General features: G+C 44.5%; 11 protein-coding genes across 12 annotated transcripts; 10 read left to right on the forward strand and 1 right to left on the reverse strand.

The window, feature by feature from the left end:
* The first annotated feature begins 559 nt into the window (after positions 1 to 559).
* SMCO3 (single-pass membrane protein with coiled-coil domains 3) lies at positions 560 to 3,580 on the forward strand. Of its 2 annotated transcripts, XM_035128139.2 has the most exons (3): positions 560 to 711; positions 1,582 to 1,716; positions 2,385 to 3,580. In XM_035128139.2, exons 2-3 carry the CDS (start codon positions 1,672 to 1,674, stop codon positions 3,135 to 3,137), a joined length of 798 nt encoding a protein of 265 aa, XP_034984030.1. In that variant the 5' UTR covers positions 560 to 711; positions 1,582 to 1,671; the 3' UTR covers positions 3,138 to 3,580. The 2 variants fall into 2 exon arrangements, with proteins under 2 accessions (XP_034984030.1, XP_034984031.1); XM_035128140.2 differs by lacking the exon at positions 560 to 711 and having other exon boundaries at positions 1,594 to 1,716; positions 2,413 to 3,580.
* Positions 3,581 to 6,948: 3,368 nt separating this feature from the next.
* On the forward strand, positions 6,949 to 19,690 carry WBP11 (WW domain binding protein 11). The gene is made up of 12 exons (XM_035128141.2): positions 6,949 to 7,179; positions 7,543 to 7,646; positions 9,099 to 9,130; positions 9,870 to 9,963; positions 10,691 to 10,887; positions 12,162 to 12,295; positions 12,828 to 13,027; positions 15,002 to 15,196; positions 15,873 to 15,977; positions 16,971 to 17,279; positions 17,766 to 17,948; positions 18,705 to 19,690. The coding sequence occupies exons 2-12, from the start codon at positions 7,583 to 7,585 to the stop codon at positions 19,121 to 19,123; spliced, it is 1,932 nt and encodes a 643-aa protein (XP_034984032.1). The 5' UTR covers positions 6,949 to 7,179; positions 7,543 to 7,582; the 3' UTR covers positions 19,124 to 19,690.
* Positions 19,691 to 22,574: 2,884 nt separating this feature from the next.
* On the reverse strand, positions 22,575 to 24,265 carry LOC118091305 (histone H3). Its single transcript, XM_035128142.2, has one exon. The coding sequence runs from the start codon at positions 24,185 to 24,187 to the stop codon at positions 23,777 to 23,779; it is 411 nt and encodes a 136-aa protein (XP_034984033.1). The 5' UTR covers positions 24,188 to 24,265; the 3' UTR covers positions 22,575 to 23,776.
* Positions 24,266 to 26,054: 1,789 nt separating this feature from the next.
* On the forward strand, positions 26,055 to 26,848 carry LOC118090815 (histone H1.01-like). Its single transcript, XM_035127049.2, has one exon. It carries the CDS (start codon positions 26,133 to 26,135, stop codon positions 26,790 to 26,792), a length of 660 nt encoding a protein of 219 aa, XP_034982940.1. The 5' UTR covers positions 26,055 to 26,132; the 3' UTR covers positions 26,793 to 26,848.
* Positions 26,849 to 28,379: 1,531 nt separating this feature from the next.
* Positions 28,380 to 28,830, forward strand: LOC118090817 (histone H2B 7-like). The gene has a single exon (XM_035127051.2). It carries the CDS (start codon positions 28,399 to 28,401, stop codon positions 28,777 to 28,779), a length of 381 nt encoding a protein of 126 aa, XP_034982942.1. The 5' UTR covers positions 28,380 to 28,398; the 3' UTR covers positions 28,780 to 28,830.
* Positions 28,831 to 29,824: 994 nt separating this feature from the next.
* Positions 29,825 to 31,487, forward strand: LOC118090816 (histone H3). Its single transcript, XM_060279738.1, has one exon. It carries the CDS (start codon positions 30,115 to 30,117, stop codon positions 30,523 to 30,525), a length of 411 nt encoding a protein of 136 aa, XP_060135721.1. The 5' UTR covers positions 29,825 to 30,114; the 3' UTR covers positions 30,526 to 31,487.
* Positions 31,488 to 36,734: 5,247 nt separating this feature from the next.
* Positions 36,735 to 71,310, forward strand: LOC118090813 (uncharacterized). The gene is made up of 19 exons (XM_035127048.2): positions 36,735 to 36,856; positions 37,821 to 37,871; positions 39,037 to 39,322; positions 41,684 to 41,838; positions 43,417 to 43,503; positions 43,638 to 43,823; positions 55,624 to 55,818; positions 56,865 to 57,150; positions 57,927 to 58,078; positions 60,081 to 60,140; positions 62,163 to 62,448; positions 62,733 to 62,884; positions 65,057 to 65,146; positions 65,620 to 65,905; positions 66,410 to 66,564; positions 68,085 to 68,370; positions 68,889 to 69,040; positions 70,074 to 70,117; positions 70,517 to 71,310. The coding sequence occupies exons 1-18, from the start codon at positions 36,796 to 36,798 to the stop codon at positions 70,109 to 70,111; spliced, it is 2,964 nt and encodes a 987-aa protein (XP_034982939.2). The 5' UTR covers positions 36,735 to 36,795; the 3' UTR covers positions 70,112 to 70,117; positions 70,517 to 71,310.
* LOC118090818 (C-reactive protein-like) lies at positions 43,535 to 44,476 on the forward strand. The gene has a single exon (XM_035127053.2). The coding sequence runs from the start codon at positions 43,619 to 43,621 to the stop codon at positions 44,243 to 44,245; it is 627 nt and encodes a 208-aa protein (XP_034982944.2). The 5' UTR covers positions 43,535 to 43,618; the 3' UTR covers positions 44,246 to 44,476.
* A 9,467-nt stretch (positions 71,311 to 80,777) lies between the features above and the next one.
* On the forward strand, positions 80,778 to 104,405 carry LOC118091141 (uncharacterized). Its single transcript, XM_060279431.1, has 9 exons — positions 80,778 to 80,796; positions 82,520 to 82,540; positions 83,108 to 83,230; positions 96,583 to 96,868; positions 97,754 to 97,905; positions 98,340 to 98,625; positions 99,713 to 99,864; positions 102,828 to 103,149; positions 104,246 to 104,405. The coding sequence occupies exons 1-9, from the start codon at positions 80,778 to 80,780 to the stop codon at positions 104,403 to 104,405; spliced, it is 1,521 nt and encodes a 506-aa protein (XP_060135414.1).
* Positions 104,406 to 105,130: 725 nt separating this feature from the next.
* On the forward strand, positions 105,131 to 111,751 carry APOLD1 (apolipoprotein L domain containing 1). The gene is made up of 2 exons (XM_035127822.2): positions 105,131 to 105,157; positions 106,544 to 111,751. Exons 1-2 carry the CDS (start codon positions 105,155 to 105,157, stop codon positions 107,252 to 107,254), a joined length of 714 nt encoding a protein of 237 aa, XP_034983713.2. The 5' UTR covers positions 105,131 to 105,154; the 3' UTR covers positions 107,255 to 111,751.
* Positions 111,752 to 112,861: 1,110 nt separating this feature from the next.
* On the forward strand, positions 112,862 to 122,868 carry DDX47 (DEAD-box helicase 47). The gene is made up of 12 exons (XM_035127803.2): positions 112,862 to 112,951; positions 114,302 to 114,395; positions 115,716 to 115,904; positions 117,366 to 117,437; positions 118,177 to 118,295; positions 119,286 to 119,357; positions 119,466 to 119,582; positions 119,746 to 119,892; positions 120,157 to 120,294; positions 121,262 to 121,332; positions 121,543 to 121,672; positions 122,042 to 122,868. Exons 1-12 carry the CDS (start codon positions 112,901 to 112,903, stop codon positions 122,168 to 122,170), a joined length of 1,329 nt encoding a protein of 442 aa, XP_034983694.2. The 5' UTR covers positions 112,862 to 112,900; the 3' UTR covers positions 122,171 to 122,868.
* The last annotated feature ends 18,204 nt before the right edge of the window (positions 122,869 to 141,072 follow it).

Genomic DNA, 141,072 nt, shown 5'->3' on the forward strand with positions numbered 1-141,072 from the left:
AGAGAGAGAGAGAGAGAGAGAGAGAGAGAGAGAGAGAGAGAGAGAGAGAGAGAGAGAGAGAGAGAGAGAGAGAAAGGTGCTTTTTTCTGCTTGAATCTAAGGCTGCTGCTTGGGGCATTAATGCTGTGAGCCCCTCCATCATAGGCTCAAAATAAATGTGTCAGCTTAAGGATGCTTTTTTTTAAAAGTGTGTTTCATTTAATCTGTAGTTTGGTCTTGCTCAACATCAGAAATGTATCACGAGTTAGAAATCCCTGCTGAATTCACATTTTGACAGCTTCTGAAAAATACTCTCTGTGGACTTGCAGACTGATTCTACGAGTTTCTGCCTACTAAGTAAGTTAAGTTAGTGGCACAATGACTGTGGTCTTGTGACCCCTAATGCTGAGCTAGCCAGGATGCTGCATCAGAAGTCGGAGTCAGCATTCACCTATGACCAACAGGCAGAGTCCAAAATAGGATTGCACTCTGCACAAACCCTCAACCTAATTGTGTCTCGCCGTCATGTGAGATGAGAACTTTATAAACTATTTGTATTGTATGGGTGCAGTTGGGCAAGGCATGATGCTGATGGGTACTGAGATGGTGGGAAACTGATAATAAGGATTTGGATATTTACTGATGGTTATTAACTGAACCCAGCACTCAGCTTAGAAGACAAGTCTCCTTTGATAGTAAAATTGGCAGAGTCCTCACGGCTGTCAAGAAGGGGTGAGTTTCCATTTAATTTGCCTACTTGTCTCCACTTGCTGGGAATCCAGTCATTTATTTGTTTATAAAAAATATTTATATATCAGTGTACCATTCAAAAAATGTATCACAGTGGTTTAAAGGTAAAGAGACCCCGGACCATTAGTCCAGCCGTGACCGACTCTGGAGTTGTGGCACTCATCTCATGTTATTGGCTGAGGGAGCCAGCGTACAGCTTGCAGGTCATGTGGCCAGCATGACTAAGCTGCTTCTGGTGAACCAGAAACGGCGTTTACCTTCCTGCTCGGAGCGGTACCTATTTATCTACTTGCACTTTGACGTGCTTTTGAACTGCTAGGTTGGCAGGAGCTGGGACCGAGCAACGGGAGCTCACCCCGTCACGGGGATTCAAACTGCCGACCTTCTGATCGGCAAGCCCTAGGCTCTGTGGTTTAACCCACAGCGTCACCCGTGTCCCTCCATCATCACAGTGGTTTAGTGGTTTACAACAATATAAAAACGATGTCAAAACATTTTCACTCTAGCAGTAAAGGGATAAAACCTCTTGGACCTTGGCAGGCTGTGGCTAAATGTGGCTGCATTTGGAAATGCTTTAAAACTGCCCTGCACCTTGTCTTTCTCTGATTACCAGCCAGCAACTTGGTGCTGCCCAGCACAAATGAGAACAGACTCGAGGCAGCCACTGTAGTCATCTTAGGGGGGGGGGCTCTACTGTTTCTGCCACTTCAACCTTGCATTTCTCCACTGGGAGTGGATGAAACTCCCACATGGTGAAAATGTAGACAACGTACCAAATGGTGCCTCTAGCTCTGCAAGGGAATTCTTGTAGACACCATTTGCCAAATAATAAATATTAGCTTCCTCTTTCAGAATAAAACGAAAAGCCCAACAACATGCCTATGTGACCAAATGTGAAATCTGCCTGGGTGTGTGTGTGTGGTTGTGTTGCTACAAGAATCCATGAATATACTGAAGAACACAGGACGCTTGGGATTCATGCAGCAAGTAAGTCTGCATTATCATCCCAATGGCTGCACTTCAACTCTGTTGCCTGTCTTCCCATCAGCCCCTGGAAGCCCTTGAGTCCTTTTCAGAGTCCGCTTGGAGGAAGCTGTGCCCAACAGAAGGCAACTTGATTTTATTTATTTATTTAACAGCTTGCTATCTGCCCTTCCTCCAGGATGGAACATAGAGCGGTTTGCAATAATAGTCAATAACATATGATATTCAGTGTGTCCCCCCCCCCAACTCCATGGAAGGACCCTTTTGCCTTTCTCTTTTTCATCAGTCTGCTACAGAATTTCTTTGCGTTCTGCTAAAGGAGATTATGGTCATTGATTTGATTTTTTGTTAACTTTATCATTAGTAATTACTAAAGTACAATCAAAGCCAACAGCAAAAGCAGACCAATAACACCTCCTACCCTCCCAATTAAAAAAAATATCTGGTGAAATAAAAAAAGGTCTTAAGACCAGTGCAAAGATAATCACACTTAAAATAGAAAAAGTAAAAAAGGAATCAACTGAAGTAGCAATGGCATTACTTTAATAATTTTGAGTTGGCTTCCTGTTTTATCAGTTAGTGGTCTCCCAGTATTTTACTTACGAGTATTTTTTATTGTACTTCTGCTCCTTGAGTTTATCGTCCCTAACCACAATTCCTAATGCTTACAGCAGAACCACTTTCCTCTTCCATTATCAGCTCATATTTGCAGAATGAGCCTCAGTGACCTTCTCTACCCAAGCAATCCACAAAGACGCCAGGATGTGATTGCCCTGCACCAGGAACTGCTTGACTGCATGCAGCTGAATTTTAAGGCTACCGATGAACTAATTGGAGCACTGAATGAACATCTGGGAGCCAAGATTCCGCACGTTAAAATGAAAGAGGGCGGCACCATCAAAGAGAACTGTGACATCATCATCCGAGCCATGACTGATATTCAGCAAGAGGTATGGAAGTTTGATAAAGAAATAAAGGAAAAGCTAGAGCCATTAGTGTACCGTAAGCTTTATGATATCAAAGAGCCTGAGTTGGAAAAAATTGCAATAGCTCACAGGATCGTATCTGTTATACTTGGAGAGGCTACTGCATCTGCAGGTATAGTAGCTGTAAAATTGGTGTGTTCGAATATTGTAACTGTTACTGTTAACAAACTAATTGCTCTACTTGCACAGATTGGGTTATCTGTTCTAGGAGGCATTGCCATTAGTGCTCTGGGGCTGGGTATCGACATAATTCTTCATGCTATATTGGGAGCAGTGGAAAGAGATCACCTTGTAGCATGCATTGAGAGCTATGAGCAGCATCTGGCAGAGTTTAAGGAAGCCTCACAGATTTATCATTGTGCCATTACAGAAGTAAGTTCAATGGTGAAAGACAAAGCTAAATTAGGAATATCCGGGGATGTTCCTACACACTGGTGATTACACGAAACGTATACTAATATGACTGACAAGAACTTTCCCTTTTAATACGGCTTGTTCGTTTTTGCAATAAGCAACATAGAAATATAGAGTTTGGTGGTGAATAACCTGTTAAAGACAAAAGACCCTTGCAGATAAGCAGTAACCGAAAGGTGTAAGTTTCTGCAGGTATGTGACATGAGCAAATGCTCTAACAGCACAAACTTTACCATATTTACTCAGAAGTTAAGTCCCGTTGAACTCCCTGGGGATTCCTTCTGGATAAGTGGGGTTGGGATTGTAGCCTTTGATTGCAATCCTAATGTCTCCTCCCTTTCAGTGGGGATTTGTAGAAAAAACATATACAAATCCACTGTACAACAACTGCATACTAGAAATCAAGATGTAGTTATGCAGTTTATCCTTTTCCATGTGAATCAAGCTTGGTAATGTGGGAAATATTGAAAACATGCACTGCGTTATTGAGTTTTGAATATTATGAAATAAAATTTGAAATAGCACAATATATAACTGAATACAGTATGTGTTTTCTCAAATAAATGCATTTACCTGTGTTTTTCTCTATTCCATCTGTGCATGTTACATCTCAAATCAGCATAGGGACAATAAGAAAATATTGTTATGAGTTGGAGGTGGGGTCAGTCTAGATGGTACCCTGTGCCCCAACCTGTGATCCTGAGTGGGTGGGTGGGTGGGTGGTGGGGGATAGAATGTATAAGAGCAAGCTTGCCAAATCAGTTCCATTATTAAAGTCATGGCTTTGTCATCTCTTGGTATTTTTCCTGCCTTATAACTGCCTTTCCTTTCCTTGTCTTACTTTCTTTCTTATTAGTAAGTGAGCTTTGGTGGGAACATTTTGGTAAAAGCAAATTTGACCATATTAGTATGCACATCTCCCTCATACACTTCTGGATTGGTGAACCACCGTGAAACAAAACATCCTGGTAGAAATACAATTAAAATAGACATAAAGAAGTCCCAACCAAACCTGCCATTCAGCTTATTATGAAGAAGAAGTCCGATGGAGAAGGACTAGGCAAGGGCACTTCATCTTGGTGTGTAGGACTATCAGTTGCTGTAAATATGGTGACATCACAGAGGCTGTGAGGTGGGTAGTCTTGCATGATACAAAGAATGTGACAATGACATCATAGGCTCAAGCAGAGGAGCCAGAAAACATGAAACACAATACGTACATTAAAATGATGCAGACCAAATAGAAAATTCTTTTTCTAGGCTGTAGTGTACATGCCCAGCTCCCATAGTTTAGACTTTATCATCATGCTTGTTAATTTCAGTCTCAAGGTACAATATTTTCAACAGAAGACACAAGAAGGCCATTTTTCAAGGGGATATTATATACCTGTCGCCAGGCACTGCAGTCATCTTCAAAAGATGCTCCCACGGTGGGAAGAAGGAAAGCACTTATCTCCCACAGATCATAATCTGCTGTGTGAAGAAAACACATACTTTCTTTTGCTTATTCTGAATCTATTGCAACCGATACAGGAAGGACATGCTTTGTTGAAAGTGACAGGTTTTGTTAACACAGAGTTCTAAGACTAAGAGGGGGCAAAATTTCTTTATCCATTTCAACTTTCATAATTTCATAACTATCCAGGCTTCCTAAAAGAAAAAGTGTGACTAGTGTAGTGTATGCCTGAATGTTGTAGCTAAAGGTATGTTTCTCCCAATAAAAACATTTCAATGGAATTCCCCCATAAAAAAGCTTACTTGGAAGTAAGTGACATTGCTATCAATGGGACTTGCAACAAAATGTACTTTAGGGTAACGTTTATAAGTTAAACTTCTGTAAAGTATTGCCAGTAGGAGTCATGTTTTATATAAAGCATTTTAATGCTCTTTCGATATGATATGATCTGAACCGTCTTCTTCCCTCTAAAAAACATTGTGTGATTTAACCTGCAGTATAAATTATTTCTGAGCTTGTGCAAGAAAAGGACTTGGAATAATTTATTTCCAGGATTGGCAGGCGAGCGCCCCCTCTCGGCCTTCTCTGGTATAACGGCCTTCTAGACCGAAAATGGCGCCCTCCCTCTCCCCGCATCTTCTTTCAGTGTTGCCTAGCGACTATGAGAAACCTTAACCATAGAGATGCAGACCTTGGGAGATCTGAAGGACAAACCGGCCTTGAGCACCTCTGAGCTCAGGCGAACTGGAAAGAGAGATTTGCGGACGGTACCGTTACCATAGAGACGGGGGGAAAGTATATGGTCTCAGTCCTATACAGACACTTCCGGTCTGATGTTAATTACCTTTCCACTTTACAGTACAGTACAGTACTGTACAGTAATTCTAAATACAAAGTACCAAAGAGACACTGCAGCCTGGAGCGTCTAGTAACAAGGACAAGTATAGAGATAGGGAAAATACCGGTAGTCGGAAATCCTATAGAAAGAATTTTTTTTTTATGATTCCCTTTGACGTTTCCACATGCCAGGATGGAAATGAGAACTGCTTATATAAAATAATAAAGAAATCCAGGATTTTAGCGTACTTGAGAAGCAGGAGTCCACTCAGAAAGGAAGTAGCAGCATATATAGTAGCTCTTGCTTTAAGTTAGGATGTACTTTGTGAGAAAAAAGTGATTGCTGTCGGGGCCAGACCACTATCCCCATGATACTGTGGCTGAGATAGGGTTTCTTTACTTTTTGGGGGGTGCAATAGTATACTGTCAATCGAGCATGTCAGAAGCTAGTTTGATTTTCCAGCTCCAAATCCCCCACGCTTAACACCTATGGGGTTGCAGCAAACGGTAAAACTACACAGGGATAGCAAATACGGTGCCTTCGAGGTGTTATTGAACTCCAACTCCCAGCAGCCCCAGCCAGCATTGCCAACGGTCAAACGTACTCCAACAATACTTCGCCAGCCCCAAATGGCGACCCCTGGGACGTCACTCACAATTGCAGCCCAAAGCTCAGTTGCGTGCAAAACCTTGCATGCAAGATACCCGCAAAGTGCAGGCGAGGAGAGGAAGGGAACACTGACTTCCGAAGAGTCATAATCTCCAGTTTACCTTTCCAAAGAGTTTAAGTTTTTGTCATTTGTAGAATCCGATACGAGGCAAAATGGACAGCTGCTGTTCTTATTTTCGCGTGAGAAATTGACTGCTCCCCTTTTTAGTGCTTTACCCCCCACCCGAAAAATTCCTGCAGACGCCCATACTAATGGCTCTATCACTGGGCAGTGAGGCGGTTGCCTCAGGCGACATAAACTGAGGGGAAGGAGGAAGCAGTATGAGTTGCATATATTTCCAGTTTTCCACGCCAGGCAAGAACGTTCCTTTTTAACCAGGACTTTGGTTGATTTCATTGACATCCTACGCCCGTTTAAAATGTGGTTCTTTTTTGGGGAGGAGGGGGGAATTGTTATTAGGTTGTTGTATTAATTTTGATTATATACATTGTGGTTTTATATTTTGATTTTGTTTTGTGAACCGCCCTGTGAACCTCCGGGCATAGGGTATATATAAATTCAACCCGGGCATAGGGTATATATAATTCAACCCGGGCATATACCCGGGCATAGGGTATATATAAATTCAACAATTACACTAAAAACAAAATATATGAGCTCCGGTGCTTGCTGTTAACCTTTTCTTCCGGCTATCCTAAATTGGGGGTGCTAAACCCCAGACCTCCTTAATGGCCCGCTACTTCAGGCCGAATCAACTTCCCGTAAGTTGGGGACGGAAGACGAATCTTTGATGAGAAGCCCACGTGCCTCAAAGATCCTCATTTTTGCCGGAAGTTCAGGTTGTGGGCTACTCTAGTCGTCCCGCGCCTCTATCGCTGTTGCCGCGAGATCGCGCGGCTTTTCAAGATGGCGGCGACGCGGAGAGTATCCGAGGCGTGGCTTCTGTAGGGCCCTTTCTCTCTTTGGAGCGACCGGGCGCCGCTCTGCCGTCGGGGTTGGGGGGCTCCGGTCTCTTCCTTCGCGCCCCGTGGATCGACTGGGATCAGGCGCGGATTTGGGCTGTTCGCCTCCCCCTGCTTGGAGCCACCGGCCTTGGCGCCAGGTAACCTGTTACCGTTTCCCGACTTAGAAATCATTTCATCTTGATGGGCACAAACAGTTGTTTATACCCCGAAGGCTGGAGCTTTGTGCAGAGCTGCGTCTCCTGATGGTCCAGTGTTAAAACCCTGGTCGGATCAAGGGCGAGCGTTCTTCAGTAAATGAGTGACTTTAACAGGAAAGGGTTTTTTATTTTTTAAAAAAATCTTATTATACTATTTTATTGTTATTATTATTTATATTATATTATTATTATTCGTGACTATTACAATGAAATGTGCTTCTGCCTGACTTACAGGGCTTCACTCGTGTGTTTAATACTGTCGTTTATGCTAAATTATATATATTTTTTCCCTTCCTGGTCTAGTTTTCATTCAGTGAAACAATAAAATAAACAAACTATCAAAATGGGGCGAAGATCCACGTCATCCACCAAGAGTGGGAAGTTCATGAATCCCACAGATCAAGCTCGTAAGTGTACACAGAATTTATTTATTTTTTAAGTAAGGGGAGGGTTTTAGGGGAGACGCATGGTTGAAAGCATGTACCACAGTATTAGAAACTGAGATAGGAAAGCTAGGAGCCAAATGGCATCTTAAACCTAGGTTACGGGCACAACAATGGAATGTCTAGGTGCTTTTTTTTTAATAAGACAAAGCTGAAAATGAATGAACTACTGCTAAAATATTATGTTCATTTTTCACATGGTCTAGTCCTTCCCCTGCGCCCCCCCCCCCATATTCTTAAGAGGGTCTCTTCTCCAGTCTTTAGCGGGTACCTGGAAGTGGGGAGGCAGGAAAAAGGTCCTCCTTTCCTTCCACTCTGCAGTTTTAATCTGAAATCTTAGGCGCAGAACTAAGCCCAGAGCTCAGAAACTGCTCACACTAATTAAATTCCCTGTTTCAAAAAGTGCCTATAACAATGGGAGTTTTGAACACTGTTGTAGCCTGAGGTATAAGACTTAACACTGCAGGCTAAAAATGTTACAGTATACTATGGGTTTAGCATTAAACAGTGTCAGTGTCAGTTTAGCATTAAACATGTCAGTGAAGGAATGTACAGGAATATAAAATAATGGGATGTTGGTAATGTCAAGTGGAGATTTTTCTTCAGAAGAGTGCTTTACATCAAGCTAATCAGTTAAAGGCATAATGTTGCTGCTGTTGTATCTCATATACAAATATTTAAATTAAATTATTTGAAGAGCAGTCAGTATGACTTGGTTCACTGCAGTCTGTGAATTATAGGATTTTTCTCATAGTTAAATCTAAGTGTGCTGCTGTGCAGCTTCAAGTCGGTCCATGTTTACTATGGCTGTGTACACACTATACCTTCAAAGCACCTTTGAAGCACAGACTTTTTCCTCAAAGAATTTTGAGTGCTGTGGTTTATTAAGGGTCCCTGGGAATTATAACTACAGTATGTGCAGTGTAAGCTACAGTGCTCTGAATTTTTTGAGGGAAAGAATTTGCTTCAAATGTGCTTTAAAGGTATAGTGTGTACACAGGCTGTGTTTGCAAGAGTCAGATTCCTTTTGGATGGTAGAACACTCAACTTCTTTTCCTTAAAGACAGTTTTGGGAAAAGGTGGAGTAAGAGGTTGGTCAGGCAACATTGTGTGTGCTTTTGTGAAGTATACAAGTAAAGCCTTATAGACTTAGATTCCTCCTTGGGCAGATGCTGGTTGCATTTGCACACAACAATAAACCAGATTTTCTGACTGGCTGTTGTTTGCTGTGAACAAGTAGCATTCTGGTGCATGTTGGCCAGTTCCTGCTCTGCTCCTTCCCTGGCACAAGTACAGTACCTCTTAGGATTCAAAGTGTACTCTGAAGTACAATGAGTTCCATGATAAGTGTGATTATGATTGCAGCCCAAAGCTTGCTAGTACTGGGACTGAAATTGAGCATTTATATCTTTGCAGGCAAGGAGGCTCGAAAAAGGGAGCTTAAGAAGGTGAGAGATCATTGCTTTACTAAAGGCTGGTGACCCTGTACTTCTATGAGTTACGATCCTAACATAAAGCGTACCTTGTTAATGTAGTACTTGGTAACTGATGAGCCCTTTCCTATTTAAAAATACAGTATTTTCCAAGTATTCATAAAGCTGGAGAAATATTGAATTTTTAATAGAATTGTGATAGTACTAATGCTATATATTTATCGTTTTCCTTGATGGATGATTAGTCTTATTCCCATCTGTAAGTATAAATATCTTAGCAGTGTTTGACCAAGTACTCAAGTGTCTTTAAACAGGAAGCCACTAATATAAAACCCACAGAACTAGAGACTGAGGATTGTAAATGTTGATAGGGTATAAATGTGAAGGTGTGTTAACACACTGCCTTTAAAATTGGAATGTAAAATCAATTTTAACAGCTTAGAACAGTGTTGTGCAGACTTTAGTCTTGTGGGATCTGTTTTTGTTTTTTTTAAAACTAGAAACTTATTATCCTCCAAGTAGAGCCGGGTGCAAGATACGTTATAGTGGGGGCAACAGACTCTTAAAATTAAGGCACAGGGTGCCTCTAAGCACATGTTTGGCCCATAATTATTTTCCCAGTACCAGAACTGAGCTCACAGTCCTGTCATGCAAAAACCCACTCCTGGCTCCCCCTATTTTTTGTATTGTATATGTTGCTTGGTTTGACTGATAGAGGAATCTTTCACTCTCTCTCATTTTCTGGTGAATCCAGAACAAGAAGCAACGCATGATGGTGAGAGCAGCAGTGTTGAAGATGAAGGATCCCAAGCAAATAATCCGAGATATGGAAAAACTTGATGAAATGGGTAGGTTTGAATAAACCTTTTTGGGGGTTGGGGGAAACTTGAATGGAGAAACCAGGTGGGGCCAAATGCATCTGTGAAGCTGAAAGAATTAGGGGCAGGCAATATGGTACTCTCTATATGTTATACTAAAGCACCTATTGTCGCTGACCACTGGTCATGTTGGCTGGGGCTTATGGGAGTTAATAGTTAAAAAATATTTGGAGGAGGAACACATTGGCTAATGTAACAAATGTTATCAGATACCATGTTTTTTGGAATAAGGAGATTAAGGGCTGGGTACACTCAAGTGGCCAGTTTCTGTAGAGAGTTGGTAGCTCTCCCCCCCCATGTTCGTTTTCTTTCTCTCTTTTAGAAGCCATCCTAGAAACTGATGGGACCAGGCAAGCTGCCCTAGAAAGAGAGTTCCTTGAATGGGGAGCCAGGCCCAGAAAGGCCCTCTCCCTCCTCCCTAGTCACTACTTGGGTTGCTGATCAGGCTGGGCCACCTGGGAACTAACAAGAGTTATTTGAGCATCAGTAAGCTGTGTTCCCAAATATGTATTCTCTTTTAGTGGCACTCAGGAGGAAAGCTTTCTTTGGGGTTCTGTTTCTGAACATGGATGCCACAACGGCACAGGTGTTATAAACGTGGTGTGGTGGGAGGAAGAGAAAACAATGACTTAATTCAGGCTTTGCTTGTATATCTCTCTCCTTCCACATGGTTGTCTCAATCCTAATACTGGATTAGAGTTTAACCCAGTGCAGCAACCCCAGCTCAATGAGAAGGTGCTGAAGGACAAGCGTAAGAAATTACGTGAGACCTTTGAGCGGATCCTGCGGCTCTATGAGAAGGAGAATCCAGACATCTACAAGGAGTTGCGCAAGCTAGAAGTGGAATATGAGCAGAAGAGATCTCAGCTCAGTCAGTACTTCGATGCTGTAAAGGTATCTGCCCTCATCAGATTTGAATGGCATTGATTTAAGGCAGGGCTAGGCAACCTAAGGCCCGTGGGCTGGATGTGGCCCAATCACCTTCTCAATACGGCCCGCGGGCAGTCTGGGAATCAGCGTGTTTTTACATGAGTAGAATGTGTCCTTTTATTTAAATGCATCTCTGGATTATTTGTGGGGCATAGGAATTCATTCAATTCCCCCCCCCCCCAAAAAAAATATAGTCTGGCTCACCACATGGTCTGAGGGACGGTGGAGCGGCCCATGGCTGAAAAAGGTTGCTGACCCTTGATTTAAGGGTTCTTACTCCTGGCTTACTTAAGTGTGGTCAGTGCAAGGCCAGTAGCTTGGTTCCTTCTAAGCCCTTCTGTGCTTTTTTAAAAAATTACAAGCACACCATGCATATGCCTAGTAACAGTACATGCAAGCAGTGGTGTGTTGCATTTGAAATTCAGTTACATACCGGTACAAACACCTTTAGGTGGCAAACTGGCTTTTCTGAATCTCCTCCCTATGTAGTTTGGTGACTTGGTGACCAGAAACCTTCACTTTTCCCTCCTCAGATTTCATTGGAATGTTTTGAATGACTGACTATTTCATTAATTTGACTGGTCGTGTGATGTTCCTTCTAAATGGTTGCTTGCATTTATGAATTGTCAGGAAGCTAAATGTTATGCCACTGATTGCTTCATGTTGCTTTCTCATTTATAAAGCACCTAAAGTTTGTGCACCCCCCCCCAACTATTCCTGCCTGCAGGCTTACAGTCAACTAGACATGGCTCAGAATGGAAGTGAAAGCCCTCTTGGCTGATTATTAAAGCTAGTAGTTATTTTTTTTATTTAAATGTTTTCATTTATGCTAACTGCTTACAGTCTAAGTGACATAATTCAAAATAAATGGGGAGGGGAGAGGAAGATAAGTAGGTTCCAGGGCTAAGTCTTTCATGAGGTTATACCAGGCATAGGGAAACCTGGCCCTCCAGATGTTTTGGGACTACAGCTCCCATCATCTCTAGCTAACAGGACCAGTGGTCAGGGATGATGGGAATTGTAGTCTCAAAACATCTGGAGGGCCGAGTTTGTTGATGCCTGGGTTATACAATCAAGATACATAATGAACAGGTCACTGCAGTTCTGGGAGGAGAGGATCCATGTGTCAGGTGATCCCATTTGAGCTGATGGAGGGGTGCTTGTCTCACCTCTCTGTCACATACCCGTTGTCACCTCCTGAAGATTAACCTAAGGGAATGTTTAAAAATCTCTTTCAGAATGCTCAGCATGTCGAAGTGGAGAGTATCCCCCTGCCAGATATGCCTCATGCCCCTTCCAACATCCTCATTCAGGACATCCCCCTGCCTGGAGCGCAGCCCCCCTCTATTCTCAAAAAGACATCAGCCTATGGGTAAGCAAGGAAATGCACTGGAAAAGGCCAAAGCTCTTTTTGGGGTTAGTCTGTGTGGATTAGAATCTGATGCTGCAACTGTGATTAAATTGGCTTTTGTTGTTATTTTACTTGTGCTTTTAGAGCTTTTAAAAGCCACATGCTATAATTTGTGAGCTGCTTTTTGTTCATGCGGTTTAATGGTGGTTCTTGAAGTGTAGCTTAAGGCACAAGACATGGACTGACATCATTTGGGCTGCATGCTAGTACAGAAAAGTTTTAAGTGTGGCTGTCGATTAAATCCATGCATATATTGAATTGAATTGGTGCTCAGCTTCTTGTCCTTGCTGTCAGCTGTTTTGTTGCTGGTCGAGAAGAAATACTAACATCAGCCACTAGTGAGACAGTTGGCATAATATTCACAGGGTATAAATAAGTAGCCAGAAACTAGGGCAAAAGCTCAGCCGCTGCTGCATTGGTACCCAGCTCTCTAGCTCAAACTGAAAAGCTTGTAAATCCTTAGCTCTTATACTGTTCAAAACCTTGTTTCTAGACCTCCTGTCCGGCCTGTTTCTGTACTTCCACCCCCTGGGCTTGGTGTTCCTCGCTTACCTCCAGGCAGGAAGCCTCCAGGACCTCCACCAGGGCCTCCTCCACCTCAGGTCTTGCAGATGTACGGCCGGAAGGTTGGATTCACCTCAGAGATGGCCCCTCGGAGAAGAGAAGAGGAGGTGTCTTACAGTCCAGAGACAGGTAGTTATTTTTCTCATCCACAAGCGCTACCTTTGAAGGTGGCCTGGAAACTACAACTACAGTGGTGCCTCGCTTAACGGATGCCCTGCTTAACGAAATTTCCGCTTAACGAAAGGATTTTTCAAGCGGAGGTTGCCTCGCTAGACGAATTCGTTTTATGAAAAATTCGTCTAGCGAATCGCGGTTTCCCATAGGAATGCATTGAAATTCAATTAATGCGTTCCTATGGGCAAAAACAAATTAAAAAAAAATTCAATGCATTCCTATGGGATTCGCTAGACAAATTTTTCGTTATAAGAAAAGACCCGTGGAACGAATTAAATTCGTCTAGCGAGGCACCACTGTAATACAGAATGCGGCAGCTAGACTGGTAACTGGGAGTGGCTGCCGAGACCACATAACACCAGTCCTGAAAGACCTACATTGGCTCCCAATACATTTCCGAGCACAATTCAAAGTGTTGGTGCTGACCTTTAAAACCCTAAACGGCCTTGGCCCAGTATATCTGAAGGAGCGTCTCCACCCCCATCGTTCTGCCCGGACACTGAGGTCCAGCACCAAGGGCCTTCTGGCGGTTCCCTCACTGCGAGAAGCGAAGTTACAGGGAACGAGGCAGAGGGCCTTCTTGGTAGTGGTGCCCGCCCTGTGGAACATCCTCCTATCAGATGTCAAGGAACTAAACAACTATCTGACTCTTGGCAGACATCTGAAGGCAGCCCTGTTTAGGGAAGCTTTTAATGTTTGATGTTTTATTGTGTTTTTAATATTCTGCAGAAAGCTGCCCAGAGTGGCTGGGAAGACTCATCTAGATGGGTGGGGTATAAGTAATAAACATATTATATTATTATTATTACCATTGTATTTGAGGATGGGGGCTGGGGTTCCATATTCTTCTGTAAACAGGCAGTTGTGCTTTGTGGAAAAGTTGGGGAAATCTTCTGACAGTTTCATACATTCTTCATGCTCTCCTGTATTTTTAAGAGATGTAAAACTAGATTTAGTTTTAGGGACACAGATCTATAAGGAGAAGAAAAGACACATTGTCAATTTTGAAGGAGGCCTAAAAGATGGTTGGCAAATAAATAGAAAGGAAAGCCATGTAAGACATTTCCATGTTTTGAGCATGGAAGAAATATTTGAAATAGCTGGTGTGCATATGCATTCTTGTGTACGTGCTATTAAAAAGCTACTAGTTCCCAAGAAATACATTAGGATTGCTATTTAGAACTCCCCCCCCCTTCCCCCAAATCTCAGATTTATGTGAATGCTTTTTGGATATGACTGCTATGATACTTGGCATCCCACAGTTAAATATGGTTAATGAAACACTCCCCTAGCATGAATGATAAACAATGATCCCTGGCTTAGCAATATATCTGAATCAGCAATTGTGGTTTTGTTCCAAGTCACAGTGTTAAACCAAGGTTTGTTCTTGGCATACCAACAGTGGCTTGTTTGGATGTAATGGTAAGCCAGAGATTGTATTTTGTTGATGGTGCCAAGGAAGGAATGAAGCAGAACCAGTCTGTATGTTTCAGGTAAACCATTAACTACGGTGTACAATGATGTTCAAATCTCGCCACTAAATAAATATTGTCAATGTTAACCTACTTTTTTGCTTTCTTGCTTTGTTTGGGAACAATTTTATATAAATTATCATCAGCTATGCTCATTTGTAGACACCTTGCTGTACATCTGTGGGTTTATAGAAGAAACCAGCCATCCAGAAATCAAAGTGGGCAGCTTGCAGGTGATGCAGGTATTCTGTAGTTACAGAAATACTAGTCCAAATACTCATTGATATTTCATAATGATCCCTCTTGGCTGTGAAGTCTGCAGGAGAGTATCGGAACCTGAACTGTTGATTCTCCTCTTCACCTCCCTACCCCATCGTATTGTAAGGGAAAGCCTTCACAGTAGCAAAACAAGCTGAACGTTGCTTTTTCTTGGTGGCTTCATGTTTGAACTACTCAGGTCCACGAGGACAGGATGATGAAGCTTCCAGTACCAGTGAAGATGAGGGGTATCCCGAGGACATGGATCAGGACAAGCACGATGACACTACTGATGACAGCGACAGTGACAGAAGCGATGCAGACAGCGAAGGGGATGAGTTCATGCATCACGATGACACGGCTGAAAGGGAGGGTGGTGAAGACAAGAAATTGGGTAAGCTTCTCAGGAAAATGGATTTGAAATAGTTATGCTTTCATAGTGTTTGAGTAGATGAGAGCAAGCATGAATGCTTTGCCAACATCTGAATTATTGTTCTAAGCTCTATTATAGGAGGCTTTCCAGCATTATTTTGTAATGCTGGTAGAGTGGTACAAGCAATCTCTTGAGTTCTATCTTTATAAACATACCGTTCTTGACTAGTCTGGTACGTATCCCACCTGATGTATATACTGGCTGCATCAAAGAGGGAGTTAATACAGCAAAGTCTGCTTGGCTCCTCCTCCTCTTAGAACTGTTTCCCTTAATGGCTGTTCCATCTGGTCATTGTAACAATTGCATAACTTGATGTAAGAATTTGTGGCGGAATCTGTTGTTTTGCTCTCCCCCCCCTTACCTTTTTTGGGGGGGACATTGGGGCACTTTATAAATAATAGCTAATAATAATGTTGGGTCATTTGGTTATTAGAAGAGATAAATGGCTTTGTACAGCATAAAATCTAGCAGCTAATGTTCTCACCTGTAAGAGTCACTTGAAGCCTTGAAAATACATAGCTACTTAAATTTCTGAATTGCAGCATGGAAGAGCCTGGATTTTTAAAGCATTCCAGAAATTAAAACTGAGAGGAGGTGATTGATGATCTCCTAATCCTCCATCACTTTACTTCTGCAGGTCATAGTGTACGGTTTGCTGAGATACCTGGAAAATCACGCAAGAAGAAGAAGAAGAACATGAAAGAGCTCACGCCACTTCAGGCCATGATGCTGCGAATGGCTGGTAAGAAAGCCTGGATTTTTCTCAGCTTTATTCCCCCCCCCCCAACCTTTAGTTGCAAGCTATGGAAGTCTGTTCACCCAGAGAACTTAACTCACAAATAGTTTATTAAGCAAGGAATTGCTTTAACAATCTATCTAGAAAGTGCCTTATGAATAGAAGCTAGGATATGGGACCATTTAGCACATCAGCTGACTGATACAGCAGTGACTTTGAACTCATAATTTGCATGTGTGGTTGTCTTCCAAATTCCTGAGGTCCCAACCCCTGATTAAATTAATATGAAGATGGAAGGCAGGGTCTGGTTTCAAGGATGCTTTCATAGCTTTCTCAGACTGGTCATGGGGAGGCTGGTGTGTCGCTGTGATTTTCAGACACTCTGGGGTGAAGGAACCCAATAAGCGGCTCCCCACAAAATATTAACATAGGACTATTGCAGAAGAGTGTTATATAGACTTTCAAACCTTAAAGATACACTGAGGAACCCCAAAGCCAATTCTATCTAGCTTTTCAAAACTTAGCCAGAAAATGAATTCCTTGACACCACAGGGCATCATTCCTTGGATGATGGTTAGGTGTGCCGTGGGTGGAGGAAGCACTGCGCAACCATTTCCATGCTTCAGATGAAAGAAAGTGGGTGTAAGAAAAATTCTGAACCCTGCGCTCCTACTCTGGATTAGGTCCCATGTCACCTGCTGGAATTTATTTCCAATCTATGCCAGCCTGGGGCAGGGCTGCTAATCTTCCAACCCCATTCAACAGGAGGGATACAGGAATGAGGCAGTGGGCATGGAACATCCTGGAGGAAATTTGGGCCTTGCCATAGCTGCCCTATGGAGATACTTGTAGCATTCAATATCAATTTCTTAATTTCTGATAGAATATTTTCCCTGGGCCTTCAAATAATTCTTTTCCGATGTCAGCCTGTGGTCTTTATTGGCTTTTTATGCCCCATAATCTGTTTTAAAGACTCAAGCCTGCATTATTTCTCTGCAGGCCAGGAAATTCCTGAGGGAGGCAAAGAGATAGAGGAATATTCTGAAGAGGAAGATGATGATGATGACGACGACTCAGAGGCTGAAGATACACCCCAGCAGCAAAGCACGGAAGAGGCCCATGCTGAGACGGCATCGTCGGCACCCTCTCAAGCATCCCAGCCACAGCAGCAGCCACCACCTCAGCCTGTTCCTCCAGCTCAGATGCAAGCGCCTCCCATGCCTGGGCCACCTCCTCTTGGGCCACCTCCTGCACCACCCTTGAGGCCTCCAGGGCCACCTACTGGCCTCCCTCCTGGTCCTCCTCCAGGTGAGCACCTGATGAAATTTAAGAAATCCAGGCTTCTCTTTGCTTTGGGGTCCCAGTTTGGAAATCCCCATAACAGGCAGTTGTCTTACTCAGCTAGCATACTGGTGGAGGATTCCTACTCCAACGTCACATGAATGTTGCACTCCAAACACTTGTCTTTCTCATCAGGCAGATACCCAGTTTTTGTTTAAGCAGTCTCTTGCAGCCTTGGCAACAAAAGGAGGGGGGAGGAAGCTACCCAGTGGATGGATGACTGCCTTTGGCACTTTGTAAATGATTTTACAATGTGATTCAGAAGGAAAAAGCAAAGTATTTTGATAAAAAAAGTAGTCACCATTACCATGGGCTGCGTTGGAGTATTTTTGTAAAAAAGCAAGGTAGTTAAAAAACCTCTCTTATCTCTTTGGCACAAGAACAGGTAAATGGTATGAGGAATTGCCATGTTAACCCATAAACTAAACAGTCTTCGTGCAAATGCTTTTACAGGGGCTCCTCCGTTTCTTAGGCCACCTGGGTTGCCTGGACTGCGTGGCCCTTTACCACGACTGTTGCCACCTGGACCTCCCCCTGGCCGCCCACCTGGCCCTCCACCTGGTCCACCGCCAGGTCTACCTCCTGGCCCTCCCCCAAGAGGACCCCCACCTCGCCTACCACCTCCAGCCCCTCCAGGTAATACTAGTTTTACTCACAGAATCTTATTCATTGTTATGGATAAACAAAGGTCTTCTTGAATTAGTCTAGTGGCGTATGTTTTTATCTCAGGTATTTTTATTTAGTAAGAGTTAGGTAAAGGTACCCCTGACCATTAGGTCCAGTCGCAGACGACTCTAGGGTTGCAGTGCTCCCCTTGCTCTATAGGTCAAGGGAGCCGCCGTTTGTCTACAGACAGCTTCCGGGCCATGTGGCCAGCATGACTAAGCCGCATCTGGCGAACCAGAGCAGCACACGGAAACGCCGTTTACCTTCCCGCCGGAGTGGTACCTATTTATCTACTTGCACTTGATGTGCTTTTGAACTGCTAGGTGGGCAGGAGCTGGGACTGAACAACGGGAGCTCACCCCGTCGCGGGGATTCGAACCGGCGACCTGATCGGCAAGCCCTTGGCTCTGTGGTTTAGACCACAGCTCCACCCGCTGCTATGTTATGTACTTCTTAATAAAAATGATAATTTCTAAGTGGTCAACTACAAGCTGTTGTTGAATCCTAAAATTAGAGGGTGATATTTTCTTGTCCTTTTTGTTCCAGCACAGTGAAACACTAGGTTTTATGAACCATTGGTATACCTTTTGGAATCTGATGATTTAAAATGGGCGTCCCATGTAATTTTACAAATATAATTACCTTAAATTAAGGAACTTGAACTCAAGCTGGTATTGGTTACTTCTGAGCAAAGAGTAGCAGGCTAACTTTTATCTCTTCCTCCAGGCATCCCCCCTCCTCGTCCGGGCATGTTGCGCCCTCCTTTGGTGCCCCCACCTGGGTTATTCCCCCCAGCTCCCATTCCCAACCCTGGGGTGCTGAGTGCTCCCCCCAGCTTGATCCAGCGTCCCAAGGTGGATGACACCAGTGCAGCCACCATTGAGAAGAAAGCTACAGCAACCATCAGCGCCAAGCCACAGATCACCAACCCCAAGGCTGAGATCACCCGCTTCGTGCCCACAGCTTTGCGAGTTCGCCGAGAGAACAAAGGGACAGCTGCCACCACCCAGAGAAAACCTGATGATGAACCTTCTGTTCAGATAACCAAAGCAACTCCTAAGGCTGGCTCTTCTGCTCCCATTTCTGTGCAGACAAAGGATGATGTGTATGAAGCTTTCATGAAGGAAATGGAGGGGCTACTGTGACAATCTGTTTCCAGTTAACCTGTATATTCTCTGCGATTATGAGATCAGACTACTATTCTTAGGGGCAGAGGTTCCATGTTATAGTGGCATCCGGTTGAAGAGCTCCTTCATTTGTGACAATAGTCCCCCATCCCAGTTAACTTTTGATCACATTTGGGAGAACGACCACTGCAGAGAGTGGAAAAGGGGTGCAATTACTCTACTCACTTTTTAATGAAAGACTTGGTTGTGTCTGTGTGCTCATGGAAAATCCTGTTGTCTCATTTTTGTTAAGGGGAGGAATTACTTGAGGAACCAAAACACACTGTTAAAGCATTTCTTCCACATATACCTGATCAAGTTTTTATGTTTTGTTTTGGTGGCTTTCTGTAAATATTTTGTAATGCTGTTTTTAGCTGGGTGAGATAAATGGGTTTACACATTGTTGTAAGGTGGGCAGGTTACTGTTTGCATATGTGGCATGCAAACATTTTGCACCCTGTGTATCCTGCACTCACTACTGTGGCTTCTTGCTTACAGGAGCGATCATTGTCTTATTGAAATAGAATAAATATTTGATGTAATACACCACTGTCTGACTAGTTATCTGTACTGCTATTTTGGGTTTAGGAAGGAAAAGAAGTAGCCTGAGGACCTGACAAACGGCACCTATGGAAGGTAGCTAATGATGGTTTCGACTTAGAGAACTCTAGCAAATATCCCTAATATCTGAAGAACCCATAAAAGGGAGAAAAGCTGTTCATTCCATTTGGGAAACCTGATACAGTTGTATATCTAAAAAGTATCTCTTGCCCCCATTAAAAATGAACCTGAAAGGAACCCAGGCTCCATTCATGGTAGATCACAGAGATGGCATATATAGACTGACCATTAAAGAACATTAATGAATGTAATATGAATATCTACTTTAACTGGCTATAGAAGTGTGTGTATAAGCATCACCTGATGAAATGAGCTGTGTGTAAAAGCTGAAGGGGGAATGTAACATTTGGTGTAACAAACCAGAAATGGATGTTGGGGAAAGTCAACAGGGAGGGGGGGGGAGGAAAATGAATGTTAAGTAATGATACTGAATATTTGTTATGAGAAAATAAAATCAATAAAAATCATACAAAAAAATATAAAAGCTGAAGGGGGTGGAGAGATGGATGCACCAAGCCTCTTCCATAGACAACTGGAGTGAAATCCTGTGTCTTCTCTTCTGTCCAGTATCAGTGCGAGAATGTTGAAACAGCACCTTAATCCAAGGCAAAATGCATTGTCATTCACAAATGTATGCCCACTGCTAGTACTATGCTTGCCCTAGAATTGCCATGGGTCATAGAATCATAGAGTTGGAAGAGACCACAAGGGTCATCCAGTCCAACCCCCTGCCAAGCAGGAAACGCCATCAAAGCATTCTTGACATACATGTCAAGCCTCTGCTTAAAGACCTCCAAAGGTACTTGGTCCAAAGGGTACTTGGTCTGGTACTTGGGTATGTACCATCTAGAGGTAGACCACCTCACATCACAATAATTTTGAAATCCAAAATACCTACCGTAACTATGGCTTGTGTGGGGTTCAGGCATACAGGCCCCATGCCGTCTGACATCTCCGGTTATAAAAGGGTTTCAGGGCTGGCAGCCAATGACAGGTAGTCAGCTAGCTATGGATTTATTATACTGCAGAGAGCAGGTGTGTTTGCTATAAAATGAGGGGGGGGGGAAGCCATGTATACCACCTTAAACTCCCTGGAGGAAAGCGAAGCCTAAACGGCTCCAAAAGCAGAGCATGTGTTTCCAAGGGATACCCCCCAAAATGTTGCAGGGCAGAGGAGGAACAGGGTAGGTGTATCTTATATATATATAAATGTAAAAATCGTGAAACTGTGTACACTTTTCTCCATAACCGCTTGACCGATCGTCCTGAAATTTTGACACAACGATCCAGGCCACTCCCTGAGCGTTGTTGGGGGCAAAAATCCCTCAAATCACACACCTGGGCAGGTACAGACCTGGATTTCCACCAAGTCAAACAGCGCCCTCAAGTGGCGTTATACCCTCCTCCACCCCCTCCCTTCCTGTGAAATCTAAGCCACACCCACAAACCAAATGACACCATCAACCAAGCAACTGAAACCACCAAGTCGGCCATTATCACAGGGCGCAGCACGGCCTCTGTTTTATGTAGGCCCCTGACAGGCCCCCCCGGGGGGGGGGATAACCCACAGCAACGCACTTGGGGTTTTTACTTTACCATTTACCCAAGGGGTTTTTACCATTTAGCACCACTACCCCCCCAAAAAACCCCACCAAAAAACCAACATTGCCAAGTGGAGGTCAGGGCCTGCCCGGGGGGGGGGGCACAGAACGCAGCACGGCCTTTGATTTATGTAGGCCCCTGCATGGCAAGGGGTTTTTACTTCACAATTTAGCACCGCTACCCCCCCCCCCCCAAAAAATCCACAAGACAAAAATAAATACCATCCTTCAAAATGTCACGAGATATGCCGGTCATGGAGGGGGGGGGGTCAAACAGAATAGAAACAGAATAGATCATGGATCGGGACACGTGGGGGCAGTCACAGGGATTAGACACAACAACGTGTCACACCCACAAACCCCGCCTCCACCACGAGATCCTGTAAAACAGGAGGCCTTGCAACCACCAAAACAGCTATTCCACCCAAAGCCCAAAGCCTCTCCCGGCGGCTGCATTAAAAAACGCCTGGCAGCATTAGGCAGTCGTTCATCATTTCTCCTAACACGCACTTGGGGGCACAGCGAGGGGTTTTCGTTTTATAATTTAGTGGGCGTTGTGTCACATGCGAGGCTCCGACGGCCATTTTAAGTAAGGGCAGTCGTGCCCCTTTTAACCTAGGCTTTACCATGCTTCTCCAAAAATAAGACACCGTCTTATATTTATTATTCCTAAAATAACCCCACATTGGCTTATTTACAGGGGATGTCTTATTTTTTATTACGCGTCCAGCCTTGCCTCTTCCTTTGGGCCCTCCAGAACTGTGCCTATCACTATGTCTTATTTTTGGGGTATGGCTTATATTGCGCAAATGCTTAGAAATCCTGCTATGGCTTATTTTATGGGTATGTCTTATTTTAGGAGAAACAACTGATTGTAAGCCTCTGTGTCTTTTTTAAAAAAACAACAACAACCATGCACTTTCTCTCCCCAGATATTTGCAGTGGCCACCCCCCACCCCATTTACAATCCCCTACCTTCCCTTTGCTACTTCCTGGGTTTTTTATGGAACTGAACAACTCGGGTGCTTCAGAACGCGCCTTCTGTTGCCAGGCCCTTACAGTGCCCGGGCCAGGTAGATAATGTGGCCCTGTTTTTAATCCTTTTGTTACTTTTTTCATTTTAATGATTGTGAATATGCTGACCCAGGCGCCCTTCAGATTCGAAGGCCCGCGACAAGTGGCCCATATGACCCCCCTCCTTCTGTCTGGGCCTGTCTGTTGCTACGGGGCTTCACTATTTGACACCCCCCCCCCCGGGTTGGGATTCTTTAAGTAGTTCTCTGGGTCCCAGGGCACATCATCACCCCCGATGGAAATGTTCACGATGCATGTGCAGGGGCCAATGTAGATACAGGGGGGAGGGGACAACAGAGGGCTCAGACAAAAGTAAATACTGGGAAATGGAACCCAGAAACTGACAGCTCCTTCTCCAAGGCTGGTGGCCAATGTAGGAAGATACCGGGGGTAGGGGCCAACACTCCCCAGGGACAACAGAGGGTTCAGACAAAAGTGCATGCTGGGAAATAGAACCCAGAACCTAACACTTCCTTTTCGAAGGGTGGGGGCCAAGGTATGGAGATACAGGGGGAGGGGCCAACACTCCCCAGGGACAACAGAGGGAAGGGTATCCTACCGAAACACAGGGATGAGCCAGGGTGGAGGGAGGAGGGGCACATAGCTGCCAAGTTTTCCCTTTTCTCGTGAGGAAGCCTATTCAGCATAAGGTAATTTCCCTTTAAAAAAGGGAGAACTTGGCAGTTATGGAGGGGCAGGATATGTCATGGATCGGGACAGGGTGGGTGGGGGATCACAGGAAAGAACCACAGCAACGCGTGGCCGGGTCAGCTAGTGTGTAATATAAATACATTCGCTCTGGCATGAGTATTTTGGAAATCGGATGATTCACATGTTCGCCAGGAGGAAATATTTCTGCAGATCTAAAGAACAGGAAGATCCAAGTTTCGGCAGAGGATAGGAGCGTGGTCAATGGTTATGCATGACGGCAGAGTATAGCCAAAACAGCATCTGGGGCCCCCAGGTTCTCAACCCCCGTTTTAAGCTCCTACCAAATTAAAAACCGCAAGTGAAGCTCCAGGGCACCTTAAGGTAAGCCCTTCGCTCCTCGACCAGTCAAGACTTGGGTTGTGAACGTTCAAACTAGTTCCTTCCCGTTCCCAAAATGGCGCCTCATAAAGCAGAAACGGGGACACTTATGTATACAGGAAGTGATCTGAAATCCACCGCTCCCTCTCCCATCGCAGTGCAGAGGCACTTTGTACTAAATCACAAACTGGGGTACAGGGGAAGGAAAGAGAATCTCAAGCTCTTCTCAGGATGCGGTGTAGTGGCTCTGAAAAGAGCCTTTGGGTTGGTGAAGCGGGGTGGGTGGGTGAGTGAGAGAGAGCGGCGCCTAAGCCCTCTCTCCGCGGATGCGGCGCGCCAGCTGGATGTCCTTGGGCATGATGGTCACCCTCTTGGCGTGGATGGCGCACAGGTTGGTGTCCTCGAACAGCCCCACCAGGTACGCCTCGCTCGCCTCCTGCAGCGCCATCACGGCCGAGCTCTGGAAGCGCAGGTCCGTCTTGAAGTCCTGCGCGATCTCGCGCACCAAGCGCTGGAAAGGCAGCTTGCGGATCAGCAGCTCCGTCGACTTCTGGTAGCGGCGGATCTCGCGCAGCGCCACGGTGCCCGGGCGGTAGCGGTGAGGCTTCTTCACGCCGCCCGTGGCCGGGGCGCTCTTGCGAGCCGCTTTGGTGGCCAGCTGCTTGCGAGGCGCCTTGCCGCCCGTAGACTTGCGAGCCGTCTGCTTCGTCCGAGCCATCTTTTGGGCGCGCTTGCACTCACGAAGACACCACGACTAGCTCTCCAACTAAAACTCCGAATAAAGGAGCGAGGTGATCGCGACCCTTTATTTATAGTGCGCTCCTGTTTCTGTCTCCATTGGCTGACATCACTGGGGCAGATTTTCATTGGACAGCTTCTCCATTCGAAAACTCCCGCTTTGGTTTGTGTCACCTACGGACCGCCTCCTTAGCATCCCTATAGTTTTTTGTTTTTGCAATGGCGACTTTCCCCGGAATATTCACCCTCTAAAATCAAGCAGCTCTGCCTTCTGTGTTTAATGTTGTTCAATACCAGCCGACTCTCTCTCACTGGAAGCTCCTTTGCTAAGCTCGCCTAGACGCCTAAATCTTTTATATAAGATCTTGTTTGAGAACGTTTTGGTCTGTCTCTTCATTTTTAACGTTTTTCAGCGATTAGTGATATTGACAGGAAAAGACAAACATTTACTGACAGTAAATTACTGTTTAGGGTTGAACCTCCCCTTCCCAATTTCTCATAGTTTACAATGCACTTTTCTTGATATTATTATTATTATTATTATTATTATTATTATTATTATTGTTATTATTATCCCAAACTGCGTGAACTTCAGCTGGTGAGGTTGGAGGCTTTAACATCCTTGGGTGTAAATTCCATTTAACTCAGAAGGAGCTATTTCCTTGTAGACGTGCACGCGACGGAGTTTTAAATCCCAGTAATTTCTATGTGAGAGCACTTCAAAGCCCAGGCGGGGAGGGCGGGGATCCCATCGATTCCAATTCAAATATACTTAGCTGTGGCCGCATCTAGGAAATAAGGCTCACATTAGTTAATGGGACTTGTTCCCAAGTTTGTTTAGAGATGCAGCCTTAACAAGGGAAATCATATTTTTCACAAACGGTCACCTGCGGAGTTGTGACTCACGAGAAGCATTTATATATATTTGGTTTTGACGCCAAGTAACGTCGAAATACACTCCTTTGACAGCAAGATGGCTTTTATCTCAGAATGTGCTATAAGACTGAGGAGTAAACCTGCCCTTTTCACTTTGAGACTAAGGGTCACCTGGGGTCTAATCGTTGTTTTCCAGGGGTTTGCTCTGAAAAAACATAAATAGATTTTAATTATTTATTCAAATCCCTACCGTATAACATTATTAAGGTATCTAAATCAGTCTGCATAAAATAGAGCTGCAGTGAAGTCCAACAGTCAGTCACATACCTTGTGGATTGTAATTTAAATTCTGCATTAAACTCTTGAATAGTGTTTATGTGTGATCATACACTATCAATATAGTATTGGCTTTGAATGTACCTAAATAATACAATATTTAGCACCTTTTCTATAGCGCAGGCGAGCTGGTAAGGGCTTGGCTGATTAGCAATGGTGAATCTATTTTGTGTAGTCTTGTGTTACCTCCGTTTACTTGAAGTCCAACTGCAACGAGGAGACTAGCTTAAAAAACTCACACCACGTCCTGTGACAGACCTTACTGTCTGAAGATGTGACCCGCACAGTTTTTCGGGTGTTTTGGGGGCTTACATTGCTTTAATTTACAAAGAAAAACAAAAGTTTCGCTCCTGGGAGGTCTCCCCAGCTCCTGCAGCCGAGACTTAAGAGCCCTTTTCCAAACGTTGCCTTTCCTTTTGCGCTTTCAAAAAAGCAATGAATGCGAAGCACCCTCCCCTCTTCGCCCCGGTTGATATATTTGATTATTTGGTGGTCGGTATTGTGTAAAAATCGCACTTTATTAACTCGAAAGAAACACAAACTGGGCGCTCGGAAGAGTTCCTGTCTGCCTGGCAGAGGGGCGGGCCCTGCAGCGGACCAATCACGAGGCAGCTCCTCTCTATAAATAAACAGCGGCTGACCTACTTGAGCTCACTTTTCTTCTGTCGGGAATTTTTTTTGTGTGTGTGTGTCGCTTCTCTTTCCTCGCCATCATGTCCGAAACGGCACCCGCAGTTGCCGTCAGCGCTGCTGCTCCTGTCGTGGCCTCCAAGGCTCCGGCCAAGAAGGCGAAGAAGGCTAGCGGCGCCGCCAAAGCGCGCAAGGCTTCGGGCCCCAGCGTCACCGAGCTCATCACCAAGGCGGTGGCGGCGTCTAAGGAGCGCAAAGGGGTGTCTCTGGCGGCGCTGAAGAAGTCCTTGGCGGCCGGAGGCTACGACGTGGAGAAGAACAACAGCCGCATCAAGCTGGGCTTGAAGAGCCTGGTCAACAAAGGCACCCTGGTGCATACCAAGGGCATCGGCGCCTCGGGATCCTTCAAGATCGGCAAGAAGGCCGGCGAGGGCAAGGAGAAGGCGCCCAAGAAGAAGGCGGCAGCCGTCAAAGCCAAGAAGCCCGCCGCCAAGAAAGCCGCAGCTGGCGGCGTCAAGAAGCCCAAGAAAGCCGCGGCGGCCAAGAAGAGCCCCAAGAAGCCAAAGAAGCCCGCGGCCAAGAAGGCGACCAAGAGCCCCAAGAAAGCGGCCAAGCCTGTCAAGCCCAAGAGGGTCGCCAAGAGCCCGGCCAAAGCCAAGGCAGTGAAGCCCAAGACTGCCAAGCCCAAGGCAGCCAAGCCGAAAGCGGCCAAGGCTAAGAAGGCGGCGCCCAAGAAGAAGTAGACTTGGCCCGCGCGCTGCTAAAAAACCCCAACGGCTCTTTTAAGAGCCACCCACCTCCTCCTAAAAAGAGCTTGTCACAAATGTACATACACTATCGCAATACTGTATATAGATACATATACCTGCCACAGTGTATCTTGCACATGTTTGGTCAGAATTTAAGTCACTTGCTCCTGGGACCGCGCAGAATTATTGGCCTGAATTTCTGGAAATGGGGACATTAGATCGGGCTCTTTAGCGGGGATACCAACTTGCTCTGGGTTGGTTGGTGCGCCAGTCTGGGATTCTGTAGCTTCTTGAGAAATGTGCATCTAGTTAGGCGGCCACGGAAGTGAAATAGGAGGGAGACGCTTTCATCCCAGAAAAGTTAATTTCTAAAAAGTTATTTAAAAAACTTGAGCCCTTCAATAAAATCAGCTTGAAAGTACTGTATTGCGGAAAGATGGGGGAGAAGCAGCGCTACTTGATTATCCAATTTACAGGTTCTTTGGGGTGTGTATTCCCACTTCGGTGAGAATTTTTACAAATTTTATGCTGCATTCTTATGCATTGTTAGGAGCACATGGTGTCCCTACCCTGTTTCTCCAAAAATAAGACGTAGCCATAAAATAAGCCGTAGCAGGATTTTTAAGCGTTCAAGGAATATAAGCATAGCTGCCAAGTTTTCCCTTTTCTCGCGAGGAAGCCTATTCAGCATAAGGCAAAATCCCTTCAAAAAAGGGATAACTTGGCAGCTATGAATATAAGCCATATCCCCAAAATAAGACATAGTGATAGGCGCAGCAGCAATGCCGGCCGCGGCAGGAGGAGGAGGAAAAAAATACGACACGAAAAATACGATACGAAAATAAGCCATAGTGTGTTTTTTTGAGGAAAAATAAATATAAGGCGGTGTCTTATTTTAGGATTTATTTCTGCGCCAAAATTGATAGAACTGGGTTTCGGTTTTCCTGAAAGTAAGTCCCATTTAAACATAAAGCAGCTCAATTCTGAGTCAATATGTTTAGGACTCGGATTTACAAAGTATAAAACAGCCTTATGCTTGTGGGAAACTGCTGTCAAAAATTAAGATACATTGTACCACGTGTCCAGGTTTAGATACCGTAGTCTCGGTTGTCAAAATTTGCAGGCTAGTTCTTAAAGGGTCCTACGCTTCACGGCAATTAACTTCTAGACAGCCTTCTATTGACAGCCTTCACACTGTCAATCAATGCCAGCTTTCGCTCAGCCCCATTGAATTCGGTGTATTTACTTTAAAGAATTTAAGACAATTTAGGAGGGGGCGACTTTCAAACTTTTATAATACAGTAGTTTTTTTGTGAATGAACGATCGCTTATGCCAGGTAGAACGGCAGGTCTTTCATTTTTCCGTCAAAGTCGGTGTGAGTTGTGATTGGCTCAAACCGAGATATTGCTTTAAAACAGCCAATGGACACTCGGCCTCTGGCTGACCAATCACGAACGAAATGAGAACGCTTGTAACTCTTTGCGAGGTCTCAGCCAATAGAAAATGAAGAATACAATTCTCTCATTTGCATATCGCCAATATAAAAAACAGCAGCGCTGTTGAGCCCGGCGTAACTGGAGAGCGCATGATATCGGAGAGATGCCGGAGCCAGCGAAGTCAGTGCCGGCTCCCAAAAAGGGATCGAAGAAAGCTGTGACGAAGACTCATAAGAAAGGCGATAAGAAGCGGAAGAAAGTTAGGAAAGAGAGTTATTCTATCTATGTCTACAAGGTTCTGAAGCAAGTTCACCCGGACACTGGCATTTCATCCAAGGCCATGAGCATCATGAATTCCTTCGTGAATGATGTTTTTGAGCGCATCGCTGGGGAAGCCACCCGCTTAGCTCACTATAACAAGCGCTCCACTGTCACCTCAAGAGAGATTCAAACGGCTGTCCGGCTCTTGCTGCCCGGGGAGCTGGCTAAACACGCTGTCTCCGAGGGCACGAAGGCTGTTACGAAGTATACCAGCTCCAAGTAAATTGCAGCCACTGATGGCAACCTAACGGCTCTTTTAAGAGCCACCTATTTTTTCATTAAGAGAGCTCTACGTCACTTTTCTATCCCCTACTAAAAGTTTAATGCAGTTTAGTAATAACTTGCCGTTTTATAAGAGTATATATTTAAAGTAGATGAATAAATGAGCAAATTAAGTTCATTTGGATATGCAGAAGATAATAAAGTTAAATTTAAGGAGCCGCAGAAAGGGAAAGAAGTCAAGTTTTGAAATGTTTAAAAAACTGAAGTTGGTGAAATGTATAAATCTGAAAAGCATAATTTTTAAAAAGCGTTTAATGCAGTTTGAATATGTCACCTCTCCCACTATATTCTGTGGGAGGCTATATTCTGTGGGAATGACCAATAAACAAATGACCGAACAAAGCATAGATACCCTAGAGCTCCTTTCATATGATTCTACTGCAATGAATAAATTTTACTTCGTTTGTGTCCCAGATGAAATCGTAGTTTTATATGGACAGAAAGAATGACTGGTGGTTGCAGAAAAGCGAATTGGGAAGCAATTTCCTAGTAATAACAGTTGGGTAATTTGAATTACCCGCGCTTTGCAGTTATTGGTGAGCTGTAGCCGGCTCCTATATACGGTTTGTAGACGTGCGGTTGAAGAACAAAAGCGGCCAGCGCTTCGAAGTTCCCAATGATTAGTATCCATGCAGTCTCCAAGTTATTTTTTTTACAATTCACTTACCGGTATTAAATGTTTGTGAAATGGGTAGGATTACTGGAATTGCAGAACACCTTCGGAAAATACGGTCCCGAATGATATTTTATTACATAAACAGGGTTATATATAGGCGCACACAAACAGTTCCTAAGCGATGTGGTTTTTGTGAGGCAGCTCGATAAACATGGACGCGTATTTTCCATTTTAAAGAAAATTAAAAAGGTGATTTCTGTGAACGAAACAAAAAAATACCTTCCATTAGCACCTTAGAGATCAACTAAGTTTGTTATTGGTATGAGCTTCCGTGTGCATGCACACTTCAGATACTCTGAAGGAATTTTTAAATTTTGTTAGGTTTACACGCAGCTTGACATTCCCCCGCCCCTGGCGCCTACGCAATGCAAAACGGAGGGAAAATTTTTAAAAGCGAGAGGCTAACGATTTTTAAATGTCAGTGCGCGCCTTTTCAAACTGTCGAATGAGCTTGAGGTTTTGTAATTCCAACCAATCAACAAGTGGAATGTATCCAATGGTGAGAGTTGTTCATCTAGCAATAGCCAATCGGAGGGCAGAACTAGTGTATAAATTTTGCCTTCAGCGCTCAGCTTTTAGTTCTTTTCTGCTTCTACGAAGATGGCTCGGACGAAGCAGACGGCTCGCAAGTCTACGGGCGGCAAGGCGCCTCGCAAGCAGCTGGCCACCAAAGCGGCTCGCAAGAGCGCCCCGGCCACGGGCGGCGTGAAGAAGCCTCACCGCTACCGCCCGGGCACCGTGGCGCTGCGCGAGATCCGCCGCTACCAGAAGTCGACGGAGCTGCTGATCCGCAAGCTGCCTTTCCAGCGCTTGGTGCGCGAGATCGCGCAGGACTTCAAGACAGACCTGCGCTTCCAGAGCTCGGCCGTGATGGCGCTGCAGGAGGCGAGCGAGGCGTACCTGGTGGGGCTGTTCGAGGACACCAACCTGTGCGCCATCCACGCCAAGAGGGTGACCATCATGCCCAAGGACATCCAGCTGGCGCGCCGCATCCGCGGAGAGAGGGCTTAAGCGCCGCTCTTACTCACCCACCCCGCTTCACCAACCCAAAGGCTCTTTTCAGAGCCACTACACCGCATCCCGAGAAGAGCTTGAGATTCTCTTTCCTTCCCCTGTACCCCAATTTGTGAGCTAGTACAAAGTGCCTCTGCACTGCGATGGGAGAGGGGAGCGCATTTAACTCTGAAGGAGCTGCGGAGACTTCGCTGGTAAATTTGGTACTTTTAGACATACGTGGAAATAGTAAGTTTACTCCGCATAGTTCATATCACGTAGACAAACATCACTGAGTTTATTTTTATTTTAAAAGTTTCCTTTAAATCGGGTATTGCACTGTCTCGCATAATGAATTGATCCCCGTTTTTCCTTTCCCCGCCTCTACAACTCGCTGTATGGGTCGTTGTAAGTGTTTAGTTTCGTCTTAAGCCATCCATAGATCTGGGAAAGTCTTTGTGCTTTCTTCCTGTCTGGCGGGAAGCTTGAGACGTTAAGCTTCAAACCAGAAAAGCCCGCGTTCTGCCCTCTTCGGTTGCTCCAACCATCTTTCAGGAGGCGTGTAAGGCGGGAAGTTTGAGCGAGGCCCTTTCCCCTCCCGATTGCTTTCCTTCTCCGTCCGAATCCGAGAGCCTTTCCACTGGATCTTTAATTTTACTGCTGCAGCTTCCTCCAGTTCTTCAAAATAAAAATACCCCCCCCCCCAATTTGTACTCTGCTTTGTGTATGCTTAGCAATGCCTCGAAAAAACTAAATGCTCACTTTTTCTGGATAAATAATGCTCTTTTGCAGCTGATATGGAAAGGACCTCAAAGTCACATTGGCAGGGGTGAAGCCAAGTAGGAACTGCCCAAGTAGGAACTGCCCACTGAGCTTTTTTAGTTCTTATTAGGCTATAGGTAAAGGTACCCCTGACTGTTAGGTCCAGTCACAGACAACTATGGTTGCGGCCCTCATCTCACTGTAGGCCGAGATAGCCGGTGTTTGTCTGCAGACAGCTTCCAGTTCATGTGGCCAGCATGACTAAGCTGTTTCTGGCAAACAAGCAGCTGATGGAAACACCCTTTACCTTCCCGCTGAAGCAGTCCCTATTTATTTACTTGCACTTTGAGGTGCTTTTGAACTGCTAGGTGGGCAGGAGCTGGGACCGAACAACGGGAGCTCACCCTGTCGCGGGGATTAGATCCGCTGACCTTCTGATCAGCAAGCCCTGGGCTCTGGTTTAACCCACAGCGCCATCTACGTCCCTATTAGGCTATACTCACCCTAAGATATATACATTTTTGTACTTCTACTGTACAAGCGTTCAGATTTACTTGAGCCCACTGGTGCTGTGTGTGTGTGTCTGCTGCTGCTGTTAAACCACAGAGCCTAGGCCCCTAGGGCTTGCCAATCAGGTCAGCGGTTCGAATCCCTGCAACGGGGTGAACTCATTGCTCGGTCCCTGCTCCTGCCAACCTAGCAGTTCGAAAGCACGTCAAAGTGCAAGTAAATAAATAGGTACTGCTACAGCGGGAAGGTAAACACCGTTTCCGTGTGCTGTTCTGGTTCACCAGAAGTGGCTTAGTCATGCTGGCCACATGACCTGGAAGCTGTACGCCAGCTCCCTCGGCCAATAATGTGAGATGAGTGCCGCGACCCCAGAGTCAGTCACGACTGGACCTAATGTCAGGGGTCCCTTTACTTTTACTGTATATGTATTAAACATGACATGGTATATTTCTGGAATTGCACTTGGTGGTGGTTTAGCTCACAGCTAGCTGTTGACCTTCTGAGCATGAATGAGTATGGTTTCTTGTGGTTCTCACAGCAAAGAAAAAAATATCCACTCTGTTCTCTTACATGGCACTTCTCCCTCTTGTGGGCTTTGTTCAGATCTGTCTCTGTTCACATCCAGAAGTACTCTTATGGCGTCTTTATAAATGAAAAGACCACTTTTCCCCTTGTCAACCATGCTCTTTATTATTATTATTTTTTAAAAACACAGTATGTTTTCTATAAAGATACCAAAGTGCTAGTTGTTTTAGGAATATCTAGATCAGGGTCCCCAAACTACGGCCCCCGGGCCGGATGCGGCCCAATTGGCCTCCCAATCCGGCCCGCGACGACCCCCGCTGCCCGCTGCCGCTGCCCGCTCTTGAGGCGCGTGGCGCGGCGACTATCTTCAAAATCGGCAAAAAATCACCGAAAATCCTTTGTGCGCATGCGTATGGGCCTCTCCCGACCCAGAAGAGGTCATTTCCGATGCACTTCCGGGTCGGGGGAGGCCCATACGCATGCGCACAAGTGATTTTCGGCGATTTCCCCCCGACTGCGTGCGTGTGCGCATGCGCATGGGCGCGCACTCCCCTGCCCTCCGGCCCGCTGCGCGGTAAGTCTGGGGACCCCTGATCTAGATGGATCCCAGGCTGGTGTGCAATAATAATAGCAAAAGACCATCAAAACAGTCGGGAAGCTGTTTTGTTGTGATTACCCTGTGATAAGGAACAGGCCTTAGGCAGCTGCCAGCACCCACTATTTGATTCCCCCTTAGTGCTTCTGAAGTAGCGTTACTCCTAGGCATTCTGGGAAATTAAAATGGTCATGCCTGCTGTGGCTGTCTGCTGCCACAGGATAACCACTGAGGGTCCCACCAGAGGGCATCTTGCCAGGGAAGGGCCCTCAATTCTGAAGCAGGTCCTGATAAGTAAAGAGTGCATTCTACAACTGGGCTAGTCAACGTGGTGCCCTCCAGATGTTGCTGAACTACAACTTCCATCATCCCTGGCCATTGGTCATGCTGGCCAGGGCGGGTGGGAGTTATAGTCCATAACATTAGGAGGGCACCATGTTGCCTACAGTCGACACCTTGGAGGTCTTTAGTAGCTTCAGGTTCCAGGCCTCTGCATGAAGTTCAAACTATGATCCATAGCTGAAACTAAGGTCTGTTTCAATGCCTTTTCATTTTTGTACTTGTAACTCCAGTTTGTGTGTGTGTGCATGTGTGAATAGTGTTAACCAGGCCAGAAGTTTGATATATTTCCCTGCATGATCACACCCCTATAAGTAAATTTATAAGCTGGGTGAGTGGCCGAGGGTATCATTTGGTGGGATGTGTCAGAAAACATCAAAGCAGCCTTGCAGCCTTGTGATCTGCTTCTCTCCTCACCCCACAGTCACCCAACTGTTAGTGCATCCTGGCTAGTATCAAGCTGTCATGAGTAATCTTAAATGCACTCTAGACCCTAGGTGGGCAGTCTGTGTCACAGGTCAAACGATGGATGGCTTGCGTTTTGCTGGATACTTTGGAGAAGCACATGCATTTTGTTATTGAAGCTAAAAATTGGTAAATATTTAAAACACTCAGGGTGTCTCAATATCTTCAGCATTAAAAGGGAACTGATGCACAATTTAAGGTTATGAGGCATTTGGGAAGTGCCACCTGTATATTATACGTCACTCAGGAATCACCTGCTGCATCAGGCAAGTGTTTGGATGTTGGCACTTTATGCTTAGGAACATTGTGTGGAGTCAGAACAGAGATAACAGCCACCTGGGATTAAAAATGGAGGGCAGAGGAAAACTGCCAGTCGCTTGCAAGCTGGAAAAAATTCTATTCATGCTTCCCGATCAGTTAACCTTTCCTAATGATCCATAAAAATAAAGAATTTTTGTGATTAACATCTAGTGCTCATATGATGTAAGCTCAACTCTCCTTAGACAGTTAGTGCCCAATAAATTAAATAAATGTGGTGTTGCCTCCTTTGATCACAGAGCAAAGGGAACATCTTTTTATTTTTTTTTGCAAAGGGAACATCTGAGCCCCACATTGGTACTTCAGAATGCATTGGGGCAGCAATATGAAATAAAGGAGCTGAAGCCGGGGGGGTGGGGTGGAGTGGAGTGGGGAGAGCTCTCCTCTCAATATTTATGGAGACCAACCAATCAGGTTGAAAGCCCATCTGCCATCTCTTCCCTTACCTCACTAATGAAACATTCTTTGTTAAGCCACACTTACACGATACAATTTACTGCTGATCTTGATAACCACATGCCACAAGCAGAGTGCAGAAATGACCAAGATGTCCCTATACAACAGGTGTCTGCACCTGATTCTGTTTCAAAGGCTGTCCTTTGCCAATGAGCTAAGCCGCACACCTGTCTCTTCCTTGTCTCATTAGTGGAGCTGGCTGGAGGCTTCTGTCAGCCTTTAGGCAAGAGTATCTAGGGCAGGCATCCCCAAACTTCGGCCCTCCAGATGCTTTGGACTACAATTCCCATCATCCTTGACCACTGGTTCTGTTAGCTAGGGATCATGGGAGTTGTAGTCCCAAACATCTGGAGGGATGCAGTTTGGGGATGCCTGATCTAGGGAGACAGATATTATGGGGGGAGAATTTTGCACACCCAAATTCCTTCTTTTTTGCAGTGCTGTGGGGTGAGCCCATAAAACCAGGCCAGGCATCAACTGGTGTTTGACCTGAACAAGCCCATAGAAGCAGCCATATTCTCCAGCCTTTTAAATTTATTAAGCACAAATTGGCTGAATTTTTTAATCCCTTATGCTTTTGAAAAAAATGTCCCATGTTTGAAAAATGTAGTCCAATGAGTTTGTTTCTGCCCTTGATCTCTTTTCTCTGGTGCAATGAGTTTTGACATTATAAAATAATGAATTAGGAACTTTCAGTAGGGGAAATTGCAAGCTTCCAGAGCTGAAGGGTGGTGGTTTCTACAGCTTTTTGCTGTAGGGCAGGCATCCCCAAACTGCGGCCCTCCAGATGTTTTGGCCTACAACTCCCATGATCCCTAGCTAACAGGACCAGTGGTCAAGGATGATGGGAATTGTAGGCCAAAACATCTGGAGGGCCGAAGTTTGGGGATGCCTGCTGTAGGGTCTCCTCCTGCACCTCCAGCTTCTGCCGCTCCAGGCTATGCCTTCATAGATAATTCAAATTTTCCCAATGCAGACTACTGTACATTGATAGACTGGGCTACAAACTGGAAATACATTTTGCCACCTTAGGCAGAATGGGACAAGGGCGTACCCATGCAAATTGGAAATGCCCTCTAAAAACCCCAACAGTGTCATGGAGTACTCTGAGGTGCCCAGAGACAGTTGGCTCCATTTAGCTGTGCTGTCCTAGGCAACTGCCTAGTCTACCTGTACGGATGGCCTTGAATCTTAAGTACGCACTATACCAGGCACCCCCAAACTGCGGCCCTCCAGATGTTTTGGCCTACAACTCCCATGATCCCTAGCTAACAGGACCAGTGGTCGGGGAAGATGGGAATTGTAGTCCAAAACATCTGGAGGGCCGAAGTTTGGGAATGCCTGCACTATACCTTTAAAGAACATTCAAATTACATTCTTTCCCTCAGAGAATTCTGGGCTCTGTAGTTTAATCCTCACAGAGTTACAATTCCCAGCAGCCCTTAACAAACTACAGAGTCCAGAATTCTTGAAAGGGGAAAAATGTGCTTCAAATGTGCTTTAAAGATATTGTATGTACACAGCCTGAAACATTTAACTGGAACAAACTAACAGGCAGAATTAGCCAGATCCTAGATAACCTTTTCATGATTTCTGTATGGGAGTAAAAACTGCAGCTATTTTGAAGTCTTTTGGTAAAAACAGTGTTACGTTAAGTAAATTGTCAACTTATATTTTATGATATTGTCTGGTAGAATGCTATTTTATCATGACAACAAATGTAATTGAATTCAGTACGTCCAACAACAACAACAGCAGCAACAACACATTTGTATGCTGCCCACCTGACTGGGTTGCCCCAGCCACTCTAGGTGGCTCCCAACAAAAATGAGTAAAAACACAATACAACATCACACACTAAAAACTTCCCTGAACTACTTCTGAGTAGACATGGCTAGATATCTAGTTTTCAGTTTTATGTGTACACCACAACTTTCTCCCACCCCACTCCCCATCATATTCCAACTGCATAAGACCTGTTGTGTATGAAAGGTATGAATAATGTTTCCTCTTTTGGAATTTGACTGCTATTTCTATGTTCTGGCTGGTCCTGTTATGTCAGTCACACCACGGACCCATTATATCTTTATCTTGCCAGATAAAAAGCAGTGCCCAAGAACTGCCCTACTGCTCAAAGCTTTCACGGCTATAAGACAGCCTGGCTTGTGTGGGTACATTGGATTTCCAAGTTTTGAGGAACAGCCTGAGCACAAGGAGCAAAGTGGTTTATCTGAAAGGAATGGAGACGGTCTCGGATGCTGCAGCAAAGATGCTGAGAAGTCTGTAGAGTGTTCCAAAAAGCGGATAAAATAACAAACATGTTACGCAACTCTGCATTTCTGGTTATTGCTGCTTTGCATTGGCTAATAACACACAAACGTAAGTACAGTTTTGATTAAGTACTTTGCTAGACAGATTGACCCTAAACTGTTTGGGACATGTGGACTTTACTGGATCCAGCAAGGTTACTTGTGTTTGTACACTTGGGGTTAAAAAACGGAGAGGGAAGGACTGCCAGGACCCAAAGAAGACAAATTGTGTCCCATATGTACACAATATCCCATATTATACCATACCTTAGTACAGATTTTAATTGTAAGCCACTTTGAGAGCCCACTGTGGCTAGAAAGCAGGATAGATATATGATCAGTAATAAAATAAATTGTTCAGCCTCACTCATCATGAGGATCCTGTTGACTGTAATGCATGAAATACAAACGATCAAATATATGTGATCAAAGACAAAAATCACAGCCAGGGCTCAAGTGGCAATGTAAGGATATAAAAATGTTGATTATTTAAACATGAACAGCTATACAGTGCTACCTCGGGTTACAGACACTTCAGGTTACAGACGCTTCAGGTTACAGACTCCGCTAACCCAGAAATAGTACCTCGGGTTAAGAACTTTGTTTCAGGATGAGAACAGAAATCACATGGCGGCGGCAGCGGGAGGCCCCATAAGCTAAAGTGGTACCTCAGGTTAAGAACAGTTTCAGGTTAAGAATGGACCTCTGGAACGAATTAAGTTTTTAACCAGAGGTACCACTGTAAACATATGTGAGTATGCTTCATGTCTTGGTAATTGCTAAAAAAATTTTAAACAATTGTCCACTAGCACCTTAGAGACCAACTAAGTTAGTTCTAGGTACAGTATAAGCTTTTGTGTGCATGCACATGGAATCTGAAGAAGTGTGCATGCACACGAAAGCTTATACCCAGAACTTAGTTGGTCTCTAAGGTGCTACTGGACAATTTTTATTTTATTTTATTTATTTATTTCGACTGTGTCAGACCAACACGGCTACCTACCTGAATTGGTAATTGCTGTTCTTTTTTCCAGGCAGTGCTGGCAATGTTGCCATTGCAGATGCTTCAATAATCCCAGTTGGAGGTAAATCCTTAGTCTCTTATTTAAACCTAAATCCTTCCTTATCCCACTTGCCTGAGATGGCATATGTAGTAATGATAATAATAATTAATAATAATATTTTTGCTGTTGCTGTTGTTTGTTGGAATTTGTTGCCTGCCCTTCACCACAAGGTCCTGGTGTGGGATATACATTCATTGAACAAAATGCCATTAAAGCATCACTTAAAAGCACAAGAGGCTCAAAGATTACTACAGGGCAGAAGGGTGGGGGACAGAACTATCTGATCTTGTCTGCTCCCCAGAGGCTGAATTAAGAGGTGTCTTTTGCTGGCTACAAAATATATGATTTATATATATCTCAAATGATAAAACCAGGAGTCTTTCATGACTATTTGCATGGGTGGCGGCTGCAGACAAGTGCAGATGCCTGATTTTGGGAAATGCTAGGAAAACAGTACTTCCTGATGTCTGCTGAAACCAAATCCCTGTGTGTGGTTGTGTGCGCAATAAGCCTCTTTTGGACTGCAGGCTCCTACTGTGTAAACTCGACAATTCTGTGATTCTATGTCTGATGTACTCCTGAGTTCACTGTGCACACAGATGGTTGTGTGAATAGACCTTCAGAGTCATTCATCAAAACCAAAATCAGATTCAAGTGCGTGAGAGAGGCAGCAAAATATCTCTTCACACATTTGTATATGAGTAACCTGTGAAACGCCACTAGCACACTAGTATAAACCGATAGATTCGACAACTTGCATCAAAGATAAGTAAGTGGTTATTAGCATTGACAGCTCGATTTGTATCTTCTGTATTCAGAGATAATAAATCCTTTAAGTTGGAATTGCGTAAGACTCATGAGCTCATGGGTTCAAGCCCCATGTTAGGTGAAAGAATCCTGCATTGCAGGGGGCTGGACTAGATGACTCCGGGGTCCCTTCCAGCTCTATAATTCTATGATTCTAAGTACCACAGTCTGGGGACAAGTGAGAGTGTGGATATTGCCATCTCACCCTTTTTTCTGAACTTCCACAGAGCATCCAGTTAGCCACTGTCAAAGACTGAATGTTATTTTAAGTGGACCATTATCTGATCTGACATCAGTTCGATATCCATGTGCTATCCGTGTTTCTGCTTTTGTTTTGGCAGTAAATAGATGTGCTTTTTTTTCTCCACATCCCCTCCAGATCCTAACATTGCAGTAGGAAAAATGTCATCCCAGTCGAGCACGTATGAAGAAAAGGGGAAGTCAAAGAAGGCCATAGATGGTTCACTGGCCAATAGCTATGCTAATGGAGACTGCACCCTGACAAAGAAGGATTTTGAGCCCTGGTGGATGGTAGATTTGAATTCAGCATTTCAGGTATCTGCTGTGGTGATCACAAACAGAGGAGACTGTTGTGAGTCAAGGATAAAAGGAGCTGAGATTCTCATTGGAGATTCGCCACAGAAGGGAGGCACAATGAATCCCAGGTATTTCCCTTCTGTTAACAAATGAATGGTGATGGAAAACCAATAAAGATGACATGCAATATGATCTTAAACTTGTTTACTGGGAAGTAAGTCCTGTAGGGTTCAGTGAAACCTACTTCCAAGAACAGGGATGTCTTTACCATTGGGAGTAGTGGCGCAGCGAGCCAGGGCGCCAAGCAGTGTAGGGTGCCGGGCGGAGAGTCCGGGGAGGGAAGAGCGGGGAGGTAAGTGAGGCAGAACGGGGGCTTGGTGCCTGCGTGCCTCCAGCGCCCGTCGGAGGTGGGAAGGCTCCAGATGCTTTTCCGCAGTCCGGAGCTCTCTCTGCTGGCTCCGCAACACACCACCCACTCAGCTGCATGGTGTGCGCTTGCATCCCAAGCTCTGCACATAATAAACGTGACTCTACCATCACTCTCTCCTCCCCCCACTTCCTCCCCAAGCAAGGACAGTGAGACTGTGGCTGAGTGAGCACACATCAGCCCCACACCATAATCCCGCCATGGGAGCCGATGCCCAGCCGCAGGCAAGCAGCACGGGGTAGCAGTGCAAGGGCGGGAGCAGCCTTTCCTTAAAAAGGTCAACTTTGGGGTCCCCCCCCTTAAAAAAGGTTGATAACTCTGGGAAACCGGGGGGGACAGGGACTGGAGGGATCTTTGCACCACGGCGCCGGATATGCTTAAGATGGCACTGTCCAAGAAACTTATTTTAGGATTGGAACCTTAGGCCCAATCCTAAAAACATTTTTGTTGTGCGTAGCTTACTATTTATTTGTTTGTTTTTACGGATTTAACACAATTTATATACCACCTGATGTGCAATCACTTTATGGAAAAAAAACAAGAATTCCAAGCTGTTTGCAATGTTCCGAGAATAAATCTGCTGTAGTTTTAGCTAGCAGGTTTGTTAATTATACATACAGTAACTGAAAAATATATACATACCGGTATTTGGAAGTCAGTTAGTCGTGTTGGTTTCCAGAGGACTTGGGGGGTTTGGAATCTGCAGTATAAGACTATTGATTACCCACTGGTGATGTTGGCAGGACTCAATCTGAAAAAAAAGTACTACTAAAACATGAACATCCTAAACCTCTCAGTTAAATAAGTGGAGAGGCTGCTTCTGGGTTTTAACATCTATTGCATCAGCCAGTCTCATAGTCCATCTGTATCGCCTGTCCTCTCCCTGTGGAGGGACGAGCCTGGAACCTTGGACTATGTTGTCAACTGCCAGGACCCAAAGAAGACAAATTGTGTCCCATACATACACAATATCCCTAATTATATCACACCTTAGTACAGATTTTAATGGTAAGCCACTTTGAGAGCCCGCTGTGGCTGGAAAGCAGGATAGACATAAGATCAGTAATAAAATAAATTGTTCAGCCTCACTCATCATGAGGACTGATCCTGTTGACTGTAATCCATGAAACTGGTAGTTTCCAAAAGATATTCTGAAGGATGCTGTCATTGCAACCTTTCTTGGAGGTTTTTAAGCAGAGGTTGGATGGCCATCTGTCAGGGATACTTTAGTTGATATTCCTGCATTGCAGAGGGTTGGCTCTTGAGGTCCCTTCCAACTCTGATTCTATCAATCCAAACATCCCCAAGCAGCAGCTTCCTCATTGCTGCTAGTCTCTCCCTGCACAATGTGGCTATGTTGAATATGGTTTCCTTCTAATATGTGTATGAATGACATACAGAGTAAGATAGGCCTGTTGTATTAACAGAGTAAGTATTCTAGAGCAAGGGCATCCAGCATGGTCCCCTCCAGATACTATGGACTCCAGCTTCCATCAGCCCTGGCAAGCACCATCGGCAATCAAGACTATAGAAGTTACAGTCCAATGACAGCTGGGAAGTACCACATTGGCTACCCCTGCTGCAGAACGCGCTGCAGAATTGTCTACATTTCTGCATAGTTGAGCTATGGCATCTCGATCACAATATGTAGTGATGACCACTATCGCGGATGACTTTGAAAGGGGAATCAATAAATTCATGGAGGATAAGGTCATCAATTGCTACTAGCAATGATGGCTGTATATTGCAACCAGCATCAGAGACAGTATGCTGGGGAGCATGGTCAGGGGAGTGCTGCTACACTCATGCCCTGCTTATGTTGTGGCTTTCCATAGGCAACTGGTTGGCCATTGTGAGTAAATAGCCCTTTGGTCTGATCCAGCAAGGCTCCTCTTAGGAAGTTTAACTGCAAAGAAATGATTGAGCAAAATGTTCTGTGTCTCTTGCTGATATCATTGGTCCTTTCGGCCTAAATATTGGTGGGGTTCCCATACTTCCGCATGCCATATCTCCGCTGTGTTCTGTGGTCATGCCATTGAGTAATGCTCTAGTTGCTTTGCAGGTGCGCTACAATCAACAGCATGGGGCGTGGGGAAACAATGTCCTTCACCTGTGCAGGGATGCTGGGCCAGTATGTGACCATTACAATCCCGGGGAGATATGAGTTCCTCTCACTCTGTGAAGTGCAAGTTCTCGCACACCCATGGCTCCATGTGGGTGAGTAGATGACCTCTGTTGTGGATTTAATGTGCACAGCAAAGGAACATGTTGCTCATGCGATGTGGGCGAACCAAATCACTGATTGTTTGAAAACCCCTATTATCACAACTCAGGTGAGAGAAGGCCTTCCTCCCTTTACCAGAGCTGACCAATGAATAGATCATGTCAGTAGCTGCCAATGGGGCTGCACAGGTGGGGCTGCATTGCTCTCCCGTCTTCCCAACATTGTGCATCACTACAACCTCTGGGGGGTGGGCAAGGCAGTGGGAGTTTGGCACGGTGTGAGAGGAGCACTGGAACCAATCCAATGCTCTAGCTAATGCATGTATTTTGCACCCGCAGCACACAAAGTTCCTGCTGCCTTGCCTCCCCTTTTGGTAAGACGGCCGGGTGATATTCTATTCTATGTTAGTCCTATTCACCATTGAAATCAATAGACAGAACTTACTTAGGTTTCTTAATTTCAAAGGGTCTACTCTGGCTAGGACTTTGTTGGGCGCAACCCCAGGAGAGCAACACAGCCCCACTGGCTGCTACTGGAGAACTATACAGTGGTACCTCTGGTTAAGAACTTAATTCGTTCTGGAGGTCCATTCTTAACCTGAAACTGTTCTTAACCTGTAGCACCCCTTTAGCTAATGGGGCCTCCTGCTGCCGCCGCCACACAATTTCTGTTCTCATCCTGAAGCAAAATTCTTAACCCGAGGTACTATTTCTGGGTTAGCGGAGTCCGTAACCTGAAGTGTCTGTAACCTGAAGCAGCTTTAACCCGAGGTACCACTGTATGTCTGTCGATGGGGAGTAGAAGCTTCTCCTACCTCCAAATCTACTCTTCTGCTGGAACTTCACCTCTCCCTTCCCGTTCCTGATGTCCGACAACCCACAGTTTTGTTACATACATTTGGGTTGTTGTTTTTTTTAAAAAAGCAAATAATTTATTAAATTCATACAACCCACACAAAATTTAAACATCAAGAATATTTCAGAAGTTTACTATCATAGATAGATAGTTACTAAAAAGATTATATACTTTCAGCTCCTGTCAGACATAATCTTCATTTTGCTGAAAGCTGCTCTTAAATTTTCCCTGATATAATATGTTTCAGAACTTCATAGAGCTATGTAATCAATTCCCTGCCTTAAAATTTGCAACTTGCCCTTTACGTATTGTGTTGCCAGGTTCCGCCCACTAATGACACTAATAACTTCTCTGAACCTCTCTCTCTCAGCTGTTAATTTTACAGCATTTAGCTGTTTTGATATCTTTCTTACTAAGTCTCTGTTATTATGTTTCTGATTAATTATCCAGGCTTTTGCATATAGTGTTCTAGCTAGAGTTATAATATATATAACACTTGGTTTTGATTGGATGCTCTTATATGGTCTTTTACATAATATTTGACATGAGGAGGTCCAATGAATCTTAGTAGCCCGATATTTCATGAAGGACTGTAATAACCATTTGCCTTATTTCATTTCCACCAAAGGTGAAAGTTTGGTTACATAACACTTGTGAGTAATGTGAATATTTTTCTCACCAGTGTCAGAAGCTCAGACATGTCATTTCTTTTGCAGTTCATGATGGTGGACGGAGCCCTGTGAGAGACAGTGAAACTGATTTAGGTAAGTGCTCAGTTGTGTGTTGGACTATGACTCCCATCGGCTCCAGCCAGCCTGACCAATGACCAAGGATGATGGGAGTTGTAGTTCAGAAGCATATGGAGTGCCACAGGTTCCCCACTGCTTTGCTGAACAGTGATTTCCTGTAGAAGTGCTAATGATGTTTCCCCTTCCAGGTCTTCAGGGCAGAGTTCTGAGTTTCCTTAATGAATCGAAGGAGAGTTATGTTGTCATATCTCCGATGCAGCCTCTGAATGTCATGGAATTCACGCTCTGCATGAGGGTCTCAGTAGAGGCTGTGAGTGACCGCAAAGTCATTCTCTTCTCCTACCGCTCTCAAAAGGACGAACTGAGGATCTTGCGTGAGGCAAAGGGCTGCTTTGGATTACACATGGGGGGTCAGAGTGTGATGTTTGCCCTCCCCGATCTCAGCACTTTGGGAAGTCATATGTGTGTCACCTGGGAAGCTGAGTATGGCCTCACCGCCTTTTGGGTGAATGGGAAAAGGAGCATCCGAAAAGTGCACAATGTAGGGCATATTGTTCAGTCGGGGGGCACTGCAATGCTTGGATGGGATCAGAGTGCACAAAATGCATCCGAACAGCAGGAACGGCGTTTTGTGGGGGAAATAACAGATCTCTACATGTGGGATTACGTACTGAAATCTCAAGACATTCAAGATGTGTTCCAGCTCCGCCAGTTTCCTAGAGGAAATATCTTCGACTGGAAAATGTTATCGTACAAGATTACAGGGAATGTGCTGGTATTACCTAAGGACTACTAACACCCAAGGAGGATATGGGCATTATTAAGATATGCAGGAGATCTTTTGTCTTCCTCCTTTGCAAAAGAATAAACGAAAAGGGAAGGAGGGAAAGCACCACCTGAGATGTGGAAGCTCAGCTGGTGCCATTATTCACACTGCCTGTAATTGTTCACATTGTAGGATTGTTGACTGCCGTATGAAAATCCTTTCATACTGAAAATTGTTGAAGTAAATCATAAATTTTAAATAAAACAGCCCTATGAATAAACAAATTTGAAAATGAGATTTTAATTTTCTGTTTACTGTATTTACTCATGGCAAGCTGTCGTGTATATAAGAAAGACATCTCTATAACTGTACTAGGGGCTAGAAACTTATTGTGCATTTGCAAAAGAAAGCTGTGGATTCTTAAAACGTCTAAAAAAAACCCTTGTGGCTTTAATAAGGTTGCTCCAGGAGATGCTTTGAGGTGCAGCGAGCTTTGCCATTTTTAATTATTGTGACCATTATTAAAGTATGTGCACTGTTGCTGGCCTCAGTGTACTGGATAGTTTGAGTCACAAAAACCAAAAACGTACAAATGAGAAGCAAAGCTGTTCCTAGTGTTCCTGCAATCTAAACTGAAGTACTTAGGGGTGCAACAAAGGGAGACGAAAGAGTGACAAAGAGCATTGACTATAGTCTCTAAGCCCACTGCAGGCTAAAGTTAAATAAAATTCAAAAACTAAGCTCTGTGGAATAATTATATGAACAAACATCATGTTATTCAGGACAAAATTATGAAGAATGCTGATGAAATTAGAAATAGGATAAATAGTATCTTTGCACTCCAATAAATTCCATCTGGGAACACACGGGAGATGGGTTATTGCTCATCCAGTTCAATTGAAAATGTTTTGAGCGGGGATTCAGGAATCTGACCAAGACTACGTACACACATTTTATTCTAGAATCAATGGAGACTTCATATTTGTTTTTTCTACGTAGCCCACACTCAGTCTAGGTCTAGTGCGCCCCCCCCTTTTTTTTGCTCCTGAAAAGCACTTATTCAGAAAGTGGTTCCATCCTGAAAATAAAAGCTTGTTGCAGATTGATTCTGCATTACCTCACAGTGTGTCCATTTGAAAAGAGATGCAGGTGGTTCTGGCAATGGGGATTCAATCTGCACTTGGCCATATACAAAGATTGCAATCACCACATCCTTCTTCATTCACCTGGGGCATGTGCAGGGAGGAAAAGACAGGGACATCCTAATCAAGGGGAAGGTTTTCAAATGTGTATCAAGTAACCACACACCCACTTTGTCTGATTAATTTATATACACAGTCACCTATATAGAAAAACAACCTTTATATAGAAGACTGTCCCCTGACTGCTCTTTAGAAATATGGGGCTGGATAGCTCAGTTGCTACTTGCAAAGCGGTGGAACAAGCCGTGCAATTTGGAGCAGAGAAATGGCAGGAGAAAGGGAATACTTAGCCCTTCCTGCCCCCATAACGTTCCTCTTCTAGTTACTTCCCTGTCTGTTTGTTTTTACAGTCTGTGTATATTTGCCCCATCAAGTAGAGAAAACTAGCTTGGAAGGGAGGAAAGTACAACATCTCCATCCTACACACTGTTCTATAAACAGTCCTGGCCCCCAGTCCTACTGCTTTGTGGATGAGAAGGAGCTTCCTAGACCTAGCCCCTTCATGGCTGCTATTAATGTAGTTCCAAAAAGATAATGGCTTTTGATTTATCAAGATCTCCACCATTGTTTTCCTACCATGAGGTCTTCCAAGTTCTGTTCTCAGAAAGCTTCATTCATTCCTTTATTTGTAAACTACAGCTTCTTCTTCACTGTTACAAGTTGTGCTCAAGGAAACATGCAAAAGCCACATCCTTGGCACATGGCTACACAAAGGTCCTTTTCTGTTTTCAGGTTGTGTAACACTGACTTGGAACCCTCGAACAAAAAAAAACCCCTGCTCCTCTGCCCTGGCACATCAGAATATTTGCAATAAGGAAAATAAGGGGAAATGCACTGGGAATTGTAGTCCAAAACATCTAGAATAGTGGCTCCCAATTAGGGGGCCCTTGCCTCCTCCCCCCAACTATTTTTTTTGTCATTTTTGCATGGTAATATCACAAATTTTATGGTCTGTTTTAGCGCTATGTGATTTTTCACTTTATTGGACAAACGCGCTTTTGAAATCACACCACGATAATGATTTTGACCCGGCAAGACACAGCAATATATTGCTACTCGCATGAGGGAGAACAGAGAGCCGATCTCAAGGCACTGCCATAGCACACGATGACCTCAGCCAATAACGCTGCTGGTCTGAGCTGCCTTCCCTCAATCACACTGAGGGAGACCCAGGGCAGCTGATAATGCGGCAGCGCTCACCTCACGCGGACAGAGAACAGGGGCCAGGGCAGCTGATCGCCCTCACTACAAGGCACTGTGGCACTACTTTCCCCTTGGCACTGAGGCAGAGCAGCTTTCCTCAGTCAGCAGGAAGCAGCAGCAGCCACAGTGGATGTGCATCTTGACAGCAGCTTGTCACCCACTCAAGCCATGCAGTGGAGGTGACTCTGTTTCTCTCCCCGCACCCACCCACCCACCCGATCTCCGTGACTGCTCCTTCCCTCATCCCTGCGCCTGATCTCTAATTTCAGACATTGCGCTATATCACGATGCTTAGGTAAAGGTAAAGGGACCCCTGACCATTAGGTCCAGTCGTGACCGACTCTGGGGTCGCGCGCTCATCTCGCATTATTGGCCGAGGGAGCCGGCGTATAGCTTCCAGGTCATGTGGCCAGCATGACAAAGCTGCTTCTGGAGAACCAGAGCAGCACATGGAAACGCCGTTTACCTTCCCGCTGTAGCGGTTCCTATTTATCTACTTGCATTTTGACGTGCTTTCGAACTGCTAGGTTGGCAGGAGCTGGGACCAAGCAACGGGAGCTCACCCCGTCACAGGGATTCGAAACGCCGACCTTCTGATCAGCAAGCCCTAGGCTCAGTGGTTTAACCACAGCGCCACCTGGGTCCCATCACGATGCTTAGCTGATGATATACCACGATGTTGAAAACCAGTTATCGCTCAGCCCTAGTCTGCTTTTTTGTATACAGTGGTGCCTCGCAAGACAAATTTAATTCGTTCTGTGAGTCAATACGTTTTGCAAAAAATGCGTCTTGCGAATCCCACAGGAATGCATTGAATTTTTATTTTTTTGCCCATAGGAACGCATTAATTGAATTTCAATGCATTCCTATGGGAAACCGCGATTTGCTAGACAATTTTTTCACGAAACGAATTCGTCTTGCGAGGCAACCTCCGATCACAAAACCCATTCATCTAGTGAAAAATTCATCTAGCAGGGCATTCGTCTAGCGAGGTACCACTGTACCTAAAATCCATTGCTTATTAGGGGCTACCCCACTTCCCCCCCAAAAAATTGCTTTGCAGAGGTAACTACCGTAGTTATCAAAATTTTCAAAAATAGGGGGTCCATGGCTTAGCTTTTGAAAAAGAGGGGTCCTCAGTAATTAGCTAATTGGGAACCACTGATCAATGTACCAAGCTGGTGAAGGCAGCCCTAAAGGGTTGCCTTTATAAGCCTACCTCCACCCCTTCATTTGCAAAACCTTGCCCTTGATTTTCTTATTACTGTAATTTTCTGTGTATTGGATGAAGTTTTTTGACTCTAAATCCTGTCAAAAAACTGGGGCCGTCCAATACACAGATAGTGGCTTGGGGGGAGAAGTGGCGCACTGCTAGCCAGCTCGGTGGGAGCAAATTCCCCCAATGCCGCTGCACACGGGAAACTAGGGAGTGTTTCCTGCCTGCAGCTGCGTGCAGGGAGAGGCTCAACAACTTTGGGCCATCTCCCCTCATTTTCCTAAAATTGAGTCCCCCAAAATAGGGGGGGCATCTTATAGACAGAAAAGTACGGTAGTTACGTGGGGTGTGATGAGATAAAATCAAATGTGGGTCCATAGTAGTGTGTACTTTTTGAGGGAGAAAGATTGTGTCTTTAGAATATTGTTTATAATCATGTCCCTTATCACTTCAGTTTAATCTGGTGAATTTAATGCAGACCTTTCCAGATATGATTGCACTTGGGAAATGCATGATAGAAAAGCAGAAGGATATAACTCACTTATGGGAAACAAACAAACAAACAACAACCGAACAACATCGTTGTAAAGATTATGAGTAATTCCAAATGTATGACGACCAATGTCTGCGCTAAATGGGTGCTTTGTGCAAAGTTAATTGCTGGTTCTTTGGAAAGAGGCTATGGTAAATATGACATTAAAAGCAGGAAAAAGGTCAATGATAAATAATCATACCATTGGTTGAAAATTCGAGGCATGTGCTTGCTAGGTTGTTAAAGCAAGAGCAAAGGGGGAAGAGGATTCCAGAGAAAATGCTTTCAGCAAGGGAGGTAGCTGTTCACTACCTGCTGTTCTGTACAGCAATTGTACTGTGAAATTGCTTTGAGATGCTGCCTAGGATACATAAAGGACATAAAGGACACCACCACCACTCCACTTAGCAATTTTTCAGTAGAGGCCTGGCTTCCCAAATCTGCCAGCTTTGAAGCTCAAACCAGTAGTAATCCTGATGGACTTAAAGACTTTTGCCCACCAGGAAAGGTGGCATATACATCAACCAGGTGGCTAGCACAGGTAGTTATAATCACATTTTTAATATGCTACCAGTGTGTCCACCTTAAATACCCTGTGCTGCCACTTGTATATGTCTGCATTCACCTCCAGCCAAGGAGGCTAGAAATTTGGCAATTCTCAAAATGCAAAAGTTTAAATCAAAACCCAAAATTCTCAGTTGCACAGAGGATTGCATTTTGCATATCGCACCAACAGCTTTGCTTTTAGCCTTTCTCCTAGGGGTGTAATCATGTGCTTGTAAAACTGTCTGTAAACAGACAATAACTCTTCTAGAAACTTAGAAGTAGTGCTGAAGAGTGGACATTGGGCTTCTCCGTACTTACCTTTCCTCTGCGCTTCCCAGACACAGGGCTGCATTTTAAGCTCTATATCTGAACTGCTGAATTGGAACAAACAGCACTATGCAGAAAATCCAATTGCCATTTGTTGCACTTCAGCTTTAAAGAGCAGGTTTTTGTGGGGAATGCTCCAGGGCGGGAAAAAGAGTGCTTGGACACAGAGTTGTGCCTGGAAAGCACAGCCCCAAAGGTAAGTGTGCATAATCTGTGGTTTCTTATTCTTGCTGCAGCCTGCAGTTTAGCCAGTTTTGGAGGTGTCTGTGGTGCTTCAGGCAGTAGTTGTGACCTTTTCAGACAGCCTTCCTAGACAGTACATTCATGGTTATTTCTGCTCGTGATGGCACAGGGCAGTCCGACGAAAACTTGCTTTCAGTACTCTTTGTCCCTGAAATGTTTTGGGGGAGATACCCTGCTTGGTTTCCAATCAGCACATGTCCTGCAGCTTCCTGCTGAAATCCTGTAGCTTTGTATACTTCAAACGTCCCAGGTTATTGTTGTCTTGCCTTTGTTCCCTGTGGCAAGAGTGGTCCCTCCAAATGGCAATGATGCTACAACACCAGGGAAGCATTGCAGAACCAGCAATAAAGCAAAATGACGCATGGATGGTCCACTATAAATCCCCTGCTAATGCATGAGTGATATGTTGCAGAACACACCCACACAAAAACCCCATTCTGGAGGAGCCCTCAGGGAAGATGAAAAGAGGGGCTGAGTCAACCACTCATGCTTAGCTTTTCAAATCTCAGGAGCCGAATTGGTGAACTTCCTCAGTCTAGGTCAAACATTGTGTTTATGGTGATGGATACAGAAATTTTGCCCATGGTTTTGATCTGTGACAGCTGTTTCATACATATGCATTTTCCATATAGGAAAAAAAGACGCATATGCTTTTGTTGGTCATGTGTGTTGTTTCTTGTGCATTGTAGGTGAACTTGGGTAATTCATACAGAGGCGGAATATACAGTATATAATTTCAAAAGAAAATAAATACTTGAGGCTGTGGTCACCCCACATGAATGTGTGAAATAGCCTTAAAAGGCCGTGGAGTGAACAACACTTTTCTAATAAGACAGAAGACAGTAAATATTTTAATTATTAGTTTTAATAACCTATATTGCATGTTTAATATTGTTTTGCAGTATGTTGTCCAGGGAATGTTTGTGGATGGGTAATGTAATGTAAACATGTAATGAATAAAATAAACAACCCTGGTAGGTTGCATCCCAAGGAGAGTACAGATCCCGCAACCCAGAAATTACCCTGGTATCTCAGCTGCCTTATTTTTCTTTCCGCATAGATTACATTTCATGGGACAGCAGAAATTGTCAAAGCAAGAGCGCCTATCTTTGTAGAAAGACACCACAAATTATCGTTAGTGGGTGCTAACAAGGAGGGACCCTGGCTGGCTGTCCAGAAGAACCCAGAGGGATGTCAACTCCTTCCATGACTGCTAAACTCACCTGCTACTCATCTATAGGCTGAAATCCCAAATAAACAGTAGAACTTGAAACTCTATGTGACTGAGTGTGTCGTCTGTTACAAGATGGGGAAACACATTCCTTGATTTTTCTTACCTATTTTATTTATTTAAATAGTCATAACCCTTACTTTTACAAAGTGGTGGTATACCCAGCAGAAATAATTTAGATAGCAAACAATCTCGGGGGTTAAACTCAAGAACTTCTGTGTGCTGTGGCCCTTCCTGTTGAAGATACTCACCTGTCCCACCTGTCTTCTGTCATAGAACCCTGTGATTCTCAGGTAGTCACATGTCCAGGCAGTTACTAAACCAACCTGCTTAGCAACCTCAAAGTGATTCAACACAATGAAAGGTTAATAATAGCACACTGATGCATTTATTAATTTACTGCATTTATACCTCACCTTTTTCTTCAAGGAGCTCAAGGTGGCATACATGGTTCTCCCTGCTCAATTATGCTCCACAACAACCCTGTGAGGTGGGTCAGGATCAGAGGCAGTGCCTGGCCAAAGGTCACCCAGTAAATTTCATGCCAGAGCTCCAGTCTCTCAGGTTAGTCTGACACAAACCACTACACCATGTGGTACTGCGTTCTCTCAATACCTGTGGGGGTAAAGAGCAGCAGGTGGAAGGAAATTAAACCTGCCAACAAAATGGCATGTTTCCATGGGGCCCTTATCTTTGTCCCACAGCGAGCAAGAAAAAGCTGTCTTTAGTATTGGAAAGAATGTGAGTGGTGCTAGCAGATGAGTTGTAAGAAACCCACAAGGCATATGCTGCCAATATTGTAGAGTAAACAGCGCTTGAGTCTTCTATGTCAGAAAAGTCCACGAAGACAAAAACAGCACATTGTGCTTGCCTATCAGGTAGAGAGGGATGTGAGCTGAGGGATAAATAGCTCAGCAGTCGTCCTGTATCACAAGGGGCTTGTGACGTGTTGTATAAACAGGAAACAGGAAGTAGTACCTGTTGCTATTGTGTATCTGTATATATGACATCGTCTGTTTCTGTTCTGTCTGTTGTGTTGAAGCTTCCAGCCGGGATGGATCTGTCCAGTCCGGGCTGGTGTCAATAAATCTCTCTGTTTAAATGAACAAGGGAGTGAAAGTGATTTATTTCACGAGCACTGAAAGCTGGAAAGTTTCCGCTGCTACAAGCTGCAGTTTGAACTGTTATCTAAACTTCAGAAGAAAGAATTCCGAGACGTTTAGAAACGAGGTTTGACTTTCGTGATAGAAGCAGAGACTGCGCAACGGGAGCGCACTGGACAGTTATCTGCTACGCAGCTTGGACTTGGATGCAGGCAAATAGATGCCTGACAAGCGTGCTAAGCAAGGAGTTTTTGCTACGCTTCTACAACTCTGCTAATAAGGGACACATATGTCAATCACAGTTTCTCTCATTTTTTCCAGTTACAGGTAGGTAGCCGTGTTGGTCTGATGTAGTCAAAACAAAATAAAAAAATTCCTTCCAGTAGCACCTTAGACCAACTAAGTTTGTCATTGGTATGAGCTTTCGTGTGCATGCACACTTCTTCAGATACACAGTGTTTATTGTGTATCTGAAGAAGTGTGCATGCACAAGAAAGCTCATACCAATAACAAACTTAGTTGGTCTCTAAGGTGCTACTGGAAGGAATTTTTTAAATTCATTTTTTCCAGTCTTTAGTTTAGTCCCTCACATCAGTTTCTGTGGTTTTTTAAAAGTACTCAAAAAAATTGATTTTCCTTCAAATTTAACCTACAGTGCATATTTTTGTGTGCAATTTGCCCATACACAATGCCTGGTTGCTTCAATAAAACCTTCCCAGGTGGAGGGAGTTTGGAAGAACCCCTCTGAATTTCTGTATAAATATACCATAACAGAGAAATAATGCATGAAACCATAGCATGGCCCCATGGGATTTGTTTCTGGGTAGAATATATATGAGAGAAAACCAGTCATGTTATTCTGTGTTGGCAAAAACACATTTAGAATAAGCAAATTGGTGATTCTACCCAAGAGGTGAGGCAAGGGTTGGTTATACAACTGAGCTTGGCTGAGGACCAGATTCTCCTTATTGGGTATCATCCAGATGTTGAACTACAACCCCAGGAGCCCCAGTCAGCTTGGTTGGAGAAGGTTACTGTAGGCATACAGATTGAACTGCTTGTCTCCTACTGCCATTCAACTGCCATTCCTCCCGTTTTATGGCCATGTTGAACAAAGCTGCCAGCCAAAAATCTCAGTTTGTACATCTGATAAAGTGAACTCTCTCTATCTTTTGCACAGCTAGTGTTTGTTCATAACTTGCAAACAGGTCCATCAGGCTGTTCCCAAGGCTGCCAGATTAGATTAAATCTTTAGGCCTTGAATCAATATTGCTGCAGTTGAATAATGTTGATTTTAAAGAGCTGAAGCTGCTAGCCTTGAACTTTGTTGCAGAAGAAGTTGAGCGGATATTGACAGTTTTCCAGAAACCACCAGGCGGCAGAGTTCCAGCTGTCTTTAGCTAGGCAAGATAAAATTGAGCAGGGAGAACCTAAAGCTAGGCATGCCTCCCACCCTGCTTTTACTCTTGGGTTGGAAAACAGGGAACATGGTCTTAAAACTGTTTAGGTCAGGAATGGGTGCATCTGTCCATTTTAGTTTCTCTCAGATTTCCCTTCTTCCATTCTGAAGTTCCAATGATGCCAACACTGGATTTGGGGCCCTGCATCCACCCACTCAATCCATTGGCAAGAACTGCTGCTTAGGTACATATATTTACTTAGCCTAGTCTGCCTCCCAGGGCTGTTGCATAGATAAAAAGAGGGGAGATACACAACCTTGAGCTTCTGAGCTGAATAGCAAGATACAAATACAGTATACAACTAGACACAACAAATGTTTCCTGTTTCAGAACTCTCGAGAAATAAACATATTGGGGGGGGGGGACACTCCACAATTTTGTCAACCTTGATAAAGAAAAAGCAACAGCCTATAGTAATTTAACTTTCTCTTAGCTGTAAGGTGTGCAATGATTTTATGGCTGCATTTGCTGATTCGTTTTATATTTTTTCACTTTTGTTTTATGGTTATATGAATCCATAACAGCCATAGCTGCCAAGTCTCCCGTATTCCCTGGGAAATCCCCATTTTTCCAGCTGTTCCTAGCTGAAAAAACAGATTTTTTTGTTTTTTCCTGGTTTATTCTGGCGCGGTGGCCATTTTGGAACTGGGCAAAGCAGCATCAAAAGTCACTTCTGAGTATGCTCCGCCCAGTTCCAAAATGGCGGCAGCGCTACTTCTGGTCTGCTACTTCTGCCCAGTCCCTTATTTCTCCAACAGCAACTTGGCAGGTATGATAGCAGCCCAGTGATGACATGCAGGCTAGTAATGGCTGACATGAAAAACTGCATTGGGGTGGGGTGGACACTGCAATATCAAGTAATCATACCAGTATCAAGTAATCATACTCAAGCCAGCCAGCCTGTGTTTTCCACTGTAAAGGCAGTACACTTGGGCAGTGGATGAAATCCTGTGGATATGGAGGACTGCACTTAAGCATGCATATAGCTAACTTCCTCCTCCATCCAGCGTCAGACTAACAGCAATAACAAGATATTTCTTTTTCCCGTGCAGCTCTGGGAGGGTATCTGGGAGACCCAAACAGTGTCATGGGCTGGCTGGATACAGAGGAGTGGTGAGAGGCACCAGCTGGGGAACCCCCAAGGGATCCCCCAAAGGAAGAAGACTGAGAGCCAGGGATGTGGTGGTGGGACAATGATGAGTGGTCAGAGGGAGAAGAGAGAGCAGACTGGGAGGAGGAGTTGTAGGAAACTGAAGAGGTATCAGGGTTTAGTGAGCAGGAACAGGCTGAGAAACAGAGCAGTCCTGATTCAGAGGCCGAAGAAGAGGCTGGAGAGGATCAGGCCAAGAGGCAGAGATCAGGTTGGCTGCTGAAGAATCCAGGGAGTCTCTCACTCCTGCTCCGACCAGCTCCCCTTTCCCCTGGTCTCAGAACACAAAGAGGAATGAAGAGGGTGGAGCAATGGGAGGCTAGACAAAGGAGCCTGAGATTGCTTGTGAAGGACACGGGGTATCTGAAGAAGTGTGCATGCACACGAAAGCTCATACCTATGACAAACTTAGTTGGTCTCTAAGGTGCTACTGGAAGGATTTTTTATTTTTATTTTGGCTTTGTTTCAGTTAGCACATTGGTTTGGAAAGTATGAATCAGGCAGATTCCTCCTGCAAATGTGTACTGAATTATATTACTCTCCTAACCTTAGAAGCATTCTTGCTTCATTTTGTTTCTACTTTGATGTTATGCTAATATCATGAGAGGGATTTTCCCTGCTATACCACCCCTTGTCTTTGGAAGCCTTATAAGAAGCTGCTGCAGGAGAGGGACACTGAGAAACATCATGGGAGGGGGGGGGGTTCTAGGACCAAGGTGAAACTGTGAAGCTCCTTTGTTATTTTTTTCTATTGGATGCTGCATGTAGTTTCATTAATCTTGTTTGCAGGCTGGACCATTTTGCCCAAGGCTTCTGTTCCTGACCCTTGCACACATAAGCCTGTCTTGCTCTGACCCCATTCCTTCCCATTTTCGGGCCACTTCCAGGTCAGCAGTGATGAACGTGTGCATGACTGCACATCAATGGGATGCGAGTAAAATGGTTGCTGTAACTTTTTCTGGAAGAAAGAACTGGACTCCTATTTATTTTCATTTCAGACCATATTTGATGTATAGTTTCTGATCTTTTGCCTCATTAACTCAGACTCTGGCCTTTGTCAACCCTATTTTGTTGTAACTGCAACAGGTCAAATATTTCTCCAAGCCACAAAATGAACCTTTGAAATGTACCTTTGAATGGTCTTGATTTTGAACAGTTCTCTGATTGGAGGAGAGCAGCATCCACCAGAGTTGAGTAACCTCGCTCCAATTCTGTTTGGGGCACTCAAATCAAGAGCGCTTCTCTTGGGAAGTGGTCTCTCCTGAGCCTTGCCAGCCTCTTTTTACAGATCCAGCAAAAAAAGAGGACACAATGCTTCCAAGAAGGACCGTGAAATACTTCCTTTCGCTGCTGCTTTTGACCATCCTGCCTTCACGACCTGCACAGGAGGGTGTGTTACCAAGAACTGGGTGTCTTTCCTTCCCTCTATTTTTCTTCACTGGTCTTTTTTTAATTGTTCCTTTCTTACTTACTTTTCTGTTTTTCTTCTTTGTTTCTCTTCTTTTTGTTCTTTCTTTTGAGTCTGATGGCTGGGGCCTTTATTAATGTCCAGTGATTGTATTCTCATGGGGGTGGTAAATGGTAGGCGCCTGGGTGAGAGACGGAGAAATGTCCCTTTACCTTTAAAGGGACCCCTGACCGTTAGGTCCAGTCACAGATGACTCTGGGGTTGCCGCGCTCATCTCGCTTTACTGGCTGAGGGAGCCTGCGTACAGCTTCCAGGTCATGTGGCAGCATGACTAAACCACCTCTGGCAAACCAGAGCAGCGCACGGAAATGCCGTTTACCTTCCCGCTGGAGCGGTACCTATTTATCTACTTGCACTTTGACGTGCTTTCGAACTGCTAGGTTGGCAGGAGCAGGGACTGAGCAACGGGAGCTCACCCCGTCGTGCGGATTCGAACCGCCGACCTTCTGATCGGCAAGCCCTAGGCTCTGTGGTTTAACCCACAGTGCCACCCACGTAACTCTTCAGCTACAATTCATAATTATGGGAACTAATGGAAGCACTCCTAACTTATTTACCTCAGAGTAAACTACATTGAATTAGATAGGACCCTCGGGGCAATTCTAACTATGTCTGCTCAGGGGTTAGTTTAATTGACAATGGAACTTGAATTAGTCGTAACTAACTTGTTCCTTTGTTTTTGATGGGGATTTTAGTGCCACTAAAGTAAACCCCGTTGTTTTAGTGAGATTTACCCCAGGTAAGTGAGTACAAGAATGCCATCTTAGCCACAACTAACCTTTTAATTTGGTTGGAGTATGCAGCTTTAGTGCTCTTTGTTGCAGTATCCTCAAGTTGAATATGACATCTGTTTAGCAGCATCATTACACTTCTGGTTTTATTTTGCACTGAAAGGTTTCATACTAAGGAATGGGAGCTAATCCATACCTCTGACAATAAAATGGAAACTTCCCCCCTCTCTCTTTCAGTCTCCAATGTGGCCCTCACCGGAGAAGCTTTACAATCCAGCACCTACAACTCGCTAGGAGGAGCTATGAATGCTATTGACGGGTCGTTGGTAGGTGTATTTACAGAGGGATCCTGCACCCACACAGATTATGAAAGGAATCCATGGTGGACAGTTGACTTGCAGGCGCAGTATCAAGTACTCCGTGTCAGCATCACCAATCGGCAAGACTGTTGTGCTGAACGTCTTAATGGGGCTGAAATCCGAGTTGGGAACTCCACAGAGAGAGGAGGCACCACAAACCCTAGGTACTGTATATGGATCAGATGCTTTCTAGCGAGGGAAGGGGAAGCTGCGCCCCTCCAGGTGTTACTGGGGTACCACTCCCATCATCCTTAGCCATTGTCCATGTTGGTTGGGGTTGTTGCGAGTTGGGAATTCAACAATAATTTGGAGGGCCACAGGTTCCTTATCCTTGTCTTACACATTGAGATGTGATGAAGTACAATTTTCTGTTCTTCCTGTTTCATCACATCCAGGACTGTTTCTGTTCCACTGCAGTTCACTGTCTGCCAAAAGATACATTATTTCATTTTGCTGTCCGCTGTGGGAAAATTACATAATTTATGTAATTTATGTAATTCCATACGTATTGTAAATTACATAAGTTACATTGTCCTATAATGCCACCCCGTTCATTTGAATGTAAAGAAAATGCAATGCAAATTGGGGGATGCAATGTAATCCATTATATATTGTCTGTGGACTGAAAGAAACCATGCCAGCAAATGCTGATCGTATTCACTGGATCAATTTCTGTTCCACACACGGAGTGAATTTGTGAACATTGGCCATTTCCACTTCTGTTTTTGCAGCATCCTGTGGCACCCCTGCTTTACAGAATTATGGCTCAGGGAGAACAATGTAGTGTATAAGTTTCAGGCAGATTCCTAGCTTTTTGAGTTCCCCAAACATAGCAAATATTTGCTCTCTGTCCTGAAATTTTCATGTGATTTCACCTTGCTGATAAAGTTCTTCAGTTATTGTTTAATACTGTTTCTTGATCTTTTCTTTTCTTTTTCAGATGTGCTACAGTAAGTTCTTTGGATGCTGGGGAAACACGCAGTTTTTACTGCGAAGCATCAAAAGGGCAGTTCGTTACAATTACCCTACCAAGGAGTGAATACCTCACGCTTTGTGAAGTCCAGGTATTTGGTCAGAAGATAGATTCCAGTGGTAAGTAGGAAAGATTATGATATTGGTATCTGTTTATGTGCAAAGAGACTGAGGCTGAACACATCCCATGTATTTAAAGCACATTTAACTGCATGCTTCCCCCCCCCCAAAAAAAACATTCCTGGGATCTGTACTTTATAAAAGGGTGCTGGGAACTATAGCACTGTGAGAGGTAAATTACAGTTCCCAAGATTTTTTACAGGAAGTTATGTGCTTTAAATGGATGGTGTGTACCCAACCTAATATGCAGGAGAAACACAATGTCTATAATGTTGACTTACCGTATTCATTAATGATCATTCAGGATGCTGTAGTAGCAGATTTTCTTCATTGAGAAGGTATTGGAGCAGAGGTTCTTCCCAATGCTATGATTCTGCCATGCCAGAGAACCCTGGGAACTGTAGTGTTATATGAGGAAATCTTTCATTATACTAATTCCCCCCACAATTCTATGGAGGAAGCCATGACAGTTACATCATTATAATCCATTCCAAAGCTAGCACAATATTTTCTAAAACTTTACCCTTTCCCCTCCCCTGTGACCCACACCTTCTTCAAATCTGCTCTGCAGGGTTGGGAAAACACCCACGTGGGAAGAACTTACTTCTAGATCATTTGTTCATTTCCCAGGTGAGGGAACACCCTTTTAAATAGAAACATGGAGTCAAGAGAATAACAACAGATTCAATAGAAACTGGGTTTATTAATGCTATTGCAATAGGACAACCTTGCTAACCAGTTGTTCAGCAGAACTGCTAGTTAGAAAAGACTAGGGCCATCTTAAGCATATCCTGTGCCACGGTGCAAAGCTCCCTCCGGTGCCCGCCCTCCTGTTTCCTAGAGTTGTCTACCTTTTTTTAAGGGAGAACGGCACTGCCAGAGGAGCTGGAGGAGGCGGGCAGTGACTGGAGGGCGGCTCGTCTGCAGGGAAGAGTCAGAGGCTGGACACGGTGCCTCCTGGCTCAGCTGGCCTTTTTGTACCACTGTGGCCATGGCAGACAGAGGCTCCGGGCATGGGGATGCTTCGGTGCGGCATGGTGGAGGCGGGCGAGGGCGGCTAGCTCATGCCAGGGTGCCGCGTCCAGCCTCCACCTCTTCCCTGGCACCCTCCAGAACTTGGTGCCCTGGCACCCCATGCCACTAGCCTCTATGGGTAAGACACCCCTGGATAAGACTGACATGAGGCACATCAGAACAATATATAGCAGTTTCAAACACAGCACACAAAAAGTCATAAAACTTCAAAACATCCTTCTACATGCATCAAGAAAGGTAGACAAGTCATGGGATGTAAAGATATGTACATGACTCTACTTTGGAATCGACTTTCTTGGGGTGCCCCAAAACATTAGGTCTCAACGATCTCATTTTAACCCCAGTTTCCTTGGCAACCAACTTTCAGTAGGGACTGTGGGCATTCCAACCCCACATTTTACTTCCCTGTTCCCATGTCAAAGAGCTTCAAGAAGAGATGCTAATTCAAAACAGACATAGCAAAATGTTTTGGCTGACTATTTGTGTCACTTTCCATGTCAGATAGGAGATGGAACGCAGCATAGAAGGAACTGCAGTGTGGAAAGCAACCCTTTGAGAACATTGGAAGTTAATCCCTGTTATTTCTGTTTTCCCAGAGATAATTCAATAACCAAGATTTATAGCTTGGCTATCATTAATCACGACATAATAACCTCTGCCGGTAGAGGGTTGACCAGAGATATCTAGTCCACCATGTTTCCTCCCTGGAAGTTTACTTCCCCGGACTTTTGATTATGACTTTTATACGGTCTGCTGAATTTTTAGGATTTTATCTTTGCATGTTTTTAATTGTTGTGATTGACATATCATTCTTTTTCTCTGCATGCTGCTCTGATAATTTTATCAATGGGATCCCAAGATTTTTTTTTTTAAATAAAACTCTCTAGACTGTGCTGAACGAATTACATCAGCAGATAGAGGCTCAGCTAAGCCTTTTGTTTCTTTTTGTTATAAATTTATTTGCCAGCTGACCATGAGCCAGAGAAGAACAAGCCACTCACACCAGGAGAACAAGTTAGCACTTCTGGTAAGTAGACCATTGCATACTGCTAGTCGGGAAGGAATATTGCTGGTGGTGTATTCTTGTAAATGTAGATGCCAGTTTGGGCATGATTGAGCCATTTTTAAGCACTTTCTGCAATGTGAGTTCTTTAAAATCACAAGTAAAGGCCATTCTCAGCTCTACTTCCTGATATCCTTTAACTCATGGGAAGCTGTGGCTTTCCAGATGCTACTGAACTCCATCCATCCTTGGCCATTGGACAGTGGTTGGTGGAGATGGGAGTTGGAGTCCAACCAATCTGGAGGGCCATGGATCCCTGCTTCAACTGGAGATGCTGGTGAATGAATTTAGGACTTGAGAATTCAAGGCATTTGCGGGGGTTCCGGTTCCGGTCGCAGGAATGGCTGACCCTTTTTCCATCTTTCCGACCTTCATAAGGAATTTGGCGGTTGCTAGGGGAGTAAATGGCAACCTCCCCACCTCTCCGGGGGTTACGGAGAGGGCCGCAGGCCCGCAGATGCCCCTAAACCCACCCCGACTGTTCAAGGGGTGGGGGGGCCAGGGCTGAAAGCACTTATGGAGGAGCGGAGCTCCCCGGACGCCGACCTGCGTAGCGGGATCTCCATGATTAAAGAAGATAATTGGGCTTAAATTCATGGACGTGCTTCAAAAAGGAAGGGCAGAAGCTCTGTTTATTGCCAAGGAATTTTCGCTGCTGAGCGTGAGGAGTGAGGGAGTATATCATCGGCAAGAAAGATTGATTGGGACGCCACGAGAAGGGAAGTGAGTCTTCTTTATTCTTTCATACACTCTACGAGTTATTTTATACCTTCCCGGACGTGATGTCCTGTTTGTTTGGAACAAATGAGAAATGGAACTTAACTGTGTGAGTTAGACTCTATAAAACTATTGATATGATATGGTTAGAAGCTGTAAAACTGTTGAAGAGAGGGCCCCCCCTCCAACTGGACAATCGGAGTGCGGCTGGAAGCGTTTGGATTTATGAGGTGTGACGCATTTGGAATTTGAACAGCGATCTGAAGTTAAGTTCAGCTATAGGGCAAGGAGAGCTATAAATCTGTTAAGAGTTTCTACATAATGTGACAGCTGTGCCTATGCCCGGAAAGCTGTAAATTTTACTATGATCGTCTGCAAAAAAAACGTCGAGAAGAAAACGAAAGTGATCTGAGCTTTTCAAGATGGCGCTGTTTTGTGTTGAAAGACCTACGCAAGAAGAAAGCACTCCAGACAAAGAGGATTTATGGGGATTTAGGGGGAGGCCGGACTGATTAAAACTCACACAGGAGAATGAATATATGGGAAATCTCATTTGATGCTTATTTCAGCAGCGGTGGAAAAATCGGATGAATGGACGAAAGAAGAAAATATTTTAGTGATTGCAGGGGAAGATCGAGACTATCATGGATTATGAGTGACTATTTGGACTTTAGAATAAAGACGGCAGTAAGCAGTTGCGAGAAAACCCCAATTTTTTGAAGCATGGGAACTCCAAAATTGTATATGATTTGGTATAATATTCGGTTTAATTGATATGGATTTGTATAATTTGGAATAATGGATGTGATATAGTTGTATTTTAATTGGAAAATTAATAAAAATAGATTGTAAAAAAAAAAGAGAGAATTCAAGGCATTTGCTTACCCACTGAGTGATGGGCCCTCTCCTTTGATAATAAGACTAGCACTTATAATTCATTCATATATTTATTGCAGATCCATTTCGTATATTCTCCTCATCATTGCTCAGTGATTTAAATGCAGACAGGTTACATTAAAAAGAAATGAAATAAGCATTATTTTAAAAATAATCACAGTTGCCAATAAAGAAATACAGGATACGTAATAAGTCAATAATAAAACATATGCAGAAGAAAACAATGAATGAATGGCCTATGATTACAAAGGGTTCCATGGTCTAAGTAAAAATAATAATGGTACATAATCAAATGGGGAATAAGGGATTTTGGGATCATTGGATTCTGAACACTTTCAAGACTTTTTCTCGATTTTCTGTTCTTTCTTATAGTCCCCAATGTGGCTCTTGAAGGGAAAGCATTTCAGTCCAGTATCTACAATGCGCTTGGAAACCCTGAGAATGCCATCGATGGGTCTATAATTAGTGACTATATGCGTGGCCACTGCACACACACAGAACTAGAATTTAACCCATGGTGGACAGTGGATTTGGCAGAAGAGTTTCGTGTGTCCAGGGTTAGCATCACCAATCGAGGAGACTGCTGTGCAGGGCGGATAAATGGGGCTCAAATCCGAATCGGAAGCTCACCAGTAAAAGGAGGAATCACAAATCCATGGTACGGTAACAGAGTGGTGTTATTGACCGGATCATACTTGACTTTTCTTCCTTAAGATCCTAAGAAGAGCCCTGCTAGATCAGATGAAGTCCAAGATTGAATAGTCTAGCACCTTGTGTTCTGTAGTAGCCAACCACATGCCTGCTGGGACCCCATATATAGAACATGAGGACAACAGCCCTCTTCAGCCATTGTCCCTAGTAACTCAGAGACATGTTGCCCCTCACCCAACCTACAATATGACTTCTGGTTAATACTAACACACGGACTGGTTTCCATTCAAGGTGTGCGACAATCAGGTCATTGGCCCCAGGGGCAACAGCCATTTTTGACTGTGGAGAAATGCAAGGACGTTATGTGACTATCACCATCCCAGGCATTCGTTTCCTCTCACTGTGTGAAGTTCAAGTGTTTGGTGAAAAGCTACCTTCCTCGTGTAAGTGCGGAGTTTTCCTTCTCATGTTGTGGTTTGGTCGGCTGCTGACCGATGCTGTCTTTGGAAAGAAGTGGGTGGCAGATGTCTAGGCCAGGAAGTCTTTAATGGCAGGGGAAGCTCTGGAGAAGGCAGACATGGCATCTATGGGATGCTTCATGTCATATATGCTTCTTTGTCTTTTAATAGCTGCAGTATCAAGTGATGATGTACACCAGAGGTGGGGAATCTTTAGCCCATAGGCCTTTATAGGCTGGCTAGGCCTTCCTGTTTGGAAAGCCATGCTCACTTGCCCTACAACGGACGACATATAGATGACTTTAACATCTTCATGAATAAGATGCTGATGCCCTGAGGGTAAAGCTGTGCCGGTAAACCTCTACCCTGCTCTCCTAGAGGCAAGAGAGCTTTACCAGTAGAAACCTGGCAACTTTATTTTTAAAAAAAATATATTTATTGGATTTTCAAACAAAAACAGAACACGCCAAAATAGCAAAAAAATAATAAAAAAGAAAAAAGAGTTACAAAAGCAAAAACAACAAGACAATAAAAAGAAAAAAAATAAACAATCATTATATAAACTCATTTCATAACATAATTTCGACTTCCCCGTCCCTCCCTTTCCGAGCCTTTATGATGTCCCAATTTGCGCAGCTTTCAAATTATAATCATATTACATAATACACATAATCATTGTCCAATTACAATTCATTACAATTCCTTTATATTAGTCACTTATTATTGTTTTTTATTCCAATCTCACTTCCAATATACATCTCTTTCTTATTAAAACCCTATTCTTATATTTCATTATTCCATTTCATAATTTTCCAACTCTCTACTAGCTTCCTTTAGCCTATTTCCCCCCCCTTAAAATACTCTAACCAATTTCAATCAACAACTTATTTCTAACCTATTACAATTCCTACTACCCCCCTCTATCCCCTGGTTAGCAATTCTCTAGTTGACAGTCCTTCATACAGTCCAAATTCAAACCATATAATCCATCCCAATCAGAATGCCACTTCTCTTTCAACCCACACCATCCCTGAACCACTTCAGCCCACCCTCCTCTCCCCATCCCTTCTTCTGTTGTTGCAGTTTCTTAGCTCCCTCCCACCTCCATCTTTTCCTTTTCTTGCCCTCCCATGTAACTGAACTGTTGCCTGGGATTCGCCTCCCTCCTCTCACTAGGGGGGCTCGATCCCAGGGCAAATCTTTGTCCTTTACCACTGCTTGGTTGGTTTTACCAGGAGCCCGATCCCTCTCTCTCACTGAGGGGCCAGCATCCTGGATTTTTTCTTCTTTTGGGGCCTCCTGTTTGTAATCTCTCACAGGCTGCACTAGAAACCTGGCAACTTTAGTTAAGACAAGGCTCAGAGTTCGATTGTTGACTCAGTCTAGAATGTTTACACCTGTTCTTCCCTTTCCCCATACCCATTATATTCATTGACATTCCTGTGGGACACTGACAAAATTCTTCTCGAGTTCTGTGCTATTTGGGGGTTTGTGAAACCAGTGATCACCATCAACCAAGTATGCTTTGTTTTATTTTAGTATGATTTGACACGGCTCAGATATTTTTAATCACATAGGAAATCTTGCTTTGTCATTCAATATATGTTTTGTCTAGGAGATGAAAAAGAGACCTCATCTGGAACTAGGCAAGAAGCAGAAGGTCTGTCAATGATCCTCACATTCATGTGTTCCAAAAGCCTAAAACGTTATATAGAAGACATGAACAACCAGTATTTATTTAGCTGATTAGTTTGAATCAATATGGTAAATTTGGTCTTCTTCACCTCACCAAACACTTCCAGCAACTCTACACTTGTCCCTCTTGTTCCTAAGCCTCTATAAGGCACCTCATTTCATCTTTTAGGGCACAGCCCTCCTTCCCACCCAGCAATCCTTAAGGCAGTGACCTGGGACCCTTCAGATCTTATTGGACTCCAACTCCCATCAGCCCCCACCAGCATGCCCAATGGCCAGGGATGATGGGAGTTGAAGTTCATTTTTTCCTTGGAACTCAATTTGCTCCTTGGAGCTGGATTCACACTGAACTCATTCACGCTTGCTTCCTGGTATGTTTGCTTAGAAATACAACAAAGCGCCCAGATTGGAATCATTGTCATATATTGCTAATCTTTTGCTTGCATTTATTTCTTCCACTAGTTTCTTCACCAATTGAACAATGGGAAAAGCCAAGAGAACCAAAACAGCCATGGGAAGAAGCAAAAGAGAAGTGGCAACCCTATACAACGGGTAAGCTGACCCTTGTACTGAAGATGGATGTGAATGATCAGACCTGGTGGTAAATGTATTTTTCTTACAGATTGCATAGGAAACTTACCCCAGAGTTCCTGTATGCTCACACAGAGGACACTTGATTTATAAGAGCCAATGTTAAAATATTACTGTTGATATAATAAACCACTCTTCCCTAAGTACATCCTATCAAGCAGTTCCTACAACTGTGGATAGGAACATGACATTTGGGTGGCATAAAGGAAAAGCCCTCGTGTGGACAGAAGTGCTTAAATACACACAGAGAAACAATGGCTCATGTATGCATGGATGCAATGCCCTGGTGTGCACAGATCCCCCAAATGTTAATTATTCATTCCACCAATATTTGAGAGCCTACTTTGCAAGTTCCCTTTCCTTCTGGATAGTTTTGCTAAGCTGTTTATTAGTTGAAACACCTCTCTTCCTTTGGTTCCCCCCCCCCCTTGTAGTCTACAATGCAGCTCTTGAAGGAAAGGCATTCCAGTCCAGCATCTTCAATGATCTGGGATCTGCTGAGCATGCCAATGATGGCTCTACGTCTGCTGACTATTTGCGTGGACACTGCACTCACACCCAAGAAGAAGCTAATCCGTGGTGGACAGTGGACCTTAGGGAAAGATTTGATGTGTCCAGTGTAGTGATCACCAATCGGGGGGACTGTTGTTCGGAAAGGATAAATGGCGCTGAAATTCGAGTTGGGGAGTCAGATGATGAAGGAGGCATCAGAAATCCCAGGTATTGCCAATGCCAGCTACCCAAGGATGCCAGGTCTAGGACTGGGCATTTGACTGGTCAGATTTAGTCAACTGGCCAATCAAAAACAGTAAAGCAATGATTAAGTATTTCTTAAAGCATTAACTTTATTAGAAGAATAAGCAAGACTCTTTCACAATTTACAGTAGACTAGCTATTTTTTTTAATAACAAGAATACAAAGCTGAAAATGAATGAACTGCAGCTTAAATCTTATGTTCATTTTTCACATGGTCTAGTCCTCATCTGAAGACTGCAAAAAAGCAAAGCCAAATAATACTTGGTCAGTTTACTGGCTAAGTGACGTGCTAAGTGACAGTATTGGACTAGTGAATTGACTGGTATCCTTGCCCTATATTGGATAAAGCATTCATTAGCATAAGACCTTGCCCATGCTTGCCCTTCACCCACTGCCAGATATTGAACTTGTTGCTGATTGTATTCTTTAAATCTCTCATTAAGGCTAACATACTGGCTTCCATTCAAGGTGTGCCACCATCACTTCATTGGGTTTGGGAGAAACAAAAAAATATCAATGTGAAGGAATGCTGGGACGCTATGTGACTATTACCATTCCAGGCGAAGCCAAATATCTCTCCCTCTGTGAAGTTCAAGTTTTTGGTCACAGGAGAGCTCCCACAGGTATGTATAAAAATTTCCCAACAAATACCTGAGTTGGTATTTGTTGGCATAATTACTTTTTGCTGGAGAAACAGTTGTCTGAGCTGGGTATGGGCACTTTCAGGGGTCTGAAATACAAAGTTCTCAGTACTCTAGGCTGGAATATATTGTTACTGCTTTGAGGGCTCAGACTGGTTGATGATTCCCTTCAATATTGTTGATTCTGCATATATGAGGTTAGACTCTATACAAGGAAACCAGTCAAACTAGTTACTCCGTTCAGGTAATGGCCTTAGCGGGCCATGTAAGTCCTGACATTCATATTAGAAAGACTTATGTCTCACAACAAATGTAACTGATCTGTAGAAAACACAACCTGCAAAAGGGACAATGCATGTACTTTTGTAAACATGTGAGTTTTGGGTGCTGTTGGAAGATGGACACAAAGAGACATGTGTGCTTTGTGCTGGACCCAAAACGGAGTTAGGTTTTCCCTGGAAACCTAATGGAAGGAAACATCTATTGGAATGTTAATGCTGTGGAGGCCTCTGTCTTGTGCTCTGGTTGTATATATTTAGAAATAAACCATATATCCTAAAGAAATCACAGTCTCCAAAGATCTTCATTCCAAGGAAATTGAAACCTGGGTAAGTGGCAGCACACCTGGAGTCTCTTGCTGCTTGGAGATTGGGGTGCACATAACAATATCCGTTACAGGTAGGTAGCCGTGTTGGTCTGACGTAGTCAAAACAAAAAAATAAAAAAAATCCTTCCAGTACCACCTTAGAGACCAACTAAGTTTGTCATAGGTATGAGCTTTCATGTGCATGCACACTTCTTCAGATACACAGTGTTTATTGTGTATCTGAAGAAGTGTGCATGCACAGGAAAGCTCATACCAATGACAAACTTAGTTGGTCTCTAAGGTGCTACTGGAAGGAATATTTTTATAACAATATCCATTAGCCTTGTGACATTTGTTTATCAATCTAGCTATTATCTATCTCTATCTATCTATCTATCTATCTATCTATCTATCTATCTATCTATCTATCTATCTATCTATCATCTATCTATCTATCTATCATCTATCTATTATCTAATCATCTATCCTATTTATTTTTCCCTAACAGGGAATTAAGGTGGCTTACATGTAAAATAGGAACAGCTACCGGTAAAAACATTGGGGGAAATATCACTAAAAACAATAAAGCTTTAATATCTCTATCTCTGTCTCATCTACACACACTCAAACACACTATTAACCAAGGGAAAAGGGCCAGTTAGCAGATGACCATACCATGGGCACATCTAGATTGGCGACTCATGTTGCTGTCCAATCATTTGTATCTCTACTGAGAGCTACAAGTTGAATTGTGTGTGTGTGTGTGTGGTGTGCGCGTGCAGTCTGCTATGTTGCATCCACACTAGTGGGTGTGACAAAGCTGAGATAATGACACTGCATTGTTCAATCAATATGTGGAAACCCAGAACCAGTTTTCTTGTTTAGTTGTGTGAGCATTACTTTTCCTTTCCTGCAGTTCCCAATGTGGCCCTCAAAGGTGAGGCATCCCAGTCCAGTACCTACAACCGACTAGGAGTTGCAAAGAATGCCATTGATGGGTCCACCTCCACTAATTTTTTGCGTAAATCATGCACTCACACGGATAGAGAGCCGAATCCATGGTGGGCAGTGGACTTGAAGGGAGAATTTGATGTGTCTAGCATAAGCATCACCAATCGAGAAGACTGTTGTGCAGACCGGCTGGATGGGGCTGAAATCCGCATTGGCAACTCCTTTGAGAATGGCGGTTCTGCAAATCCGAGGTACCTGCTGGTTTAATGTTCTCAAGGGGATCGCAAGAATAAGGCACAGAGAAGACAATACAATGGGAAAGATGAGAAAACGCAGAACCACAGATATAAAAAAATATATATCTGTGTAATACAATGATCTTCCACTATTCATCTGTATCTTTTATTCCCCCCCCCATTGTGGATCAGGTTGACCAGTGGTCATCCAGATATGACTGGACTACAACTCCCATCACCCCTGACCTTTGGCCAGGGACTCAGTCAGTTAGAGCATGAGACTCTTAATCTCAGGGCCTTGGGTTCGAGTCCCACAATAGGCAAAAGATTCCTGCATTGCAGGGGGTTGGACTAGATGACTCTTGCGGTCCCTTCCAGTTCTACAATTCTATGATTCTATGACTGATGGGAGTTGGGTTCATGTAACATCTAGAGGTCCACTGGTTAGCCATTCCTGGCATAAATCATGTTGCAGTTGATGGTGTCCTTCAGTCACCTAATTTTAATAAATATGAATGGATTTCTTTTTCAAGGTGTGCCACTATCACCTCACTAGGTGCTGGAGAGACCCGCAATTACAATTGTGGAGGATTCAAAGGGCAGTACGTAACTTTGACCATCCCAGACACTCAGTATCTCACCCTGTGTGAAGTCCAAGTGTTTGGTGTGAAGGTGGATTCATCTGGTGAGTAAAAAGGTTTCTCGGATATCAGATCTGACGTGCATGGCAGCTACCCTTTCTTGGAGACGTTTTGGTTCTGCAGAGATAGTGATTTCTGTGGAGTAATGTAACATCTTAGAGTTTGCCCACACTTCTGCTGGTGTGGTCTCTAGAAAGCAAGGTTTGATTGGCAGTGGACCTGCACTTTCTAGGCATGGGTATGGGCTGTTTTCCCCTTGTCCTGCTCCTTTCCGAGAGCAATAGATTGGAACAAATGGCACTCCAGGGAAAACCCAAGTTGCCATTTGGTCTGACTGAGCACTAAAGAGTGGTTTTCCCTGGGGGAAAGCAATGGGATGAGAAGAAATGTGGATAAGCCCTTAGTGGTCCAATTGATGCCTATCCCCATTTGGTAATAACTGAGCACCAGGCTCAGCATTACTGACATTTATGGCGCTGTGGGTTAAACCACAGAGCTTAGGGCTTGCCGATCAGAAGGGTGGCAGTTCGAATCCCCGCGACGGGGTGAGCTCCCGTTGCTCGGTCCCAGCTCCTGCCAACCTAGCAGTTCGAAATTACGTCAAAGTGCAAGTAGGTAAATAGGTACCGCTACAGCGGGAAGGTAAACAGCGTTTCCGTGCGCTGCTCTGGTTTGCCAGAAGTGGCTTTGTCATGCTGGCCACATGACTTGGAAGCTGTACGCCGGCTCCCTCGGCCAATAACGCGAGATGAGCGTCACAACTCCAGAGTCGGTAACGACTGGACCTAATGGTCAGGGGTCCCTTTACCTTTTTATGAGTTCAGCACTAAACTGTTCTAAAACAATTGTGCTTTTAGTCAAGACATACCCATTTGGAATGCAGAAACTGTAAATGTGAACAGGGACTTTTATCCCAACAGCCAGAAAGCAGCCACCCTAAGGAGACAGGTGGAGATTGGGCAGATAGGGACTCTTTCCCCTCATCATCTGAGGAAGCTCAATGTTGTCAGAATTGGACACTTCTTCTTGTTTTGGATGTAGACACATATAATCATCTTCCCATCTTGAATTCTGCAGGACATCCAGACATCCCATCTGAAAAGGAAGAAGCATAATTGAAAGTAAGTTCATTTCTCTTCAAATTCACAGATCTCAAAGATCTGCCCCCGCAATTTTTGCAGAGGTCTACAAGGACTTGTTCTGAACTCTGCCGTGGACTGAAAGTTTTGGGCCTCCACTCAGACAGATCCCCCCCCAAAATTTGGCAGGGAGGCTTGCTTCAAATGGGCACCATTATTTCACATGCTTAAGAGCTACCAACCTATAGGAAGTGGAGTTTTAGGCTATGCAGGTCTGAGTACAGTCACATCCTTCCGTATAGGAACAAAGACCTCAGGAGCTGAATCAGAGAACTGCCTCTATGTTCAAATGTTGTGTTTATGGTGATATATACATTTATGGTGATATAAATCTGTCCATGGTTTTAATGTGTGACAGCTGTTTTGTATCCTTCCATATAGCAAAGAAGACCTGGCAATGTTCTATTGCTTCAGCTAGGCAAAGAAGACAATTTTCCACTCTGCAAGCTTTGCCAATGATTGCTCCTAACTGAATTTCATATCGTTATCTCTCTTGAGTTTATTTTATTAGGTAGAAACCCCTGTGTGTTTTTGTTTGTATTGTTTGCTGTTGTTGTCCTTGTGTATTGTAGATAATCTTGGATAATTCATACAGAGGAGGAATATACAGTATATATTATTTAAAAAGAAAATAAATACTTGAGGCTGTGGTCACCCCACATGAATGTGTGAACTAGCCTTAAAAGGCCGTGGACTTTTCTAATAAGACAGAAGACAGTTAATATTTTAATTATTAGTTTTAATAACCTGTATTGCATGTTTAATATTGTTTGCAGTATGTTGTCCAGGGACAGCAGAAATGTTGCAGTATGTTGTTTCATGGGACAGCAGAAATTGTGAAACCAAGAGCCCATACATTTGTAGAAAGACACCACAAATTATCGTTAGTAGGTGCTAACAAGGAACAACCCTGGTTGGCTGTCTAGAACAGGCATCCCCAAACTGCGGCCCTCAAGATGTTTTGGCCTACAACTCCCATGATCCCTAGCTAAGAGGACCAGTGGTCAGGGATGATGGGGATTATAGTCCAAAACATCTGGAGGGCCGAAGTTTGGGGGTGCCTGGTCTAGAAGAACCTGCACCCAGAGGGATGACAACTCCTTCCATGACTGCTAAGCCCACCTGCTATTTATGTACAGGTCAAAATCCCAAATAAACAGTAGAACTTGCAACTCTATGTGGCTGGATATGTTGTCTGTTACAGGTAGGTAGCCGTGTTGGTCTGACGTAGTCGAAACAAAATTTAAAAAGTGTGCATGCACATGAAAGCTCATACCAAAATAAAAGCTTAGTTGGTCTTTAAGGTGCTGCTGGAAGGAATTTTTTAATTTTGTTTCGACATATTCCGTTATTTGTCTTACATACTTTATTTATTTACATAGTTATAACTCTCACTTTTTCAATGTGGTGGTATACCCAGTGGAAACAATGTAAAAATGGCAAACATATCAGTAAAAGCTGTTGGGAAGCAATCTCAGATTTGAAAGGCCTCCGTGACTGAGTCAGACCAATGGGTCCATTTGGATCAATATATGAATGTACTGTAACAGAGATGGAACATGTGAAACCACAGCATGGCCCATAGGCTTTATTTCCATGTAGAATATATATGGGAGAAAACCAACCATGTTATTCTGTTGTGGCAAAAACACATCTGGAATGAACAAAATGGTGATTCTGTCCAACAGGTGAGGTAAGGGTTTGGCTGTACCACTGAGCTTCACTGTGGACCAGACTCTCCTGATTGGGTGTCGTCCAGATGTTGAACTACAACCCCAGGAGCCCCAGTCAGCTTGGTTGGAGGAGGTTACTGTAGGCAATGGGTTTTTGAGATCACAGATTGTACTGCTTGCTTCCTACTGCCATTCAACTGTCATTCCTCCTCCTTTATGGCCATGTTGCACAAAGCTGCCAACTGATCTGATAATGGAGACACTCTTTCTTTCTTTCTTTCTTTCTTTCTTTCTTTCTTTCTTTCTTTCTTTCTTTCTTTCTTTCTTTCTTTCTTTCTTTCTTTCTTTTTCCTCTCTCTCTCTCTCTCTCTCTCTCTCTCTCTCTCTCTCTCTCTCTCTCTCTCTCTTGTAAGCTGATTGAGTTTGTTCAAAACTTACAAACAGGTCCATCAGGCTGTTCCCAAGGCTGTCCTATTTTCCAGATTAGATTACATCTTTCGGCCTTGAATAAATATTGCTACAGTCAAATAATGTTGATTTTCAGGAACTGAAGCTGCTAGCCTTGAACTCTGTTGCAGAAAAAGTTGGATGGATATTGACAGCCTTCCAAAAACCACCAGGCAGCAGAGTTTCAGCTGTCTTTAGCTAGGCAAGATAAAATATATTGCATGCCTCCCACCCTGCTTTTACTCTTGGGTTGGAAAACAGGGAACATGGTCTTATAGCTGTTTAGGAATGGGTGCATCTGTCCATTTTAGTTTCTCTCAGATTTCCCTTCTTCCCTTCTGAAGTTCCAGTGATGCCAACACTGGATTTCCCAGGCCAGTTGACTGCATGTTGACTGGGGCCCTGGCATCCACCCATTCTGTCCATTGGCAAGAACTGATGCTTATGTAGATATATAAAATTATCCTAGTCTGTCTCATGGGGCAGTTGCAAAGTTAAAAAGAGGGGAGAGCAAGGTACACAGCCTTGAGCTCCTGAGCTGAAAAATAAAATACAGTGGTACCTCGGGTTAAAGATGCTTCAGGTTACAAACTCCGCTAACTCAGAAATAGTACCTCAGGTTAAGAACTTTGCTTCAGGATGAGAAGAGAAATTGTGCAACGGCAGCAGGAGGCCCCATTAGCTAAAGTGATGCTTCAGGTTAAGAACAGTTTCAGGTTAAGAACGGACCTCCGGAACGAATTAATTTCTTAACCAGAGGTACCACTGTACAAATAAACAACAGGAAGCAGCAAATGTGTGCAGTTTCAGAACTGTCAGCAAAATAAACACATTCAGAAAGAAATTTTGTTAACCTTGATGATTTTTTAAATAAGAATTTTAACTTTCTGTAACTTTAAAGTGTGCAATGATTTTATTGCTGCATTTGCTGATTCATTTAAAATTTTACATTAATGTTTTGTGGTTACTGCATATTAATCAATGGTAGCCCAGTGATGACAAGGAGATGGGTAGTGGTTGTGTGGCTAACCTGGAAAATTGCATTTGGGTGGGCTGGACACTAGGTAGCTGAGAAACCTCGTTTATTCATTTACCTGCAAGTAACAGGTGGCACTGTGGGTTAAACCACTGAGCCTAGAGCTTGCTGATAAGAAGGTCGGCGGTTCGAATCCCTGTGGTGGGGTGAGCTCCCGTTGCTTGGTCCCAGCTCCTGCCAACCTAGCAGTTCGGAAGCATGTCAAAATGCAAGTAGATAAATAGGAACCGCTACAGCAGGAAGGTAAACAGCGTTTCCATGTGCTGCTCTGGTTTTCCAGAAGTGGCTTTGTCATGCTGGCCACATGACCTGGAAGCTATATGCCGGCTCCCTCGGCCAATAATTCGAGATGAGCGCGCAACCCCAGAGTCGGTCACGACTGGACCTAATGGTCAGGGGCCCCTTTACCTTTACCTTTAAATCATACCAAAACCAGCCAGTTGTGTTTTCCACTGTAAAGACAGGACACTTGGTGAGTGAATGAAATAATGTGGACATGCAGGACTGCACTTAAACATGCATACAGCTAATCTCTTCCTCTGGTGCCGCCCAACAGCAATAACAAGATATTCCTCTTTTTTTTCTGCCACCCTGGGAGGCCTGTCTGGGAGTCCCAGGTAGGGGTGGTCAGCATTCCTTCCTCTGATTGCTTAACAACAGAGATTAAATTATTGAGCATTCTTGGCAATGGCAGTTATATCTCCCTAATTGTTGCCTCCACATTTTGCTTTCTAGCTTTCTTTATAGATGTTTTATTGACTTGCCCTTGCTGGGGCCTTGCTGTGTTGGGGGTCTGGTCCATGTGTATCCCTTATACAGTGTTGCCTGTTGGCGGTTCTGTTAATTTAAGATCTTCGCATCACTCTGATAATTAAAAAAAACCAAGTCCTCAGAAGAATCCATCAACATTTTTGCATGAATTTCTCCTAATATGCACATCTTTGTATGTCATTTTGCCTAATATACTGTTGCACACCACCCCAATCTATGAGCAGTGCAAGATTCCAGGAGTTCTAGGTACTTACCCCGGGTTTGATTTCCCCAGAATGAGGGACAGCAAAGACACTAGTGTCTTTAGGATATATGGTTTATTTACATATATAGGTACAACCTAAGATAAGATATCTTTATTGTCTTGTCCCCTTGCGGGAACAACAAAATTACTCGGTTGCTACATCCACTCAGATAAAGCATTCCGCATAATCCAAAATTACAAAACCTAATTAAAAACAGTAAATATAATACAAAATAACAAGTAAAATAAGATGACTTCAAAGTCCAGACTTTCCATTTAAGGCCAAAATCACTCTAGAGAAGAAACTGTTCCTGAGACGGCTCGTTCTTGCCTGCATTGTTCTATATCTCCGTCCCGATGGCAGGAGCTCAAACAGGGTGCGTTGGATCTCTTGATATATCTAGTGCTTTTCTATGGCACCTGGTGGTGTAGATTTGTTCTAAGGTGGAGAGTGAGCAGCCAATAATGCTCTCTGCTGTTTTAATAATTCTGCACAGCCCTGCTCTATCCTGAGAAGTACAGCTTCTGTACCACACACATAAACCATACGTGAGCAAGCTCTGTATGGCACAGTGATAGAAGGTAAGCAGCAGCTTTTGTGGAAGATGGTTTTTCCTTAAAATTCTCAAAAAATACAGTCTCTGCTGCGCCTTCTTCACAAGCCCCCTTGTATTAGCACTCCAGGACAGATCCTCCTGTAACTCAATGCCTAGAAATCTAAACATTGTTACCCCCTCCACACAAATTCCGTCAATCAAAAGTGGCTGGACCTTGTTCCTCTGTCTCCTAAAGTCCACCACAAGCTCCTTTGTTTTTTTTTTGTATTTATGAGCAAGTTACTAACTCTGCACCACTCTGTCAGCCGCTCCACCTCATCTCTTTGCATTCTTGTAACCACCTGAGCCTATGATAAGGTTACCAGATGTCCCCATTTCCTGGGGGCAGTCACCGGATTTACACATCAGTCCCCATACAAAATCCATTGAAGTCAAAAAGTGTCCCCGGCTTCATTGAAAAAAAAATCTGGTAACCTTAGCGTGTGATGGAGGGCCTGACAGCATTAACACCCCAGAAAGTCTTGCTTCTCCCGTAAACACAGCCAGGGATTTTTTTTTTAGCCAGAATTCACCAGAACTCAGTTCTGGCACCTCTCAGGTGGGCGCCATTACCATTATAGGAGAACAAGTAAGGCGTTCCTGCGGAGTTCCTGCACCTCTTTTTCTAGAGAAATAGCACTGGCTACAGCTTTGGATTCAGGCATGTCTCTCCACTGCCTGCAAGAGTTGCTAGAAGCAGGAATACAAGGTGCCATGCAACCATCTTAGAGACTCCGCTCCGGATTTGTGTAGGGATCAAACCAAATTTTATTGGTAAACCAAATACAGGTTAAAGCCTGAAATCAAAAGTAAACAAACATGTTAAAAAAACATTATGGCACATAAGGTTAAATCATTATAGTCATATACATCACAGGTATAGACAAATGGCAAAAAACAACAACCCCTCAGGGCACAAGACTGGACTCTTGGGCTTTCCTGAGTTGGAAGCCTTTTTTCCGCAAACTTCACTGTGTTAACATAACTGATTTGTTCAAGCTAGACAGCAGGTAAGGCTGTGGAGCATTAGCCACGGGGAATCAGGCACAGTTCCATGACAAAAGATCCTGAACAGCTCCCTGTGTGCTGGCATCTTCACGCAACAGAGGGAGAAGAGGAAAAGCACTCATTCTCTTTTCTAAGCTCTAGTCTACATCACTTTCACAGTGCATGGAGATTTCTTCTACCAGAGGAGTAGTACTTTCCTGCTTTGAGGGAGTCCTATCAACGGGAGAGAAATATTTTGATAGCTTCCTTTGTTGGTTTGACTTTGTTTGGCTTGCTTAACTTGTTCCAATCTTTTTCTTTTTGCATTCTTGTAACCACCATACTTCCTATCAGATGGATCTACTTCATTTAATATTTTGAACTGAACTGTAGGGCAGATTCTTTTGCCTTTAATTCCTTTAATTCCTTTCTGCAACTCCCAGCCGAGTTGCTAAACTCTAGGCAGGACAGGTTTTTCTCTTGAGCAAAGCAAATTCATACAAGATGTTACAACACTCAACGGCTTTCTTACTCGAAGGAAACGGTAAGTTATAACAATAATAGGTAGAGAGCGACACATCACACCACCCAGTCTCTGTACTCCACAGACAAATGACGTTCTTATGGGTTTAAAATTCATTAAAAACAGACCTCCATTTTATGGTCTCCACTCCATAAAATATTGGTAAGACAAGTTGAAACTACTTAACACAAAGTTAAAACAAATTTAGAAACTCGCGAGCTGTGGAGCTGACCTGCGCTGTCAGCTATCTCCCTTTCACTGTCAGTATGTGTACAGTTTGCTCCTTAGCCTTTTCTTCTCCTGAATATATTCCACAAGGCAGTACAGTACATGTTTAGGTCCAGAGTTTTCCTTTTCTTAGATGGACTGTTGTTGTTGTTTAGTCGTTTAGTCATGTCCGACTCTTCGTGACCCCATGGACCAGAGCACGCCAGGCGCTCCTGTCTTGCACTGCCTCCCGCAGTTTGGTCAAACTCATGTTCGTAGCTTCGAGAACACTGTCCAACCATCTTGTCCTCTGACGTCCCCTTCTCCTAGTGCCCTCAATCTTTCCCAACATCAGGGTCTTTTCCAATGATTCTTCTCTTCTCATGAGGTGGCCAAAGTATTGGAGCCTCAGCTTCACGATCTGTCCTTCCAGGGAGCACTCAGGGCTGATTTCCTTAAGAATGGATAGGTTTGATCTTCTTGCAGTCAATGGGACTCTCAAGAGTCTCCTCCAGCACCATAATTCAAAAGCATCAATTCTTTGGCGATCAGCCTTCTTTATGGTCCATCTCACACTTCCATACATCACTACTGGGAAAACCATAGCTTTAACTATACGGACCTTTGTCGGCAAGGTGATGTCTCTGCTTTTTAAGATGCTGTCTAGGTTTGTCATTGCTTTTCTCCCAAGAAGCAGGCGTCTTTTAATTTCGTGACTGCTGTCACCATCTGCAGTGATCAAGGAGCCCAAGAAAGTAAAATCTCTCACTGCCTCCATTTCTTCCCCTTCTATTTGCCAGGAGGTGATGGGACCAGTGGCCATGATCTTGGTTTTTTTGATGTTGAGCTTCAGACCATATTTTGCGCTCTCCTCTTTCACCCTCTTTCACTGTCAGTATGTGTACAGTTTGCTCCTTAGCCTTTTCTACCTTCCCAGATTGATGAGCCCCATCTGCCCCTCATTTCCCTCTACACTACAGCATGTGCAGAAACCACCTTCTTGTCTGTTGGACCCACTATTATTCCCACCCGCTCAATCCCCAGGAGCCTGTCTTCACATGCAAGAGAGTCCTTTAATTCACCAATGGTTTGAAACCCATCGGCTACCCTCACTTGGTTTAGCTGGCCAGTGAAAGCCATTCCCGGGATGTGGCTGCTGTTGCATGCAGACAGTATCTAGGAGTCACAGGTGAGAGCTGAGTGTAGGGTGGGGACCAAAGTTGGACAAAGCACCCCAGGAAGAGTATGACATGTCCCCCACCAGAGGTACCACCCCTCCCCTAACACCCCTGATAGGCTCTGATTAGAGATGTTTCATTGTTGTATTAGATGCCTATTATTGTATTAGATGCTATATTAGACATTTGGAAGAGGTGATAAGATAAACTAGAAAAACACAGAGAAAGAAATGAATGTGCATGTAACTGAAAAATGCAAAAAGGAAAAAACAAACAAGCAGATCTCCAGGCAGATGAAATCCAGACTTTTGTCCTCTGGTCTGCATTCTGTAAAATATTGATGAGACAAGTTAAAACTACTTAACAAAAGGTTGAAACAAAGTTAAAACTAATTAGAAACTTAAGAGCTGTGGAGTAAACTCAGTTTTCCTTTTTCCACTTGCCAGTATGTGTATTAATCCTATCCACTCAATCCACAGGAGCCTGTCTTCTTTTGCAAGGGAGTCCCTAACACACCAAGGGTTTGGAACCCATCATCTACCCTCACCTGGTTTAGCCGGCCAGTGAAAACCATTTCCGGGATGTGGCTGCTGTTGCAGGCTGACAGTTTCAGTAACAGCAGCTGAAACCCTGAGACAATGCCCCAGCCCAAGAGTCTGTTGAGCAGCCTCAGCTTCTACAGTTGGCATTAGTGCAGGTCCTCCTGTCTCAGGCCAGGTGGATGAAGCACTGCAAGGCAGAGAGCAGGTCTTCCAATACTCACAGCCAAGAAGGTCTCTTGGTTGGGAAAGCATGCGATCCTGTTTAGGTAATCTGCCCCAAAGGCTGCTAATGGATTTAAAGGTTAAAAACAGCACTTTGCATTGGGTACTGAAACAGACCGGCAACCATCATTGACAGTCAAGAATTGGTGTGACACGATCAAGATAGCTAATCCCAGAACAGGTGTTAGATCCTTCACATGACACAGGTCTATATAGGTTTGGAGCTGGAGGGATCTTCTTGTGGTGCGATACAGTGTTTGTGTAACTTTGCTTTGAAAGAAATAACCAAACTCCTATTTATTTTCATTTAAGACCATGGTTCATGTGCTCTTTCTGCTATTTTGTCTCATTTACCTCAGACCCTTCCCCTTATCAACCCAATCTCCTCATGTTGTAATAACTGGCAAGAGGTCAAATATTTACTTTGACCATGAAATGGAAAGGAAACTTTGAGTGGTCTTCGTTATGAGCAGTTTTCTGATTGGAGGAGAGCAGCATCCTGGGAAGTTTAATAACCGCCTTCCCACTCTGTTTGGGGCACTCAAGTCAAGAGTGCTTCTCTCTGTGTGTAAGTCTTGTCTCCTGAGCCTTGCCAGAAAAGGACACAATGCTTCGAGGAAGGACTGTGAGATGCTGCCTTCTGCTGATGCTCTTGACCATCCTGCCTACACGGCCTGCAAAGAAAGGTGTGTTACCAAGAATTAGGTGTCATTCCTCCCCTTATTTTTCTCTCCCCCCCCCCAATATTCACTGGTGCAAACCCATAGAAGGCTGGCTTAATTCCCACTGGAAAAGAATATGACAAGTTAATTGTGTCTTATTGATAGCCTGCCAATTTCAATAGGGCTTCCTATATGAGTGCCTGCCTTTAGATCTGGGCCTCTGTTTTGGTTAAGAAATATTTCTTAACAGTAGTTAATCAGAGTCAAGATAAATTCCTGAAGTGCTCAATGTGCCCTCTTCATTGGAAACTACTGTTTTGGGTTTTTTAATAATAATGTTTATTAGTTTTCTATTACAATCCAATAATAGTCTCATTATAGCAATACCAATTAATAATACAATTATTAATACCAATAGTTCAAATACCGAATTGTATCATTTAAAGAAAGTGGTCCCCCCACATGCTAGAATTGATGGCTTGGTTATTTGCTTTATTTCTGTGTTCCAATATCTTATTAATTTCCATTACATTCCGGTCACAATAATAATCGCTTATATACAACAACTGCAATATTAATAACTTCTATTCGTGTTGACACATTAAATGATTTATAAAACTACAAGTGAGGAACTCAAACTATATCCTTGTTCTTCCTGTGTGTGGCAATTATTCTGTCCGTGATGTTTCTTCCTGTCCTTGTAAGATGTTATGTCTTTCTTTCACCCAGCTGTTGCTGTTATCCATCATGCCTTGGGTGAAGCTGATATCCCATTTTTGTTCCAGAAATTTCTCCATTGCTCTGCTCCATGCTTCATTGTTTTACAACTTTAACAACAGCTGCAAAAATCACTCTGTCATAATAAATAACCTGTGTTTTCACAATTTTTCAGCTCAGCCTGTGGAGAAGAGTGGTCTGTCAAACTGCAGATGACTCAGTAATGAACCTCATCAGTTGGCAAGTTCACAGACTCCTTTCATCCTTCCGTCCAACTGAAGATAAATGAGCAATTATACTTCCAATTAAATTAAATTCCAAGTCCTCTTAGCGCTATTCAGTTCACTCCATAAATAATAAAGAATGGAGAAGCATCAGCTTTAAGTTTCCATCATAAACATTTTGCAAAATAGAGCTTCCCTCCCTTTCCCCCTTTTTTACACACACAGTTCCATTTAATGTTATATTCCATATCTATAATCCAATTTATCCCATCCTCATTGTACAAATATAAATTGAACTAAACATTCAGAGGAGGATTGCCAAATCATAATTGTAGAGAAGAAAAAAGTAAATAAAGAAACCGTAGGCTCCGCTCCCCCAACACCGTCTTTGGCACCAAATGAGGTTTTAGCTCTAATTCAAACTTTGAAGTCCTTGCCTTGCAGTTTTTTATGTTCCGCAGTTTGTGATCCTATCTTTTCCAGTACGCACCTGTACTTTAGTCCAATTAAGCTCTAATTAACAGGAGAACCTCTGTTTCTTAATGGTGGCATTGGAGGATTTTTGGCAGGTGAAGTGCTTTTGCACTCAGCACCTCCCTGCCTCCTGCACTCCATGCCGGAGCGAGAGCCAGGTACTGAGACGAACTGCGAGTGAAGCCCATTCCCCCTTGTCCCTGGGGGGAATTTGCAAGGATAATTGCCCTCAATCATCCTTGTTTTTCCTTCGCCAACAATCTCCCGCTGTCATGGGAGCTGCCTGCATTTAGGCAGGGCGGAACCGGAAGCCCCTCACGGGGCAATTCTAACCACATCTGCTCAGGTGTTAGTCTAATTGACAATGGAACTTGCATTAGTCACAACTAACTTGTTCCTTTGGTTTCAATGGGCTTTTGGTGTCACTGAAGTAAAGCTCATTGAGTTCAAGGAGATTTGCTCCAGGTAAGTGACTACAAAAATGCAGTCTTAGCTATGACTAACCCCTACCCTTCAACATTCCTCAAATGAAAATAGGAACATTTCTCCCTCCCCTAGCAATTGACACCATTCCTCCACCCCACCCCCGAGCATTTCCACCACCACTACACCAACAGGACACAGCTCACACACCCTCCACCATCCTAAGGAAACCCCCTAGTCCCAATTTTATCTTATTTATTCTTTGTTATCTTTACAAAAAGAAAAACACACTAATAAATAAATTTTTAAAAGGGGCAAGGTTAGATGCGGATGCACAAAGCATATTTTTTTAAACCAAGACTCCTTGCATGCTGCTCTGCTCCCCTTTTTCTGCCCAGGATGGTCCTGCTCCATCTGCACCTCAAAGCCGGCGGGTGGCAGCAGCAGCCTTTCCTCCTCCTCACCCGCTCTCCTGCAGCTGCTTCAAGCAGCCCAAGGGAGGAGGCCAGAAGCAGCGGCCATGGAGAGTCTATAAAGTCCACCTTAGAGGCACTGGGAGGCTCCTGCCCAGCTGCCCCTGCTGGTACCACCACTGCTGCTCCAAGCAAGTGCCACTTCATTCTCCTTCCCAAGCTTCGTGGCAGTGGCAATGATGAGGGAATTGGGGACATTCCAGAATCAAATCAGAAGCCAGGATGGCGTTTGAAATTCCATAACTGTCCCTGGAAAACAGGGACACTTGGAGGGTATGCTAACCTTTCGTGCTGCTTGCTGCAGTAACCTCAAGTAGAATATGACATATGTTTAGAGGCACCATTATACTTCTGGTTTTATTTTGCACTGGAAGCTTTCATAACAAGGAATGAGGGGCCATCCACACTTCCGTTTGTGCTATGATTTCTAGGCAGAGAGCTGAGATTTTTAGGCATGGGTGCAAGTGAGTGGAGTTTTTTATTTGGTCCCACCACAGAAAACCTGTTTGATTTTACTCTGGTTAAGAGGTAAACAATGAGTTTCCCCAGGAAAGTGATGGGACAAGCCTACAAATCCATACCTACAAATCACAGACCTGAAAGAAGCATTATTTTAAAAATAATAATTTATTACAATTGCCAATAAGGAAATACAGGATACAGCTATGTGATTTACTAAGTCAATGATATGTAAACATATGCAGAAGAAAAGAACGAATGGCCTATGATTACAAAGGGTTCCATTGTCTAAATCAAAACAATTACAAATCTTTCTTTCAAAAAAGAAGATAAAAACTAATATTAACCTGTACTAAATCCAGCCGTTCGCATAGACTTGCTGGACCTGATGCTCTTGAGCTGTCGTGGTTGTTTATGAAATGAAATAAAACCAAATGGCGAATAAGCGATCTTGGGCTCTTTGGCCCATGGACACTTTCAGCATTTGTGATAATTTTTTTTCAAGATTTTCTGTTCTTTCTTATAGTTCCCAATGTGGCTCGTGGTGGTAAGGCGTCGCAGTCCAGTATCTACAGCGAACTTGGAAAGCCTGAGAATGCCATTGATGGGTCACCATCTTCTAACTATATGCATGGCCACTGCACACACACAAAAGTAGAACTGAATCCATGGTGGACAGTGGATTTGGGAGCAGAGTTCCGTGTGACCAGTGTTAGTGTCACCAATCGAGGAGACTGCTGTGCATTGCGAATAATTGGGGCTCAAATCCGAATTGGAAACTCACCAGGAAAAGGGGGAATCAGAAGTCCAAGGTAGGGTAACAGAGTGATGATGTTTGACTTTTCATTCTTAAGAGTATAAGAGTATCCCTGCTGGATCATACCATAGCCAAGGTTAAATAGCCTCTTGTTTTCTGTAGTAGCCAACCACATGCCTGTTGGGACCCCATATATAGAACATGAGGACAACAGCCCTCTTCAGCCATTGTCCCTAGTAACTGATAATCAGAGATATGTTGCACCTCACCTATCCTACAATATGACTTCTGGTTTATACTAATCAATATGAACTGGTTCCTATTCAAGGTGTGCTACAATCAGTTTACTGCGCTGAGGGGGAACCGCCAATTTTGGCTGTAAAAAATTGCAAGGACGGTATGTGACTATCACCATCCCAGGCATTCGTATCCTCTCACTGTGTGAAGTTCAAGTGTTTGGTGAAAAGCTACCTTCCTCGGGTAAGTGCAGAGGTTTCCTTCTCATGTTGTGGTTTGGTCGGCTGCTGACCGATGCTGTCTTTGGAAAGAAGTGGATGGCAGATGTCTAGGCTAGGAAGTCTTTAATGGCAGGGGAAGCTCTGGAGAAGGCAGACATCGCATCTATGGGATGCTTCATGTCATATATGCTTCGTTGTCTTTTAATAGCTGCAGTATCAAGTGATGATGTACACCAGAGGTGGGGAATCTTTAGCCCATAGGCCTTTATAGGCTGGCTAGGCCTTCCTGTTTGGAAAGCCATGCTCACATATAGGCAGTGATGACTTTAACATCTTCATGAATAAGATGCTGATACCCTGAGGGGAAATCTGTGCCTGTAAACCTCTGCCCTACTCTCCTAGAGGCACGAAAGCTTTACCAGTAGAAAGGTCAAAACAAAATTTAAAAAATCCTTCCAGTAGCACCTTAGAGACCAACTAAGTTTGTCATAGGTATGAGCATTCGTGTGCATGCACACTTCTTCAGATACACTGAAACAAAAGTCACCAGACCCTTATGTATAGTCAGAGGGTGGGGAGGGGTATTACTCAGAAGGGTGGTGGGAATGGGTGATTGGCTGATAGGAGTGGTAAACCTGTTGATGACTGTTAACGACTGCAATTGGTCTTGCAGGAAAAAGCAAGGGCTGAGGTGCTAAAGAAAGCTTGATCATGTATAATGAGATAAGAATCCAGTGTCCTTATTCAGACCAGGTCTCTCCATGGTTTTAAGCTTGGTAATGGGTTGCAATTCAGCAATTCAATCTGTTATATTCATTGACATTCCTGTGGGACACTGACAAAATTTTTCTTGAGTTCTGGGGGTTTGTGATACCAGTGATCCCCATCAACCAAGGATGTTGTTTTTTAAGTAAGGTTTGGCATGGCTCAGATATTTTTCATCACATAGGAAGTCTTGCTTTGACATTTAATATATGTTTTATCTAGGAGATCAAGAGGGAAGCCCATCAGGAATGGAAGAACCATAAGGTTGGTAAATGATCCTAAAATACACACGCTCCAAAAGCCTAAAACATTATACACTAAACATGAACAGTCAATATTTATTTAGCTGGTTAGTTTGAATCAATATGGTAAATTTGGTCTTCTTCATCTCACCAAACACTTCCAGCAACTTGACGCTTGTCCCTCTTGTCCCTAAGCCTCTATAAGGTGGTTCATTTCATCTTGCAGAGCACAGCCCTCAATCCCACCCACACCCATCAAAATCTTTAAGGCTGTGACCTGGGGGCCCTTCAGATCTTATTTGACTCCAACTTTTAATGTTTAATAGATTATTGTGTTTTATTTTATCCAGATGGGCATTTCCAGATTGGTGACTCATACATAGTTATCCAATCATTAGTTTTTCTGCTGAGAGCTACAAGTGGAAATGTGTGTGTGTGTGTGTGTGTGTGTGTGTGTGTGTGTGTGTACACTCTTTTATTGTGTGCAATCTGCTATATTCTATGCCAGGCATCCCCAAACTTCGGCCCTCCAGATGTTTTGGACTACAATTCCCATCATCCCTGACCACTGGTCCTGTTAGCTTTGGATCATGGGAATTGTAGGCCAAAACATCTGGAGGGCTGCAGTTTGGGGATGCCCGTTTTATTGTTTTAGTGGGTAGGACAAAGCTGAGTGGATGGGGAAGCCTCCCATAAGTACCTTTCTGCTGCTCTCACCAGATGCATGTTGCCATTATGCATCTTCCTTGGGATATTGTGTAAGCCTAAAGAAGCAGCTGGGCCTTGTGCTATCTTTGGAAAGCTAGGTTTGATCAGCGCTTGATCCTCGCTTTCAAGGCATGGGTATGAGCGGTTTTCGCCTTGCCCCACTCCTTTCCAAGGGAAAACTCAGAAAATCTGTCCATGGTTCTGATCTGTGACAACTGTCTCATGCACAGGCATCCTTCCATATAGGAAAGAAGTCCTAGTGAGCAACACTTTTATAATAAGACGAAAGACAATTCATATCTTAGTTATTAGTATTACTGTATATGGCATGTTTAATATTGTTTTACAGTACAGTCGCACCTTGGAAGTTGAACAGAATCTGTTCTGGAAGTCCATTCTACTTCCAAAACATTTGAAAACTAAATCACGACTTCTGATTGGCTGCAGGAAGCTCCTGCAGCCAATTAGAACTCACAGAAGCCCCATCGGATGTTCGGGTTCCAAAAAAACGTTTGCAAACCAGAACAATGACTTCCGGGTTTGTGGCATTCCGGAGCCAAAATGTACGAGTTCCAGGGTGTTCGACAACCAAGGTACGACTGAATGTTGTCCAGGGAATGTTTGTGGATGGGTAGCTATGACCATGTAATGAATGAAATAAACAACCCTGGGAGGTTCCATCCCAAGGAGATGCAACCCACAAATTACCCTGGTATCTCAGCTGCCTTATTTTTCTTTCTGCATAGATTACGTTTTATGGGACAGCAGAAATTGCATAACCAAGAGCCTCTAGATTTGTAGAAAGACATCACATATTATCGTTAATCAGTGGTAACAAGAAGGAACCTGGTTGGCTGTCTAGAAGAACCTGCACCCAGAGGGATGTCAACACCTTCCATGACTGCTAAGCCCACCTGCTACTCATGTATAGGTCAAAATCGCAAATAAACAGTAGAACTTGCGACTCTATGTGGCTGGATGTACTGTCTGTTACAAGATCGGGAAACATATTTTTCTTACATATTTTATTCATTTAAATAGGTATAACTCTCACATTTTCAATGTGGTGGTATACACAGCAGAAAGAATTTACAAATGGCAAACATATCAGTAAAAGCTGTTGGGAAGAAATCTCAGAATTGAAAGGCCTTCGTGACTGAGTCAGACCATTATGTCCATTTACATCAATACTGTATATCAGGCACGTCCAACAGGTAGATCGTGATCTACCGGTAGATCACTGGATGTCTGTGGTGGATCACTGCTAGATCACTGGCACCCCCAAAAAAGCTCACCCAAAATTTTCCTCCTCCCTAAAAAAAGTTGAACAACTATGACCTGAAGTCCTAAACAAAAATGGGCCTCCCTCCCTCCTAAAAGAAGCTCAACAAGTTTGACCTAAACACCAAAAAACAGGGCTTCCCTTCCTTAAAAAAAACTCAACAGCTTTGACCTGAACCCCCCCAAAGGGGGTAGATCACTCCCAGTTTTTAACTCTGTGAGTAGATCACAGTCTCTTGGGAGTTGGCCACCCCTGCTGTATATGAATGTACTGTAACAGAGATGTAACACATGAAACCGGAGTGTGGCCCATGGGCTTTGTTTCCATGTAGAACATATATAGGAGAAAACCAGCCATGTTATTCTGGTGTGGAAAACACACACATTTGGCATGCGCAAAATGCTGATTCTGTCTAACAGGTGGGGCAAGAGTGTGGTTGTACCACTGAGCTTGGCTGTGGACCAGACTCTCCTGATTGGGTGTTGTCCAGATGTTGAACTACAACCCCAGGAGCCGCAGTCAGCTTGGTTGGAGGAGGTTACTGTAGGCCAGCGTTTCTCAACCGCTGTTCCGCGGCACACTACTGTGCCGCGAGGCGCTGGCTGGTGTGCCGCGAGCCTCTGGGATTGTTGCTGCTGCTGCTGGCTGCCGGAGGCTCGGGGTGCTCTGCGCGCGCTGCTGGGTGACGACCCAGCAAGCCTCCTCCTCCTCCTGCCAGCTCCCAGAGGCTCGGGGCACTCCACCATGCCTCAGCCCCCACCACACTGAGCGCGCCTCCTTCGCCTCCTCTTCCCCAGCCTGCGCTCGAGGCCGTGACGCCAGGGCCGAGCGTGCACTCCTCTCGCTGCTGCTGCTGTCCGGGAGAGTGACGAAGCTGAGCGAGATCCCCCCCAGTCCCGGTCCCATGGGGAGGCCTGACATCACCGGGGCCGGAATCTGCCCCTTGCTGCCTCCGGCTTCAGCCCCTGTGCGCCTTCTCCCGGGGAGCCTCGGCGCGGCGCTTTGCAGGCGGCCCCCGCGGGAAGCCTGCAGCTACGGCGGCGAAGGCGCCTTGTGTGGAGACCCGACCTAGCGGAGGCAGGCCTCCCGGGCCATTTGCATTTGCACGCGCCGCAGACGGGAGTGCATCAATTCCCGCAGGTTGCGCGTGCTCGCCCTGCCTGCTCTCTCCGCAGCCCAGAACCGGCGGCTGCTGCAGCGCAGAACGCTCGGAGAGCCCAGCAGCGCCGCGGAGCAGAGAGCCTGCGAGGAGGGAGGAGGAAGACTCCTCTGTGATGCTTGGCGGTGGCACATTACCAGTACGGTCATGGACACCCCGGGATAGGAGCCCTTCCTGACAGGGTGGCTGCGGCCCCTCAGCGCAAGCCGAGACCCAGTGTCGACGGGGTGCCCCCTCCCCAGCCCAGCCTGCTCCATCTGAACGCGGGGAGGAAGGGAAGGCATGGGCGTATGTGTGTGTGTGTGCCCGCCACAAGTTGTAATACTGTATTATACAAGTACTGTAATAAAAACAGTAATAAATTTTTTAAAAAGAAGACATCCCCTGACGGTGTCTTAAAAAGGGGGAAACACGGTAGTCAATATAGGGCAGCACAGAGTTAAATTTTTTAACTTTTTTAATGGTGGTGTGCCTCGTGATTTTTTTCATGGAACAAGTGTGCCTTGGCCCAAAAAAGGTTGAGAAACACTGCTGTAGGCAATGGATCTTTGAGATCACAGATTGTTCTCTCCCTTCTTCCATTCTGAAGCTCCAGTGATGCCAACAGGATTTCCTAGGGCAGTTCACTGCATGTCGATTGGGGGCCCTGTGTCCACCTACACAATCCATTTGGCAAGAACTGCTGCTGATGTATCCTAGTCTGGTATAAGTTATCCTAGTCTGTCTCATGGGGCTTTTGCAAAGATAAAAAGAGGGGAGGACAAGGTACACAGCCATGAGATCTTGAGCTGAAAAGCAAAATACAAATATACAACAAGAATCAAGAACTATCAACAACAAGAATCAGAACTCTCATGGGGGCAAACACCCCCCACAATTTTGTCAACTTTAATAAACACAAAAAGCAACCTTATGTTAAAGTGCAGCCTATAGAAATTTTAACCTTCTGTAGCTGTAAGATGTGCAATGATTATAGCTGCATTTGCTGATTTTTAAAAATATATTTTACACTTTTAATTTTTGGTTAGTGCATATGAATCAGTAACAGCCCAGTGATGGCAAGCAAATCAGCAGTGGCTGTGTGGCTGACATGAAAAGCCACATTGGGGTGGGGTGGACACTGCAGTATAAAGTCATCATAACAATATCAAGTGAATCATACCCAAACTTTTGCTAGGTAGGAGAGGAGCCTCATTTATTCAAGAGAATTACTTGCAAGTACAGTGCCGTATTTGCTCAAGTCTAATGCGCCAGCGCCATTTTGTTTCAAAATCTTGAAATAAAAAGCTGTGGGAAGTGATCCCTGAGTTTTAATGGCAGAATGGGTGTCTTGTTGGGGAGTTATTTTTAGCTCAGCTTGTCCTTGAGCAAGGTAAGGAATGTTTCCAAAGGAGTGGACTGTAAATGGATAGACAATGAGGGCAGTTAATCTCTTCACACACCAGGTCTGGGAACAGAGTGTCAGAAGGGTTGCATGCGCGAAATGGATTTCTATATGTTTGGGAAACCACAATGGTGCTGACTGTATGGAAATAATAAAGGCCAGCTGTTATGTCGTGAGTGTGATTTCAGCTCTTCATGAAGTCAGCTCAGAATAGTGATTCAGCATACTAGCAAGGAACTGCTAGGAGTCAAGTATAACAAGAACAGTCTTCTTTATTGCAGTAGGAATCTTGACTGACTGGATGGAAAGGGTGAGCTCCTTTTATACTCTCAGGAGCAGGGGTTGGGGAAAGGATACATTTAGATTTTGGTGGGAACCTATCAGCGTGAGGATCCAAATTGTGCTAACAAGTTAACCAATAGCAACTGTCACCGCACCCATTTGAATCGCCCAGGAGCGGGAAAGGTAGTTACAGGACTAGCAGAGAAACTCATGAACACAGATTAAACCAGCGTTTCTCAACTGCTGTTCCGCGGCACACTACTGTGCCGCGAGGCGCTGGCTGGTGTGCCACGAGCCTCTGGGATTGTTGCTGCTGCTGCTGGCTGCTGGAGGCTCGGGGTGCTCTGCGCGCGCTGCTGGGTGACGACCCAGCAAGCCTCCTCCTCCTCCTGCCAGCTCCCAGAGGCTCGGGGCACTCCACCATGCCTCAGCCCCCACCGCACTGAGCGCGCCTCCTTCGCCTCCTCTTCCCCAGCCTGCGCTCGAGGCCGTGACGCCAGGGCCAAGCGTGCACTCCTCTCGCTGCTGCTGCTGTCCGGGAGAGTGACGAAGCTGAGCGAGATCCCCCCCCGGTCCCGGTCCCATGGGGAGGCCTGACATCACCGGGGCCGGAATCTGCCCCTCGCTGCCTCCGGCTTCAGCCCCTGCACGCCTTCTCCCGGGGAGCCTCGGCGCGGCGCTTTGCAGGCGGCCCCCGCGGGAAGCCTGCAGCTACGCCGGTGAAGGCGCCTTGTGTGGAGACCCGACCTAGTGGAGGCAGGCCTCCCGGGCCATTTGAACATGCCGCAGATGGGAGTGCATCAATTCCCGCAGGTTGCGCGTGCTCGCCCTGCCTGCTCTCTCCGCAGCCCAGAACCGGCGGCTGCTGGAGCGCAGAACGCTCGGAGAGCCCAGCAGCGCCGCGGAGCAGAGAGCCTGCGAGGAGGGAGGAAGAGGACTCCTCTGTGCTGCTTGGCGGTGGCACATTAGCAGCACGGTCATGGACACCCCAGGATAGGGGCCCTTCCTGACAGGGTGGCTGCGGCCCCTCAGCGCAAGCTGAGACCCAGTGTCGACGGGGTGCCCCCTCCCCAGCCCAGCCTGCTCCATCTGAACGCGGGGAGGGAGGGAAGGCATGGGCGTATGTGTGTGTGTGCGCGCACACACACACACGGTCCAGCCCGCCACAAGTTGTAATACTGTATTATACAAGTACTGTAATAAAAACAGTAATAAATTTTTAAAAAATAAGACATCCCCTGACGGTGTCTTAAAAAGGGGGAAACACGGTAGTCAATATAGGGCGGCACAGAGTTAAATTTTTTAACTTTTTTAATGGTGGTGTGCCTCGTGATTTTTTTCATGGAACAAGTGTGCCTTGGCCCAAAAAAGGTTGAGAAACACTGGATTAAACCAATACATAACACCAGCTATGACAATGGATTAAAACTTGCAGAAGGACGAGAAGGTGATGAAAAGAAGGAGGAATGTAGCAACAACAGGAGGAATTGGACATATGTTTGTAACACGAGTGGGAAATTATTTAAAAATTTGTATGAAATTTAAATAATTTGGACTCATTTGTTAAAATCTGGAAAACTAATAAAAGAATGAAAATATAAAAAAGAAACAAAAAAAGTATTTGCTGGTGAATGTAACGCGCATCTGCAAAATGTGCACTTTTTACAACAACGGGTTTCAGCCAACCCGCTGCCCGGACTGCATTCCGCCTTTCTTCCTTCTCCTCCTTACCCCGCCCCTCTCAGAACTTGTGCAAGTGGAGGGAGCCAGGTTTTAAAATACACACACACCAACACATTTCTCTCTGCTCCCCTCTGCTGTATCAACATTCCAAAATGGAACGGTGCCTGTAGCTGGCGTTGCCAGTTGCAAATTTTTTGGGGGGACGTGGCTTTTGATCTGTCACGCCTTCACCGCTGCCACCTCTTTTGTAAGCTATTTTTTAGAAAAGGATGGTTGGTTGGTTGTGTATGTATGTTCGTTTTTTTTTTTTTAAATCTCTCTCCATGTGCAATCTCTCTTAAAAACAAAAACATGCTGATGGAGCCAGAAGGGGAAGGTCTTGTGGAGGGGAAAGACGGCTTTCCCTTTCTCACTCTGTCAAAAGTTGTGGGTGCCTTTTTCTCTTCTTCTTTTAAACTTTTAACTAATTATTTAGATTTATTCCTGTTTAGTTTAAATCCTGCTACTTCCCCAAATTCCTGAATTTTCTCTATTACCTTGGGGAGAGAGTTTTTTTGGATCTTCTACTGTAATTACTAAATCATCAGCAAAAGCTTTGTTAACTTTTTTTTGACAAGTCCTCCTTTTCCATAATTTCATCTAAAAATTTTTTCCTTTCAATTGAATTTTGTTGCATAAACAGTCCCCTCATCACCACCTTACTTGCATCCCAGACTGTTTGTAATTTGATCTGACCCTGGAGGTTCATTTCAAAATAATCCCCCAGGGCCTTCTTTGCTTTTACCATGAAATTTTGATCTTCTAATAGGTCTTCATTCAATCTCCATCTAAATGTTGTTTGACTTTCCTTTTGAATTTCCATTATCATGGAATTGTGATCTGACAATGTCCTGGGATTAATTTTGATTTTTTTTTTTTACTTTGGATTCCAACTCTTTGGAAATCCATACAGCATCTATCCGTGAACTGCTATCATGAACATGAGAATAAAAAGTGAACTGTTTATCAAACAAATGTTTTACTCTCCAAATATCGATCAAATTTAGACTTTGGGCCTAGTCAAAAAAAGTTTTTGGTAATCTGCCTTCTTTGGTATCCATTTTCCTAGCTGATCTATCTTTTTCTAACGATGGAACTCCATTTAAGTCTCCCATTATGATTTTTTTTGGTCTGCATATTCCAGTAATTTTGTTTCCAGTGCTTTTTTCTCATTTGGGGCATATATTCCCACCAAAATTATCTTTCCCCCTTGGATTTTAATTTGTACTATTAAAATTCTGCCTTTCTCATCTTTTTGGATCAATTTGGGTTCAAGTGCAGGATTAATGTAGAAAGCAACTTCCCTCTTTTTTGCATTATCTGATGAGATGAAATCCATTCCTAATCTTATGTTAATTAAAACTCTTTTATGCTTGTATTCAGGGGCCTGGTAGGAATTTTTTCCATTTGGCTGATTGGCTGGTGCCATCTGTTTTTTTTGCCTACTGCATAGCAAATAGTCACAACTTGTAAGGTTGGCGGTTAGGCATTGGTTATTTTGGTTGTATTAAAGGATCTAATTGATTATGTTGGCCCCAAGTTTATGCCTGCGTGTTTGGGGAAATCCTGGTCAGGAATACAGGGGCTCTATGCTGTGTCCGTAACCCCAAGGTAGGGGGCCAGGACGACGTATTGAGGCCCCTGGGAGCCTGAAGGGAGAGGGGAGAGTTCATTGCACCCGGGTCCCCATCTCTCCCTGTAGGATTTCCCCATGTTGACAAGGCAAGTTATTATTATTTCTGTCCTTAGGTAACAGTTGAGAACCAATGCCTACGTAACCACTCACATGTTTGGTATTCAATAAAAGTTGTGGCCAAAATTCATGCCAAAAACCATTAAACAAAAATTCTGTCTATGTGGTGAGTTATTTGAGGGGTGGTTTTGGGGACCTCCACGCGCAAATATTTTGACAGCTTCCTTTGTTGGTTTGACTTTGTTGGCTTGCTTAACTTGTTCCAAGCTTTTTCTTTTTGCATTCTTGTAACCACCATACTTCCTATCAGATGGATCTACTTCATTTAATATTTTGAACTGAACTGTAGGGCAGATTCTTTTGCCTTTAATTCCTTTAATTCCTTTCAGCAACTCCCAGCCGAGTTGCTAAACTCCAGGCAGGACAAGTTTTTCTCTTGAGAAAAGCAAATTCGTGCAAGATGTTACAACATTCAACAGCTTTCTTACTTGAAGGAAACGGTAAGTTATAGCAAGAATAGGTAGAGAGTGACACGTCACACCACTCAGTCTCTGTACTCCATAGACAAATGGAGTTTTTATGGGTTTAAAATTCATTAAAACAGACTTCCAGGTGGCGATGATTCATTGGGCTGCAGATTTTGGATATAGTAAAGACCTGGCAGATTGGGAGAAATTATGGAACAATACGATTAAATTTTCAGCATGCTATATATTTGGAGAAAATATACTAAAGATGGTTTTTAGGTGGTACCTGATGCCCAGAAAATTAGTAAAGATAAATAAAGAGCATCTAACCAGTGCTGGATATGTATGGATGCATAAGGCATGTTAATCCACTTATGGTGGCAGTGCAAAAGTGCAAAAGCGTTTTGGGGGATGATTCATGAAGAACTTGCTCAAATGTTCATTCTCCCCAAAACCAGAAGCATTCCTGCTAGCCCTAATAGGACAGAAACTTCCAAACAAACTAAAAACATATTCCTCTATGCAACAGCTGAGGCAAGGATAACATATGTGGAAATGTGAAAAGAAAGAACAATTCTGACAAAAGATCAGTGGATGTTCAAACTAATAGAATTTATAGAATTAGCCAGTGTGACGACGATTACAATAGGGAATATAGAAAAGAAAATAATAATAATAAGTATGGTAAGTGGGAATTGCTATTTTAAAAAGAGCAGAATAATGATAAAAATACAAGCGGGGATAGATTTTTGAACACCAGTTTTAAAAAAGGGTAAAAGGATATGTAGGAAAAAAAGAAAATATAAACTAAGGAGTTGCAGCAAAATGAAAGGAAAATCTAGGATGTCAAGGAAAAATAGGTTGGGAAGTCTTCATATGATAGGATCTGATTGGAGATGTTTCATTGTTGTATTAGATGACTATTATTGTATTAGATGTAGATGTTTAGAAGAGGTGATAAGATAAACTAGAACAACACAGAGAAAGAAATGAATATGTATGTAGCTGAAAAATGCAAAAAGAAAAAGGGGAAAAAACAGACCTCCAGGACAGATGAAATCCAGACTTTTGTCCTCTGGTCTGCATTCTGTAAAATATTGATAAGACAAGTTAAAATCCTATCCACTCGATCCACAGGAGCCTGTCTTCATATGCAAGGGAGTCCCTAACACACCAAGGGTTTGGAACCCATCATCTACCCTCACCTGGTTTAGCCGGCCAGTGAAAACCATTTCCGGGATGTGGCTGCTGTTGCAGGCTGACAGTTTCAGTAACAACAGCTGAAACCCTGAGACAATGCCCCAGCCCAAGAGTCTGTTGAGCAGCCTCAGCTCCTACAGTTCGCATCAGTGCAGGTCCTCCTGTCTCAGGCCAGGTGGAAGAAGGACTGCAAGGCAGAGAGCAGGTCTTCCAATACTCAGAGCCAAGAAGGTCTCTTGGTTGGGAAAGCATGCGATCCTGTTTAGGTAATCTGCCCCAAAGGCTGCTAATGGATTTAAAGGTTAAAAACAGCACTTTGAATTGGGTACTGAAACAGACTGGCAGCCATCATTGACAGTCAATAATTGGTGTGACACGATCAAGATACAGTGGTACCTCTACTCATAGCTGCCAAGTTTTCCCTTTTCTCACGAGGAAGCCTATTCAGCATAATGGAAAATCCCTTTAAAAAAGGGATAACTTGGCAGCTATGCCTCTACTTACGAATTTAATGCGTTCCGAATGCACATTTGTAAGTCGAAAAAAATTGTAAGTCGAATCCCATAGGAATGCATTGGGAGAAAAAATTCGTAAGACGAAGCAACCCTATCTAAAAATTTGTAAGTAGTAAAAATCTAAACTGCATCCAAGATGGCGGACGGAGCTCCATCCGTAGGTAGAAACATTCGTAAGTAGAGTTATTCGTAAGTAGAGGTACCACTGTAGCTAAGAACAGGTGTTAGATCCTTCACATGACACAGCTCTATATAGGTTTGGAGCTGGAGGGATCTTCTTGTGGTGCGATAGTGTTTGTGTAACTTTGCTTTGAAAGAAATAACCAAACTCCTATTTATTTTCATTTAAGACCATGGTTCATGTACTCTTTCTGCTATTTTGTCCCATTTACCTCACACCCTTCCCCTTATCAACCCAATCTCCTCATGTTGTAATAACTGGCAAGAGGTCAAATATTTACTTTGACCACAAAATTGAAAGGAAACTTTGAGTGGTCTTCGTTATGAGTAGTTTTCTGATTGGAGGAGAGCAGCATCCTGGGAAGTTTAATAACTGCCTTCCCACTCTGTTTGGGGCACTCAAGTCAAGAGTGCTTCTCTCTGTGTGTAAGTCTTGTCTCCTGAGCCTTGCCAGAAAAGGACACAATGCTTCGAGGAAGGACTGTGAGATGCTGCCTTCTGCTGATGCTCTTGACCATCCTGCCTACACGGCCTGCATTGAAAGGTGCGTCACCAAGAATTGGGCGTCATTCCTTCCCTTATTTTTCTTTCCCCCCAATATTCACTGGTGCAAAGCCATAGAAGGCTGGCTTAATTCCCACTGGAAAAGAATATGACAAGTTAATTTGATATCCTGTCAATTTCAATAGGGCTTCCTATATGAGTGATCCGGGCCCCTCTTTTGGTTCAGAAATATTTCTTAATAGTAGTTAATCAGACTCTCAAGATAAATTCCTGAAGCGCTGAATCTGTCCTCTTCATTGGAAACTACTGTTGCTCGCCAGCTTTTGCCACCCGGGGCTCGTTGGAATATGGGTTACAGCTTTTCAGCAACAATTCATAATTATGGGAATTAATGGCAGCACTCCTAACCTCTTTACCTCAGAGTAAGTGGTATTGAATTTAATAGGACTCAGAGGGAGATTCTAACCATGTCTGCTCAGGGGTTAGTTTAATTGACAATGGAACTTGCATTAGTCATAACAACTTGTTCCTTTGGTTTCAATGGGGTTTTAGTGCCATTGAAGTAAAGCTCATTGAGTTCAAGGAGATTTACTCCAGGTAAGTGAGTACAAAAATGCAGTCTTTGCTACAACTAACCCCTACCCTTCAACATTCCTCATATGAAAATAGGAACATTTCTCAGTCCCCATAACAATTGACCCCATTCATCCACCCCATGGGGAAACCCTCTCATCCCAATGTTATCTTATTCCATTCTTTGGTAGATTTACAAAAAAATGAAAAACACATACCAATTAATAACTTTTAGAAAGGGGCAAGGTTAGACGTGGATGCACAAAGCATTTTAAAAATCAAGGCTCCTTGCACCCTGCTCCACACCCATGATTTCTAGGCAGAGGTATGTGATTTGTAGGCATGAGTACGAGTGAGTGGGGGTGTGGTCCCACCGCAGGAAACCCATTTGACTTTTGTTCTGATTTAGAGGTAAAGAGTGAGTTTTCCCACTAAAGTGGTGGCAAAATAAAGCCCCGTCTGGACATGTGTCTAGGCAATTGCTGGAAAAACTGGTGTGGATAGGTTAGAATTTATGTGAATGAATTAAGAATTAATTCAGCTCTCTTAGTTTTTCATGCCTTGCAGTTCAGTGGTTTAAGCTCAACAGCAACAAAACTTTCCCTTTCTTTCTTTCTTTCTTTCTTTCTTTCTTTCTTTCTTTCTTTCTTTCTTTCTTTCTTTCTTTCTTTCTTTCTTTCTTTCTTTCTTTCTTTCAGACTCCAATGTGGCCCTCGCTGGAGAGGCTTCACAATCCAGCAACATCCACTCGCTAGGAGCAGCTGGAAATGCCATTGACGGTTCCACATCCAGTGATTTTATACGGGGATCCTGCACCCACACACATTCTGAAAGGAATCCATGGTGGATGGTAGACTTGAACGCACAGTATCAAGTATTCCGTGTCAGCATCACCAACCGGAAAGACTGCTGTGCTCACCGTCTTAATGGGGCTGAAATCCGAGTTGGGGACTCCGCAGAGAGAGGAGGCACCACAAATCCTAGGTACAGTATATGGACCAGATGCTTTGTAGCCAGGGAAGGGGAAGCTGCAACCCTCTAGGTGTTATTGGAGTACCACTCCCATCATTCTTAGCATGTCCATGTTAGTTTGAGCAGGGGGAGGTGGAGTCCAACAATATTTGGAGGGCCATGGGTTCCCCATCCTTTCCTTACATGTAGAGATGTTATAAGGCACGCTTTTCTGTTCTGCCCTGTTTTGGTCACATGCAGGACTGCTTCCGTTCCACTGCAGTTCACTTTCTGCCAAAAGCTATCTAATTCCGTCTTGCTGTCTGCTGTGGCAAAACTACATTAGTTATGTAATTTAGTATGTATATTAGGTAGGTTACATTGTCCTGTTATGCCACGCCAGCATAGCTCCAACAGTTGTACATGAGACTTTTAATCTCAGGGTCATGGCTTCAAGACACATACTGGGCAAAGGATTCCTAAATTGCAGGGGGTTGGACTAGATGATCCTCATAGTCCTTTCCAACTCTACTGTTTTATGATTCTATGATTTCATTGGAATGGAATGGAATGCAAATCGGGGAACATGATGTAATCAATTACATACTGTTTGTAGACTGATCATATCCACTGGATCAATTTCTGTTCCACTCATGGGGTGAATTTGTCAACATTGGCCATTTCCACTTCAGTTTTTGTCAACATTTTCTGGCATCCCTGCTTTACAGGAGTACCTTATGCACAGGGAGGACAATGGAGCGCAAATGTTCCAGACAGATCCCTAGCAATTTGATTTCCCCAAACATAGCAAATATTTGCTTTCTTTTCTTACTTTTTCCATGTGAGTTCAGGTTGTTGAAAAACATTCTTCCATTATTATTTAATGCTTTTTAAAAAAATGATTTGGTTCTTTTCTAGATGTGCTACAATAAGTTCTTTGGGTGCTGGGGAAACAGGCACTTTTAACTGTGAAGCATCGAAAGGGCAGTATGTGACTGTTACCCTACCTAGGAAAGAATACCTCACGCTTTGCGAAGTCCAGGTGTTTGGACAGAAGATAAAGTCCCCTGGTATGTAGGAAAAATGTCATCTATTTGTGTGCAAAGAGACTGAGGCTGTGGACGTACCCTGTATTTAAAGCACATTTAAATGCATGGCTTTCCCCCAAGAATCCTGGGATCTGGAGTTTATAAAAGGGTTTTGGCCACTTTAGCTCTGGGGGTGAATTACAGGTCCCAGGATTATCTACAGGAAGCTATGTCCTTTAAATGAATGTTGTGTACCCAGCGTAATATGCAGGAGAAACAGAGTGTCTATAATGCAGAGTTATTCATTAATGGTTGTTCAAGATGCTGTAGTGATCTCATGTGTTTTTGGACACCTGCTGAGATCATGGCGAGAACATTAATTAAGAATTAATTTAGCTCTCTTAGTTTTTCCTACCTTGCAGTTCAGTGGTTTAAGCTCAACAGCAACAAAATGGAAACTTTCCCCTTTCTTTCAGACTCCAATGTGGCCCTCGCCGGAGAGGCTTCACAATCCAGCAACATCCACCTGCTAGGAGCCGCCAGAAATGCCATTGATGGTTCCACATCCAGTGATTTTATACAAGGATCCTGCACCCACACAGATTCTGAAAGGAATCCATGGTGGATGGTAGACTTGAAGGCACAGTATCAAGTACTCCGTGTCAGCATCACCAATCGGAAAGACTGTTGTGCCCAGCGTCTTAATGGGGCTGAAATCCGAGTTGGGGACTCCGCAGAGAGAGGAGGCACCACAAATCCTAGGTATAGTATATGGACCAGATGCTTTGTAGCCAGAGAAGGGGAAGCTGCAACCCTCTAGGTGTTATTGGAGCACCACTCCCATCATCTTGAGCCATTGTCTATGTTGGTTCAAGCAGGAAGCAGGAGGAGTCCAACAATAATTGGAGGGCCATGGGTTCCCTATCCCTTTCTTTCATGAAGAGAAGATATGATTTTCTGTTCTGCCCTGTTTTTATCACATGCAGTTCATTGTCTGCTGCAGTTCACAGTCTGCCAAAAGCTGTGGCAAAACTCCTGTCATGAACACACCAGCTCCAAGTGTAATCTCGCAGCCAGCTGCAGAATGCAGTCAGGAAGAGGGAGGCTGGGCTTTCATGGCAGCATAGGAGAGCCTGCAGCTGCCAGCATTGAGTCCCCCTGACCTTGGACGTCTGGCTGAAAAAAGAAGAATGGAGAGCAGGCTGGAACACAGCCAAAGCTCCCCGGAAGCCCAAACAGGCGTGGAAAGTCACAGAGACAGCTTTTCAGAACAGGAAGGGGCTGCAGCTGACCAAATAAGTCCAAGATGTAGGCATATAGGAAGGCTGCTAGACAGGAAGCAAAATAAGAAATGTAAAGGTCGAAGGGTCAATCTCTTCTGTTGACACAGGACAAACTCCTCAGAAAGGTCAACTGAGTGATGGGGGCTGGAGGCTTGCTAGAGCCGTCCGGAAATAATTGCTTGTCTTTTTTGCAAAAAAATCCTCCTTTTTAATTACATACACTTACTGTGTTATCAAGCCGGGAACCTGGACTCCTAACTACATAACTTATGTAATTTATATAATTAAGTATGTAAATTATTTAGTTACATTGTTCTGTTATGCCACGCCAGCATTGCTCTTCCAGTAGAGCATGAGACTTTTAATCTCAGGGTCATGGGTTCAAGACCCACACTGGGCAAAAGATTCCTAAATTGCAGAGGGTTGGACTAGATGATCCTCATAGTCTTTTCCAACTCTACTGTTCTATGATTCTATGGCTTTTTTTTTTGCTGAAAAAAATTCTTCCACTATTGTTTAATGCTATTTTACATTATTTTTAAATGATTTTGTCCCCCCCCCCCTAGATGTGCTACAATAAGTTCTTTGGGTGCTGGGGAAACAGACACTTTTAACTGTGAATCATCAACGGGCCAATTTGTGACAGTTACCCTACCTAGGAAAGATTACCTCACGCTTTGTGAAGTCCAGGTGTTTGGTCAGAAGATAGAGTCCACCGGTAGGTAGAAAATATATTGTCATCTATTTGTGTGCAAAGAGACTGAAGCTGTAGATGCACCCTGCATTTAAAGCACATTTAAATGCACGGCTTTCCCGCAAGAATCCTGGGATCTTTAGTTTATAAAAGGGTTTTGCCAACTGTAGCTCTGTGGGGGCAAATTACAGGTCCTTGGATTACTTACAGGAAGCTGTGAATAGATGGTGTGTAAAGGTAAAGGGTAAAGGGACCCCTGACCATTAGGTTCACTTGTGACCGACTCTGGGGTTGCGGCACTCATCTTGCGTTATTGGCCGAGGAAGCTGGCATACAGCTTCCAGGTCACGTGGCCAGCATGACAAAGCCGCTTCTGGCAAACCAGAGCAGGGCATGGAAACGCCGTTTACCTTCCCGCTGTAGCGGTACCTATTTATCTACTTGCACTTTTATGTGCTTTCGAACTGCTAGGTTGGCAGGAGCAGGGACCAAGCAACGGGAGCTCACCCCGTTGCGGGGATTCGAACTGCTGACCTTCTGATTGGCAAGCCCTAGGCTCTGTGGTTTAACCCACAGTGCCACCCACGCTGTGTGTGTACCCAGCCTCATATGCAGGAGATACAGAGTGTCTATAATACAGACTTATTGTCCTGCTGTGAGTCCTGAAGGCCACTCCCTGCAAGGCCTTTTCCCACCTGGCCTAGAGAGCAGGGACCAGACTCACCCTTCTTTGCTTTAACTCCTGAGAGGCTAGAGGGACAGTTCCCTGCTGCAAGTCCTGAAGAGCCCAGACTCACTGGAACAAATTCTGGGTTTGGGGCAAATGTCAAAAATGCTTTTAAATGCATTTAAATGTTTTCAAATAGTTTTTAATCCATGGCATTTAAATTTTGGTTTTTTGTTTTGTTTTTTGCTCTGTTGAGTGTGGGATAAACATTTAGTTGGGACTGGGGATTAGTTTAATTTTAGTATAATTGCAAAGTGTTTTCATTATTATTATTATTATTATTATTATTATTATTATTATTATTAGTTTCTACTGTTTTATTGGCTTATTGAATAGTTTGTATTCTGTTCTGAAAGCGAGAAGGTATGGGCTGCCTGGGAGTGGCCCTCCGCCAACAGAATGGCTGGGGCAGGTTCCACAGGGGCGGAGGGGATGATGTACTGGGACACCCATTGTCAGTGATGGTAGGTAGGTAGGAGGAATTACGCTAAGACCAGACCATGTCATTACCAAGGAGGCAAGTTTAGTCATTGTTTGAAGTCCATCCCTGCCTCTGGGTCTGGTCTAGACCAGAATACTGGAATCAACATGGGAGACCCATATGACCTTAAGGTGCTGCTGTGCAATGCCAGGTGAAGGATTCACAAGATGGCTATCATCCACAGCTTGGTCGTGGATGAAGGACTTGACCTGCCATGTGTAACAGAGACTTGGTTGGATGAAGCAGATGGGCCTGTCCTTGCCACTGCTTGTCTACCGCACAGCAACTCAGGACATATGGGCAGGCGGGTGCTGCAGTGATATTTAGAAAGTCATTCGCTTACAACAGGCATCCTCAGAAGACTCAGTTTTCTGAGTGCATGTTCTGGAAGGTGGGCAATAGGGGCAGTACAGGATTCCTTTTGGTGTACTGACTTCCCCGCCGCACCAAGGATTCCCTGTCCAAGCTGCTTTAGGTTGTGGTGGATGTTCTCCTGGAGACACCTAGTTTGGTTGTCCTAGGGGATTTTAACATCCATGCCGACACGATCTTACAGAGCTTCATGCAAAGTATGACCTCCATGGGGCTGTCCCTGAATAAGTTTGACCCAACTCATAGTCGCGGACATGCCTTAGACCTAGTGTTCACCTCTATGAATGTGGGTGATCTGACACTAAGGAAAAGCGAAACAAAAGAAGTTCCATGGTTGGATCACTTTCTGGTGCAACTGGACTTCTCCATGACCCTTCCCCTCTGCAGGGAGGTAGGGCCAAGTCATATGGTCCGCCCCCACCACTTAATGGATCCAAATGGTTTCCAGAGAGTGGTAGGGAATGTTTTATTCCATGTTGATGGTCTTTCAGCTGATTCCCTGGTGCCTCACTGGAATGTGGAGTTAACCAGGGCTATTGATTGTCTGGCTCTGAAGCACCCTCTCCGATTGCATGGAGCCTAGACAGCCCCATGGTTTCCCCAGAGTTGAGGGCAATGAAACAATCGCTGAGCTGGCTAGAGTGCTGGTGGCGGAAAACTCATTTTGAATTGGACCAGACATGGGTTAGAGCTGAACGTCGAGCCTACCAAGTGGCAATAGTGACAGCGTAGAGCAAAGGTCGGTGTGATGGCCTGGGACTTGGGCTCGGGCTCGGAGCTGGAGGAATCTCCTTGATCCTTGTCCATCCTGGCTCATAAAAGCGAGCTGGGAAGGGCTGGGTGATGGGCTCTGTGGGGTGGTGACCCAGTGCTGGACCTTGGGCACTCTGAGGTCACCATGCTCACAAGCACCAGAGTGAGAGTCTTTTGGTCTGGCGCTGTGGCACGAGGACTCGCTCCAGAGTGCTGAACCAAAAAAGGAGAGATCCGGCAATCTAACAGAAGCCGTCTTCTGTGATTCCGGAATTTCCAGCTTAAATGGGGCAGTTGACAGGTATAGTATAAAATACAGGCATAAACTCTTACTTTCCATGCTCTGCTGCTACTAAGCCTGCAACTGAAATAACAGCACATCTTCCCCTGATTGCACCCAGGCTCCCCTTCCTCACTTGTAGGGGATTCACCCATTGCTGAGATTTTGTTTCCGCACCAGACAAATACTATACCCTCCAACATGTTGAGTCTGAAAACGGGGATGCACATTTTTGGGCTCTAGGACCTCGCATATGATTGTAATCTCATGTGTTTTTGGGCACCTGCTGAGAGCATGGCGAAAGCATTGATTAAGAATTAATTCAGCTCTCTTAGTTTTTCCTACCTTGCAGTTCAGTGGTTGAAGCACAACAGCAACAAAATGGAAACTTTCCCCTTTCTTTCTTTCAGACTCCAATGTGGCCCTCGCCGGAGAGGCTTCACAATCCAGCAACATCCACTCGCTAGGAGCAGCTGGAAATGCCATTGACGGTTCCACATCCAGTGATTTTATACGGGGATCCTGCACCCGCACAGATTCTGAAAGGAATCCATGGTGGATGGTAGACTTGAATGCACAGTATCAAGTATTCCGTGTCAGCATCACCAACCGGAAAGACTGCTGTGCTCACCGTCTTAATGGGGCTGAAATCCGAGTTGGGGACTCCGCAGAGAGAGGAGGCACCACAAATCCTAGGTACAGTATATGGACCAGATGCTTTGTAGCCAGGGAAGGGGAAGCTGCAACCCTCTAGGTGTTATTGGAGTACCACTCCCATCATCCTTAGCATGTCCATGTTAGTTTGAGCAGGGGGAGGTGGAGTCCAACAATACTTGGAGGGCCATGGGTTCCCCATCCTTTCCTTACATGTAGAGATGTCATGAGGTACGCTTTTCTGTTCTGCCCTGTTTTGGTCACATGCAGGACTGCTTCCGTTCCACTGCAGTTCACTTTCTGCCAAAAGCTATCTAATTTCGTCTTGCTGTCTGCTGTGGCAAAACTACATTAGTTATGTAATTTAGTATGTATATTAGGTAGGTTACATTGTCCTGTTATGCCATGCCAGCATAGCTCCAAGAGTTGTACATGAGACTTTTAATCTCAGGGTCATGGGTTCAAGACACATACTGGGCAAAGGATTCCTAAATTGCAGGGGGTTGGACTAGATGATCCTCATAGTCCTTTCCAACTCTACTGTTCTATGATTCTATGATTTCATTGGAATGGAATGCAATGCAAATCGGGGAACATGATGTAATCAATTACATACTGTTTTTAGACTGATCATATCCACTGGATCAATTTCTGTTCCACTCATAGGGTGAATTTTTCAACATTGTCCATTTCCACTTCGGTTTTTGTCAACATTTTCTGGCATCCCTGCTTTACAGGATTATACACAGGGAGGACAATGGAGCGCAAATGTTCCAGACAGATCTCTAGCAATTTGATTTCCCAAAACATAGCAAATATTTGCTTTTTTTTCTGACTTTTTCCTTGTGGCAAAATAAAAAAATTCCTTCAGTAGCACCTTAAAGACCAACTAACTTTTGATTTTGGTATGAGCTTTCGTGTGCATGCACACTTCTTCAGATACACACACACTTCTTCATGTAAATAAAAACTTAGTTGGTCTTTAAGGTGCTACTGAAGGAATTTTTTTATTTTGCTTCGACTCAGACCAACACAGCTACCTACCTGTAACTTTGTGGGTTCAGGTTGTTGAAAACCATTCTTCCATTATTATTTAATGCTTTTTAAAAATAATAATAATGATTTTGTTCTTTTCTAGATGTGCTACAATAAGTTCTTTGGGTGCTGGGGAAACAGGCACTTTTAACTGTGAAGCATCAAAAGGGCAGTATGTGACTGTTACCCTACCTAGGAAAGAATACCTCACGCTTTGCGAAGTCCAGGTGTTTGGACGGAAGATAGAGTCCCCTGGTACGTAGGAAAAATGTCATCTATTTGTGTGCAAAGACACTGAGGCTGTGGACACAGCATGTATTTAAAGCACATTTAAATGCATGACTTTCCCCCAAGAATCCTGGGATCTGTAGTTTATAAAAGGGTTTGGGCCACTTTAGCTCTGTGGGGGTGAATTTCAGGTCCCAGGATTATCTACAAGAAACTATGTCCTTTAAATGGATATTGTGTACCCAGCCTGCTGTGTGTCCCAGACAATCAGAAAGCAGCAGCTCTATAAAACATTTCATATCCAAAGTAATTGTGATGATTGGCTGAGATCATACCTATTTTCTCTACATTCACATAAGACTCTGAAGATTCAGTCATCTGGCTAGCATAGTGTCACCAGTTATTTCAAGAAGAGGAAGGGTAGTGTATTCCCTTTGGGAGATGACTACATTCCTTTTGAGTCAGGAATTGTGTATGTGTGTGTGTGTGTGTTTGTAAATGTGCTTTGGGAAAAGCGAACTCATAATGTTCACTTGCAAGAATTGTTTCCTGAATACGATACAAGCTGCACTGTCCCCAGTCAGTTTCCAGTGTGTCACATCCTTCTGAATTAGTCGGGCAGGGAGGGGGGGGCGGTGGCAGAGGGAATGTCAGGAAACGACAAATTCCTGGTGTGATGCAGAGCAGTCCCAGGGGGGCAATAGGATTGTAGTAAGTATAAATTGGGCTTGTCCAGAAACAGCCTGAGAGTCATTCTTGGGAACACTGGATTGAACTGAAAACTATGGTAGGTGGGATTATTCCTTTGTCCTCAAAAACTCTGTAGCCATTAATTTAGAAGAGCTTTGTCCTGGTTTCTGCTACCGTAGTTTATAAAATAATGGAGTTTACCAGAAAACAGAGACCCTTTTTCTAATCCCACTGATTTAAGCAGAAGGTAAAGTCAACGATTATAATCCTGCTTTACTTTCTGTCATTCTTATGGGTACCACTTAATTGGTGAAACTTCCAACATGTGTGATATGCTAAAACAAGCAGGTAGATGATACACGGTGCTTGTTTTGAAGAGTATTAAGGACAGGTTTTTATGACTCTGGAAGATACCTCCAGATGGCACCTTGTGTTATTGCACAGCATTAGAAATAAATGAATCCATAAACAAACTAGATAAAGAAGCTAAAATGATTGTATTGTCCTCTTGCCCTTGGAAAAGTCATCCAGAAGTGGAAATGTTAATCCATGGGGAATCAATTAATTACAATTTAAGAATTAGCAAATAAGTCCAGCAAATGAATATGGGATATTAGAGAAGATGGGTTTGCTAGTAAGTGCCAGGAATCTTGCTTTTGAGTGGCTATGTTGTGGAAGTTTCACTCCGAGATGTTTTTTGTCTGGAGAAATAGGTTGTGTGTGTGAATTATCTGGGTGTCCTTCCTTTCTTTTCCCTGTGGGCTGTAGATACTTCTTGTTTGATAAGCCCCAGGGCATCCTGCTCCCTATATCAGCATGCTACAATCTACTGCATGAGTACTTGTCAAACGTGACAGGGTGACATTAGATTAGGGCTGTGGCTGGTAGCGTGCATTTGATAAGACAAGCAATGAGGGCAGATAATTCTTTGGTGTGTGATAGGAAGCACTGAAGTGCATGAAAGAAAGTGACAACCAGGAAAACCTTTTTCAAAAGAAACGATGACATTATTAATAAAGAAAAACATGCAGTTGTGCCCAGGCCTTCGACAGACATAATGGGTTGCATCTAACTTTAATTATACACAGACAATTTTCAGAGGGGTAATTGTGTACTAAATCCGTTGCACCAAGAACAACAAATAAAGGGGTGAGGTGATCATGATCCAGCCTTGCTGGATCACATCAAGGCTTTTCTAGTCCAGCAATCTGTCTCCTACAGTAGCCAACTTGTGCCTATGGGAAGTCAACAAACTTAGTGCTCTCTCACTGTTGTTCCCCAGCAAGTGGTATTCAGAGACATCCTTATCCTTAACTTTAGAGGCAAAGTCTGATAGGATCTGCTCAAAGGAACCACTGGTGCTTATAGGATCTAGCTATACTAGGGGGAAAGGTGGTGTCAGTGTCCCGGGTGCATCTGCAGGTCTGGCATCCAGGGTGTGCTGTTACCTTTCTAAATGCCCTTCTCTCTCCCCTCGCCCCAGCTTCCCATCAAGGTTATGGAGGACAACTTTCCCCCTCGCACTTTTGATCCTACATATCACTTCCATGTCGTACTGCTGGATCAGAGAAGCAGGCTTCGGGGGCACATCAGGAGCCTCCGGGAGATTTCGCGAAGAATCAACAAACTGCACAGACGCTCTCTAATCGCCAATTTCACTGGGAGTTCGTTAAGTGCCGCAGGTGCCATCGTGGCCATCGTGGGGCTGTCCTTGAGCCCTGCAACATTAGGGGCATCCCTTTTGGCTTCCGGGGTGGGCCTAGGAGTGGCGGCTGCAGGAGGGGCCGTCACGGTGACTTCCGACCTCTCCTTAGTCCTCTCTAATTCCAGGGAGGTGAGGAAGGTCAAGGAGATTGCACTGAGCTGCCATGCTCAGATGAGAGAAATCGCGCACTGCCTGGAATTCTTGCACCGCAGTCAGGGCCCGACGGATCCTAGGTTACTGCCGGCTGAGAGAAACGCCTCCGTCACACTGTACAATTCCATCTGCTTCATGGTGTTCTGTGGCTCCCACAGCTTTCTGGTCCCCAAGCACAACGAAGAGGTGACCAAAGTGAGTCATGCTGTGCTCAAGGCAAAAGTCCAGAAGCTGGCAGAAAGCCTAGAAGCCTGTGCAAGGCCCATGGATGAGATCTGCGAACTGTTGGAGAACAGGAAGGAATCCCCCCTGAAGACAAGAAGAATAGCACTCTAGGAGGATGCCCAGGGTCAAAATCACCCACATCCTCTGAAAATGACGACGGGGACCTAAAACACACTGTGCTATTCCTATTAGGACTGTGCCAAATCAGAGTTTTCTCCAGGCATTTCTCAATACTTGCAGCCAACACCCCTCAGGGGCACAGTCTGTATTGCTCTCCTGTTATGTCTGTGCACAGCAAATAGAAATTGTAGCTACACAAGTGCTGGTCTATGCTATCAGCACATCCCAAGATTTGGTGTCTGCGTATGGCTGTCTCACAGCACATCATACCTTGCTTTCTTAGGGGGGGTTGGGGGAGACTTCCACATTTCTAATTTGGTGCTACAACACTGATCTCGATGCAACTATCGCTTCTGCATGCATGTACTCCAGCATTACCCCCCCCCCCCAAGGTAATCAGAAGTGGACGGGGACACTTGCCAAAGCTCTGATTAAATTTTTCTCCCACAGCGCTGAGCTAGGTGAAAACTGTGGTCATGAGGGAACCAGAGCCAACCTAGGAAGAAAACGGCTGCAGATTCCAGAACTTGCAGTTTCCAAAGCTCTGCGAGGCAGATAATGAGGGAGTCAAAGGCCAGAGAGCCTGAATGAACCTGAATATTTTCCAGTGATGTTCTTAGTAGCGGATGGGAATTTCACTCGCAAGTGCGGCAGGAGTTTAATCAGTTTGGCTTTGGTTTGTTGCTCGAACTTCACCCGCTCTTTATCATGCATTCTTCCAGTACAGTGGAACCTCGGTTTACGCCTACCTCCGTTTATGAATGCCTCCGTTTACGAACGCTGCAGACCCGAAAGTGTTTACATCCGGGTTCTGCGGCGCTCAGATGCGCAGGAGCGATCTGTGCAGCTCGCGCGTGCGCAGAAGTGCTCTATCGGCACTTCGCGCATGCGCAGAAGTGTGCCTTCGGCGAGCGAACACCTCCGCAGAACGGATTGCGTTCGCAAACTGAGGTACCACTGTACAGGCAGGCAAATTAAGGCACCTGAGGCACTGCTCCACTAACTTCGGTCTTAGAATCATAGAGTGGGAAGGTGCCCAGAGGGTCATCTGGTTCAACACCCTGCAATGTAGGAATCACAGCTAAAGAATCCCCATGATTCCTCTTGATTCCTGTGTGCTTATTCAAACCAGCCATGGGAGGGGGTGCTGCCTGCCTGCTTTCTTCTCCTCGCTCTTGGTTTTGCCCTTGTAGAACTCAACAGGGAGGACGGGGTCAAAGGTAGAATCAGTTCCATGCCTCCACCTGCTATTGGCTGTGGCTCAAATATGGTTGGCCTCCTTGCCTTCTGCCCTACGAACCTAGTAGGCAACAGCTCCCATTCCTAGCTTTAACTATCACCTATCTAAAGTGGGTGCTCCCCCCTTCCACACCACATGCTCAGGGACATGGTGTATCGGTGTATTTTTGTATTTATTTGTTTTGGGTAATTTAAACGTGGATTTGAAGTTTCTATTTAAAGAAATAAGAATATAGCCACTCCAAGATGGAAGAGCTCATTCTACAGAGCCAAAGTTTGTTATATCTGAGGCACAGCAATATCCTTAACTTGTTTGATGTCCCCTTCTCCTTGTCAGTTCCCCACAGACCCCGCCATCAAATGACCTGTGAAAGAAGAGCAGGTGGGACTAGAAATTCATGTGTGAATAAATAATAATAAAAAAAGCCACTTCACCCTTTTTTCAGATTTGAAAAGTGGAGAACTGAACTTACAATTAGAAAAATGAACAACCAGGGGAAACCAAAGCTGACACATTTCCCCATCCCTACTCTAAGACAGAGTTTATGATATGCAAATGTTTGTAAGAATATGCAGATGTGAGGGTGACTTGTGACGTCAGTTTGTGTCTTCGAAACACTGCTGATGAGCAAGAACTAAGCAGAAGAATTAGATAGAAGATGGGACAGCTATTCTTGTTGGCATCAATTTGTCTAGAGAGACAATGGAATAGTGTGCCATCGGGGATACAGTCAAAACATTGGAGAGTTACAGCGCCTGCTGTGGCTGTAGAGACCAATATGGGAGAGACATGTTTTATTGCAGCTGGGGCAGATGAAAGCATTTGGTTGTGCTGTTACAGGTACACTATGGCATTTCCTCTCTCCACCTTCCTCCCAGCGGTCATTTCTCCTCTGGTCACTTCTCCTCTGCAGGATGCTACCCCTAGGAAAACAGCTATGAAAAGTTGGAAGAAAGAAGAGGTAGAACTGGGCAGTGGGTACGTTGCTTACGAGGGCAAAACAGCTTTACATAAGTAGTGGGGGGGACACTGCATAATGAATGGTACGGGTGGCCTGTGAAGATAAGGAGATGGTTTGAAAGATGAATGTAAGCTCAGACGCAGGTTTACCAACTTGGTGAGAACTAGGCCATAGATAACACACAGTGATGCTATACTTCAAAGACCTGTTTGATGCTCTTTATTTCCTCGCTTGTGGCTCAGGTGAAAGGAGATACATTATAATATTAAAGTGTGGAATGGTGGGCAAGAGACAAGATTTAAATGTACTGGATCCTAAGGAATTTGGGTATGGGGTGAGCTTCCTCTAAACCAGGCATCCCCAAACTGCGGCCCTCCAGGTGTTTTTGGCCTACAACTCCCATGATCCCTAGCTAACAGGACCAGTGGTCAGGGAAGATGGGAATTGCAGTCCAAAACATCTGGAGGGCCGAAGTCTGGGGATGCCTGCTCTAAACTGATCCTTGACTTTCTGCTCTTTGGGGAAAGGGACAAGAGAAGTGGCCAAAATGATCTGCTTGCTATTTTGGGTATTTGTAAAACCAAGGAACAACTTGCACAGATAACTAACTCTGATCCAATACAAAATACAGATTAAATGAATGAGCACAAAGTAACCTTGTGTCTGCGTCTATTTGTATATATCGTTTACTCACAAAATTGCTTCTTCAAGGAATGGGAATGTCACAGCAACTTTAGTGGAGGCAGGCTGCTTTGAATATAGTTAATGGAGACTTAAGGTGCATTCGTAATAATGCATTTATTTTCAAACATGCGAGTAGTGTAGGTATTAAGGGGTGCAAAAATAAGCACACTGGCCGTCTCTTTAAATCAAAACAGAATCAATCTTCTTCTTTACAAGTTCTTCTCGTGAGGGAGCTTTGGGCTTCTGGACTCGCTAATGCTATCTGTCATACAGAGTCCTTGTTTAGATTTCCTGCCTATTGCCTATTGTTATATAAGGACAGGATGTAGCATAGTTGGACTCCAGTAACTGAGGGCTCAGGGACATCATCATTTCCACAGTGCTCACGCACGTAGCCAGGAGTTTTTGCAATCATGCCACTTGGGTATCGGAGGTCCTTCAGTATCCAGAATGAGTCCCTGGGGATACTTTGCTGTGACTTTCTGAAAACCACTGTCAATCAACTGCTAGGTTTAGGTTCGGCAAACAGTCCATATCCAAAGAAGAACTGCTTCTGATTTTATTTGGTATTAATCATAAGGATTTATACCAGCCCTTCAACAAGTTTCCTTTTGCAAGATTTGCAGGCAGGCACATCTTAGACTCATTTATTGAATCTAATATCAAAGGGCTGGTGCTGGGTAAGATGTTGCTGCGTGTCTGTGAAGAACCCTCTACTTTCATACAGTTTGTGACTTTTAGTCCCTTCCCTGCTATTTTGTTAAAACATATGTACAATTGAGGATCGCTGCCATATTTTTAAAAAGACACTTGGGAGGTGCACAAAGGGAATGCTTCATTGTCAATCCAGAAACCATCAAACTCAGCTATGTGATTTAGTGTCCTTTGCTAGCCTGACCCAGCAGTGGCTAGAGGGCTAAGAGTATACCTTGGAGGACAGGGTTCAAATGGCCCCTTACCCACAAAACTTTGCTGCATGACTTTGAGCCAGTCACCCTTCCTCAGCCTAGCCAACAGGGTTGCTATGGGGCCTCTTTTGTGCTGCCCTCTTTTTGTGCAACTTAAGAAAATAATAAAAAAGGATTTAAAAAACAAACAAATGCAAGCCAATTAAAATACAGCATCAGCTTCAGAAGATGTACCGTAATTAAAAACTTCATTTTAAAAAAACGCTTTCAGCAGCTTTGCCGTTTCTATGATAATAAAAGATAGGGGACTATAGCTGCTTTTCGACTCCCCCTGTGGTGCCCCAATGGACCATTACAGATCCCAAAACATCAAAACTAGTTTATGTTTTATATTTAGGTTTGATTGTAAGCCGCTTTGGATTGTCCTGAACAAGATAAAGTAACTACCGGTAACAAGTTCAACAAACAAACTTAAATTGTAAATCACTTACAAGTTCTATCAAGCAGGACATGCGGTATATGTTGTTGAATAAATTTTGTTAAATAAATATATGGATTTTGTTTTCCTTCCTCCACCCCTCGGGATCTCCTAACATTTATTTATTACACAGCAAAAATGCTCCCTTTTCTTTCCGAACCCGTCATCCCTGCAGCTATTTTTTGCCTCTTGTTAGTTGCCGACCTCGCTTGCCCTCCAGAGGTGAACTGCAAGTCCCAGAACCTTCCGCGCGGACAACAGCCCTCGCGGCTTTTGGAACTACAGAGATAATAGAATGAATGAAGAGTACCACATCTCTCATTATCTAATGTATATAAACTTTTGAGCGCTACATTGGAATTCATTTTTAAATCTCACTAGGGGAGGAAGTCAGCGCTGTCCATAAAAAGTAATGGAGAAACCCGGGATTTTACTAGGCATCAGCGCGCCCACATCCGAACAAAAAGGAGCAGTAAAAAGCAGCAGCTCGTGGCTTTTCTAACGAAGTTCTTACATCATCAGAGTGCTTACTTATTTTTATAAAAGAACGCTTTAACAAATTTGCTTAACTAATGCCAGTTCCCCGATATGACCCCCATATTGCAGGTGGTGGGGGACGTGGCTGACAACCCTGCAGAGGAGTCCACTATTAAAATTGCAGTTCACATACCAGGCCGAAGGTGCGTTTGATTCCCTGGCTAAACCTTCCGCATAGAAAATGCACTTTTAAAACACAGCAAAGGTCAGTTTTGCTTGCACAGCACTTCAGCCAGCCAGTGTCCTTCCTCCCGGCATGTCACACGGATGGAAGCGCCGTGCTTCCTTGACTTGCACGTGGACGACTTAAGCTTTTATTTACTTCTTTTTAATTGCATCGACACCTTTTTCTCCCGATAAGCTCGAGGAAGGGTAATGGGGTATGCATGGCTCCATATTACACTCATGATGACGACAACCCTGCGAGATGCGTTGACTTATCCAAGATCAGCCAGCGAACTTCGTGGCCGAGTAGGGATTTGAACTCAGATCTCTTCCTATGTGCTGGCCTACACATTCTCACCACTACACCAGAGACGTGATGTTTTAGTTTTGTTTTTAAGTGCTTCAAAACAATTACATTCACCGCGTGAAAATAACACCCGAGGTATAAGGCGCTGCACAGGCTTCTTTCCCCGTTAAGCGCCTACAAATTCCGGCACAAGTGAAGACGGCTAAACTGCAACCGGAAGTTGGTGTCGCGTGTAACTCTAACCCCTTTCCTATCTCTGCGGCTCAGAGGCTCGTTCCGAACGCGCTGGGACTACGAGTCCCAGGGTACCCCGCGGCAACCCGGAAAGCGAAGTGGGAGCCGAACGTGGCGGCCGGCATGGAGGGCGAGGGCGCAGTCGAGGAGACCGCGAAGACCTTCAAAGAACTGGTGAGGGGGAGGGGCTCGTTTCTCTTTGCTCCCGACGACCCTTTACTTGCCCAGCGGTTTGCCTTTTAAATTTTATTTTAAAACCAAATCCAGCCATTGCACCTGAGTAGACGGAGCTGCCCCTCCGCCGCGCACTGCTAAGTTCTACCCCTACGGAGCTGGTATGATGGGGATCGCATTTCCGTAACCAGCCAGGCAACAGCAGCGCTCAAGGCTGGTGTCGCCCAGCTAGGTAGTGCTGTACAGCGTGGCAGTCATTTCCCACTAGTTGCTTATACTAGCTTGCTTTCTCCACTGAGAAAATGCTCCGTTGAAACCATGGGAAAGCGGCTGTGCAAAGAAAGCTAGCGGGGTTTTATTATACTTTGGTTGGTGAGGGTGTTTATGGCCTGGTTGGCCCAGCTCTCAGAATTGCTTAGTGGGTTTGCGTTCTGTATTACTTTGAAACCGACAGTGTCCTACCTAAGGCACCACAGTGGACAAAACGAAAGGAGAAATATAAATGTGCTTTCTTGTGTAAAGGGATATTTTGCTACCGTGTGCTGCCGTCCTGCTAAGGAACTAAAATACGATCTCTCAGTTTTACCATGACTCAATAGATCTGGGTAAGGTCAGGTGTTTGGAGCAGGTGGTGCTGTGGTCTACTCTAAACCACTGAGCATCTTGGGCTTGCTGATCAGAAGGTCAGCGGTTCAAATCCACGCAACAGGCTGAGCTCCCATTGCTCTGTCCCAGCTTCTGCCAACCTAGCAGTTTGAAAGCATGCCAGTGCAAGTAGATAAATAGGTACCGCTGCAGTGGGAAGGTAAATGGTGTTTCTGTGCACTCTGGTGTTTCCATGCGTCACAGTGTTCCATTGCGCCAGAAGCGGTTTAGTCATGGTGGCCACATGACCCGGAAAGCTGTCTGTGGACAAACACCGGCTACCTCGGCCTGAAGTGAGATCAGCGCCACACTCCGTAGTTACCTTTGATTGGACTTAACCATCCAGGGGTCCTTTAAACTTTTACCTTTTGGGTGAGGAGAAGCTTGGCCTATCCAGCGCACCAGTGTCCCTTTCCTTATTTTGCTTGTTTTTGTTTTTTTAAGTGTCCCATGTTTTCAAGTTATCAAAGTTTTGAGATGAAAATAAGACTTTTAGCTAATCGAAAAGACCATGGTCAGGTTCACATTTAACAACCAAAGCATGGCTTAGCCCAAACATGCAGGCTCCCAGGGAGGAGATCTCAGGCAAACTTTGGTTTAGGTGGCATGCTGTTGGCTTACCGAGTTGTGTGAACCAGGACTTACTGGATTCTGAAGATTGGGGTCCCTTGCTAATTATGGTTTCTTTTCTCTTTGGAATAATAGGGAGTGACCGATGTGCTGTGTGAATCTTGTGATCAGTTGGGATGGAAGACACCAACAAAGATCCAAGTGGAGGCCGTTCCAGTTGCACTCCAAGGTGAGACTGGGAGCTGAAATTCAGGAAAAAGAGAAATATCTTTGTGGGAATAAGAAGAGGTTCTCCTGTGTTTCTTGTATTATAAAACTGGTATTGCCAGACATTTGTATTACATAGACTTGGATACATATGGAGTCTCTCAGCCCCACTCACCTCACAGAGTGTTTGTTGTGGGGGGGGGGGGGGAAGGAGATTGTAAGCCGCTTTGAGACTCCTTCGGGTAGTGATAAAGCGGGATATCAAATCCAAACTCTTCTTCTCTTCTTCCTCTCACCTTGGACTATGAAGCAATACAGCTTCCTGGTCTGTCCTGCGGCAGAAGTGTAAGTCTCCCCAACTCCACAAGTCTTCTAGCAGGGGAGCTGTACCATTTGTGGGGAAGCCCCATCAGCAAGAAGTCTAGTGGGACATGGGCTTTTTTACAAAGTGAGATAGCCAAGTTTGTTCAAACCAAAACAAGAGACTGAGAAGAGATATGATAGGCATCTTCAAATATCTAAAGGGCTGCCACATGCAAGATGGCGCAAGCTTTTTTCTCATGCTTTGGAAGGTAGGAGCTGAAGCAATGGATTCAAGTTATAAGAATGGAGATTGCAACTGAACATCAGGAATAACTTTCTGACAATAAGAGCTGTTGAGCTCCCACAAGGCATAGTTGGCTGTTCTTCCTTAGAGGTTTTTAAGCAGAGGTTGGGTGGCCATCGGTCATGGAAGCTTTAGTTGAGATTCCTGCATTGCAGGGGGTTGGACTCAATAACCCTCAGGGCCCCTTCCAACTCTACAATTCTATGACTGAATTATTATTATTATTATTATTTGTACCACCCATCTCACTTGGTTGAAAATGCTTTAATATTACTTTTCTCGGTGGTGAATTCAACTATGTTATTTGTCAGGAGAGACTTCCATTTTCATTAACTGCCCTCCAAAATATCACCTGTACAATAAGACAATTAAACAGAGAGGGGAAATGTCTTTTGAAACTCTTCATGGAGTGTTTAGTAGTGCAGATATCCACTGCTGCTAGTCTTCCAGTGCCAGCTTCTTTTCCTTCCCTTGGTAAGAGCCAAGGTTGAGGAGCTGTTAGAACAGGGGTCTTGTACAAACCTTCCATGGCCTGTACTCTGTATCTTCAAATAATACGCTTATTACATTGGTTGTTGTTTCTTAAGTTATGTTAGCTGATTTCAAGCTGTCACTGGTGCAAAGATTTCTGTTCTAGTGCTACTCTTGTTATTTTCCAGGATGGCTTTTGAATTTCCTCCATCTGTGCTGTTGTATTCCTTCAGCCCTGCATGTGACACACCTCTTTTCTTGTAGGCCGTGACATCATTGGCTTAGCCGAGACTGGATCTGGAAAAACGGGGGCTTTTGCCTTGCCCATCCTTCAGGCACTGCTAGAGACACCTCAGCGCTTCTTTGCTTTGGTCCTTACCCCGACCCGGGAGTTAGCCTTTCAGATCTCGGAGCAGTTTGAGGCCCTTGGATCTTCCATTGGTGTCCAGAGTGGTGAGTGGCCTTGCTGGAGTGCTAAGAATTAGCAGGAGACAAAATGAAATTTGTAAGGAGAGGAAGCAGTTGCATGCTTTTCAAAATAAGAATAGTTAAATATCAGATTCAAGAAATGGGACTATATTCCACTTCAAAGTGTGAATCTTAGTATGCCTCCAGTAGGGGTGGATGGAGCAGCCTATTTCAATTCCTCATCAGTTTTGCATGCATTCAATCCATAAATTTGTTCTTTCCTGTTTTTAAAAATGATACAAAAATACTTACATTTGTGTGTGCTCTCCCCCAAAATACACATATTACAAGCATGTCCTCCCAAACGTTTGTGTGTGTGTGTGTGTGTGTGTGTGTGTGTGTGTAGGTAGGTAGGTAGGTATTTCTTTTTACACAGTTTTGAAGCCAAAACTGCTTTGCAAAATTTGAGGAAGTTCGCAACCTGGTTGTTAAATTGTGTTCTGGTCTGCATATAAATGAAGGAACTGCTAAAACACACCGATGCCTGCCTTATGATTGAAAAATTAAGACTGGAAGTTTCTGGCAGTTTCTCTTAAAAATAAAGAGGCAAGCAGAGAGAGATTTAATTAGGTGGGACTTATTTCACTCTCAGGGACGCGGGTGGCGCTGTGGGTTAAACCACAGAGCCTAGGGCTTGCTGATCAGAAGGTTGGCAGTTCGAATCCCTGTGACGGGGTGAGCTCCCGTTGCTCGGTCGCAGCTCCTGCCAACCTAGCAGTTCGAAGGCACGTCAAAGTGCAAGTAGATAAATAGGGACCGCTCCAGCCGGAAGGTAAACGGCGTTTCCGTGTCCTGCTCTGGTTTGCCAGAAGCGGCTTAGTCATGCTGGCCACATGACCTGGAAGCTGTATGCTGGCTCCCTCGGACAATAATGCAAGATGAGCGCCGCAACCCCAGAGTTGGTTACGACCTTTACCTTTACCTATTTCACTCTCACAGTTGCTGTTTCTCCATGTGTATCCCCCCTACTAAATTGTGTAAGCCGTGCAAATGAAGTGTGCTTGGTTTGCATAATTTATTCCAGTTTCGGAATCTAATTGCCTTTTAAGCATCAAACCTGTTTACTTTGGATACATTATTTACCTCTTGCAGTTTGTTTTCTGGATATGTAGCAGTTGATTGTTTTGGTTGAAGCTGTTTACACTAGTCCATATGAAATAGAATGGAAGCTTGGCTAGACTTACTTCCTGAAGCTAATGCAGGGTTCTTTTTTATAATATGTATTTGTCAGTGTTGGGATGTCTTCTTCGAAGAACTCCTCTTACCATCTAAACATAGCAATCCAGTTCCAATATTAGGCCATGCCTATGAGCAAGCTTGGCAATGGATGAGGGGCCTGAATTTTGCCTTTATTTTCTTGTAAAGGAGGTGATGGGGAGGGCAGTTGTGAACTGGCTCAATTTCAATGGGCTTCATTTAACTTTTCTTTTCTTTCTTCCCCCAAAGCTGTTATTGTGGGAGGAATTGACATGATGGCTCAGTCTCTTGCCCTAGCCAAGAAACCACATGTAATAATTGGTAAGAAAGAGGCAGCATCAATGATTCAAATGATTGTAATGAGATCTTAATAATTCATATGAATGAGGCCTATTGCACATCTGTGTCTTTTACATATGCATAAACGAGGTAATGAAAAGCCGTAGGCCAGCAAACATAGCCTTTATTCACACTTCTGATACCTTTCCAGTTTAATGCTAAACATCAGCCACGGGTCTTGTACTTTAATTTGAAACAGGAGCAGACAAGGGAACTCTCCCCACCCCCAACTTCATTCTAGGGTCCACATGGCTCAGGCAGAGCATTTGCCTTTGAGCCACAAGTTTACTAATTTATCTTTTCTGATAAATTAATGTATCTCTCATAAATGTTAACTGATGTGTGCTGCTTGACTGGAACTGCTAGAGTATTTGTCATCTGGCTTGAGAGTGAAAAACTATTAGGTTGACCAGACTTGACTGCAACCTCCATAGAGCAAATCTCTCAAAATAACGTCAAGCCTCCTCCACACACACACACCCCAACTGGGATACAACTAGCCATGCCATTTTAAATCTGCATAAAGTTCTGACTTGATCCATTCTCCAGTGACTGTGCTTACAAAGGCTTTTGGCAGAAGGAAGTCATGGCACTCTGAGATTTGGCAAACTGGAGTGAAAGGGGGGATACACGGCAAGAGTACTTTGTGTGTTGTGTTTAGTGTTTCTTTTTGAATGCTCTGTTTGGTAAAGTGGAAAGTTTGTTTGGTTTTCTCCTGTAGCTACACCTGGCCGCCTTATTGACCACCTTGAGAACACAAAGGGCTTCAATTTGAGAGCTCTGAAGTATTTAGTTATGGATGAAGCCGACCGGATCCTCAACATGGACTTTGAGACAGAGGTGAGCACTGTCAACTCTTGTCGCCTTAAAAGGGTCCTTTGCAACATCATGGAGATGGTGCTTTTCAAAACTGTTTAACGTGTACTTCAATCACCGTCAACATTTAATAGAAAAAAACCACGCACAAGGCGGCTTACACGACAAGAATTAAAAACATAGCTTATTCATTAACCAATAATTAAACACATAAAAAGTACACAACCAAATTGAAACAATGTCCACATAAATCATAATAAGATCAAAAAATAAAGATACAAAATCTAATATCGGTAGCAACAACAAATCCCAACCAAACTCCCTAAACAACACCACAGCCCAAGGGTCTGTTCAGCAGCTTTGGCAGCTGGAGTCAGTCCTGGCCCTGCCCTCTCAAGCCAGGTGGGAAAAGGTCAAGGCAGGGAGCAGGTCTTCCTGAGCTCACAGCCAAGATGGGCTATAGGACCTGCAGGTCAATGGAACCTGCCTCTGTTTGATTCCCTAATATGGAACACGCAGCCTCTGTTGTCTCCACCGCTTAGCAGCTGGCAGTATGGTGTCATGTTTCCTGTGTTTCCCTCTCCAGTGGATCCTTGTTGACTGCTGGGATCTGAAACATTCTCAGATACTAGGTTTGAAGATGTAGCAAGGCATTTGGATACTAGACTTGTAGTCTTATTATCTACTATTACTCAGGTTGCTGTCCAGAGATTCTTCCCTTCCAGGTTCATGTGTAGTAATCTGTAGTTGTAGCCCAAGTAGCAAGACCTTGTCTGAAGGCATTGGGATGCTTTCTTCCCCCATGCTGCCTCAGTCCCCCTCAATGCTAACAGCACCACTCTCTCCTTTCTATGGAGCGGTAGAGTGCCTTGGTTTTTAAAGGAGGCGCTTCCAGTGCTGCTTTCATCAGACTGGATTGTGATGCCACGCCCACAGGGATGATTGGCTTTCGTCTACATGCACATTAATGACCTTCCTAGTTATTTCACTTTCACTTGCCTTCTCTTTTCGCAGGTAGACAAGATCCTGAAAGTGATTCCCAGAGACAGGAAGACATTTCTCTTTTCTGCTACCATGACTAAAAAGGTATGGAAAGGTGTGGCATTTTGCATGAGATCAGCTGAGGTGGTGGTAGAAATTAACAGGTCATATCAGCTAAATTCGTGACTGAAAACATCAATTATGTTTGTTCAGGTGCAAAAACTCCAGCGTGCAGCTCTTAAGGACCCTGTCAAATGTGCCGTTTCAACTAAGTACCAGACGGTTGAAAAACTGCAGCAATACTATGTCTTCATCCCTTCCAAGTTCAAGGTAACTTATTTATTTTTTCAGCTGTTTTTTTTCCTTTACAGTAACTTATTTTGTGACTGCACACTAGGGTTTTCTTTGTCCCTTTGTGCTTTTTGAATGTGTTTTCCTTTCATCTAATCTCCATTAGTTTCCTTTCTGATTTCGATTTCTTTTCTCTTTTTAGGACAGCTACCTCGTCTATATTCTGAATGAACTTGCTGGGAACTCATTCATGATATTTTGCAGCACCTGCAACAACACTCAGAGGACAGCCCTCCTCCTTAGAAACCTGGGCTTCACTGCCATTCCCCTCCACGGTCAGATGAGCCAGGTAGAGGCTGACTTGAACGCAAAGTATTCATTTCTGGACTACCACACTGAAATAATGATAATATTTTAAGGGCAAATATGATTTGTATGTGTCACCAAGCTTGCTTTCCCTTTTGTTAGCCTGTCTTTTACAGACTTGCATTTCTGTAGAACAACAGACTGTAACGGCGGAACGATTCACAGAACCTGACTCATTTCACTTTTCCACGCTGCAAAAATCTAAAGCATGTTCACTTGCCCTTTCTATCTCTCTCACTCCCCCCAGAATAAGCGATTAGGGTCACTGAACAAGTTCAAGGCTAAAGCACGTTCCATTCTACTGGCTACCGATGTCGCTAGCAGAGGCCTGGACATCCCCCATGTGGATGTTGTCGTGAACTTTGACATTCCCACCCATTCCAAGGTGAGTTCCAAAGGCAGGGTGCTGGGTTACAATTGTGCAGCCCCTAATTTGAGATGTCCCAGTGGAGTTTGCAGAAAGAAATGGCCCTCTTCTTCCATAGTTGCAACATAGGATTCCATAGTGATCATAGGATTCTATAGCGATGGAATAGCTAAAGTAAACCCCCCCACCTCCATGTGAGCCCTCATTAAGTGGCAAAAAGCTGATAGTTGAAAAGATGGGGAACCATTAATACACCAATAAGACAGTGGGGGTTAGACGGGTCTTTAGATCAGAGAGCTGGCAAATGTCCTGCTCTGGATGTGACTACACTCCCCGGAAGGCTCAGGCTTGCAACTTGAGGGTGTTCTGCAATAGGTCTTTGCTGCTTGGTTCTTGGATGAACAGTTGTGGCCAGGAGTGCCTTCTTAGTTTTGCTTGGTGCATTGCCCCAGTTGTAGAACTGCCTGCCTAGGAAGTTTTGCTTGTCTCCTTTCTTTACTGGCCTTCAGAAAGCAAGAGAAGATGACTCTTATTTAAAGCAACCTGTTCAGAGCTTTAATCTGAATTGTTCATTTTAATCTAGAGAATTGCTAGGTTTCATATTTGTCTTCTGCGATTCTTTATGAATACGGGTTTACAAACTGTTTCATGGATGTTGCGTATGGTTGCTGTATTTTGTTTATTAAACTGCCTGTGAAGCCTTTCTATGGAGTGGTATAGAATCTAAAAATAAAAAATATTATTGTGAAGATACAATGCCTGCAGCTGTATGGGGGAGGCGGGTGGCTACAGCCACGTGGTCAAGCCCATCTTTTTCACCTCCTTAGACACTCTTGAAACATACTGAATACATATTTAAAAGGAGCTGCGTCTGATGAGCGTTGTGGGGTCTCTTGCATAACTGCTTCGGATTACACTTTCTTTTTAAATGGTGTTTTGCCTTGCTTTGCCTTGCGTTCTGTGGCTTATTCTGGATCCCTTTCAGGATTACATTCATCGTGTAGGGAGAACGGCTCGAGCTGGGCGCTCTGGAAAATCCATCACGTTCGTCACACAGTAAGTCGTGCCCTCTGCTCCTTCCGCTTGGCAACAACCTGCACCCCTCTCCTCTTCTCTGAATGAGTGGGGAAGCAGCTTTCTTAAGTGCAAAAGCAACTGAGTTGGGGGAAGAGGCTTTTTTTTAGGGGGTGGGCTCTTAACTAGTTTATGGGTCACTAGTTAAAGAGGACCCATTCGGATGAGAGAATTTTGGCTCCCTTCCCCCAGGTACGATGTGGAGCTCTTCCAGCGCATTGAGCACCTGATAGGAAAGAAGCTGCCTGCCTTCCCCACGCAAGAGGAGGAGGTCATGATGCTGACCGAACGTGTGGCTGAAGCACAACGATTTGCTCGGATGGTAGGTTGAACTTCAGGCTACGTTTGCGCTTCTGCAGACCCATGTGGGTCCGTTCTCCATGGACATGCATGCGCAACAAATCAGTGGGGTTCTGTTGCGCAGAGGTGTGGCTGAAACATTAGGATTTGCACTGCATTGAGAGTATCATTAGCTAATTCTGCACAAGGCCATTCCTGGTTACAAGGGGTGCTGCATTCTTTCATGCACCCTTGCAAGCTGGGTCTCGGCTCTATTTGTTTGTGCAATGTTTACCGGCCACCCTGCATGGTGACTGAAGGTATCACGCTTTCAGCTCTTGAGCTTCTTGATTGCTTCTGTGCCTCCATGCTTCGAATGCTCAAGCAACTTGCTGTCTGGCTTTCCTTGCAGGAGTTGCGGCAGCAGGGGGAAAAGAAGAAGCGTTCCCGCGAAGAGGAAAAGGAAGAGGATGACACCGAGGGAGCAATGGGGGTCAGGAACAAAGTGGCTGGTGGGAAAAGGAAGAAATGGAAAGCCTGAGAAAGGAAGACACCCGGAACTATTTTTTCCATGTTTTTAAGCTGCTTGGCTTTCCGAGAGTCACCAGTATCGGACTTGACCTTTCAGCATATCCCAGAGAGCAAAAGGTTTCCTGATCCACTAGCACCTTTTGTAAACTTCTTTAATCCAGAAGCAATTCTCCTGCAAGCCTGGGAAATCTCTTTTAATGCTATGGGGAGACCTAGTACTTCTGCTGCCAACAGTTGCTCCTGTCTACCAGCAGGCCACAGTGGATTCCCTAAGCTACATGAAATGGATATATGGCAGAACCTTTTCAAGCTGCTACTACCAAAGTCAGTGGAGAGAGACATTTGCACCCCTAATTTTATAAGAAAATTGTCCAAAATAAAAACAAAGTAAAAAAAAAATTGCATGCTGTGCTGGTTCCAAGACGTGCAGGCAAAGAAGATGGAATAGGTAACTTGCACCTTAAAGTTACTTAATTTATGTAATCACAGCTTTGTGCAGGTGTTTGTGGGCAAATAAATAAGTGAGAGCAGCAGAAACCTGCTCTCCATTTATTTATTTATTTCCCACCCACGTGCACAAAGTGGACTTACTCGGCTCAGGGAAGGCAGTGCTTGGGCTCTGGCAGCATCCCAGAATCCCTGTGTTACCTTCTCAAAGCTGGGTAAGTGGGGTGCTGGGCTTTGGGAAGGAGGCACAAGAGCTCTGGCAGGGTCCTAGAGCCCTTGAGTCTCCTTCCGCAGCTGGCCAAACACTTGCAGGACTTCGAGAAGGAGGGCTCTAGGACCCTGCCAGAGCCCTCATGCTGCCTTCTCAAATTTGGGTAAGCGGCTTTTCACCTTGTGGGGTGGGGCAGTTCCAGGGGTTCCTGTTATTTTTGCATATACACTTGGACTTCCAGAACCAAACCCCTGTGTAAGATGCAAGCCACCTGTATTTGTGATAGCATCCCTCGATTGGGAATGGCTTTATGTACAATGCTGCCTAGTAACCTCCCTAGACCAGCGTTTTTTTTAAAGAAAAGATTGATCCCCCAAACAGGGGGAAACCTGGCAGCATGCTTGGCTGTTTGCCTGTGAGTGCAGAATGCTCTTGAAGTGGGTTTTTCTTCCCTCATTATCTCAGCCTTGAGGCCATTCTACCTGAACGCTGAAGCTGAGAGGCAGTGTTGATTTAGTCGAGGTGTTTGGCAAGGTGGATTGTCTGTCGCTGAGATCCTGCCCATCTGTAGTGTTGAGGTTGGTGGAATGAGAGAGCTTTAATGAAAGGCCTTCCATCCTCTTCCCCTTTAGCTGTCTCTCTTTCATTGTGGTTCTTTCACAGTCTGTGAACGTTAAAGGTGACATTGCTCAAGCAGGATCCGTCCAGTCAGGGGACTGGCTGATTATCTGGTGCTTCTAAGTTGTTTCTATTTTGAACACACCCTGTTTTTTAGAATATAGCTGTGAGCAGTAGTAGAACTCTGTTCTACCTGCTACTTACCAGGCACCTTTGATTTTCAGCCATGCATTCTGACAGACTTAACCTGAAGAGACCAGTTTTCGTCTTTGGTACTTGTGCAATGCCTGTTTGTCATCATGGGTGGAAATGTGGGTGTGCAGGGTGTGGGGACTTATATATAGCAAGGATCTGTGTTTGTGTGTGTGTTTGTGAACACCTGTGCAGCAGCCCAGTAGAAAACACTTCTCTGTACGAATGGATGACAGCTCTTCTCTGTAGGAGAAAAGAAAACCAAGCACCTAAGAGGCAGAACTTGCCTTGCAGGGTTAAACCTGCCTCCTGTTTTTGCCGACCTCAGTAGCAGGAATGAGAAGCAAGCTTTGCCTCTTCGCAGTTGTATCCTAAAATTGCAGTCTGTTTCAGAGAGCCTACCCCCAACTGAGCAAGTCGGCTATCTGCATGCTCTGTTGCAGCCACAGTGTCATTTTAAGTACAACACCCACTTATTGTGGGGAAGGAAGGAAGCCCTTTTGCGGACACATTTAGATATAGTAGCCAGGAAAATGTCAAACTTGAAAGCAATCCTTTCAGATACTTTTCAGAACTGGCCAGTGTGCCGTTCCACACATTTCCCTCCCTCAACTGCTATTTGTTTATTCATGTGATAAATCTCAGTTAACCAGTGATAGGTAAGGGGCATGCCCATTTTGACCAACAGTCCTTCCCAAAGTAGACCTGCTGAAATCAATAGTCCTAGAACCATAGAACTGTAGAGCTGGAAGGGACCACAAGGCCCATCTAGTCCAACCTCCTGTGATTCTGGAATCTTCTTGCCCAGCGTGGGGTTCGAACCCACAACCCTGAGATTAAGAGTCTCCTGCTACATGACTGACTTGCGTCCATTAATGTCAAGGGATCTATCCTGAGTGCAACTTAGTTGGCTATCGCCTTCTGTTGGGAAGTATTCTGGCCTATGCATGGGTTTTGAAAAGTGTATTCATGGTCTTTTCATGGTCATTTTGTACAGGAGAAGCAAAGGCTATGGAAGGGAGTCATCATCCCTGGCTTAAGGCCCTCTGCTATTAAACCAGCGGGCTGCACGCTCCCCCCTCCTTTGCCTTATTTTTAAACTTATACCCTCCTCCCAGGCCAATTTAACACGCAGCTATGAAAACCAAACATTAGAAAACCAACACAGTTGCTACACCCACATTCTTCACACCAGCCTCACCTGCCAAAGGTATGCACATCCAGTTTTGCTATTAAAAAAAAATCCCAAAAACCACCCTCCTCCGAGTTTCAGTGCTAAGAAGTGGCTTCTTTGTTTGATCACGATGACTGCAAGAAAGATGCTTATATAAACAAAACAAGTGTGTGTGAGGTAGCGTGCAAGACTTGATCATAGCCCTACTCTGAGAACTTAGGGGCATGCATGGAAACAGCTGAGTTGCTCTTGAATTCAGCACAAGGGAAGCACTTGAATTCAGGGTTCAGTTTCTGGGCGAGGCTGTCAACATGTCTACAGGGAACTGATACCATTCAAGAACAAGGATGGGCTAACTGGCCCTCGGGCTAATTTTGTGCGGCCCTCAGTCAGATTTCATAAGCCCTCTGCGGGCGATCAGTTCAAGTCTCAGGCAAGAATGAGATGTCCCTTTCCCAGAAGTTTGCTGGGGAGGAGGAAAAAAGGTGGTGTTGTATATAAGAAAAGGGGGAAGCCCCACCCACTACTGGGTTTGGCCCCACCCACAGTTGACATGTCTCCCCCTCCCCTTGGGCCAAAACGATTTTTTTCTCCCGGGGGGGAGGGGACTTGCCCATCCCTGCTCTAGGAAAAGTTTAAGACTTACCAGGTCTTGACCACCTGAGACCACCTGCGTATAATTTAAAGGCAGCTTTTCAAGCCTCTGCCAAATGCATCTGCCCTATTCCATGTCCCTATTCCATCTCTCTCTCTGCCTTTGTTACTAGTTCTGGGTCATTGTAACGGTGAGTCCAGCTGATTAAAAGCAGTCTGGCTTAGCCCTATTGATTTCCAGGAGGCTCAATGCACTTTACAGACACACAGGGTGGGTATGGTTAATTCATTGGTTTCTAGAGAGTTTCTGGGAAACTGGTTGTGAAAGTAGGCATGAGAAGCAATGTGATCTCTGTGGACTAGGGCTTGCCAATGTGGCACCCATGGGTGCGCATGAATTCCCAGGGGTCTTCCCTAGTATCTAAGGTTCCCCTGCCCAGTGAAATCAGACATGAAATAAGCATTCTAGTGTAACCAAATAATACATTGGTGTGTGTGGTACCCAGGACAGTTTCTGCAGTTTGCAAACACTGGCCCAGAAACTCCGGTGACCCTTGCTTGAAACTCCTGAGTCCCTTTAAATACAGTGGTACCTCTACTTACGAATTTAATGCGTTCCGAACGCACATTCGCAAGTAGAAAAAAATTGTAAGTAGAATCCCATAGGAATGCATTGGGAGAAAAAAATCGTAAGTCGAAGCAACCCTATCTAAAAATTTGTAAGTAGAAAAAATCCTATCTAAACCGCATCCAAGATGGCGGACGGAGCTCCGTTCGTAAGTAGAAACATTTGTAAGTAGAGTTATTCGTAAGTAGAGGTACCACTGTATTAAGCTGAGCTGTGGCCATGAGAGGAAAGGGGGGGTGTAGGGGGGCTCCCAGAGATACCGTGATGCTTGCCTTGTTCTTCCAAAAGAGTTGTTGCAGGGAGGTCAAAGACACACCTTAATTTTTCTCCTAATAAATTGCACACTGCAACCACTTGGTCTGCATTTGCCAGGAGTTTTAGCCAGGTCTTTATCTACACAACTATGTGTTCTCTGATAAAGATTCCTTTTTTCTTACAAAATGTTCTTCGGACATTCCACTTTCTACTGTTTCCAGCGTTGGCTGAGTGTCCTTGCAGTGAAGCGAGAAGGTCAGCATCTACAAAGGAATCTTCCCTGAAAATACCTCATATCTCTTCATCTTACACCTGTTAACCTTTCCCTTCGCCTGGTCTGTAAGGAAGGATGTGGAGCTAAGGCACATGGCAGCATATGTGGTGGTATTACGTAACGGTGTCAGGTATTGGGGAGACAATATTTCTAGAGATACATATTATCACTGGTCAACAAATAACTCAGTCCCTTGTGTTAACTTTACTGAATTTTACTGAATACACAGGGTCAGAATACAGGTATTTCATTTAGAAATCTTGGTTATTGTTAGTAATTAGATTTATTATAGCCTGTTTGGGGGGAGACTTGGCAGGGGCATCCTTATCCAATTGGCTATAACAGAGTTTGGCAATTGCCCTTAATAGATAAATTGACCCATCAAAATAGGACTGGCCAAAGGACAGAGACACCAAGACTCATTTACAACTGGCTGGATTACATGAATAAGAAAAACAAAAGCAACATTGAACTTTCAAAGACATCCAGATATTTTTGGTTGCTCTAGATTAAATCATATTCTATGCTGTGGACTGATGACTGGGTATTCTTATGCCATATCTTTATTGTATACCTTGCAATTTCTTTTATGTGTGTGTGTGTGTGTGTGTGTGTGTGTGTGTGGTTTTAAAGTATATATCCTAATGAAGCTATTTGAAAAAGAAGGTCATGCTTGCATAATGCTTCATCTCTTGATTAGTACAGCCTTCCTTCCCTATCCAGCTACCTTCCTGATGTTTTGAACTCGGTTCCTGTCTGTTCTAGCCAGCATTGCAAATGGCCAGGCAATGCAGCACCAAACATGGGAGGGCACCAGGTAGGAGGAGGCTGGATCAGTGAGCATGTTTAGTTGCTAAAACCTATCGCAAGTAAATTTAGTTTTGCGCCCCATAGGGTTGGCGTTTGACAGGTCAAACAAAAATGGGATCACTGGTTGAAAGGCCATCCAATAATTCTCGAGGATCTAAGGAGCTGACTTTGCATGAAATGTTCATAGCACAGGTGTGTGCACTCATGCTACAAACGCAGGCTCCCACCCATGCAAAACCTTGTTAGATATGTGTGCAAGAGGTTGCTGCGCAAGAATAACAAAATGGGCTTGGCTTCCATTTGTTTCTGGCTTCTCTTGCTTCCCGGTTCTGGCAAATGGCCCAGAGATTTGGCTGGCTGCTTAGATCTCTGGTGCTGCCCTGGCTGTTTTTGTGTTCGCCTCATGCTGCATCCCAGCAATAAACTCAAGGCGGGAGTTTGGAGCCGAGATCCAGGAAGTCACTCGACAGAAAAATACTTACCCTTCCCTGAAATGCAGCACAGCTGGCTTACCACATTTGGAAACATGCGAATAAAGACGCTATCCTCTAAAGACACCCCCTCCACACAATAAGTCAATTACATCCAGAATTTTAGGCTCACTGCTGCTTCCTTCCAAATCCAAATCTGGCCTCCCTGTCGGAGGATGCCTGCAGTTGCACATAGAGCCAGCAGAAGGAGCTGTGGCTTCACTGGGACAGGAAAGGGCTGCTTCTTGAGAAAGGAAGAGAGACCTTATTTGCAGGGCTGCCTCCTCCATGAGGAATGTGTGTGATCCTGACTCCTGGCAGCCCCAGCTGGCCCTGCTTTTATTCAGTGCTTGCCTCCAGCAGCACATTTCTGAAAGGTTGCAAATTGTCAATGATTTTGTTTATTATACAGTATTTATATTTTTTACTGCTGTGATAAGGTAGGGAGAGAGATGGAGATTTTCCGCCTCAGGCGTCACACACTCGGGTCTGCATTGCTTCCAATAAGCCTGAGGTGCAAGGGCTTCTCTCTCAGAGGAGGATATTCTTACTTAGACGTATAGATGCAAATGCAGAAATAGTAAGTAGTATAATCTAAATAGGAACACAGTGCATCTCGCCATCATGGGGAAGGTTGGGATTGGACGGTCTGCTCATGGCTGCTGTCCAGGTGCTTAACAGATTTCAAACAGAAATCAAGCATTGCTCTGTCTTTCTTGGTTCCTAGCTTTCTGCTTTGCTTCTACCTCACATCACTCTTGCCTTTGCCTTTTTTCTAACCACCAGCTAGTTGAGGGAGTGGGGGCACCCGTTTGCCATCTCGCACAGATCCACATCCTTTGCTCTCTTAATGGTCCATCATTCAGGCTATTGTCTTAACAGAAAGCTAGCCTGACTTATATTTTAACACTTGCCAGAACCAGGGATTAGAAGGCTCTTGGCATAGAGTAGACCTCTCCAGACTCGGCCCTCCAGCCAGGGCCAGCTCTAAGACAAGGCTGGGGGGGCGCCGGGCGGCCAGGGGGCGCCGCACGGCTGCAGCGCCCGCCAGACAGCCACGGTGGGAAACGGGGTGGGGGGGTGGGCGCCGGAGTGATCTTCGCACCACGGCGCCCGGGCGCCCGATATGCTTAAGACTGCCCTGCCTCCAGCTGTTTTGGGACTACAACCCCCATCATCCCTGACCACTGGTCCTGTTAGCTGGGGATGATGGGAGTTGTAGTCCCAAAACAGCTGGAGGGCCAAGTTCGGGGAAGCCTGGCATACAGCCTGCCCGCCCCCTCCCCCAAGTGCATGACACTATCCTAAGCAGCAGCAGAACCAAAACCTTGTTTGAAGAATAATATTTTCAATAGCTGGTGGAACATGGCACCTAGCCAGCAATGTTGTTTATTGCTGATTTTTCACTCATGTAGGCAGCCAGCTCAGGGGTAGGGGACCTCTGATATGCATGGCAAACACATCTGATGGACTTCCAATCAGTTTTTTAAAAAAAATGAAAACCAGCCCTGGGAGGCAGCCATTTTGATTAAGCACATGGAGGGGATTAATCCTTTCCTTGTCAGTCATTTCCCTGCTCAGAACCATCCCTTCCTTCCGAACTGTTTATCTCACTGTTCTTTATCGGGTTATAGGTGTGTCTACAATATAAACTTTGGATTTGGCAGTTTGCCTCAAAATTTGCGGCTTGGCACTTCTTGATGGATTTTATATTCTCAGGTGTCCTGTGTGAAATCTTTTAAGCTGTCATCTGCATGTGATCTAACACATACCATATTTGCACTGGGTTATCCCATTAGCAAAGAGCTTTGCTACCAGGGTGTTTCTTTGTCTTACTGCCTCAAATGTCCCTCATTTCAGAGACTATAACAAGCAACAGAACACGTAACAGCATTTTATAGTTGGTGAAACCATTCTGCTTCAACAACTTCCTCATTGCTCCTCTAGCCTGAACACAGAAAGCTAGCGACCAGGTTTTTAAAAATACACACAGCTCCCATATACTCTGTACATCAGGGATGGGGGGGTCCCTGGCCCTCTAGATTTTGTTGTTGGATTCTAACTCCTATCAACCCCAGTGATCATAGTCAGTGGCCAAGGATGATGGGAGTTGTAGTCCAACAACATACGGAGGGCTGTACCTTATCTATTCCTGCTCCACAAAGATAACAGTCCTCTTCTTAGTCACAGCAAGACTACTGATTTCCAGCCCATAATAAGTGACGTTGGGCCAAGGCAGCAGAATTCACAGTTCATGGTTCATCACTCTGGGTTCCTGAAGCAAGTACTCAGGGTGGCTTTTCATATGGGGAGGCAGGAAGAAACATCATTGAATCTGCACCCTGGACTGCTGCACACTTTGTAAAATAATACAAGAAACTTGGGCTTGGTCCATTGGCTGAGGGGCAGCCAGCGCAAGCTTTAAGCCCTGGAGATACGTGTTGGCTGTATTCTCTCCTCCTGGCACAGCGCTGGAGAGCAGACTGACTAGGCACTCAGGTCACAGTCCTGCCCGCTATGATGAAATGAACTGTATTTCTATTTAAACTATAGTCATTATTTCAAAATGTCCATCTGTACATATACATGAGCATATGCAAACCAGTGTCCTCTTTTGCCCTCTGTTTTGGTGAGGCCTAGCAGAAGGGGACATGTCCTCTAGAACTCCCTTCAATGCTTAACATGGCCTATGAACGTTAGGTTTGATGTTATGCAAATAATGGCATTGCCCAGAGGCTCCTCTTCCCTTGCATTTGATTCTAAACATTTGTATCCCTGTGATATTCTGCGGTTACGGAAGTGTAGTGGCAACACCGTAACGTTGCACTTTTTGACATTTCTCTGCTCTTGCCAATCACGCTCCATCCTAAGGACTGGCAGACACTGGCTGTCAGAAGCAATACTTTGCTCCAGAGTCAAACACTGACCTTTTACTTGCATGTAACTATGAGGATATAAACCTTTCCATGTTGATTTTAGCATGGAGAGGTTTTGTGAATATTTTTCTTATAACACCCAACAACAGAGAAGCAAAATGGGGGAGTGTCAAGTTCTAACTAACAGTTGTGCCATGTGCAATCACAAGTTTTCTGTAAATTATGTTACTTGGAAGCTGGTGTTGACAGAATGATTTGTTAGCTTACCCTATATTTGACATTCATATTATCATAGGATGATTCCCCCTGTTTCAGTTTATACCCCTGAAACCCAGCGGTGTTTAGCGTTGCTTTCCATCTTAAGATGCTAATGAGCATGTGTTAATGAACCTGGGTCGTGCACCCTTTAAAAGTGGCTCCATTTGAAACATGCATGCCGTCTCTCCCTCCTCAAAAAAATGTGGAAAAGCAGTGCGGTTCTTTCTGTCATATACTAACGGGAAACCAAGGTATGTATGAACTTCAAACATTATTGAGTACACAGCAGGGTGCTTTCACTTGTATCTGTTAAAACCATAATGCAAGCAGGAGAGCTGTAGCATGCAGTCCACTCCATGTTGCTGTTATATTGCCTTTTCTTATTTCAATAGATTTTACATAGCTACAATGCAGAGACAGTTCTGAACGGAATTCCGTCCTGGGTGTGTGGTCTTCCTGTATGAATGAAGGCACTTTTGCTCTGCTCCAGGAAGGAAATTTTGCATGCATAAGCAGCCTTCTGAGTGTGTTGCCAATTTGGTAGTCTTATTTGAGTGTAATGCTAAGCTATGGTCAGGCTGTCTTAAGCATATGCGGTGCCGGGGTGCAAGGATCCGCCCAGAGCCACCTGCCCACCCAGGTTGCCCAGTCCAGGCGTAGGAGGGCAGAGCTGGCCGGCCGCCTCAGCGTCTTGCTGGCTCGGTTGCCCCCGAACATGCAGAAGTCTTGTTCTTGGCATGATAGCTCCAACCAATGGGTGGGCTCTTCCATGGACTCAACTCTTGGGCCTCCGACTCCCGGCCTGGCGCCTATGGGTAAGACGGCCCTGGCTACGGTTTAGAGCAGGGGTCGGCAAGCTTTTCCGGCCGTGGGCCAGATCATTCCCACGGACAATCGTCTGTGGGCCGGACATGCGCAGTGCGATGCCGGAAATCGCATCTGTGCATGTCCGTGGCACTGGAAATCACTTCTGCACATGCCCGGAAGCCAAAAATTGTGCTTGCGCAGAAGCGATTTTCAGTGTCTGGGCAGACATGGTTTCGGGTGTCTGCGCATGCGCAGATGCCATTTCCGGCACCACTCGGTGAGTCCCTGCGCCATGCTGCGCCAGTTTAGTGCAGCACGGAAGAGACTTGCCGAGCGGCTCGTGAGCCGGTTAGACGGCCTCCGTGGGCCAGAGGTTGCCGATGCCTGGTTTAGAGTTACATGGGCGAGTCTTGGGCTTAGGAGTTCCCCTCCTCCTCCTCCTGGTGTGGCTGTGAAGAGACAGGAAGCTTCCACTTCCATCTGTAACTAATTGTTATCATACTGTCTCAAACCAGTCAAACTGTGGTTAGCCTTAACTAGGCCCATGCAGAGGGGTGAGGGAAGCCAGGTGCACTTGCCTTGGGCTTTGGAGGGCTAGGCTGGCCAGGGGGCCCTGCCAGGGGCATGCCGGACTTACACTGTCATGCGAAGAACAAGACTTCCGCCCTGGGCCTCAGACAAGCTCTGCACAGGCCTGGCCTTAACTATGATTTATGATTGAAATGAGCCAACTTCAGACTATGGTTTATAAAGCTGGCTTAGTTCCCTAAACTATGGAAGGGAAACGTGTAGTTCTCCAGATGTTAGACTCCAGTCCCTGCATTGCCAGTGGCCAGAGATGATGGAAGATGCCATCCAACAGCATCTACAGGCTGCCGGTTCTGGTCCTTAATTTTAGACATGGTTCATCATAGTTTACGATTTGCAGTTAAATGAAAATGGAAGCAAATGCTCCCAACACACGAGGTCAGAGAGCATTTCCTTTAACCTGAAATAACCACCTCATGCGGTTAAACATATGGATTGATGTGGGGTAGGCGGGGGCAGAGCTTATTTCAAATGATGTAGATTCCAGGCAAATCTGAGCCCCAGATCTCCCCTTCACAGAAATTAAACACTGCCAAGCAAATCTCCTTCTTCACCTGCAGCGAGAGTTTCTTTTGGTTAAAGTCCACATAGCAAGCATGCTATGAGTGAATACCACACATGCTTTCATTGTTGAGAGAGCTATTCCAGCACAATCCCCTGTGCTCAAAGGGAGACTTCAAAATGTGTCTGGTTTAGCGGGTCTTTTGATTCACTTTTGAAAGCTCGAGAACAAAGGCAGCACTCGCAAAAGCACATCAGGAAGCGTGCACAGCATTTCACCAGAACAAGGAGAGAGGACACTCTTCCTTTTAGCCAAGGAAGATTGTGGAATCACTCCCGAAAGGGTGTCTCTGTGTGTTGCTGTTGTTGACAAGTTGAACTTAATGAGGAGAGGGAGGGAGGGAGCACGCACACAGATGGAAAGGAAATCTTGAAGCAGGAGTCCAGCTCCTTACCTACACTTTTGCTGTTGTTTTGCTAACAATTAGAATTAACCAGTGTTTAATCCTTTCAAGTTCCATGGAACCCTTTAAGTCAAAGAACAGATTAAGCAAAGCAAATAGACCATGTTCATGTAAGCATCTCATGTACTTGCTCTCTGCAGAGAGAGTAAGATAGTGAACTCTTGCGTGTTCCTTCCTCCTGTTGTAAAAAGAGCTTTAACATTCAAGGTCACCTACACTAGGCCAGAATGTTTGTAGCCAATAAGCGAAAACAATGTACAGTGGGACCTCGACTTACAAGCTACTCGACATCCGACGTTTTCGACTTACAATTTTTTTGACAACCCGTTCGCAGCTAGATGCGGTTTCCTCGACTTACGAATTTTTAGTTGCGGTTTCCTCGATTTACGAATTTTTCCGTTTCCAATGCATTCCTATGGGAAACCGCTTTTCCTATGGGAAACTCGACTTATGAAGTTTTCGACCTACGAGTGTGCATTCGGAATGGATTACATTCGTAAGTCAAGGTCCCACTGTATTTTCATTATTGGGTTTTTGTGTGTGTGCCATAACAATGTTACGATGTGTATGTCTGAACCCACATGCCTGTCCACCCCCTGTGTGCTCCCTACACACACTTCCAGGAAGTTTAGGATCTTTTGCTGGAGTCAGTATGCACACCCGTTGCCCCATAAAGAAGGTACATATCTCAGTAAGTACTATAAGTAAGTAAATAAGTAAATGTTTGTTTGTTTGTTTGTTTGTTTGTTTGTTATTTCTACCCTGCCCATCTGGTTGGGTTTCCCCAATGCACTCTGGGCGCCTTCCAACAAAACATTAAAATACAATAATTCATCAGATATTAAAAGCTTCCCTAAACAGGGCTGCCTTCAGATGTCTTCTAAAAGTCAGATAGTTGTTAATTTCTTTGACATCTGGTGGGAGGGCGTTCCACAAGGCGGGTGCCACTACCGAGAAGGCCCTCTGCCTGGTTCCCTGTAACTTTGCTTCTCGCAGTGAGGGAACCTCCAGAAAGCCCTCGGCGCTGGACCTCAGTATCTGGGCAGAACGATGGGGGTGGAGATGCTCCTTCAGAAAGCTTGGTTTATTATGCAAAAAGAAAGAAACAAGAGTTTATGGGTTCATGGGCGTAGGCAAGGGGGGGCAGGAGGGGGCAGCTGCCCCCCCCTAGAAGCAAAAAATTAATGTATTTTACAGACCATAACCAGCACTTTTCCCCTCCAAAAACTGAAGTAGAAAGGGCTTTGCTTTAGCAAGAGCAGCTAAGTCTCCGCTTGCTGGGGGGGGGGACACACAGCTGTAACAAAAACACATCAAATAAATAAAGCAAAGTGGCTACCAGTAGTTAAGCAGTTAAGACAATGGAGCAGATATCCCCAGGCAAGTTTCGATAGCTGACCAATTCACCCTATTGTTCTTCAGTGGGAGTTGTTAATGAGCATTCAGGAATCACATTAAGTGTTCTATTGACGATTTAATGAGGGTGCAGAGGATTCAATTTGACTAAGGTGGCTCTGCAAGGCTAAAAGGAAGTGAATAAGAAAGGGGGGGGGCTGTAGCTTTGACAGACACAGTGATGTTTATAAAAAGCACAGGTGTTCCAGCCTGCCCCTCCTCCTGCATCTGTATACTGTAAATCAGGGGTGGCCACCTCCCAAGAGACTCTGATCTACTCACAGAGTTAAAAACTGGGAGTGATCTACCCCCTTTTGGGGGGTTCAGGTCAAAGCTGTTGAGTTTTTTTAAGGAAGGGAAGCCCTGTTTTTTGGGTTTAGGTCAAACTTGTTGAGCTTCTTTTAGGAGGGAGGGAGGCCCATTTTTGTTTAGGGCTTCAGGTCATAGTTCAACTTTTTTTAGGGAGGAGGAAAATTTTGGGTGAGCTTTTTTTAGGGGTGCCAGTGACCTACCAGTGATCTACCACAGACATCCAGTGATCTACTGGTAGATCACAATCTACCTGTTGGACGTGCCTGCTGTAAATCAAGCAGAGAGAAAGCTGCTTATAAGACTCCTCTTGCTGCAGAGTTCCAGCATCACAGCGTCACCCAGAGGCACCCAAAAATATGAGTTATCCCTCTCTCTATTTCTTCCTTCCTTCCCTCCCTCTTCCATCCTTAATAAAATACTGGGGGGGGCAGATAAGCCCCACATAGAAAGCCCATCAACATGGGGGGATGACTCTTTCAAATACGGTATTTACCAGTATTTGGGGGGGGAGGGGAGAGGCACCTAGGCCTCTAGGAGTTGGCTGCTATGCCTAGGAGTAGGACAATTCAAGAAAGCAGAATGATGCATATGCTATGGTAATATATCAATAGAATCATAGAATTGTACGGTAGTCGGAAGGGACCACAAGGGTCATCTAGTCCAACCCCCTGCAATTCAGGAATTTTTTCCTAAGGTGGGGCTTGAACCCAAGACATGGTTGAAATATTATGCTGATATGCAGCAACGCCTTGGAGCCGTCGTGGCTGCGGCCGTGCCTTGCCTCGCCCTCGCCCGCGCTGCCACCCCCTCTCGCCTGCCCGACCCTCCCATCCTCTCCAGCCAAGCAGGGTAGCTGCCAACGCTGCCAGCCCCAGAAGCACAAGGTGGCCGCTGCCGCCGCCGCCACAATGTCATTGGGCCCACTGGCCCTGTGGCCCCGCCCACATTCCCACTTCGTGGCCCATCCCCTCCCGTGCCTTGGCCCCGCCCCTGAACGACCATGGCTTGCCCCCCCCTAGTTTTGATCCTGGCTACGCCCCTGTATGGGTTACAGTCAGGTTCAGATATGCAGGCAGCAAATCATGCAGCACAGACATGTCTTGATCTGAAAGGGTTAAAGAACCCCTACCTACCCCCAAAGCCTAGAGAGTGGGTGTAGCAATGTGCCACAGAGCCATGCTAAAAAGAGAAGAGAAGAGGAATATACCTGATATTGAAGGAACACAAAGTCAGGGATCAGAGATCAGTGCAAGAGTTAAGCTCTTCCTTTAAAATCCTGCACTATCCAGGCAGCAAGAATCTCACCCATTCCTTTGCTCTGTGGCCAGCAAAGCATAGGGCTGATCCTTGATCTATTTGAGGAGCAAAGAGGGGGGTTCCGCTGCAGCTTGTGAGTTACCCCACCATTAAAAATCAGGGGTTTACATTTGGTTTAGAGCCAATTATTCCCTTTGGAGAGGGGAGGGAGTGTTAACATAACTTTACTCCTTTCTACTGTTGTTTATTTCCTGCACTGTTCCTGTGTGTTTACTATTCTGTTGACTTCACCAAGTTTGAAGTTAAAAGGAAATGACCCAAGTAAGAAATGACTAACTGGTTATCTGCATGTTTCCTGAATCGTGAGTTTACCTTGGGATGAAGATCCTATTGTCTATGTGGAACCCAATTCTTTCTTACAGGAGGTGATAATTAAACTCTGCTGGTAACATAGGATTAGTGTGTTGATCTCCACATTAAGAATTAGAAGGTGAGGATATTTACTCATGCCTTCCGTGTCACATTTGAGACAAATATAGTTTATTGAGGGGTATCTTTTGAATATGAAGTTATGCCAACTGCACTGGTTCCAGGATCGACCAGATTACAACATGACACTGGCTCTGCCTTCAGCTTTATGGTTTAGACATTGCACAAAAGGAAACGGGTCCAGGGAGGAAAGAGTAAAACAAGCAAATTCAGTACCAAAATGTTTCAGATGCACAACAACCAGGTAGAATGGGCCTGGGAAGATGGTTCTAGGAGAGGAGGAGTCAAAAGGCAGCTGGTCCCACCGGAGCTGCTTCACCTTTCCCTCGGCTGCAGTAAAGTACAGTAGTTTTAAAAGTGTGCATTTTGTTAAAGCAATCACTGAGTCCTATAAAATATGCCCTTTCCTTTTGTGTGTGCGGCTTGTCTCACCTATTACCGGTAACTCATTGTGTTCCTTTTTTGGGGCTACTGAAAGGGTAGGAAGAGCACCTGTAGTTCTGTGGCAGAGGCAACGTTCCTGACATTGCAGTAATAATAATAGGGTTTCTGTGGTACCTTGGAAAGACATCTACCAGAGTGCCTGGAGCCAGGGCCGGATCTAGGTTTGATGAGGCCCTAAGCTACTGAAGGTAATAGGGCCCTTTATATGTCCAGCTGTCCTTTGTCAACAACAAATTGCCACTGTTTTGTGTGTTGAATATATGCTATCTGGTAATTTATGGACCTAATAGGTATCTCAAGCCATTTGCACATAACAAAACATGTATTTTATCAAAGTTATTGTTGAACTGAAATATAATTAAGAAGAAGTATATTAATAGTGAAATTCAATGAAGAAGAAGTATATCAATAGTGAAATAATTATTAATACATACTGTTGCTGTATGTAGGTTTTATTTTATTTGTTTTTTATCTTATATTTTGGAAATGTACATTCAGTTTTTTTTTCTTTAAATTTTTTTGGGGCCCCCAAGAAAGTGGGTTCCTAAACTATAGCTTGTTTAGCTTATACATAGTAAATCTGGCCCTGCCTGGAGCAGAAGTGTGTTGCATGCACCCCTGCTCTAGCTCACTGGAAAGCGATGCCCTCATCAACACCCTCTTCACCTCTTCAGGTGTCCTTTCCTGCGGCCAGGACCACTTTGCTGATAGCAGGAAGTTTCTCTGGCAAGCTGTTGCCCTTTGGGCAGAGGGCTGAGTAAGGATGTAAGCAGCCCTCCATTTCTGTTCCGAGACGTATTTGCTGTAGGCAGTGCTGCTTCTGTTCTGCCGCAGTTTGGCTTCCAACAAAAACACACATTCATGTTGCCGTCTGTCATGGTGAAATTTGGCACAATTCATTGATTCCCCAGCATTCATTCCCATGCAAAGGAAACACAGTGCTTACTGACAGCAGTAACAAAAACAGCGAATACTGATTGCATTTGCCAGATCCATATCTCTTCTGGACATGGGATGAAGAAGTGAACGTCAGCAATTTCTGCTCCGGTTTCCATTTTTGCATGAATTCTCTGACATCCCGAGGGTGGAAGAGGAAGAGTGCAGTCTGAAGGCTCACTATACACGTCCCATTCTGTCATGCCAGCAGAGCTGCAAAAACAAATCCTCTGTGTTCGTTACAGTATAGGAATCATCCATCAAGCTATCACCTTCCTGGAATCCATTTATTATTGGAGGCTGGATTCTGTTGATAAGAACAACAGTAATGTTGACATTCGCAACACAGAGAACAAATTCAGAGAAAGAGAGTGTCTTGGTAAAATCTGTTCCCGGCATCAGGTGAGGCTTGACTGAGTTCCGGCCATTGCTGTCAACAGTGGGAAGGTATCCTGTGTTTTCAGTTATTGGAGTCTTAGCCTCTTAGCAAACCATTTCCGCAAAGTGCACGAGGTCCATTTCATCACCAGAAAGAAGCTCATTATCTGTCTACTTGATACTAGGGGGAGACCCTCTTCCTGCTGGCTAAAACCATCTGTGGTGTGCCTCAGATTCTCTCCCCGCATTCCTCCTCCCTTCCTGACTTGGTTGGGTTTTCTTTAGAAGGTTTTGATTCAGCTTTCCAGTTGCCTCTTGCACGAGCAGGTTAAAATATTGCTGGTACTTCTTTGAGACATCAAGGAAAGTATCAGATTTACTGCATTTTCTGGGAGGTGACGAGGATGACGAGTGACCAGAGCAGGGCTAGCAACTCAAAGAAGGATGTCTATTCACCTTCCCAAGCTCTTTTTGTTCCTGACATCCCTTTCACCCATGTCATGTGTCTGGTGGAACTCCCTGTTTCTGACCCGGGCACTTGTCAAAAGAAGCCTAGCAATTAGAGATGAGAAATCCATTACGGAGATCATATATCTTTTCTCTCTGTCATTTCTCAGCGATTTTAACCAGTGTTTAATCGCTCTCGTGGGGGGATATTAATCACAGGAGTTGACCTAATTGAGGAAACTGAGAGATCTCATTGTTAGCACATGGGGGGGGGTGATGTATTTTCCATAACCTTTAGGTAGCAAATTAATTATCCATAAAGATTCTAGAATCACTGAAGAAATCACTTCCATATACTGCAGCCATCATGAAAACAAGCAACGCTAGGGGCTTTTTTTATATTGGGAAGGGTACAAATGGAAACTGTGGCATTCAGAATTTTTACCCACCTTTGCCAAGTCCCTTCATTACATTTCTCCTTCCTGTCTGGTTTTCTGTGCACCTGCCCCAACAGTATCCCATTCTCATTGGACATGCTCAGTCCCCAATGAACTGTTTTAATGTCCCTCCTGTTTACTTGCCCCCTTAAAGAGTTAGTATGCTTCTGCAAAACTTTGGTTTCCCCAAGGCTGTTGTGCATAGGTGGTGCATTTTGGATGTATAAGGCTCCACACTCATAGAATGGATGGCTCAGTGAAGAGAGCATGAGGTTCTTAACCTCAGGATTGTGGGTTCGAGCCCCATGTTGGGCAAATGATTCCTGCATTGCAGGGGGTTGGACTAGATGTCCCTTGGGGTCCCTTCCAACTGTATGGTTCTATGGAATTCACTATTGGTATATAAGATTCAAAGCTAGAATAATACCCTCCCTCCCATTGAAATAATTAGTGCAGCTACATTGAAAAATACTGACATGCTTTCCCTGCAACTTCGATACAATACAATACAATTTGCCCAACACTTTATGTAGGAATAAATTTAACACTGAATAAAGACATTGGATTCTTATCTCATTATACATGATAAAGCTATCTTTAGCCATTTCAACCCTTCATTTTTCCTGTAAGACCAATTGCAGTCATTAACAGTCATCAACGGATTTTCACACCTATCAGTCAATCACCCATTCCCACCACCCTTCTGAGTAATACCCCTCCCCACCATCTCACTTTATATAAGGGACTGGTGATTTCTGTTTCAGTGTATCTGAAGAAGTGTGCATGCACACGAAGGTTCATACCAATGACAAACATAGTTGGTCTCTAAGGTGCTACTAAGGTGCTAAGACACGGGTGGCGCTGTGGGTTAAACCACTGAGCCTAGGGTTTGCCGATCAGAAGGTCGGCGGTTCAAATCCCTGCAACGGGGTGAGCTCCTGTTGCTCGGTCCCAGCACCTGCCAACCTAGCAGTTCGAAAACACATCAAAGTGCAAGTAGATAAATAGGTACCGCTACAGTGGGAAGGTAAACGGCATTTCTGTGTGCTGCTCTGGTTCGCCAGAAGCGGATTTGTCATGCTGGCCACATGACCTGGAAGCTGTACACCAGCTCCCTCGGTCAATAACGCGAAATGAGTGCTGCAACCCCAGAGTCGGTCACGACTGAACCTAGTGGTCAGGGGTCCCTTTACCTTTTTATTCTAGGCTGCATCAACAGAAGTCTAGTGTCCAGATCAAGGGAAGTAATAGTCATGCTCTATTCTGCGTTGGTCAGGCCACACCTGGATTAATGTGTCCAATTCTGGGTGCCCCAATTTAAGAAGGATATTGACAAGCTGGAACGTGTGCAGAGGAGGAGGACCAAGATGATCAAGGGTCTGGAAACCAAGCCTTATGAGGAATGGTTGAGGGAGGTGGGCACTTTTAGCCTGGAAAAGAGGACACCGAGAGGAGATATAATAGACATCTTCAAATATCTAATGGGCTGTTGCATGAAGATTGAGCAAGCTTGTTTTCTCCTGCTCCAGAGGGCAGGACCTGAACCAAGGGTTTCAAGTTACAAGAAGGGAGATTCCGTCTAAACATCACGAAGAACTTTCTGATGGTAAGAGCTGTTTGACAGTGGAACAGACTCCCACATGAAGTGGT

Source organism: Zootoca vivipara, chromosome 10, assembly GCF_963506605.1.
Source record: "Zootoca vivipara chromosome 10, rZooViv1.1, whole genome shotgun sequence".
Taxonomy (NCBI): Eukaryota; Metazoa; Chordata; class Lepidosauria; order Squamata; family Lacertidae; genus Zootoca; species Zootoca vivipara.

Bases quoted from the DNA above. Each gene is read 5' to 3' on its own strand.
- WBP11 (XM_035128141.2), top strand. From the start codon at position 7,583: ATGGGGCGAAGATCCACGTCATCCACCAAGAGTGGGAAGTTCATGAAT. The intron at 9,131-9,869 runs GTGAGAGATCAT...TGGTGAATCCAG, and splicing joins GAAAAAGGGAGCTTAAGAAG to AACAAGAAGCAACGCATGAT. The intron at 10,888-12,161 runs GTATCTGCCCTC...AATCTCTTTCAG, and splicing joins AGTACTTCGATGCTGTAAAG to AATGCTCAGCATGTCGAAGT.
- DDX47 (XM_035127803.2), top strand. From the start codon at position 112,901: ATGGAGGGCGAGGGCGCAGTCGAGGAGACCGCGAAGACCTTCAAAGAA. The intron at 115,905-117,365 runs GTGAGTGGCCTT...CTTCCCCCAAAG, and splicing joins TTCCATTGGTGTCCAGAGTG to CTGTTATTGTGGGAGGAATT. The intron at 119,583-119,745 runs GTAACTTATTTA...TTCTCTTTTTAG, and splicing joins TCATCCCTTCCAAGTTCAAG to GACAGCTACCTCGTCTATAT.
- LOC118090815 (XM_035127049.2), top strand. From the start codon at position 26,133: ATGTCCGAAACGGCACCCGCAGTTGCCGTCAGCGCTGCTGCTCCTGTC.
- LOC118091141 (XM_060279431.1), top strand. The intron at 99,865-102,827 runs GTAGGTAGAAAA...GAAGCACAACAG, and splicing joins TCAGAAGATAGAGTCCACCG to CAACAAAATGGAAACTTTCC. The intron at 103,150-104,245 runs GTACAGTATATG...GTTCTTTTCTAG, and splicing joins GGAGGCACCACAAATCCTAG to ATGTGCTACAATAAGTTCTT.
- LOC118090818 (XM_035127053.2), top strand. From the start codon at position 43,619: ATGATGTTTCCCCTTCCAGGTCTTCAGGGCAGAGTTCTGAGTTTCCTT.
- LOC118090813 (XM_035127048.2), top strand. From the start codon at position 36,796: ATGTTACGCAACTCTGCATTTCTGGTTATTGCTGCTTTGCATTGGCTA. The intron at 62,885-65,056 runs GTAAGTGCGGAG...TTCTTCCACTAG, and splicing joins TGAAAAGCTACCTTCCTCGT to TTTCTTCACCAATTGAACAA. The intron at 69,041-70,073 runs GTGAGTAAAAAG...TGAATTCTGCAG, and splicing joins TGTGAAGGTGGATTCATCTG to GACATCCAGACATCCCATCT.
- LOC118091305 (XM_035128142.2), bottom strand. From the start codon at position 24,187: ATGGCTCGGACGAAGCAGACGGCTCGCAAGTCTACGGGCGGCAAGGCG.
- LOC118090817 (XM_035127051.2), top strand. From the start codon at position 28,399: ATGCCGGAGCCAGCGAAGTCAGTGCCGGCTCCCAAAAAGGGATCGAAG.
- LOC118090816 (XM_060279738.1), top strand. From the start codon at position 30,115: ATGGCTCGGACGAAGCAGACGGCTCGCAAGTCTACGGGCGGCAAGGCG.
- SMCO3 (XM_035128139.2), top strand. From the start codon at position 1,672: ATGAATATACTGAAGAACACAGGACGCTTGGGATTCATGCAGCAA. The intron at 1,717-2,384 runs GTAAGTCTGCAT...TAATGCTTACAG, and splicing joins GCTTGGGATTCATGCAGCAA to CAGAACCACTTTCCTCTTCC.